The sequence below is a fragment of the Barbus barbus genome (assembly GCF_936440315.1).
Source record: "Barbus barbus genome assembly, chromosome: 20".
In the NCBI taxonomy this organism is placed as follows: Eukaryota; Metazoa; Chordata; class Actinopteri; order Cypriniformes; family Cyprinidae; genus Barbus; species Barbus barbus.
Window position 1 is genome coordinate 10,600,172 of NC_136748.1, and position 144,179 is coordinate 10,744,350.

Sequence of the window (144,179 nt, forward strand, 5' to 3'; positions counted from 1 at the left end):
TGTATTACGATTCATTCTACTTTGAATTACTTGCATAAGTTGCATATGTTCTCTTAATACCAGCCGGACAACTTGCTTAAAGCAGGTGTGATCGATGCACGCGCTGAACATTGAAGAATCAACATTACGTCAAGAGTCAAGACAAGCCCACAAAATGTTTCCTCATCCAATCAAATAATTTAACCAATCCTGAACTACGCAAACCCTTGTGTAAAACATGAATGAGAGTTAATTTGTGTTTAAAATGGTTAAACTGCCTTTATTAATTAAATAATTAAATAAATGAAATTGTTTTGACAAATCTTTTTTTTTATGACGTTTTTATAAAAGCTCTATTTTTTCCTCCCCCACCCCACAGGCTAGTTAACGGTAAATGTTGCTACCTATAGCATAAATGTTAAAACATCAACAAAATTTTAGTGAAGCAGCCACGCACAGTAAGTTACTTTGCTTAACACGAAAAAATATTATATTTAACTTACGTGAATATAGACATACTGTCGCTAATCATGTTTTTGGCGGCCACTGGAGCGCGCTGTTATTTACTACAAAACTGAATTAAAGGACTATGAACTACTAAAGACTTGTACTTTTTAATTGTTTTAATTGTGAAAATCCCAGTCATAACATAGAATTGTCCTGTTGCCTAAAAGGTTACTTCTTACATTAATTTAAACTTAAACTTAATTTTTCATATAACACGTAATCATGACTTGTAATAATAACCGTGACTTGTGAGTTTTTAACAATGCCTCAAGTGATCTCACCTCGCTGCGTGGTTGAAGAACCGTCGTCCACCTTCTAGTCATCACTTGATCACTTGATGACTACAGTGAGTGATGATTTGACTTGTGGACCAGAGATATTGTCCAATTAATCTTCTCAAAAATCTCAAATAAAATATTTCAACCTTGAAACAGTATCCAAACAATACGAACATCGTAAAAAGAAAGGTACAGGATCTGTAGACTAATTATAGGGAAAGGAAACTACATATCCCATGACGCATATCGCGTATCTCGCGATAGTTTCACAACGAGACTTAATATTCATCTTTGAGGACGTTGAAAAGCTTCTGACCGGCGGAAAAATTTGTTAAATGAATGAATTAGATTATGAAGAGTGACGATTTGTAGATGGTGCTTTTCCTTTAATATATACCTTACGCAATCTATTTTTCAGTTACTTTTTAAAAGTGGTGGGGACAATATCGAGCCTGGTAAAAAGTGGTGGGGACATGTCCCACCCGTCCCACCCGTAAATTACGCCTATGTGTAGATTTAATAATCGGTTTTGAATCCAAAATATGTAATTTTAATTCGTAATAATTTTAATTCGTGCACAACACAATCTGTTACTAGTTTTATTGCTAAGTAGTAGTGTAAATGTTACTCCATGAATTAAACATAATTTTCTTACTCCGCACAACAGTGTCTTCAACAGGACAAGAGTGGTATTTTTTAACATGAACTTTAAATAACATTTTACTTAGTGAATTTAATTCAACTTTACCTGATCAGACTGTGTAATACTCGCTTAATAGGAAAGTAAATAAGACTCAGACATAAGACTCAGACATAAACACACACTACAAGGCCTTAAACAGACAACAATGGTCAATGGTTACTGCAAACAGATAGTTTATTGATTTTCATACTCCTAAAATGAGTCATACCCACTGATCTATATACTGATCTGATCTTTCAACTTATATGTGATATTGCATCGAACATATAGATATAAAAGGAGAAGAGAGAAGATCATTCTAACGTAGACTGCAGTGTGTTTAAACCAAAAAGCGAGAGAGAGAGAGAAAGAGAGAGATTTGGAGGTAATGGCCAAATTTTTTTTTAATCTTAATAAAGCACCACACTGACCCTCGCAAAAAAATGACTCTGTAAAGATATTCATATCCAAAAAAACAACAACAATAGTGAGATGAAATATAACTATTGTTAAAAATGTTTCTGCAATAAAATAAAAAAATATATATATAAAATAAAATAAAAATTACATGTTTTAGCTTGCAGTGCCTGGCAGAAACAGTATGGATATATACTTCCATGTTAATATGATACTGAAAAAACTAAGACTTTGGAAATAGGGCACTTAAATTCTGTGTTATATTCAATTACTGTTTTGATATAACATTTCAAAAACTTGTGATAAAAACTATAAGTATGTATAATGAAAATTTATTTAGCATGATCTGAATATGGGCATTGTTTAAATGTATTTAGCAAGTTATTGTTATTATTATTATTATTATGTTACAGGTAAAAATTTCCGTTTACCATTATTTCTACATTCATATTTGTATGACACACTATTCTCCAGGTTTTCAAACATTCATTGGCTACCAAGTTTAATTTATACTGCATTATCCAAGCTGTACACATCAATTTCAAATTTTAATCATTGTTATGATGATGTGAGAGATACATTTTAATGCTTATAATGGTTTTTCTGTCCTTCTGTAAGAGCATTTATAAAGAGACTAATACTGGGGAACCTGAGTTATGAGAGGGTAAAACTCTTATCTTAAAGATATAGCACCATATTAAATAAATATATCAGTTCATGCTTTGTAAAAGCATTCAACACAGTTAAAAAAAAGCTACCTCTCTCATCTTTGTATTCTCTTTAGTATCATGGCGGTACTTAATGCATTCATACATAATGGCATTAATATGTTCACATTTTAATATAATATTCATATTCATATGTTTGTTGGAATAATGAAAAATACAACACCTAAACAGTCTAAAAGTACACTAAACACTGTGCTTATTGCATATAGTGCATGTTAACGCAATAGTGTACAGTGTTAAACACCTTCATTATCACACCTCCTGCTAACTGATGGCCATTTACAAAAAGAAACACCTCTCCAATGTCAACCTCTATTTAAATTTTATAAGTTCCGATGCAAAGAGTGCAGTATTACATTTGCAACCATTTTAAAAGAATAAGGCAGATTAACAAAACTAAGCATGTTATTTATAGTCAAAATACATACTGAAGCATGCCTAGAAGAAACTCAACACATAAAAAATCAAGACAAGAAGAAATCCTTTTTTCTTACAAATATTTTTGGTTAAATTTGATCGGTTCCTGTGCTTTTATTTGTATATAGAGTGAATGTGGTATGTGACTCTAGTATCAGAAAAATACAACAAAACATAAAAAGCAAACGTGTGGACATTAGCAACGCTTCATTAGCTTAGATACAGGCAGCAGTGTAATCTACATTTCATATAGCTAAATTCTTACAAATTAATATGATGTTAAAAAAAATGGTGTTATAAATCTGTTCCATTTCACCCGTCACATTCTGTCCAGGAGTTTATTTCTTCTTAGCAAACAGACTAAACCTCTTCTCCTTCTCCTTCTTGGTTGAGGGAACCTCTAGAGTAGAGGAAGAAGGTGGAGGTAGGCTTTGTGCCTTCACTCCTGATGGCCCTGCAACTGGTTCTTCTGTCACAGCTTGTGCTGCCTGTTCTATAGCCTGAGTCCAGTTCTGGAGTTCCTCCTATGGTCAAAAAAACATACATCATTAATGTTGTTTACTGGCATATTTCAAAGAGTATATTAACTAATAAGGAACTAATTAGAAGCAGTAGTCAATAGCGCACCTCATCTTTACACTGGAACAGATATTCACTTCCATCTTCAAGTCTGCAAATGGAACAAGGATAAAAAAAATTAAGTCCTATATGTATTATATATCACAATAATTAAATACATTTTTATTTAAAAATTAATATCAAAATTGATGACTAAGACCCTTACCGGAGTTTGAACACCTGCTTCTTTTTCTTATAGTTAGTCAAGATCTCAAAAGAAGCATTGGTGAGGTTCAGGGGTTCCTCGCCATGGTATGTGACACTGTGACTAAAGCTCTTGGAGTCCTTGTAAGCAGAGAGCTGCCCAGGTTTGAGCACACAGTAAATGTTGTTCCAGGACCTGAGACAAGAGATGAGAAGGTGGACAGTTTTAAATTAAGTTCACTAGTAAAATGATGACTACTTTTGATTTAGCCCAAGTCACTGTTCTGGTCAATGGCTTGGTTACTTCAATGTGTCTCTAGACAACAGCTAACCTGTTGGATGCCTTCTTATTAGGTCCCTCCATCTCATGTTTGCGGGATAGAGCTCCCTCCATCAAAACTGGTTGAACTTGTGAAGATTCAGTGGCAAGTGTGGCAGCTTTTTCTGTCTCCTTGGTTACCTGGATGGATGTGGAAGGGCCCAGCTCCAGTGAGCCACTTTCCTGCATCTCTGAGATCAAAGGCACAGTGGAGTCCCCCGCTGCGCCATCAACTCCCACAGAACTTGGCTCTATTACTCCTAAACCAGACTGAAGGTCACAAACAACAAAGTTTGGGTACAAATTCAAACAAGTATTACAGGTATTACTTTAACAGACATTTGCATTACAAAAAGTAAAATTATATTATAGGGTATTGTATGCTGTATTTGCAATAGAAGATGACAACATGAAATGTGAAAGAATATCTGATAAGAAGAATGTTGTTAATTAAGAGAAAGATGAGGAGATTGCTACAAAAACCTGAACTCACCAGAGACTGTTCTTCTGTGGTGAAGAGTTGTGAAGACTCCTCTGCAAACCCGGTGTCTTCTCTCCTAAGGTCAAAGTTTGAATGTCAAATTTTAGTATGGAATATGGCGTTAGGGTAGTGCAGTGTTAACCAGATTGTATATATACCTGCTGTCTTTTTCCGCCTCTTGTCTGTACTGTTCTATGTCCTGTTGTCTTTTCCGAATTTCGAACAGCTCCAACTACAACAGATTATTAATAGTCAGTGAGTGGTGCCTGTCAATGCAAACAATTCACATAATTTGAGGTATCATTAATGAGTTTAATATGTAAAATCTAAAACACACATACTGTTGTAAGACGTTCCAGTGCTGAGAAACGCTCTTCCCATGTAGCAGTGGATTTCTCGAAGGCTTCATGTCTCTTGAGTAGTTTTTCGACCTCATCCACTGTCTCACCCAGATCCCTGCTGACCACGTACGGCTCCTGGGCAATCAGCCAGGCCTCTGCCACAGATGCATCCCTGGCAAACTGACATACCTCCAAAACTAGGAGGAGATACATTTATAAGCAGCTGTAATATGCAATAGTGTGCATGTTTGTGTGTCTTCTCATGTGTGCTTGTTGACATTTGTGGACTTACAAAGTCTAAGCCATTCCCATCTTTCATCCCATTTCAGCATCATCTCTTTTCTCTTCTCTACCAGTTGCATCAGCTTCTCTTTAATCTGTAAGCACAAGTGTACATGAAAATGGATGCCTTTCCAGATACAGTACTTTGTTGTGGCTTCACCTGCTACCTTCCATGTCTGATTACCTCTGCAGAGTCCTTATGCTTGCGTTCCAGGAGGGCCCCGCCCAGCTCCACACACTGATTAAACTTTGGCCCACGCATCTCAATTTCAGCACGGATCCCTTGGTGATACTTAATCAGGAGCTCCACTGAGGAGACATCTCTTCATTGGACAACAAGAAACAAATTTCATCACAAAAAGGAACATGGGCATCTCTACTCTGATGATTGCAATGATACATTTTCGTACCGTGGCTTTTCCTGTGTCTCTATCTGCTGAATGATACTTTCCATCCAGGCCAGCAGGTCTCTCACCATGGTGAAGAAGCGGAATTTGTCCGCAGTATCTTCCAGCTGCTTCCTCCTGCCTGCACAAGCAGCCAGCAGACCATTCCAGGCGCCCACAACCTCTTTTTCAGTTGCTTGAATAGCAGTGGCCTGATCTCCTGCATACTGGGCATACAGTCTAGTTGCGGTCTCCTGGAACTGTTTCACCTGCAAGGAAAGAGATATGAAAAATCCCTAACTTTTTGAGATAAATACGTACAAGCCAGAGATGAAAACATGAAACTTATTATGACAACCACTTGTTCATGTAATGTGTTTTCCTTGCCTGTTTGCCAAGGGAGCTGATGGCCCTTTCAGATGCAGCATGCATTCGGTGGAAGGACTCTGCTTTGCTGAAGTCTTCTCCCAGATCCTCAGGAAGCTCGTTCTTCTTCTCCTCAATCTGAGCGACCAGCTCCTTCCCATCATAAAAATACCTGACCAAATTCACTGAATATTTTAGATAATTTTCCAGTCTAATTCTGTACCCCTTACAACACTTCACACAAGTGAAGATAGTTAAATAATTAGAATCTTGTTCCACTATAGGCTTGTTTTTATGTGAGATACGGTGAATCAGTAGGAATAATGTGATCTTATAAAAGCACTGCACTCTTTAGTGACATTTAATCTATTTTATTTTGTTCAAGGTTTTTTATTTGTTTTCACATTATATAAACTAGAAACACACAAATTACTGATTTTCTCCAACTTAAGATGACCCATGACTTCTCTTATCCAGTGGCTATGTGTTAGTGGAATAGGGTCCTTCCATTTAAACAATATCAGTCTCCTAGCCAAAAGAGAGCTGAAGGCCAACATGTTAATTTCTCTTGTGTTGAGAAGGGTGTTTTCAGAGGTCACACCAAACAATGCAAGAAATGGGGATGGTTCTACTACCTCTCCAAATACCCCAGAAAAGGTTTCCAAAAAATTCATCCAGAACATGTAAACCTTGGACATGTCCAGAACATGTGCAGCAAAGCCTACATCGATCGCATATGGGGTCTATGTCAGCCTTAATCTTAGAAAGTCTGACCTTAGACCAGTGCAGACGATGAACAATTTTGAATTGTATTACAGCATGTCTAAGGCATATAGATGATGATAAAATTCCCTGTATTATTTTGTGCCAAATTTCCTTGGAGATTGGTTCATTTAAATCTGTCTCCTATTTATTTTTAAGTAGGTCTAAGGGTGTTGAATCATACATGCTGAGTAGTTCGTAAATCTTACTTATATTCTGTTTATTGACTGATTTACATTCAAAGATTAAGTCTTATTATCTTGTCAAGTTATTATGCATGATGGAAAATCGTTAGAATTCAATGCTACAAAATTCCGGAGCTGCGAGTACCTATAGAAGTGAGCTTTGGGAATGTCATATTTCTGTACCAGCTGTTCAAAGGAGGCGAAGTTTCCATCCATATAAAAATCAGACAGTGAGATCGCACCCTTTCTAGCCCAAGCATCAAAAGATTCATCCATCATTGATGGGGCAAACATGTAATTTTTTATGATTGGTGCAGCTTGCAATAAATCTTTAAGGGAAAAGGACCGTCTAATCTGATTCCAGATTTTAATTGAATGTGTAACAACTGGATTAGAAGTCGAACTAGAGATGGGCTGTGCAAATGGTAGTCTAGAACATAATAAGGCTGCCAGTGAGGTAGGCCCAATTTAAGCCCCCTCCAGAATTAACCATACAGGGGCAGAGGTGTCATTATTTATCCAGTATAACAACGCTCTTATGTTGGCTGCCGAATAGTAATACATGAAGTTTGGGAGTGCCATCCCTCCCTTTGCACGAGGCCTCTGCAGTATACTTCTTTTTATCCTTTTTATCCTTATTGTTCCAAATAAAGGCCGATATCTGATTATTTAGTTTGAAGAAGAAAGATTTTGTTAACAAAAACTTGGGCAGTACATTCATCTTTACCATATTAATTCTTCCACCCAATGACAGAGGCAGGTGGTCCCAGCGTTCAAGATCTTGCTTCAAATTGGATAAGAGAGGCTGATAATTGGCCACATATAAATCTTTATAGTTATGTGTAACCCAATCCCCAAGGTACTTGAATTTCTTAGGGCTAATTTTAAAGGGAACTGAACCTAAAGATAGACTGACCCCATCACCAACAGGCATTAATTCACTCTTCTGAATATTGACTTTATAGCCAGATATTTTGCCAAATTCTGTAAGTAGATTCAACAATTTTGGGAGACTTGAGAGGAGATGTGACAAGTATAATAACATATCATCTGCATACAGCGAGACCTTATGTTCCAATCCTGCCCGCTGAATACCCTTGATGTCAGCTCTTTGTCTCAGAGTTAGAGCAAGTGGTTCCATTGCAACTGCAAATAAAAGTGGGGACAAAGGACAACCCTGTCTCGTGTCGCGTTGAAGCTCAAAGTAAGCGGATATATTATTGTTAGTGCATACGGCAGCCAATGGAGTTGATCCAAGATATAAACTTGTGGCCAAATCCAAACCTCTGTAGTGTGTCGAAAAGATAGCCCCACTCCACCCAGTCAAATGACATTTAATCTATTTAATTATTTTGTACTTACTTAAGCAGGTCATAGGATGCTGTAAGGAGTTGGGTACGAGTGTCGATGAGCTCCAGCAAATCTGCCCAACTCTCATTGACTCCATCCTTCCACTCCGCTAGGGTTGCTGCCTCACTGTGGCCTGCTTCGATCAGATCATCTATGATCCGGTTCACAGTGTCTACACGTTCTTGACCCACTGTCCCTGTCTCCCGTGCAAACTCCCTGAACTTATCTCGCAGGATCTAAAATATTGATGGAATCAGGAAAATATTGATTGTAATTATATTTACCTAAAATATAAGTATGACTGAATATGCAAAGTTGTGTATTGCATACATCAAGACATGCTTTTGTGTGAGAGACAGTAATTGTACTTTGTCTGGGGGCAAGTTCCTATTTACCGTTGCATGGTCAAGGTCCTGGCCCATCTCTTGTGAAGAAGCCACCACATCACGCTCTGCAATCCACTGCTCAAGATCCTCCACTTCACGACTAAGCAAGAAATGATGATATGAGTGGTCCAGCTTCTTTTTGCGGTCCTCTGCCAGCTCCTTCAGCCCAGCATACTGCTTGTCAACTTGTCCTTGTCTCCGGATAATGGCCTCACTTCACATACAGACAAATAACGATTAATCTTTGTTATGGAGTGTTTTTAAACCTACATCGAAGTACCTCAAGATTCAGTTCAGCTTGGCCCACTTATCTCAATATACAATACATTGTGTGAAGACATGCAATTAGCCCAATATACCCATCTGGGTGCTCTTCAGCCAGCATCTTCTGGGCACGGTCTGCCAGCTGCTGGATGGAGTGTGCATAGTCATCCACTGCCTGCTTCAGAAGCAGGTGTCGCTTCAGCATCATCATAGCACTCTGTTCATCCTACAACCCAGAGAGATTAATTGTCAGAGACAGTTTATTTTAGTATGGCTTTTCATTGCACACAGATTTTGGAGCCAGCACAGAGTTGACATGGAATTTTGAAGATTTTTTAAAGACAAGCAGCATAAAACAACAATACTGTTCTTCTCTACACTCTACCTTGGCCTTCTCATCAGCAATCATGTACAGTTCTTGTTCCCCTATCCAGGCCTGAGCCTCATCTGCATCATTGTAATACTGCTGGGCCTCATTAGAGCCATAGAGCTGAGCTCTCCGTTTGGCCATCTCATCCTGCAGCTTTGCCCACATATCCTGAAGCTTCTTCATCTCCTCAGACATGTGTTCTTCTTCTGGACTACCCTCTGCTGCTGCCACCATTCGCCGACCATGCTCCAACACTTCATCAATGCGTGGCTGGTGACCGTCAATCTCTTTTTGAAGAGACTGTGCAGGATATGAAAGGATTATATTAAAGGGGTGGGTGATGTATATGAAAGGAGACATGATCACATGGTGAACATAATAGAAATTATTTCCAATACAAGTTGAAATAGACCATAGATGGAAAAAGACCATGTTGTGAAGTCATGTTGTGTTCTACCAAACTGGATAATTAGGAATGATTTATGGATGTAAGTGGAAAAAATGAAAAACTCACTTGGTTCTTCTTGAGCAGAAGTTGGACAGTCTGAAGATTGTTGCCATGTTCTTCTGACATTGCCATTGGTAACCTCTCGTTAACCCAGAGCTGAGGAGAGCAAATCAAAAATTTTATGTAATAATTCTTTAGTAAGAAAGATCAACAAAAACTAATGATGCAATCTGAAAAGCTGTAATGCTAGACATGCACATACTATTTCATCTGCAAGATCTCTGAAGAACTGGTGCACTGCCTTAGCGGCCTCCAGCTTGCCCCTGCGTTGGGCGAGAGGTGTGAGGAGCGTCTGGAAGTCCCTCTGAAGTGTCTGCTGCTCAATTTCAAGCTCAGGTTGGTTCTCTCTAAGAGAAGCGTGCTGCTGTACAGCTTCTTGGAGTTCTTCAAGCTCCCGTGCACGATCCCGAACTTGATTCTCTGTCATCTAGAGGAGAATAGGGCAAATTTAAGCAGTATTCTATAAATGACCACCAAATATGGAAAGACAAAGCACAGACCATAGTTGGCTTCACGTGAGGTACTCTACTGAATTGTAGTAGACACAAAACAATGAAAAAGTAACTAATTTAATGTCACACCTGATGTTTCTTCAGTAAGATGCTGGCACTAGTAAGATCCTTAACTTCTTCGTCCACATCACCCTGGAGCTGCTGCTGCAATTTTGCCAACCATTTCTTCAAGTCAGCAAGGCTCTGATCAAACAGCTCAGAACGGTTTGCATCAAAAAGTAGACGAGCCTTCTCCTTTGTGGTGCTCTCCAGCTTATCCCATAGTTCATGAAGCTTAGCAAGACGATCGGTGACAATGGGCTCAAACTCAGGCTTGGATTCCATCAATTCCTGTCCCTCCTAATATGAGCATGGTTCATAGTACATATTAATATTTTCAATCATTTCAACACATTGATAATAGGGCTTCAACAGAATCTTATATTGTTTAATAAAAAATTAGAGCTCAAGGTAGGTCTGTCTTTAAATGATTAAAAGTTATTGTAAAAATCATGATCCAAGATGGCGGCGCGATCAGATGCAGCGGCTGCTCCGGGTCCCAAAGACGGTGCTTTTATGTCTTTTAATGTCGTCTGTTCGTCTCCAAATAGTGTCAGTTTACCGCTAACTCTTAAGGAAATCACCCCAAAACTCATCTATGATCGCCAAAGTCTTTTGGATATCGGCAACGCATACAAACAACAACTCTCGCCGGCGGCTACTGAGAAGCTACGAGGCCTTTGTTTACTGCTGGAGCCGGACCTCGAGACAGCGGCCTCGCCTACTGACGCTACCCGCACAAGGCAGCGTCGCAAGCGGTGTGAGAGAGGACGGAGCTCCACAAGGCCGGCTCTTCCAACACTCATGCTCTTAAACGTTCGCTCTCTGGAAAAAAAACTGGACTTAATTCAACTCAGTCGTTCTACACAGCATGAGGTAAGGGATTGTTGTGTGTTTGTTTTCACCGAAACATGGCTAAACGACAACATCCCGGACTCCGCCATTCAGCAGCACGGGCTAACCTGCTACCAAGCGGATAGAGATTCAGCACTATCTGGTAAGACCCGCGGAGGTGGCTTGTGTGTGTATATCAACAAAGACTGGTGTAACAATGCTGCAGTATTATCAAAACACTGTTCATCGCTGGTGGAGTTTATGTTTGTGAAGTGTCGACCGTTCTATCTGCCGCAGTAGTTCACGGTCATTGTTATTGTCGCAGTCTACATCCCCCCGTGTGCAAACGCTAAGGACGCGCTTCGTGAACTGTACAGCGCCATCAGTGAACAACAAACAAATAACCCTGACGGCTTTTTCATCATAGCCGGTGACTTCAACCACGCAAACTTAAAGACAGTTTTGCCAAAGTTTTACCAATGTGAACTTTGCAACAAGGGGAAACAACACACTGGACATTGTTTACACAACAGTAAAAAACGCTTACAAGGCTGTAACCCCGCCCCCACCTCGGGTACTCGGACCACATCACTGTTATGCTAATCCCAGCATATAGACCACTTCTCAAACTCGCCAAACCGGTTCAAAAGCAGATCACAGTATGGCCAGACAATGCCACCTCAGCACTACAGGACTGCTTTCAGTGCACAGACTGGAACATGTTTAAAGAGGCAGCCATCTACAACAACCACACAGACCTGCACGAGTACACTGAAACTGTGACTGCTTATATCAAAAAGTGCACTGATGATGTCACAGTCACCAAGACCATCGGCACACGAAACCAGAAGCCATGGATGACAGCAGAGGTTCGTGGGCTGCTAAAGACCAGAGATAAAGCATTCAGATCAGGAGATAAAACAGCCCTCAAAACAGCAAGAGCCAATCTGTCCTGTGGCATCAAAAATGCAAAACGGTCATATGCTCAAAAAATCAACAATCACTTCACAGACAGCAGAGACACACGGAGCCTGTGGCAAGCCATTCAGACCATCACTGACTACAAGCCCCCGCCACAGGCCTGTGATGAGGACACATCCCTCCCCGATGCACTCAACCACTTTTATTCACGGTTTGAAATGCAGAATGACACACCTGCACAAAAACTGCCCACACCTCCCAACGTCCGGCCGCTCTGTCTGTCTCCAGTTGACGTAAGGAAGACCCTATCTAGGATTAACCCATGCAAGGCTGCGGTTCCTGACAACATACCTGGCCGTGTTCTGAGAGACTGTGCTGCACAGCTGACAGATGTGCTTACAGATATCTTCAACACCTCGCTGAGCCAGGCAGTCGTCCCCACATGTCTCAAATCCACAACAATCATACTGGTACCAAAGAAATCACCTGTGTCCTGTCTAAATGACTACCGTCCTATAGCACTGACTCCAATCATGATGAAGTGCTTTGAGAGACTAGTCATGCACAACATCAAAACCAGCCTCCCCAACACACTTGACCCGCTCCAGTTTGCATACCATCCAAACCGCTCTACAGACGATGCAATTTCCTCCACCCTCCACCTGGCTCTTACCCACCTAGAAAATAAAGACTCCTATGTTAGAAGCTGTTCATTGACTTCAGCTCGGCATTCAACACAATAATCCCACAACAGCTCATAAATAAACTAAACCTGCTGGGCCTTAACAATTCCCTGTGTAATTGGATCCTGTACTTTCTAACCGGAAGACCTCAGTCAGTCCGTGTCGGCCACAACACCTCGAGCACTACCACACTGAGCACAGGTGCCCCACAAGGCTGTGTGCTCAGCCTGCTGCTCTTCACGCTGCTGACCAACGACTGCACTGCCGAGTTCAGCTCCAACCACATCATCAAGTTTGCTGATGACACAACAGTGGTAGGTCTCATCAGCAACAACGATGAAACACACTACAGAGGAAGTGGCACAGCTGGCTGAATGGTGTGGCACCAACAATCTTTCCCTCAATGTGGAGAAGACAAAGGAGGTTGTGATGGACTTCAGAAGAAACTCCGTTGACCACCCCCCACTGACCATCGACAGCTCGACTGTGGAGAGAGTCAGCAGCATTAAATTCCTGGGGGTGCACATCACAGAGGATCTCACCTGGACCACCAACACCATGTCACTCTCCAAAAAGGCACAACAGCGCCTACACTTTCTCCGCCGGCTGAAAAGAGCAAGTCTCCCTCCACCCATCCTCACCACGTTCTACAGAGGCACCATTGAGAGTGTGCTGACCAGCTGCATCACTGTCTGGTATGGGAACTGCAGTGCTGCTGACCGCAAGACCCTCCAGTGGACAGTGAACACAGCTGCAAAGATCATCGGTGCCCCTCTCCCCTCCATCCTGGACATTTTCCTTACACGATGCTCCAGCAAAACCAACAGCATAGTGAAGGACTCCACCCATCCCTCCCACAGTCTCTTCCAGCTCCTACCATCAGGAAGACGTTACCGGAGCATCAGAGCCCGCTCTGCCAGACTGCTCAACAGCTTTTTCCCCCAGGCTGTGAGAGCCCTGAACTCAAATCACCCCGCCCCCCTCTGAAACCCCATGCAAACCCCTACCTCCTGAAACATGGACCACCCCCCACCCCAAACCTTACCACACCAAAGAAAAAAAATGTATGACACTTTTTTTGTGCAATTCGAAGTGTGCTACACACAGGTGAGTGGGCCTGTACAAACTACCTGTAGTAACACACTCTCCTCTGTGCACTAGACACTTTACACACACTGCTGCGTGTACACAATCCCACAAAAGACTCAGCAATATATGTATGTTTACATGCTCATGCACTACAAATCATCCTGCACTGTTCCCCCAACCAGCTGCTTGACTCAAAATGTCTCTCTTTGCACATGCACAGTATTTGTGAAGCATTCGTATAGTTTGTATTTTTTATCTTCTATTCTTTTAGTTTGTATATAGGGTAAATATTTAAGTGAAGCATTCGTATAGTTTGTATTTTTTATCCTTTATTCTTTTAGTTTGTATAGGGTAAACACTTATATATAGTATACTTATAGTTAAAATCTGTCAGTAGGTTAATTGTGTATATGTTTATAGTGTTTTTTACTTCATTGTTGTATGTACATTTACATTTATTCATTTAGCTGACGCTTTTATCCAAAGCGACTTACAATTGCTATATATGTCAGAGGTCGCACGCCTCTGGAGCAACTAGGGGGTTAAGTGTCTTGCTCAGGGACACATTGGTGTTTCACAGTGGATTCGAACCCGGGTCTCTCACACCAAAGGCATGTGTCTTATCCACTGCGCCATCACCACCCCCTCTGTATTTATGTAGCACAGTGGTCCTGCGAGGCACGACATTTCGTTCCACTGTATGTCTCCACATGTAGCGGAATGACAATAAAGCTCGACTTGACTTGAAATGTTTCCCGTGTGAAAATTTGATGTTTTTCTTTTCTTTTTTTTTTTTTTCACTTCGGAAACCCAACTGCTATGCTTTATTAAAGTACATATAAAATTGCTATATACCTTATCAATATTATGAAGCCAATCCTTGTTGGAGGCTAGTTCTGCCATGAAGGCCTGGTGTTTTTGCCACTTGCTATGGAGGTTACGAGCCTCGTCATATGATGTATCCTGTGCAGTCAGCATTTTCTCATTTATCCATAGTGTAAGCTAAAAAAGAGAAGTAAATGTACATTGAATGAGAGGACAAAGTCACAAAGAACTTTACATTAGAAGCAAATCTGTGAAATCTTGCATATGAAAACTGAGTAAAGCATTACTGACATCCTGGGTGTTTTGAAGGAAGTGCTGAAGTTCCCTGTTGTCCTTCAGTTTCCCTGAGACTTCCTTGGCTTTGTCACGATTCTTGTTGTACCTGAAGACATATACACATAAATACATGGGTTATGGTTGGTCTCTAGTGCAAAGTGGTGTAAGAACTTTATATGGTTAAATGTGAATACTGGCTGACATTGAAATGGCTTTTCTTTACTCCTTCATTTTCTCACTGCAGAGAGAACACTTAAAAAAGCAACATAAGCCAATGGATTAGGTATACTTTCACAAAGAGATCAATACCCATAAGGGCAGACACCCATCTTAAGGAACTACAGACTGTCTGGGCTAATAGGGGAAATGCAGGCCACTCCTTTACAGTATAATTCTTTTCTCACTCACTGCCCATTCAGCACAAAGAAAGCACAAATGCATGGGTGCATTAACATGAACTTTGAGGAGAAACCTATGATTGCTTTCTGAATTACACTTACATTGTGTGTTGACAACAGTCAATTATTTGATGTAAATATTCTTGTCATTCCATTTTATTTACTGGTCCAGAGTAATAAGCAAAATTATTAACTTTTGCATTAACTTTTCTTATGTAGGGTTGTGTGGGATGCTGGAGCTTATTGAACGGAAAATCCACTGTCTTGTATAAAATCCTCTGACTTTTAATGTCTAATTAAGCATGGAATTTGGATTGAAAGGGCAAGTTTATTTAGTGGCTAGTTCATATGCTAGGTCAAAGAGGAATGTTATATGTAAATTATGTTGTATGTTTGACCTTAGATGTAAAATAGGTGAAATAATATCAAAAACAAACCTATTTTCAATAGAGCCCATCTTGTCTTTGACCCTTTCTGAGTAAAGGTTTCCACTGTCCACCAGCCTCTGACCAGTCTCCAGTGTGCTGAGTATCTTCTCCTCGTTAGCATCCATGGTGGTAACAAAGTCCTCATTTTTCTTCAGGGCCTTCTCTGCTCCATCCAGGGTGTCAGGCTTGTCTATGTGGGCTAGAGTGTATTCCTTTTAAAAAGTACAGGAAAAAGACATAGAAAGAGACAGCAATTAAAAGAGAGAAACAATATTATGGAACTGCAATTGAAGGTTATTGGCAAAGAATATTAAGCAGGTAGCAATATCGGCAAGATTTGGGTTTCCCAAAATGTCTGTTTTCATTACAAGGTTCATCAGATGAAAACTATATGCATGTATACCTGGTTATTTAAGATGGCTTCAGCCTGCTTGGCATCCCTCATGAACTGTTGGAAGCCGAGACCCTGATCTAGGAAGCTCTTGCGGCTGTCCCACATTTTGTGCAGCTCATCCCATCCCTTATCAAGACCGTCCAGCCTCTGCTCCAGCTGCTGGTACTGAGGATCATCTTCTTGGCCCTGAATGGCAGCTGCTCCCGTGTCCCTCACACGGTGGTAGTCCTCTTCATGGCCATCCATATCACCCCTCACAGCATCATGGAGACTCAGGAAATGTTCAGCTTCTGGTAAACCATCAGGCATATCTTCAGATGCAACAGCCTTCTGTGTCTTGAACAGCCAGGCTTGAAAATCATCCATGTCCTGTAGGAATGTTTGCAGCTTGCTGACCTCCCCAAGAGAGTCTTCACGGTTTTTCAGGGTGCGTTTCAAGTTGTCCCATGCTGCATCCAACTCTTCCTGTCTTGCAAGTATATCATAAGCATGTTCTGGGTGGTCCTTCACAAGCTTCTGGGCCTCATTATGCTGGACATCCAACTTATCTTGGATGGCAGCAAGATCTCTTTCCATGCCAAAGAGCTTTCTCTGAATGGTAATGACTGCAGCTAGGTCATTCCCAAGGTCCTGTGTTGACTCAATGACCCGTGTCTTCTCTTTTATCCATGATTCCGTCTCATCACATTCAAGATCATAGTTATGTAGGCTGAGGGCTGAATCTACTTTGTGTTTCTTATCCTCTACCATTGCTTTAAAAGCTTCCCATCTTTGAGAAGATATAAAAGGGAACATTACAGATTAATAAAGTATTTTCATTAGAACTGGCTTTCACATCCAGGATTATAACTCTTACCTTCTATTGAGACGAGTTTGACAGTCTTTCACTTGTTTTGTTTGTGGATGTCTGCTGTCTTCAAGTTGTTTGGCTGCTTTATTGACATTATCAACCCGAGCCTGCATATTACCCATTTCCTGAGCAAGGATGCTTAGCCTGAAAACAAACAGAACATTTTATAAAAATGGCATAAATTGGAATAGTTTCCCAGTTTATGAAACATACTTACAGTACCGTCTCTGGGTTCATAAAACCAACAGCAATACCTGTTTTGTACAACTTCTAGATCTTCCAAATTCTCTGGTGTCTCCAGCCCAACCAGCCAGGTCTCCTTCTGGCCCATCCAGAGCTCACAAGCATCTGTCTCACTGAAGATTGTGTAAAGAGCCATGGTGTCATCTAGCTTCTTCTGCCTCAGGTCTGAGAGGGTCAAAAGCTCAATATATATATCCCGGATCTCGTTCAGACGCCCCTGGATGTCTGGTGTGTTCCTTAATTCCTCAGGAAGTGCACTGGCCTGTTTAGATAGAGTGTCAATGGTGGCTCCGTTCTTAGCGGCCTCATCTCTCAAGTCACGGTGTTTCTTGAGCAGTCGCTGCGTTGTATACTCATCATGCCCAAAGTCGTCACTGCTCATCTGCCGCATAGCATCAACCAGCCAGGCTTTGAGGTCATCAGCATCACCCTGAAACTGGAAGAAGCGTTGGGTGTCTTGCAGATTCTGTTTACGGAAGGTGGCAAGTTCCTCCAGCTGCTGCCACTGATTTTGCACATCATCCATGCGCTGCTGAACTTTGGGGGAACCCAAGTGCTTGGCCTGAATCATGCTCTCTCCCTCATCCATCACCTGCTTCAAGTTGTCCTGTCTGGCAGCAAGCTCATCCTCAAAGACGCTGTGTTTGCTCTGCAGTATCAACACACTGGTCAGGTCCTTACCATAGTCAAGAGAGGAGAAGATGTGCTCCTTTTCCCGAATCCAGCTCTCCAACTCTGCAATTTCCCATAAAAAGTACCAAAGTCGTCGCGACTGCTCAAGTCGGGCTTTCCTCTGAGCTGCCAGAGCACACAACTCCTGGTAGCACAGGTCCAAGTGTTGTACCCGATCACGGATCACTTGTGGGTCACATGGTTTATAACCTAGAAAATTAAGAGCAGAAAAGTAAATAACAATGTCCCAATGTGTCACAATTGCAGCAAAAAAGACTACAGAGAGTGCTTCACTTCTATTACATAAGAATTCAACTGTACTCACTGTCACCATTGCCAAATTTAAGAGCAGCTGCATTGGCTATTCGAACTCTTTCTGCCTGCACTGCTATATCAGCTTCTAGCAATGAATGTTTCTGCAACAAGTCTTCCACTTCCAATAAGTGTTTTCCAAAGTCTGAGGACAAGAGTCGGCTCTGAGGAAAAAATGTCACATAAGATGATTGATCATGTGGTTTTGCTTCAATTACATGAGTTACAATGCAACCATAATACTCAAGCAAAGCATATAAATCAAGCACACAATTTGCAAATCGGTCCTTCCTACTTTCATTTCATCCATCCAGCTGATGATGTAGAGCATCTCCTGAAAGATTCTCTGAAGGGTAAGGTTCTTGTCTAGACGACCTCTGCGAGCTTTCAGGACCTCCTGCAGGTAGTCCCACAGCCTCAAGATATTGTCTTTTCTCGCATCAATGCGTTTAGCATCATGGTATTTTTCTGCTTCCAGTTCTTTAGACAGGGACACCAGTGCCTGAACGCGTTCTTCATATGCAGCAATGTCTGTCTCTATTGCATCATGTTTCTTCTTAGCTGCCTCCACTGCTGGTAAGTCATAGCCAAAGCTGTCCTTTAAAGTAGAAAGCAAAATAATGATTATCGTTAATTTCAATATTCAGGTGTTGGCAACCATGAAATAATGGGCATCTACATAAATAAAGGCTTTCTGCACCTTTCCTCTTTTAGATGAAGGCTGTGGATTGTGAGTTACCTGTGTAACCAGTCTCTGATTCTCTTGAAGCCAGGTCTCTCTCATAGCTGCCTTCCTGTCAAAGCGACGAGCCATCTGCTCCAACTTCTCCTGCCTAATGAGTTCATCTCTTAGTACCCGCTCACGGTCATGTTCTGCCTTCTCCAACCTCTCCCATGCCTAAGAACACAGGCACGCACACTCAAACAGCTCAGAGCCTCTCAGACCACTGGATTTACAATTATGTTCAATCTTTGTCACTGTCCTACAGAAAATGTACACAACATAGTTGGGACTAACTGATGTGGTTCATAACAATGTTTTGCCCCCCATTTAAAGTCAGATATGGGATATTTCTACTTGATCTCACCAGATAACCACCATATTCTATTGTTCAACGTTTAGAAGATAAAAAGGCAAAGCCTGTTTTGCAGATTTAGGTTCAGATATTAGGTTGTGTTCAAAGTTTGACTTCAAGTGGCATTATATTGCACCTTCCCTAACTGGAGGTTGTAAATTCATATTTCCTGAGTTTAAATCAATGCAGCATTAACCTTAGCATCTTACCTTGTTGATATCAGACACCAGTGCACCCTCTTTCGGTGTGTAGACTCTCTGATTGTTGGCCCTCATTCTGCTCTGGATGGTAAACAGCAGTACTTCCAAGTTGCCTTTCTCCTGGAATCTGAAGAGTTAGGAGTTAAAAAGTTGGTTGTTTAGCACTTGGTTGCTTACTACAAAAAGAGGCATTTGTTCATAAATAGCCTGAATTACTTAGGTGGTTTCTCCATGGTACGGTAAGAGTTGAAAGCCTGAAGTTGCTGTTGGACGCCTGTAAGGGAGTTAGCAAGCTTGCGGTTGTTCAGCACAATAATGGTTTGCTCAATCCATGTTAGTAGGTCTGATGACAATGTCTCATACTTTTCAATCATCTTCTCTGTTTCAATGGCCTGGTCTAGCACCTGTAGAATATGAATATAGATCAAGGCAAATCTCCTCTTGCATTAAACACATAAAATTCCCATAGATGCGAACTGGCTCAAATTTTGCACCTTGCCAACTCGCTTGCCCTCAACTGCCAGAGCTTTCATCTTGGAGAAGTAGTGGTAAAATGCAACAACGTATGTGATTATGGACTTCTCATCTGGGTTCTCAGTGAATACATCTGCAAACAATACATTATAATGATGTTTTCTCTATAATGGGAGGATAATTATTATATGTTTGGCTTAATAGTCAGCAGGTGTTACTTGCCTTCTGGGTCCAGGAGCTTGGTGACACCAAGCTTTTTTTCAGCTACATTAAAGGCCTGCTGAAGGTTGTGAGTGGGATTGGACCTCTGTAGATTGCCATAGTCCACCAGATCTGGCCTGATGGAGTGAAATGAAGAGGTTATTTGGTTTATATCTATTTTTTATTGATAGGATAGTATGAAGAGGAACAGGATCAGTTTCATTTCTCAGTGGTTGCTCAGGAGGTTTAATTTTAAGTGTCATTTTTTATCAATTGTAAAATTAATAACATGATCTTGGAGGATGAATGTTCATATTAAAATCTCAGACTTTTGATTGCAGATATTGGTATCTTGGCAAATCCCAACACAGTTTGTGATTGGAAGTGGTACATATGAGATTCTTAGAAATGTAATCTAAATTCTTAGGGAAATAGAGTTTCTCTCCATTTAATCTTAGTGGTGTCTAGAAGACACAATTGTTATCCATATGAGCACATCTGCTCAGTGTATCAATGCATGTCACCTAACCACTAAACAATATCTCCAAAAACTATCTTTTGTTTTAATATATACATTTTATCTTGATTTTTTTTTTTATATTTATCACCTGTGTTTGTGAATGAGAGCGTTGAAAGCCATGCCATCTTTCCAGCTTGTGGTGAAATTGGTGATATTTACATTGGGGTACCTGCAGGGACAAACTACATCAGACAAATCTGAAACCACAGATTTCTCATAAAAATAGAGGATTTGCTGTCAGCTTAATTACTACTGAAGTATGACAACCATTGTCCTACCCTGCAGTCTTCATCTGGCACCAGAGGAGCAATGCATCTTTGGCTGAGCGGGTCTCTTGTCGGCCTGTCTGGTCAGCTTGTCCTGTCTCTACTATAATGTCTTGAATCTGTATGAGGAAAGAATGAACAAAAACTTAAATGAATCCCACATGTGCATTTAAACTATATGCATACCTCTTTCTGTCACTCTTATTGTTTTTCTATCAACTAGACATTCCTTTTGATTTGAAGCATTTAAAAGCAGTAAATTATCATATCGGTTGACATTTCATGTACTCTAAATCTCACATTAATTAAAAGAGCTACTGTATGTACTGCATCCATTGTTGGATATGCAGAGGCATTGTTACTTTATTTAGATTCTGACTTTTTATGTCTCAATAGTTTGCACATCTCTGTGGGAAGCAGGCAGAATAAAGAGCAGTCAACAATTTTATTTCCTTTCATTTTTAAAGGTCTGAATTATGTAGCAGACTACATTGTTTGAAGTAGCTGGGCTAAAAATATCCAGCTATCAAAATGAGATTTAAAAATAAATATAAACTTTTCCAATCAGCCAAAGACACAAAATCTCTGCTGTAGGTCCACTGTAATATCAGAAAGTCTGGATTGTTCTGTGTGTTTCAAAGCATGAGAAATGTTTGGTTTTAGTCTTTAACATCTAAACTTTCCTTATTATTTGGTTTAAATTATACTTAAGAGGCACAGAATCAATAGAGTGGTCAAAAAAGTATAGAAGAATAATGGGCTGACCTGGAAGCGAAGAATGATGGTCCAGATAAGGCCTAGGATGAGCCGGTGGTTCCCATCTACAATATCATGTGATCCCATGTTCTCTAAGTGCACCCTCTGTTCCTTTAGAAACTGTAAAGCTTTGTCCACATTCTCCAGACAGTGAATGCGCATTCGGCCCTTGGTTGGCTTGGGCTGAATGGTGGAAAAAGATGGAGAGTCAAAGATATTAATGCAATGACTTAAGTAAATGACAATTAATTATTGTGCCGTGGTGTGGACATATGTGGCTTGACACTGTTACACATTAAACACGTTACACTTACCAGTCTGTCCCCTGACAGAACCTCCAGTAGTTTGATGAGCATTCTCCCATCCCGAAGGTCTAGATAGAGATCTGAGATTCGGCAACTAACTCTGGCCAATATTGAATTCACCCATTTTGTGAAGGTCTTCTTCTGGACAGCCTCTCGCTCATCTAGTTTAGACAACAAGGGAAAAACATTCAGGACCATTTATTCACAGTGACAATATAATGGCAATTAGGCATTTCCATTTTTATATCAGCTTAAATTAAATTCAGTACAATAAATACTGTCATGATGTATACTCCGAATTGTGCAATAATGTTCAAATGTTTTTTAAAAATCCCATTACTGTAGATGTTCTTAATTGTCAGTGTACTCCATTGTACTGAGAATAATGCATAACAATGCATAAAATATTAATGGCCATAAAAACAGGCTTCATTTTTATGATTTCTTGACAGTTTTCATCAGATTCACCCATATAGATTGAGAATAGATATATATGGAATGCATTATGTAGTAAAATAGACATAGGTGTGAATTGCACAAATTCCCTAAAGCCAATTTTTTTTTACATCTTACACGCAAACCCAAAAAGCTCTCTTTGAAAATCCAAAAATACAGTTTATATTGTCACAGTCATATAGTGATTAATCTACATTCTTTAAAGTGTATTGTATGTATGTCCATATGTTTTTCCTCAGCAAATCTTCTGCAGCACCATGTTTATTTAAGTTTCTACCACAAAAATAACTAAATTGTGCATTCTTAATGATGTGTTTTATAAATGATTCAGATCCTATGGCTGCAGGAAACTGGAAAGATGGAGGGATGGAAATGACAAAAAGAGAGGTAGAAAAAAAACAGTGAATGAGAGAGGAGTTTGAAAAAGACGTTATAAAACATTAGAATGTGAAGTGGGTGGAGAATGGATGCATTCTTTTAACCCAATCTAGAAACATTACCTTCCCATTTATGCATAATTTACAGCTAAACCTTCTAAGACTTGACCCTCTTCTTGTCTCAGCCTTGAATCAGACTCAACCTTCTCAGGTCTTGGTCTGGACTTGGATTAGAATGAACTGATCTTGACTACAACACTGTTAAATTACCCTGAAGTTTATTCTCTGAATGGAAAAACTACAATATGAAAGCATGTCTCCTCCATCTGGATCACAAAACAATGAAAAATTAATGAACAATCAAATGTGTAATGCATGATGTCTGAACTATTTTTGAGCATGTGCAGGAACAATCCTTCAGAGGTGTTCCAATTAGTGAGTTTTATACCAAATGTTAGTTCTGTACAACGGACATGAAAATACACATTTTTTTAAAGCTGTTTAAAAGGCATGGATTTTCAAATGGATTGTGGCTTTAAAAATAAAAATTACTTGATTAGAACAATGTTGGGTCAAAAGCACATTCTTTGGCAGTACATCTGTATTCTGTAGAACAGTGGTTCTCAAACCTCTCCATCAAGTACCCCCAGCACTGCACATTTTGTATGTCTCCCTATATCTGACACACCCACTTCAGGTCTTGGAGTCTCCACTAATGAGCTGATGAGTTGAATCAGGTGTGATAGATGAGGGAGACATACAAAATGTGCAGGGCTGGGGGTACTCCAGGACAGGTTTGAGAACCATTGCTGTAGAGAGAGACAAAATAGCTTTCATTTTGCCATGAACATTTAAGTTTGAAATGTCATACAAATCCTTCAAGTTTCATATTATTAATGTTAAGGTTAATGTTTCCATGCACTTTTATTCACAAGCCAACAATTGTTTCTTTATGTTGGCATGTAAAAAAATAAAATTCTGGTAACTTCAAACATGTATTTTATGTGATAATATCTAAATAAAATGCTTTTATTCAAGTCAAAAATATAATTTTTAAATGAATGAATCGACCTAAATTCAAGGTTTGTTATAAAATGTTTGCAAAATGTTTTAGACAATCTCTTGAGCCGTAAATATCATGTGGCTAATTACCCTGGAGCCAAAGGAAAATGCTGTCACAAGAAAAGTGACTGGCAATCAGTCCCGATAAGTAGAGCCCTGCATTTCGGGCCGGGCTCGATGGGCCCCAAATTTTTTACATCCCTAGGGCCGGGCTTCGGGACAATTTTCACGTCATAGTTCAAACGCGGGCCAGGCCTCAGGCCTGTTTTAGGCTTCTCTTTATTTTTATATTTTAGCCATCCATCAATTAGTGATGAAAAAAAATTAACGCACTGGTGGAAACAACACATGCTACCACGACTGTTAAGAGCGGCTCGACGGTGTTTAGTGTCTTGCAGCAGCAGCAGTAGCGAGTGCCGTCAGCACAGCTGAAGAGTTCTGCGTTCAAATACACGCAATAAAGCTTGCCGTAAAGCCCCAGCAAAAGTAATTACCATGAATGTGTCCGGGGGAAATAGTAAGGAGATATTTGAATTATTTACCAATAAACTAGTGTTTTCTGTGTCAGTGTCGCAAAGATGAAGATGATGATCCTGATTCGTCATCTCCTCATTAGACGCGCTTTTAGAGAGAAGTGCATTTTTACAGATTATGATTATAATGAAAGAGTTTTTGCTTTCGATTTGATTTATTTCGTTAAGTAGTAATTTAAAGCTTTTTATAGATATATTTATCATGTCTGTGAGGCATGTATTTGCTGACTTTCGGTTCATTTTTCTGAAGCGCTCCTGTTCAAGACGAGACGGCAGAAAGCGCATCATTGTTTTTTTTTTTTATAAATATAAAAATGATATTGTGAGTGCACACAAATAAAAGTAGACCCTTTACAGTTCCCCATGATGTATTACTCTTACCTTTATGAGCTAATATTATGGCGTAAGTTGTTTCCATTGAAGAAAAATGCAATTGATTGCGCTGGTGTCTCCATGTCCTGTGCTTTAGCTTCCACTCTCCGCACAAACTATTGATGCAGCGCACATTTATCTAGGTTTAACGTTTAAACTGTTATATGCTTGAACTGTTTTAGTATATCTATAGATTTTATTTTAGGCAAGTCGTGATGATTTGAGAAGGCTAAATTGATCAAACATAAGCTATGATCAGCCTGCTGGTCTGCCGCTGGCCGCTTAGTCGTTACTTTAAGAAAGAAAAAAACGTATTTAATTAACAAAAAATGCTCCAAACGTTTTTCTAAATGAATTTAATAAAAATAAAAAAACGAAACAAAATTTAATCACTTTGCCATTTCATACAAAACTGAACTATTTTAATAGCTGAAACATGAGCTGTTTTGGGAGAAGAAGAAGAAAAAAAAAAAAAAAGACGGGCTCAGGTCGGACCTAAATTTGAGGCCCGTGCAGGGCTCTACAGATAAGCCCTTCATCTTGTTATCATGAAAGTTAAAACATCTACTGCAATACAATGAAATATAAATACATGTTGCTTGTGAATGAATGAATGATTAACTAGATATATATATACATATATATAAATAAATGTCAAATTTGATCAGCTGTCAATGGACTTTGTTTGTTTTGTGTCCAGATGGTGCAAGTATAGCATCTACCACCCAGAGTTAGGAGACCATGCTAACCAGGCAAACCTTGACTTATTGTTAAACACAAAAAACGAGTAATTTTAGGGTCAGGTAGGAGAAGCTCTATAAAGCAACAACTGCACCGTTTGACTTTTTAAAGTGCAATTTACCATGTTCCTGCCAGAGTTAGGAAAGCTCCAGATGTGCTAAAGCATAATAAGAGAGCTAAGCTTGGCAACGTTACATAATTCATGATCAAACTACTGCCAAATGATTCCTCTTCCTGTCCACACTTTGTACAGCAGTACTGTAGTCTAACCTCTACTAAATTATTCTCTCTCTCCATTAGAACAGCAGTGAGTCTAAATAGAATTTGTTTCACCAGGGTCCTGGTGATCTCTGATATTCTCTCCAGCCCACATGAAAGGTCTGAAATATTCATATTGATGGATTTTCCCTGTACACAACAAGCCAGCGGTTTTTGGTTTTTTTTTTTCACACAGTCAACCTCCACTAAATTCTCATACCTGAGTCATTGTTTGGGCTCTGATCTGCAAGATAAGGTCCTTACCAACACAAAATCACAAGTATCAGAGGGCTTTGTGACAGAAGGACACACAAAGCAATAGATTTAGATGCAATGCAAACAGTGCTTTCCCATGTATCACCTGCAGCCATGATGGAGGCAGTTTGGAGGATCTTTATGATGTTCTTGTTCATATATATGGCTTGAGTCCCTCCTTCAATATAAATATTTATGATTTTTCACCCATTTTATGGTCCATCAGAACAAAACTGCTTAGTTTTAGATAGAACTCATGTCTTAGGTACGGTACTTGCAACTATATTACTCATGATTGCAACTTTATAGTCGCCAACTGTGACTATATTTCACAATTGCGACTTTACATCTTACAGTGTGACTTCATATCTCACAATGTTACTATATTTCTTATTTTAAACTTTACCTCACAATTACTTTTATTATACAATTTTTTATTATACAATTTGATTTAAACTAAAATGGGTTTCCATAAAACCCATAACCCTAAGAATGAGCATTAGTGGTAGTAATGCATGCCAAACACCATTAACTAGAGCAGTAGAAAAGTAGTATGCAAACTAGTCTGTCTATTTGTCTTTACACTACCTTCTATTCATCCTGTACATGTAAATATTTGTGATAGTTATAGAAAAAATAACTATGAACTATGCTCTTTCTGTTCCACAGCATTAAAAAAACACTCTCATCAGAGAGAAAGTGGAAGCTCAGTTTTACGCAAATTAACAGTGACAGTCAACTTCTCTCTAAAAATGAACAGAGCTGCCTGGAGAGAATAAGTAAGGTAGGAGACCTCGATGCTGAAAACCCCAAATCAGAGAAAAATACATTTTCCTGTAAGAGGTAAGAATAGCTGAAGACAAGTAGTAGATGGTCTGCTTTGTAATTCAGCAAGAAAAAGATTGATGTGGTGGGAGGCAAAAAGTATTTTTTTTCCACTGAATGGCCTTTTTATGAGTTTTCCATTAAATATTCAGAGGGAACGCAGTGGGCAATTGGGGCGTATATACAGCATAAATAATGAAATTAATAAATACTGCACATAAAAAGACAACCCAGTTCCCACAGAAAACAATCTAGCATAATCTAATAACTCCCCTGTGGCAGGGTGGAGGATATGCCAGGAAAGACTGCCCCCTCTTTGAGGATGGGAGGGGAAAAAAACTCCAGCAGGATACTACCTTGCAGTTGTCTGAACCGCCCATCCAGGATGGAGTTGTTAAAGCAGATGTTGGAAGCACTGTAGCTCAGCCAGCGTGCTCGTCTCATACTCCGGGACGGGGAAAGGGGGCAAGATGGTGAGGATCGTGGAGACGAGGGCCGATGGCCCCTCAGGGTGAAGACGGAAGAGGATGATGAGGTTGAGGAGACTGAAGTAAGAGTCATGGGTGCTACTTTAGGTGTGATGCCCATTAAAGTTCCATTCCTCTCCGGCAGGTGCTCAGGTTCGCGAATGTGGGGACTTTTAGTTTTGCCCCCTCTGCTCTGGGCCCTGTAAACCGGCGGGGTGCTCCTGCTCCGACTGCCTGGTGCATTGGTCCGGGTCGGAACTTCTTTTACCATGGTATATTGCCGGCTGCTGACTTCTAGGATAGGGCGGATCGCGATGGTCTCTCTGCTGGTCTTCAAGCTGAGTTTGACCTCTCTCAGCCGGGTCTGGCTCACGGGCACCGCGCGACACAAACAGGGGCTGCTCATCCTCACCACTCTAAATCAACACGCAAGGCCGGGAAAGAGCAAGACAAGCAGTACGCTCTTCTTCCCTTCTTCTCTCTCGAGTCCTGTTATCTTCTCCCTCTTCCTCTTGCCCCACCCTCCCTCCCTCCCTCTCTTTCTCCTTCCCTCCCTCACTCACTCTTCACTTAGCAGTGATGCTGTTGTACTTCTCCCCGGCAGCACATGGAGTGGTTCTCCAGCACCCCAGCCATGCATATAATATGCCCCCGTTCCTGTCCGCCCCACAACACACACACTCATCTAAAATTTCATCAAATGGCTGTGCATGTGTTTGCGTTTTGATTTGTTACAAATACAATGTGATTGTAACAGACTGTAAGTGCGTGCATAAGCAGTTTAGGCCCTGACTTAAATACAAACTACAAATGTATTAATGACAGTGTACTCAAAGTGTACTTAGTATACTCAGAGGGATGCGTGTCTGTTCAGAAACCGTAAATCAACGGTGAAGAATGGGAACCACTTCTCTTTCTCTCTCTCTCTCTCTCTCGCTCGTCCTCCCTCACTTTTTAACTCTCTCTAATTGCATTACAGAAAGAGCAAAGCACAGATGCACCGACAGAACACATCACACTCCCCCTGGCTCAGCAACATACACTTGGCTTAAAAAAGCAGGCCGTACACAATCGTTAATGCATTTCAAAACAGAAACACCCCTAGCCTTAAATAAAAAAACATAACTTATTCTCACAAAATTAAATGCATGACATACAATTTTTAATTTATATAACATTGCAGTATATTTTAGTTAAATGTTCACCAGTACACTTTAACCAAAGATAATATAACCATGTTTCAAAGTAATTATGAATATATAAAGATTTCAATCCTACATGAGTGGAGAAAAACACCTTAAATTTCAGCTAACTGCATTTAATAAAAATTGTAACTATGGTACATTTTCATTTAATTGCAATTATCATGCAATTAAAAGAATAGTTCACCCAAAAATTAAGCTTTGTTGTTAATTTACTCACCCTCGTACCATCTAAGATATAGATGTAGGTACTTTTTTCTTTAGTCGAACAGTAAAGAAGATTTTTAGCTGAAACCGTGTGTCCTTAGCGATTCATAAAATGCAAGTCAAAGGCTACTGTCACTTTGAGAATCAAAAACGGTATATCAGGCAACAACAAAATGAACACCTGTGGCTCCTGACAATATATGAAGTGAAACAATTGTTCTGTGAAAGAAACTGAACATTTACAACATTATCTGTAATCCATAGCCTCAGGCAAATGGTCAAGAGAGATGTACTGTTTGCGAATGAATCATTCTTTTTAACTGGTTCTTTTTGGTGAACTATTTGAACCAGTTCACCAAATCGGACTGAACCATCTGAAACAGTCCAAGGCTCGAGCAGCACAGATTTACAAGTTAACGAATCACCAAGGGACCATGGTTTCAGCAATAAATCTTCTTTACTGTTCTACTGAAGAGAAATCTTGGATGGACTGAGGTTGCGTAAATTAACATCAAAATTTCAATTTTGGGTGAACTACTGTATTTCTATAATTGCCAGAAAACTTTACATTCAGTTAACACTTGTATATTGATTCATGCCTTGTTTTTTAATCCATCCCATTCTCCAAACTGCTTGTCCTGCTTTTTATAATGTTTTGTGGGGAAAAGTGCATACTGCACTTGCTCCTTTATATAAAATGACCATCAAAACCATGACATCTCATATCTCTAGAAGTATTTAGTGTAGATATGCACAGCTATAAAGCAATATTCTGTTACAGTAGATATTAATGGTAAAATTTGCTAAAGGAGAAATGTCCCAAATTGGATGCAAAAATTGGATACTCTGTTAATGCAGTCAAGGAGGTCTTTCCGTGAGGCTTTGACTTGGGCCAATAAGCAACCTCCTAACAATGCCTCAGAAACCACTCGGAACACCTGAGCAACCACACAGCATCATGAAGCACCACTCACGTTTTCTTCTGAAAAAAATGTATGATAGTGTACTGTCACACAAACAGTTTTCATAACTGTCCTATGTGGATTACCCAGTCCCTGCAAAGGGTCTTGTAAGTCTGGTCATGAAATTGCTATTTAAAATGTGCTGTCTCTGAGAGCAGCAGACCCCACAGGTGTGCCAAAAATGACAAGCTCCTGCAACTATCCCAGAAAGCTAAGCTATGGGCATAGAAGGGTAGGGCAACTGTCCAGCTCAGTCATACCGAGGCATGCTGGGTATGTGCAAGTTATCCTGGCTGGTCAAGGGGGGCAGGAGAGGATAGGGTTCAGCTGCCTGTACGTCTGCATATGTATCTGCACATTCTGTATATCTAAGCAACATGTGCTCAGTTTTATGTCACTTGACATGACTCACCTGCAAGCGCTTTAATGCGTGAGCGCTCAAACAGTCTGGCCGAGCTGTTGTCGTTGTCGAGCTCTTCGTCAGACAGTTCGAAGCGGGTGTTGATGCGGCTGTACTGCTGAGTGATTTCAGCATTGTCAAAGTCTGTGGTGGAGGTCATAGTTGCATAGTTGAGGAATGCGAGGGACCAAACACCTCAGCGTGCCACACGAAGACAAGACAGTGGAATGCCAGAGATGGATGATCTGAAAGGTGAAAGAGATGGAGGAGGAGTTTAAGTGCACATTTATCTTTTTCAGATTTTGCACTGAAGTGAACATTATACATTTTGAAATTTCTGTTTACACCACATTATATTTACAAGTACATCTAAAAAAAATTAATATCGTGAAAAAGGTCAATATTTTTTGTCACTCATTTCAGAAAGTGAAACCCATATATTATATAGATTCATTACACATATGTGAAATATTTCAAGCCAGCACCAGCTGGCTGACATGGCAGCCCAAATCATCCCTGACTGTGGAAACTTCACACTGGACTTCAAGGAATATGGATTCTGTGCCTCTCCACTCTTCCTCCAGACTCTGGGACCATTTCCAAATGAACTTTGGACCACTGAGCAACAGTCCAGTTCTTTTTCTCCACAGCCCAGGTAAGACGCTTCTGACGTTGTCTCTGGTTCAGAAGTAGCTTGGCAGTCCTTTTCCTGAAGACATCTGAGCGTGGTGACTCTTGATGCACTGACTCCAGCTTCAGTCCACTCCTTGTGAAGCTCTCCCAAGTGTTTGAATCAGCTTTGCTTGACTGTATTCTCAAGCTTGCGGTCATCCCTGTTGCTTGCGCACCTTTTCCTACCCAAATTCTTCCTTCCAGTCAACTTTGCATTTAATATGCTTTGATACAGCACTCTGTAAACAGCCACACCTTTCAGTAATGACCCTCTGTGACTTACCCTCTTTGTAGAGGGTGTCAATGTTCGTCTTCTGGATCATTGTCAAGTCAGCAGTCTTCTCCATTATTGTGGTTTCAAAGAACAGATACCTGGAATTTATACTGTAGGGATGGTCATTAATTGTAAATCAAATGTAAATATTATAATATTTTGAGATACTGATTTTCATGAACTAAGCTCTAATCATCAAAATAAAAACAAAAAAACTGTCGAAATGTTTTACTTTACATGTAATGAATCTAAAATATCTGAAAGTTTCACTTTTTGAAATAAGTTACAAGAAAAAATTAACTTTTTCACGATATTCTAATTTTTTGAGATGTACCTGCAGATACTTGTATCTAAGGGACTGTTCACACAAAAAATGCAAAACAGTGGAATGGGGGGAAAAAAGGCAACCTGAGGCATCTTGAGAAGTCTGTTTTTAAAATGCTTTGTTATATGCAAGAAAGAAACTGGAAAAGACGCAACCGCAATGGTCCAACATAATCGTCTAGCGCATGTTTAAATAGAAAAAACCATTGAAGTACAAGAGTGCAAAAATGTGATCTGTGTGAACAGCCTCTAAATCTGTCCCAGATACCATGATTATATAAGCCTATTTATAGACAGTGGTGGCCAAAATTATTAGAACACTAGTATTTTTGCCAGCTAAACAATGTTTTTTTAATGTCAGATATTTCTAGCTTTTGCTGTAGTGTGTCATTAGGAAATATCAGTTTACATTTCCAAACATTCATTTTGCCATTAATTGTAATAATCCAGTGAGATTTTTGTCTGACAGCAGCCAGTGCTCCACACAGAGATCTGATCTCATCATCATCCAGTCTGCTGGAATGACAAGAAACTGAGACAGACTAAATCCTGAAGAACTGTGGCAATTTCTCTAAGATGCTTCAAGAGGCCTACCTGCAAAGCTACAGTAGGCCTACTATTAAACGTTTTAGGCACTTGTGGAAAAATTGCTGTAAAATGAGGATGCTGAAAACTGAATTGAATCAACATTTAAAATTTTAGAATTTTGAAAATGTCAAAATAAGAAATGATAAAGATTCTGCATCCTTGCTTACATTGAAGCACAAGATGCTCTTTGGATTTTTTTTTTAATTGTGCTGGATAACATGATCATCAGGTTTTGTTCATTTCAGCTCAAGAGCTGCTGCCATTTAAAAAAGGGGGAAGAGTGAGAAGCTTAAAAGAACTAATTCAATTTAATTAAAATTCTAAATTTTCAATCAAATTGTATATTGATATAACTAAGTTTTTTTATTAGAGAAAAACAAAATGTTCACAAATGGTCTCAAATTCACACAAATATACGTGGGAAGCATGACTGGTAGAATAATTTATGAAAGTAGATGATAATTTAAGACTCTACAGAGTACATGTGCAAATTTGTGGTGGTACTTATGCCAAAAACTGACTCTTGTAGTTGCCCATCTTCCTATCATTACCTGCCTCTCTCCTTGTCCCTGTCTATAAGTAATAAATAAATAATACAATTAATAAAAGTATACCTGTTTTCCTTATAGATTGTTTGTCTACACCCTCAAGATTCCAAAGGCCGCCATTTTCAGCACATGTCCTCTAACGTCGCTCTTAACGAGGGTGTGTATTTGCGTGTGCTACTGTGGAATGGTGTGTGAAGGTTAGCCGCTAAGATAGTTCTATCTCTGTGAGGCATGTTGCTCATGTGTAGTCATATCACACTGAACAGGGGGTTGGGCAACCCCTTTGGGCTAAAGAATGTAAAGAGCACCCTTCACAAATTTTCCTACTTCGTCACACGCTACGTGATCAGATATTTGCTTGCGTGTTTCGTATCACAGTCAGATAATTAGGTGGAAAAATCCTTGCTAAACATTAGCAGTGAGCGTCTTGAGACAATCCAATGCTTCTGCTCTAGTTGGCTCCAAATATCTAGGCCACTGAAAAGCACTGGACCAAATTAATTTCACCTACTATTTGTAGTTAGTGTAGTCAGGGTTAGTGTACTGTAACAATGCTAGGTGTCAGTTGTGCAATATACAAAATGAAAATAAATGACACAATCAACATCTGGCTCAAGAACTAAGTGAACAAGAGAATCTAACAGGTGTCAGAAAGAGTGGTGATGGTGGTTTTCATTCTTTTTCTCTCTCTCTCTCTCTCTCTGTATCAGGCCAGTGCAGGGGGGGATGTTATCAATGAACTATTCTCCACCCACCAGCGGGAAACCCGTTATCACAAGAGGCACAACTTTGCTGCTCTCTCTGCAATATGCTCAAATGCACACACACAGTTTATGACAAAGTATCTACTATCTCAACCGAAAAAGAGAGACAGTAGAGACTGCTTTGAACAAATTCACCACCTAAAAAAGAAAATCATGTCATTCCAAACCTTTATGACGTTCTTTCTTCTATAGAACACAAAAGAAGAAAGTTTGAAGAATACCGATGCTGCTCTTTTCCATACAGTGTAAATTTATAGTAACCACGCTTTCATGCTCCAAAATTGACAAGTAGCACTTAATATGTGATTTGATTTCATTATGATAGCTTTGCATGAGTAACAGACCAAAAATGTAATTTGTTGTTCACTGAAAAACATACTCTTCAGTAGCTCTTAAATCTCATTTGCAGTTGCGCATGCTTTATTTTATTTAATTTTTTTCCATTTTTGTGTAAATCATTTAAAATAACTACATATGCTACATCATTGAATCTGTTCAATTTTAGGTCATTAACATTATATTTGGCAATAAAAACTGTAATTGAAATTCTATAAGAGCTGTATCTCTTAATAATATCTATCACTGCCATGATAATGTCACAGTGTGTTTACTCTCAAATTCTGCAACCGAAGTTAGAGGGCGGCTATCTACTGTCCAGGAAGCCGACACAGCGGGTTATTTTTCACATGTGTGAGGGGAGAGGCCACACTTAGGTGTGGTATGAATCATGAAGCACTGTGCGTGCCATGTTACTGTAGGAACAGCTGGAGCTGGCACTATGGTACAAGAGTATTCTGTGTTTAAATTAAATTAAGGGAAGTAAATTGTGGGTATAAACACCACCTTGAAGAATTAAGTTTACCCTGAAACTGAAATTATGTCATTAATTATTCCCACTCATATCTACTAAACCCGCATTACTTTCATCTGTAAAACACAAAAAGAGATGTTTCAAGGAATGTTCACACTGCTCCTTTCCATACGATGAACACAAAAAAGGCTGACATGATTTTAATGCTTGACTAAACTGTTCAGTTCAGGCAAGCAGAGCATGCAATTAATAGACAGAATAACACAAACTATTCCTGGAATGAACTTTATGGTCATATTATGAAGTTCTGGGCAGTAAGTAATGGTGTTTACACCATGGCGGTTCTCCCTATAAGGTGAGCTTGAAACAGCTCACAGAATTTTATTATTTCAAAGGCTTAGTGACAGCTGTTTTTCTTTTACTAATGCTGTGGAACAGCTTTCTTCGGTTTATTCAATGAGAAACAGAGAGTCCAGCCGAATACGTGGTGATCCTCTGTTGGAAAGTCCAGCTGATAGCTATAGGAACATGGAGGCTAGTTTCTAGATGCAGTCAAGCTGGATTTAGGAACATAGACCAGTTTGGGCATTAAACTTACATGACAAGCTGGTTTGTTTCTTGTCCAGTGTGGTCTACCAGTTTGGACAAGGTTGACTCAGCTAATGACCAGCTTAGACCTAATTTAGAGTTGCTCACAGACTCAAATTAATGATCATAAAGAAGATGAGAGCCGATAGTAATCAAGTATGAAGAGAATTTAACGGTCATATTTCTCAAGTTCTCATAGTGAAAAGCAGATAATTACAGTATGTAGGAAAATGTACAGTTCTTACATATTTGCATTGGTTTGTATCCAGTATGTTTTCTCCAAGGGCTTTTTATCTGTACTGATCACACATAGTGCTCAACAGGTCACTGCATTTCTCATAAGAGTGCAATACTTTTACGAAAAGAACTATAAGCTAATTAAACGTGTCATATTACACAGAGACATACAAATACAGGTGTGATTAAAACAAACTGTTCTGATACATCTAATATCAAATGACATTGGAAGCCCACACTGAAGACAGGCCCTCTAATACTATGAGTTTCAAATGTAACAGTAAACTTACCTATACAACTGAAAAACAGTACGGGAGAATGACACGCTTCTTTGTCGATGTTTTTAGAATATGGTCCGTTATTTGAAGAGCAGTAATAATCCCATGAGAGGCGCTGAGGTCTAGGTCACGGTGGGGGAGAGCTGCTGCAGGGGCAGGGAGTGCGCGCAGGGCCGCTGTTTGACACACCCAAAGTGTTAAAAATAAAGCAGACCAGCGGAGCGGAGGGGACGCGCATTCCTGTCAGGAGTCACTGACTTTACATGGCGTTCCCCACCCTTCCACTCCAATAATCACAACCCCTGCATAAATGAAAAAAAAAATAATAATATATATATATACACAGGTCCTTTTCAAAAAATTAGCATATTGTGATAAAGTTCATTATTTTCTGTAATGTACTGATAAACATTAGACTTTCATATATTTTAGATTCATTACAACACAACTGAAGTAGTTCAAGCCTTTTATTGTTTTAATATTGATGATTTTGGCATACAGCTCATGAAAACCCAAAATTCCTATCTCAAAAAATTAGCATATTTCATCCGACCAATAAAAGAAAAGTGTTTTTAATACAAAAAAAGTCAACCTTCAAATAATTATGTTCAGTTATGCACTCAATACTTGGTCGGGAATCCTTTTGCAGAAATGACTGCTTCAATGCGGCGTGGCATGGAGGCAATCAGCCTGTGGCACTGCTGAGGTGTTATGGAGGCCCAGGATGCTTCGATAGCAGCCTTAAGCTCATCCAGAGTGTTGGGTCTTGCGTCTCTCAACTTTCTCTTCACAATATCCCACAGATTCTCTATGGAGTTCAGGTCAGGAGAGTTGGCAGGCCAATTGAGCACAGTAATACCATGGTCAGTAAACCATTTACCAGTGGTTTTGGCACTGTGAGCAGGTGCCAGGTCGTGCTGAAAAATGAAATCATCTCCATAAAGCTTTTCAGCAGATGGAAGCATCAAGTGCTCCAAAATCTCCTGATAGCTAGCTGCATTGACCCTGCCCTTGATAAAACACAGTGGACCAACACCAGCATCACTGACTGTGGGTACTTGACACTGGACTTCAGGCATTTTGGCATTTCCCTCTCCCCAGTCTTCCTCCAGACTCTGGCACCTTGATTTCCGAATGACATGCAAAATTTGCTTTCATCCGAAAAAAGTACTTTGGACCACTGAGCAACAGTCCAGTGCTGCTTCTCTGTTCAAAAGTGGCTTGACCTGGGGAATGCGGCACCTGTAGCCCATTTCCTGCACACGCCTGTACACGGTGGCTCTGGATGTTTCTACTCCAGACTCAGTCCACTGCTTCCGCAGGTCCCCCAAGGTCTGGAATCGGTCCTTCTCCACAATCTTCCTCAGGGTCCGGTCACCTCTTCTCGTTGTGCTGCGTTTTCTGCCACACTTTTTCCTTCCCACAGACTTCCCACTGAGGTGCCTTGATACAGCACTCTGGGAACAGCCTATTCGTTCAGAAATTTCTTTCTGTGTCTTACCCTCTTGCTTGAGGGTGTCAATGATGGCCTTCTGGACAGCAGTCAGGTCGGCAGTCTTACCCATGATTGCGGTTTTGAGTAATGAACCAGGCTGGGAGTTTTTAAAAGCCTCAGGAATCTTTTGCAGGTGTTTAGAGTTAATTAGTTGATTCAGATGATTAGGTTAATAGCTCGTTTAGAGAACCTTTTCATGATATGCTAATTTTTTGAGATAGGAATTTTGGGTTTTCATGAGCTGTATGCCAAAATCATCAATATTAAAACAATAAAAGGCTTGAACTACTTCAGTTGTGTTGTAATGAATCTAAAATATATGAAAGTCTAATGTTTATCAGTACATTACAGAAAATAATGAACTTTATCACAATATGCAAATTTTTTGAAAAGGACCTGTATATATATATATATATATATATATATATATATATATATATATATATATTTACAATTCGCTACTAATCGTGCCAGTATGGATATGCTACTTAAAGACACGTTGTTATTTTACACGTTGAACACCTGTTGCTTGTTCGCCGTTTAGTTCTCCAAAAACAAATGTATACTTTCCAATGCAAAACAACCCTGGGTTGGTGATGTTGTCACAGATGTCCTGATCTTTTTTATTTCAAGTAAGGAATTAAAGAAATAAAGAGTTTAAAGGGATTTAAGTGAGCAAAGAAAAAATAAAAAATAAAATTTGAATTATATTTGCAAATAATATTTTTATTTCAATAAATGAATCTGTAATTTTAATAAATCACAACCAAACTAGAGTCAAAGCCCGTTTTACCTTGTTCAAGTTTTAAGAATCTTTTTCTTGAATTTAGTTAAAAGGCTTTCAGGAAACCATTTGAAGCCATGGAACTAGCTTAGGACATATTAGCAACGTGTTTAAAAATGCTTACATATTAGCAACATGTGTTAGAAGTGTGCTAGCAGTCTTTTAAAACATTTTCTGGACATGTTAAAACATTAGCTAAATTATTACGTCACAAATATAATTGACTAAACTGGTTTGCTGGATCCTTTTGAGTATAATAAGGTCACATTGGGTCTGAAGTGGTCTAATATGGCCTGGTTGAAATTTCATTTGTTTTTCTGTTTTCATATTGGATTGGATTGGATTGGATTCAATTTATTGTCATTGCACATGTAGGTACAAGGCAACGAAATGCAATAAAGAAGAAGAATACAGCACAACATGAGGAAAGAGAGGAGAAAAAAATAGTCCTCACACTACGCTCCTGAACGAGAGTGCAGTGTGAGAACAGACGAAAACCTCAGCATAGAGCACAGTCAACACAGGAACATAACTTGCATAGTAATCCAGTTCAGACGAAACAGCCATCCGGCCTGCAGCCATTACAGCGCGAACACAGACCCGTTATCAACTGACGGGATGAAGCGACGAAGGCGTGGGATGGGGGTAGGGAGGTGGATGACAATCTGTATATATGAGCGTATGAGTGTGTGTATGTGTAAGTTCGTGTGAGTTCGTATGCCTTGAAATCCGTTGCGCCAGTACTCCAAACCAGTTGTCTCAGTTCGCAGGTTGTGGTGCGACATAGCAATTGCCATGGAAACGACCTTGGCCAGAGCCCAAGCGCCCGACAATAACAAGGTGTTTGATGGGGGAGGGAAGAAAGAGCGTCTCCCTGCAGTATTCACAGGAGAGTTGATACCAGAGCGGCCTTGCCAAGCCGTTCTGTTTTGGGAAGCCGGAAAGAGATAAGATTGTTTTGTCTTTGATCAGATCCATAATTTCGGTTTTGTAAATAGTGCAGCGAGAGTCTCTTAAGAAGGACAAGACAGTACGAGAGAGCAAGCAGGGAAGTTCAGGATAGGGAGGGTAGAAAAATGCGACCGCCTTCGAACAGAGCCAAACGAGAATGACTTTCTTTCTGTCTATCTAACAATAAAACATTTATACCTCTATAAGTTTGTCATCATACTTCATCTAATTGGGAATTAACAATACAACAAACAACTGTATTCTCTTACATAGCATTAACACATTACGTAATGACTACAAATACATTATAGGCTACTATACATTACATTGATGAATAAATACATTTGGATAGATTGTGTCAAATTCATTCCACAGACAATCTTTCTGTATTTTCTGTTTTTAGAAATATTTTATTAATCCTTAAATTACTCAATTTGATTGCCTTTAATTGCTTATTTCACCCGTTTACCTTTTTTGGCCTTATTCAGCGTCATTGGCCTTTTTGAATAGGACAGTAGAGACAGACAGGACAGAAAGAGGGGGAATGGGATCAGTAAATGACTCCGGCAGGATTTGAACTTGAAGCCCAGACAGCCAACAGCTCTGATGTGATTATAAGACATCAGTCCTGTGATAAAGAATATAGAGACACCACAATTATTACATGTTTAGATTCATTTGAATGCTAAAATTTATACTTACCTGATCACTCACCTCACCTGTTTACCTTTTTTTTTTTTGGATAGGACATTAGAGATAGACCGGTAAATGCAGTAGCCCCTCACTGCAGAACAAAGATCCAGGGAGCGGGGTTGGATCTACATCTAGGGGGTGGAGATGGGTAGGTTTAGGGGTGGGGATGGGATGGGATGGGATGGGTAGGTTTATGGGTGGGGATGGGTGGGTTTAGGGATCAGGGGGTGAAGACGGGTAGGTTTAGGCAAATGTAAGGTGGGAGGAGTTGGATCTAGATCCAACCACACCCTCTGGATCTTGTGCTCTACAGTGAGGACCATCTCGGTAAATGGGGGAAAGAGGGGGATTGTGTTCGGGAAAAGACTCAGACCAGAATCGAACCTGATTCCCCGACAGCCAACAGATCTGACGTGATTCGGCCATCAGTCCTGTAGTAAAAATCAAACAGACACCACAATTAATACATATTTCTGTTCAACTGGAATGCTAAAATTATACTTACCTGATAACTCACCTCACCTGTTTACCATTTTTTAGGCTTGTTGTTTGGATAAGATTTAGGTTTTAACAGTAACACCAGATCACCACCAGTGGTCATCATTTGAAGCCACTAATGGCCTGAGAAAGCATCATCTTTTGGGTTTACTGCTTCGTTCAAGTAACCAAGTTATTCACGCTACTGTTCACAGTCAAGTACTTAAGATTAACAATCCAGACAAATCTGAACAATTTAACTTGCTTACACTGATAAATGTAGTTTAGGGATTTCATACCAGAAAATATCCTGTTGAGGTCAGTCTTCAAATCCACTTCTCAAATTAAAGTATTACAAATAGCCTATTTTCGGTGGGACAATTAGCCTACTGTCACTCACCTCAGAATCACCCAGAGTACAGTGTTTTAAATGTTTTATAGAACCTCAGTACAAAAATATTAAATGTTTTTGTACAAATATCAATATCATTCTGGACTGTTGAATGAAAGAAAGATCTTTTTGTATTCTATTGGTTTTCTTTTTATTTATTATACAATTAACAAAAGCAAAAAAAGGGCCTCTAACACTAGCTTGCTCTATTCTTTTTTCTAATCTGTCCGTTTTCTATTTATTATATTAATTGAAAAAAAAAAAAAAAAAACTGAGACTTGCACTTGCATATCATTGCTCTTTTGTTGATTTTGATTACTTCCATTGTCGCTTTCGATATATATTAATGCTATTAAAACTATCAATGCTTAATATTTTATATACAAAACATATTATATTACAGTTCATATGTTATTTACATAAAGTCATTTAAACATGTATGCTAAACACTTTCCCTAACAAATTAATTTGGTCCCCGATGTGGGCATGGCCTTGCACTTAAAACACCAAGTGAGATCCTTTTAAATACTAAAATTAAGACTGAAAACAAGAAACATATGAAAAAAGCCAAGTGTATTTAATAAAAATATGTTCTGGTTCATAAATTAAAAGTCATTAAGATTTTGGAAGCTCTTCCACAGAAACATAAAGAGAACATTTTAAAACATAAATGATAAATTATTTTACATTTAGATAGATTACATATTATAGAAGACATTTACAATAATAAATCAATGTGATGTAATTAAAAAAAAAGAAATATCCTTCATTTATACAGTATACTTTTTTGTTTCAGCGGCAACACCGTTTTACAGATCAGCTAAGTTACAAATAAAACCACTGGTCTTGTATCATTCTACAGTGCTTGAGCAAAGACCCTCTTGATCACTTTGTCAAAACGTAATGGCTTTAATGCAAATCCAAATATTTGTATAATATCTATACACTGTAGAAAGTGTAACAGTTTATGTTAAAAAGGATTAACTTTTGTTTGCATATCATTACACAGAAATTTAAAAGAATATTTTGCATGCACATTTAAAAAAAAAAAACAAATACTGAAAGTATCAATATCAACAATAGCACTGCAGTCAATAACAGTTATGACAGTCGATCTATCCCATTTCAGCCAATATAGAACTTGTCATAAATTGTATAAGCAGTTACACAGAAATTGCATGAAATTTGCACAAACAAAAATGAAAATGGCTGAAAAAAAGAAAGGAATTGGACACGTTTATGAAAGGTACTGTACTGCATATTACAGAATAAAGTTTAAAAAGTCTCTACAGCTGATGTCAAGTTCAAGTTTTACATACTAGTTATTTCTGATAGTAGCTTCAGACAATGCTATGCATTAAAAGAATACTGTAATGCAGTTGATTGTTTTATATGAATATCCTTCATTACAAATAACAGAGCTATGCATAGTTTAGTCTATATCAAATGATAATCAAGTGATAACTACATACATAAATAGAAATAGCTTTGGGATTTTACTTTGATCAATCAAAAAATCTTTTTACAATAATTAATACTTTGGCACATGGGGGCTAACATAACAATAACAACAATAAAGACTAAATAAAATAAAGGCAAGATAATGTGTTACACAATATAATCACCAGTGCTATGTGAAAAAGAATCAAGTAAAAAGCAAGAACGAGGTGCAAATCTTAGCAAAAACCTTCAGGGGTTTAGTGTAAGTGCTTGTTGCTACATGTGTAACCTGATTTGTCATAAAGAGAAGAAAGAATCGAGGTCTGCTATGACAGCTGCTTGCTTCCTAGACACTGTATTCAGCAGTCCAGGAGCCAAGGACGGGCTTCCCAAATCCACCTATTGGGGGAGACACAGGAAACAATGAGGAATTAGCAAATGCTAATTTGTTAAACTGATACACAATGAAAGAAAGTATACAAGGGCTAGGTATCTTACTTGTAACAAGTAGATGACAGTGACAAGCTCTCGACCGTTACGCTGGCTGGGTTGAAGGATCCAAGCGCTGGGTAGTATCTCACCACGAATAGTATCCATACTGGGACGTGGCAGTGTCTCCTCAAATACAGACCGCATGGCAAGCACCCACATATCATCCTAAAGAAAAGAGGACAGATCAAAATGAATGTATGATTAAGGCACGGTACTTCTGGATAAAGCTAATCACAGAAGAGTGTAAAGAACACCTGTTTAGATTCTGTACTGAGGCAGCAGAAATCCCGTGGCTGTTTAAGCTGGCAGTTGGATACGTCCGTCAAAAGATAGACTGATTGGAGAGAAAGACGAGACTTGGCAATACAATCAGTAAAGGTACATTTTGCTTTTGCCTGCATTTGAAGGTAAGTTATAATCATCTCACCTATTAAGCCTGCTATATACTGTACAATTTTTTGAATCCTTTAAGATAACGTAATTAATCCTTTAAGATAAAAAAGAGAGACAAGGCAGACTGTGCGACATGTACAGTGCTCAATAACTCTTCTCTTCTTGCATGCGTCGTGGTCTTCTCATGAATGGCGGCGGATGTAACGCAGAGTAGAAGAATTGTTGAATAAAGTCGTTATTTTTGTTTTCTTTGCACACAAAAAGTACTCTTGTAGCTTTGTAAAATTAAGGTTGAACCACTGATGTAACATGAACTATATTACTGATATCCTTACTACCTTTCTGGGCCTGGGAATATTTCCGTTACATTACTGTCTATGCAGGGTCAGAAAGCTCTCGGATTTCATCAAAAATATCTTAATTTGTGTTCTGAAGATAAGCAAAGGTCTTACAGGATCGGAACGAGATGAGGGTGAGTAATTAATGACAATTTTCATTATTGGGTGAACTATCCCTTTAAGACTTTCTGCTCCGATTTGTGATCTTCTTACACCGTGTCCTAACTACACGCGATGCCACAACACGCGATAAAAGGTATCTTTTCCATGTTAATCAGAGGTTTTGTCCTAACTAGCCGCAACGGCGACACACAAAATTTCTAATTTAGAACCGGTTTCTATTTCCACGACGTCGCGGCTGGAACAACAACATACAAACTATGTGACAGTAGATAATCTCAGATGATTTTGTGCTTTATTCAAAGTTAAACGTGTCTAATCTGAGTTTATATATCAAATTGCGTGACCTTATAGCCATACTGAAACCAACAACAGATAGTTTACCTCAGATCTTGAAAATAGTTTAAAGCAAAGTTAAAACTGTGGACTCACTGCGAACCAACAAGTATATTCTATGACAAAGATGCTATCAGTCACTCAGTATGTAAATTTAATGATGTTAAAATGATTTAATATTAGACTATAAGCGTATCCAACTAACACATTGGATGACGCATCGCGTGTAGTGTGGACAGCCAAACTGCATTTCGCTGGAATCCTGTCGCGTCACATGTAGTTTGGACACGTTAGGCCTTCATTTATGGAAAGGCCACTTAAGACTTGCAGAAACCACGTACTGGTTCTTCAGTGCACGCAAGCCTTAGGAGCAATCACATTGTAGCAGTGCGACCCCTAATTTCCAGATTCATCGCAAAGATCATTAATTGCCCGTCAGTGAACATGATGATCAACTAGATGACACTAGCTTTTTCGCGCTCAGTGAAATAAAATAAAATTGTGAGTTTTTGATCATCTAAACGAATTTCGGATGCGATGACGTGCTGGAATAAAACAACATCTTCCTATGGATGCTTCCACATAGGCCGCGAACATTCGCGTGCCGAAAATGCTAATGTTTTTTTTTTCGTCCATTATGACAAATCTTTTCAGTTTTGCAAAGCGAAAACACGGGCCGTCCGATAAGATTTGATCGTTACATCACTTGGCCAGAGCAACTGCTGTTACCCAAAAGGTCGACGCGGTCTAAAAGCTCAGAAGACTGTATTGAGCACGAGCGTAAAAACACCGAAGTAGAGGACTTTTTCCGCAAGAGAGTGAATGCTGAGTTATTGTTGGTATTTAAGAACAGACTATTCTCACATGTTCTTTATACAGAATAACATTTCTATTAATTCTCCACTGAATTATGTGATCTGAAGAGCACCGTCCATTTTCTTCTACGAGCGCGAGTGTTTATGAGTCAGAGCTCGTTTACTAGTCTAGACCTGTCAATCATGTAATCATATCTTTTGCCCTTCCATATATAAAAAAAGAGAAACTTTTTTCTACACATGAAATATGAAAGCAAATGGACCTATAATTATGAAGAAATATTTTCTGTATATGTTTTTATGCAGCTTATGGAATTTTTTTAACAATAAAGGATGTTTATGACACATGACAAGCAGGTATCGATCAGTCCATTATAAAATATACAAAGAGTGCAAGGGTGTGACGTCACATGAAAATGATCAATTAGCAGAAGGCGAACCATCCTTTTGTGCTCAGTTTGAAAGCAACATTCGTGGGCAATTCGCCTAGCTTTTTCACATCGCGCTCAGTGTGGAAAGGCCTTAAGACAACAGAAATCCCTTAAAATCCCAGAAATTTGTCTGATTGCAAAATCATATATTGTGCACTGAGCTTTACCTAGTTGTGTGCTTTCGTCCAGTGGTCGTGTCCAGGCAGATTTAATAGACTCGTGGTACAGGTGAGTCTTTGAGTGATCTCGAACTATAGACCATAGACTGGCCAAAGGTCTCTCCAGCTCTATTACTCCAAGAAACCCATGAGCTGAGGGTCTGGAAGTAGCCTTGTGAAAGACTTGAACCGCTCTCTCCACACCTTGATGCCTGGTGAGAAATGGAACGTGAGGACGGAATACTTCTAAGAGGTTTATACAGTACATGCAAAATATGCAAATTAGTGCACCTCCAACCAGAAGCTGCCTTCCCAGCCAGCAGATTCCTCGCATCACCACCAGAGGCCAAATATACCTAAAACAAACAAGCAAGTCCATGAAGCATTTGATATCGAAATGCTCTTGCATATTTTGAAACGTGAAAGTAGCATACTTCTGAAATAGCACTGGCAAGAGTACAGTCTGCGATATCCTGATATGAAGTTGATATAGATGAAGGATCGAAAGAGCGAGTGCGCTGTCGAGCACAGGAAGAAGATGGAGTGGAGGAGGACTCAGGCTCATATCCAGTGACACATGTCTCCAGGCTGACATCTGGAGAGAATAGGAGATCTGATTAATTAAGTGGATTCGAAGCATAGCCATTGGGTTTTCAATTGTTTATGAGTTATCGCTCACCCTGGACTGACAGCCATCTACGCTGAGCTTTTGAAGTCTGCAACGGGATCACCGGTCGAGTCCTTACTCTGAATTCTGAGACTCTGTTTACCTGAGCAATGAGGTGAAGAGCTTGAAAAATAGCATTTAAATTAAAATATCATGGAAGCACGTTAAACTTTTTAGTGTGGTTCCTTACCTGTATTAATGGTGAGGTAATGTCTTTCAGTATGGCAGCATTGCTGCTGTTGTACCCTGAAGTGGGCCCTGAGGAAAGACTCAGGTTCGAACCACTACATAAAGTACTGTTACTAATGCGTGTGCAAAACCGCAGGTCATCCTACATAAGACACAGGGAAAGGGAAAGAAATTATGAAACTATTTCAAAACAGCAAAGGTTGATCATTCTTAGGAGTTTTAAAAATGATGTCACTGACCTTCACTGCCTGTGAGAGAGCTTCCTGCTGTAGTCTTCTCTTCTCCTGTTCAGTCCTCTCACGGAGTCGGTCTCGTGCACGTACAATCTCTGCTCTTGCCTCTTCGCGTGCTCGACTGTAGTCACGCAATAGAAGCTCAATGTCAGATGGACATTGACCCTCCCTTCTTGGTGGATCAGGAACTCTGTGGAAGAGCATCCGGTTCAGTATGTAGAATTCTAGAATATTACAACCAAATTTTACTTCCAAATCACCAGCTGGTTTCGACAATCTCTTGTCTGAGCTGCTGCAAATATTCCGTGTCTGCTTGGCAGGTCTGAAACTCTTTGAGATTGCTCCTCATAATTTATAGGGATCCGATGCTTACTGGGACTGAGGCTCCAAGCCAGACGGCACATCTGGAGACGGGCTTCTCTGTCTTTTCTCAAACTTTCAATGCTCTTCCTGTGCCTGATGGCAGAATAGAATTCTATTTATAACAAGCTCTGAAAGTGCTTTCACTCTTGGTCCAATTGCTTGCTCTGAATGGTCCCCTACCCTGGCCCCAGTTTGTGCGTATTGTGTATACACTATATTTTTTGGGATCTAAACCACAGGTTTTATTGCTTGTTAATGACCATGTAGGAGGAGGCAGCAAAATCCATAGTGTTGCTCATCTCAGTTTTGTACTATGGCTTTTGAACATTTGGTTTCGTTTCTCATGCGTCAACACAGAAATGTGCTTGCGTCTATATGGTCAATTATATTGCAAATGTTTGTAAAGAATATAAATTCCTGTTGGAGGCATTCACATCATCCAAACGCACCAAATTCTGATGACAAACAAACCTGGGTACACATCAAAGTGCTAATGTGAAAGCACCCTAAATGTATTTCCAAAGAAAAAAACAACAACCTTTAAATGGGTCATGAACTGAGAAATCAAAATTCCCTTGATCTTTCGACATGTAAGAGGTCATTGTTCTATGAAAACTTCAGAACTCAAAACTTTCTCGTTAGTCCTTATATTGAAGCCAATCAGTCAAAATGACAGATTGTGGAATGTGCCAATTTATTATGTAATAGTGTGGCTAAACAGTGCCTCTGATAAAGAACATCAACGCCTGCTTCTACATTACTGCCTATTTAGCCCCGCCCACCAATTTACACCTGTAGTAGGTAAACGAGAAGAGCAGCAAATGTCTACACAGAAACAAAACGTTAAACTTTATTTGATGAACTTTATTTTTAATGAAGTGCCAGACCACATGAGTAAGAATTTGGTCCTTTGTTCACTTCATTTTACCGAGGATTCATTTACAAACAAGGCACAGATTGAAAATAAAAGTCCAACTATACTGGATCCAAAAGTAATGTTGCACAACACGTGTGAGGTCACTATTGCTTTGTCTATTATTACAGATTTTTTTATATGTACTAAGTATGCGTTTTTTAACCTAAATCACAGAAGCGTCCATCTATGAAGGATGTAGGCTGTCAAACATACACATCTGTTAGCCAATCATAGCAGTGGTCGTTTACTTCCAAGTTTACAATACGCCACGCCTATTCAAACAGAGCGTTCTGATGAGAGGCGTCAAAGCAGGACAGAAAACAACTTATTACTTCTAAATTATGTTTTTGATGTAAAAATCTTGATAACATTTTAAGTGGACCTCAGAGAACAGTACGAAATAAAAAACAAAAGGCAGTTCAGGACCCCTTTAAATATTGTACAAACTTTGTGATACTTCAAATAAAATGTCATCACAGGTTATACAGACCTGTTAAGGAGCTCCTGTTTCTTACAGGCTGAAGATGCCTCTTTAGAACCAGACTTGAGAATTTTAAGCAGAGTGTCTGTTTCCCCTTGGCCATAATGCAGCTTGGCCTCTGTGAGTTCAACAGTCAGCTGATGAGGGCTCAGATCCATATGTACAGAGGCTAAAACCCGCTCACGTTCTTTCCTCAGCTTCTCAATTTCTTGTGCTCTCCTGTCTGTTTTCTCTGATGGCTCTTGCCAGTAACTGGTGCTGAGCTTTGTGAAGTGCTGTCCAGTTGGTCTGTGAATTTTACTAAGTGTTAATGGTGGGTGCTGATTAATGCCAGACCAGTTAGTAAATTTGTTGTGTATGGGCAGATCATCAGGGATCCCCTGATGCTCTTTGATCGTGTTGGTTTCTGCCAGAGGATTGATGCTGACCAGAACATCTGTGTTGCACTCGCTTGGCACCAGAGACATCACGTCATCTTCCCGCTGTTGTACAGTACTTTGTTTTGAATGATCCCAACTCTTTATTATATACCCAGAAGATCTGTGACTCAAATGACTGTTCACAGTTGACAAATGAGGTCTTTCTAGGTTTTCCATTTTAGATTGTCTGACGTTATCTGAGGAGGATGCAAGTTGGACACCAATGGTACTGCTTGGAGGGGAGAGGGACATGTTTTGTGGCTGAGATGGGGAACGGTTAATAGTGGGTATACTTATTACCCTGTCTTCAACTTCATGAGAATATTCATTCCTCTCATTTTTCATGCATTTTCTGCGGGGACAGATGCTATTTGAGAAGTAATCAGATCCACCTAGATTTGGACAACTAAGGTCACTCAGGTTTTCATAGGTCACAGATGACACTGATGTAGATGCTGTTCTAGCATTTTTACTGTGAAGGATACAAAGGTTCTCCTGATCTAGTACCTTATTCTCATGGTTGGACATTTTATGACCTTTCAATGGCACATTGTATACATTTGAGCACTGATTCTCTTGTCCCTCAGTTTTATGGTTCGTTGAAGCCTGGGTTGTTTTTACTTGTCTTTGCTGGGTGTATCTTGCAGCCTTCACTGTAAGGATAGGGGAGCATGCACGATCCATAAGCATAATTTGTTTATTAAAGCAGTTCCTTAGGTCTGCATTTCTGTGACAAGTCTGCTTCTCCTCTTGCTTCATATGCAAGCGTTTTGCTCCAAGGTAGCTATATGAAGACTTCTTACAGGAATTATCTACTGTGTTACCTTCAAATGCTTCCAAAGTGGGAGCATCCTGATTTGGCACAACAGTCTCTAATGAAAGAACCTTTTGGGGAGGAATCTGAAAATGACTCTCAGTTACCTTTGAACTTTTGGGATGTAAATCAGGCAGGCTTTTAATCCTTTCATAGGCCTGTTCACTTTCACATTTATTCTTCAAGATCTTGGCATCACCATCAAGCTGGGACACATTACAAATATCTGAGCCAATAACTTTAAGAATAACATTTACTTCATGGGCTGTAGCATTTGTTGACCTTGGAGCGTTCTCTGTCTGGACCCCAATGTCCAGTGAAATTTGTGTACAACAGTCCCTCTTGTAGTTACTGCCAGATGAAACCTGGAAATAGTGTTTAGGCTGGTCATATTTTGCTGGCTTTTCCCCTGTTCGCATACACTGTATGTTCCCCAGAAGATCAGAGGTGTTGTGTATCAGGTCAGAGAGATGTTCAGACATGTTCTGCAGACTTGTCCATGTGGTTGGGGCACCATTCCCTGGTTTGGACACTGGTGTCTGGGTGTTGCTTCTTCTGTGACGGCTCTTTCTTTTAAGGTCCTTATTAACTTCAATGGTTTGTGTGCCTTGATCACACCTGCTTGTACTTGGATGTTCCTGAGATTCATACTCAGAGGAGTAGACCAGCACTATTTCGTCAACTTGACCAGAACTCTGGCGTAAATCTTCTGAGGCACCATTGTAAGAGTCACATTTCAGAGCTGTTAGGGTCTGCTTATTTGAACTGTTAGAGGAATAAGAAGCTGCCTTAAGCAGAGGTTCAGAAGAAATTTGATCTCTAGAATATTCATTACTACTCAGTGTGCTAGAGAGGCCTTTATGATTTACATAAGTGCTCAAATGGGAACTGAAAGGGGAGTCCTGAATATTTAGGTCATTGTCTACACTACAGCACCTCGTCATATTCTTGTTGGAACTATTGAGTGGAGAGTGTATGCAGGATAAATTGGCAGCACTTCCAAAGGCCTGCTTTTTGTGGACTGTTGTGTTAACTGCCACAGTAGTTCTTGACTGAATAAATGGGTTAATATCACTTGAAGAAAAATGCATTGCAGAATCTCTTGTCTGTGGGACAGTCTCCTTAAATGGCTGAGCATGGTCTTCCACACAAAATGAAATATCCTCAGACGAAGCATTCTTCCTTAAAGTAATGTATTTATCACCCTTTGATTCCGTCATCTCTATCTTTCGCATTTCTTGAGTAGAACCATGATCTTGTTGACATGCAATTGTCTCAATCTCAGCTTCGCTACGTATGGTAAGAATCTCTCTAGGCTGCCTGGTGTATCTCTGTCCTGATTGTGCTTCTAATAATCTTGGACTAATTGCTGAAGGTGAAGGAATGCTTTGTTCATCAAGTAGAGAACTTTTGTATTTGCCAAGAGCATTTTGACTGGTAGGAAGCAGGTTTGCTTGAGAAGCAGGTTTGGTACGAGACACATGACTTTTAGATGTGGTACTTTCATCCAAAGATAAATCGGGTGCAGAATCAGTAGATGAACTTGGAGGTGTAATAAAGTGGGCCTTTCTGTATCGCTTTTGTTTTCCTTTCTGTCTGTCATCATTACCATTGCCAACAAAATGTTTTGTAGCCTTCGCTGATGTAACATGTTCTGCTCTGTCTGTAGATTTACATGTGTTATTATAATATTCCTTTGTGTTTTGACTGCAGTGAGTTTGTTTTGCATTTTGATATACCTCAACAGATTTACCAGGCTCTCTTTTTTGCATACAAGTTGACTGGTGATTTTTAGGCATATTTGGCACTTGATTTTTCAGTTGTTGCTTATCACAACTTTGCATTCCTTTGATGCTGCCATCATTATACTGAGACGTAACCACCATTTCCATTTGATTACTTGTGTTGATTGACTGATTCTCTGATTGTGAATCCTTGTCGATTTTTCCAGTATCACAGGTTTTAAGCAAATTGTTCATTTGTATTCTTTGTGGTGCCTGGTTTAAATCTGAAATGGTGGCATCTTTTCTTAAATCTTCAGAGTAACCGTTGAGTATGTGCTCCACATGTCTTTCTTTGTCTTTATCACAATTACTACTGATAGTGGCAGTTTCCAAGAAATGTTTAGTACAAGTTTTATCTTGGCTGACACAAGCATTATGTTTTCCAAGATTTCCTGGACCAAATTCATAAAATGCAAGATTGCTTAAAGGCCGGGCTTCAGGAGTTGGGTAATTGCCATCCACTGTTGAGTGGTAATCTTCCATACTTGATAGTATAGAGTTATTTGAACATGTCTTTTTATTTTGTGCCTCCATGGTTTTCTGAAAAGTATCAGCCACATATTCGGAGTGTATACCTGGGACAGTATGTTTCACTGTTGCTTCAGAGGACAATGACACCTGAGGAATTTTGCATTTACTGGATTTTACTGGAGTTGAGACCTTCATAAGACGGTTTTCACTTGGTGAGCACAAAGTTTCATTCAAAAGTCTTGAATGTCCATGGGATAGTGGTTTATCATCACAATTGTGCATTTCCTTAGAGGTCAGTGCACTTTCGTTTAGTTTTGTTTTGTTGTCAACTATCTGCGCATTCTGGTGCAAGTACTGATTTACTTTCTGAACTTTCTCCAACCCATTTGTCAGCTTAAGAGATAAAGTATCTTGTGCATAAATGCAGGAAAGCAGTGGTTTTAATACTGTGACTCTACCACCCTCTAAAACCCCTTCACTGATGCCATCTTTCCTTTGAACAGTGTTTGAAGCATCAACATAATCCTTTCTCAGTTGGGTGCAGACAATAATATTCTCTCTTGATGTATTCACATCAATCATAGTTTCTTTGACACACGACAACACTGATTCACTGGTTTTTAGTTCATCTGTGCTCTGTTCCTCTATAGTGCAGTATAGTACTGATTCCATGTTATCATTGACATGTCCACATTTTGGACCTTCTTGTTCAACTTTCTTCTCTTTCATCCTTATAATATGCCCACTGGAGTTCAAGACTCTGTGATCCTTCGAAGTCAAAGAATGTCTTGGTTCGGTTTGTGCATTGCCGTTATTCAAGTGCAAAGTAGAGTTGTCTTTATGAATCTCTGATTTTGACATACACGAGAAAGTCTGGGAACTATTACTCTGACCATGTCCAGCCTGAGTACTTTCGTAATTAAATTCATTTTTGTTTGTTTTGGACTTCAAATTATCCAGTTTAGCTGAAGAAGTATTTTCTTTCTTTGTGTTTGGCTCTTGATCATCACTGTAGTCTTCTCTTAGAGACATCATAAAATGTTCTTTCACCACCTCTGATATTTTATCATTAATTGCCGAGTCGCTCATCTGAAAATATCTGTTATTGGCCTTTCTCTCCACAAACTGGCCTGCATCTTTTCTATCCTCTTTAATGTTGTCAATAATGTTTTTAATCTCTGGACTCCTAGAGGATTTCAGGCTAGTACAATTTGTTTGTGTCAGCCCACTATCGCATACACTACTGTCATTTCTAAAAGTATTAACGTGATCTTTGCTCATTAAAGTCTTGTGGTCATCCCTAGCTAATGGTGCATTTTTCATTTGTTTGCCTTCTAGCTCTTGATCAGAGTTTTCCATCATATCAGGTGTTAGCCAGTTTTCCAAAAGAGATATCTTTTTTACATATTCTGCACTGGTAGTTGAACAAGCAGACGACTGTTCCTGAACTATATTTAAAAGTGCAGTCTCAGTGTGTGAAACATATTCATCACTTTTCTTTGGAAGCTTCACATTTCCTACAAAGCCTGCACAAGGGTCTTTCATTTTGCATGCTCCAGTGACTGGCTCATTCCCCAACTGTACACCAAAGTGTTCGCCATCTTTGCCAAATCTATTAACTTCTCTACCATGCTTGACTGATTGTTCGATTGTCAATGCATAATCTTTGGTATCTGTTGTACAAACCATTTCTGTGCAGTGTTTTGTATAGAAGTACTTTTCTTCATGGCATTTTTCAATGGTTTTGCCATTGGCAGTGCTTGCATTGTTGTGTGATTCATTTAGAATCTGTGCTGCTTTAGTATTTTTAACTTCTGGATCTCCTGCATTGTCACATCTTGAAACCTGATAACCTGATGTCAGGTTTAAGTTTGACTTCAGAGAACAATCCTCAGGGTACACTGGGGATGATGATGGCTGCTCTCTAACATGTAAATCTTCCCTACTAGAATTAACTGAGAAGCAAGTGGTGCTTATTGAGATCTCACCATCTTTGGAACAAGAGTTGATCAGCAATGTTTCAGTCACAGTGGGATTCAGTGGTTCATATTCAGTGGTTGGGGTATTTGGGTCTGCTACCCCATCTGAAGAGTCTGTAGAGTCGCAGACTGTGTGAGTTGTACATGGTCCTGCATTGGTAGTCAGTTCCTTCATATAGATCTCCTGCCCTGGGATAAAACCGAGATCACTCTCTAACAACAGGGTTTTTTCAAAGGATGTGCCGTTTTGTTCTTCAAGTGTTGTATTTCCGTCCTGAGTGGAGTCAGAACGAGGTGAGCTCTGGCTTTCTGAGGCATTCATGTTGTCTGATAGATCTAGACTTGTAGAGCTTTGGCATCTACTGCTCTCTATTAGTGTGTGTGGATCCTGTTTGATCAAGTGTCCAGAAGCCCTGATGATTATGGGACTGTCTGCTGCATCAGTAGATGACCAAGCATCAGTAAGAGCAAGTGGATTCTCTGTTTCTCTCATACTTGCACCACTACAAGGTCTTGATTCAGATGCTAGACAAGAGATGTGTGAAGGCTCTCTAGCCATGCCTTGGCCATTCTCCGTTTTCAACTTCTGAGTACCATTAAGGCTCCAGAAAACCTCTGCAGGTACATCTTTGGATATTCTCATTTGCTCTTTATTGCCAATTGCCTGAGGGCTGCATGAAGCCAGTATTGTAGGGGTGGTTAAGTGGCTTGGAACTTTTTTAAACCTCAGCATTGGTCTGGCAGTCACATGCTTCCCACTGCTCTCCATAACAAGAGAATCCTTCCCACTGCTCTCCATAACAAGAGAATCTTGAGACATCTGACTGTCTTCACTCTCAGCGTCACTGGAATCACATTCCTCCTGCTTAAGTTGTGAATCCAATGAGAAGATACTATCACAGTCTGAAGATCTGTTTGGATCCTCCCAACCACCATGTTCCACCCATCCAGCTGTTTCTTTTTGCAGTGCAACCCATTGGTTGGTACTCGTTAGAACTTCTGCACTATGCCAGTGTCTCTGTTGTTTATGTTTTAGTGAGTTAAGCTGCACCAAACTTTCATAAGACATTGTCGGCTTGATAGGGCACTTTTCCTGTTTTTGCTCAAAGTCTTTCACAGTCTTGTTTTTGTTCGATTTGTCATTAAGTTGACTTATTTTGTTCACAGATTTAACACTTCTATGTCCCCGTGAGCCTGATGGTGGCTTGCGGAAAACTTTTGTCAAAGCACTTCTGATCCCAGAGCCAACGGAGTGGGAAAAAACCTTGCGAATGGTCTCTAAACCTTTATTTCCACCTTGAGACAGAGTCTTTGTTCCCTTCACAGAACTTTTCTGTTTTATTATTGGTAATACTTTTCTAGTGGCTTTGGTGTTTGAATCCAGACAATTCTTGTCTTGGTCACTTGTGCTTTTCTTGACAATCAACCTTGAGGAGGCGGTTTTTAATTTTGTAGCTTCAGTTGAACTTGCAACTTTTAAGGGCCTTTTGATGCTGTCAGAAAAACTGGCCAAACTTGAGGATCCCTGGTCATATCTTGAGGGCATTGTATTTGAACGTCTTCTAATCTTTTGATTTCTGAGACATTCATCAGATTCCCATTTAGTGGCACAAGCAAAACCAGATAGAGATGCTGTAAACTCAGAAGATCTATTCCTTTTGAGGAACTGGCTGTTTGGAGAAAAAAAAAGAAAAAAAGAAATATATATATATATATTTAAAAGTAAAAATACAATCCACTGTTCTTGGCGTTATTGAAATAATCGTTTTAAATAATGTAATCTAAACATGAATAACACCTTGTTCGGTATGATTTACTACTTCATTCTTTAGACCAGGGAAACTCCAAAACATGTACAGTGGTTCTCATTCACTTACAATTGCATTGTTTTATTTATTTTTGCATGCAAAGGAGAACTTTTCGCAAAAAATTTCTGCCTAACTCTTGCGTTTTTTTCTTAACATTGCTCTGATATTAATAAATCAAAATGATTATAAATGAGTGATCACATGCAAAAGGTTAGCAATTTGCATTAAACACACATACATCATCTCCATTTAAGGGCTTTCTGCACAACCCTTCCTTTAGAGCCTTTCGTCACTCTCAGCAAATGATTATACCCACCTGAAAATGGGAGTGTGCTGGGGGTACAGTCGGGACAGCAGATCAGCAGAAAATGAATGCCTTCGTAAAGTCATTGAACGTCCCCTGGATTTTGAGAGGTACCCCAGATCTGGAGATGAGGCTTCATCGCCCCCTTCAAGAAGCTCTTTTTCTAGCCGCTGCAGCTCTCGCTTCGCCTCCAATAGATGGCGCTTTCGTGCAATCTTCTCCAGTTGGTAATGTAACCTTTTGCGACGCACACGGTTCTCAGCTCTGCGCAATGCATGGTGCTTCAGCAGTTCCTCCTGCACCACTCTTTTCCTGTCACCCATTAACTGTGATAGTGGGACTCTTTCAGCACTGCCTTGCTCCTCAGTCATCTGACATGATAATCCACTATGAAGTATGAGATCTGTCTGAACACCTGACTCCAATGTGCCCTTTTCCCTCTTGGCTACAAGCCGTTGCTTTTCTTGCAAGATCCACTGCTTGACTTTAGATGCAAAAGAAACCAGAGTTTAGAGGAAGGCAAGGCAAGGCTTTATATTTGAAATTTGGACAATTTCTTGTTGTCAGGTATTCAATATATATTCATTTGTTTTAAGCTTTGTTTAAAACTGTATATGTGCTGTCAAAATAAACATATCTCAGCACAAAGTGTGTAAAATATAACCAATGTCTTAATCCATTTCTTAAAAGCCTACATTTTAGGAGAAATAAAGTTACTTACTGAAGAGCATTTTATACAATTTAAACCTTTCTGAATGCTAAACATGCATTTGAATACAACTCACTCTCAGTATGCTGCTGCCGGAGACATGCTTGCTCTCTTTCCAGATCTCTCTCTGCTCTTTTCTGCTCCATCTGAATCTCCTCTCGTAGACACTCTATGTACCACTGCTGTTCCTCTAGTCGCTGTCTGGGAGCCGTCCCATTGCCGTTCTCATGACAACTTCCTCCTGCAACCCTGAGCACACAACAAACTCATTGATGCACCAGCCAACCAGATATATGGCCACTAGTTCTGAAAAATTAGAAACAATAGATTTAAAGAAAGTTACAATAACACAGCAAAGAAACTAGTTTACTTCCATCCCTTTTTTCTTTTGTTGTCTGCATACTCACTATAGTAACCAAGCAACACCACATAAACAACAGTTTCTCCAGAGGGCTCATTACCAGTTCAACATTTAGAAACACCATGAACTTGTACAATATATCTATGGTTCAAAAATGCTCTTGAATGAACAAAACATCTACCTTATGTCAGAACTGGATGAGTTTAGCTCTGTAGAGTTGTAGACCAGACCTCCATCACTGGTCTGCATGGACAAAAAAAATAAAATTATATATATAGTATATGCATTATTTAGTCACAAAATGTCTTTACGACCACATCAAACGGGAGATGTATCAGACGCACGCTTAACTTTGCCTCGGTGCCCAAGCGCGAGTCAAACGAGCGTGGAAACGGAACTCTTCAACTGTATGCACAAATGTGCAGGCATGCGCTACAGCCTGTATCATTTCATATCAAGCGTGTGAAAGAAACAACGTGCATGCGTCAATGTCGTGGTAAGTTAAGTCATGAAGTTACCAAAAAGGTGATTAAAGCTTCCTTAAAACTGTGCATGCATGTAATATGTTATATATGAATCCCATTTAAGAACATGTCTCTGAAATGGTTTTCCAAACTGTCCTGAAGCAGCCCAGCACTGTCTCCCTCATCTAACACACCCGATTCAACTAGTCAGTTCATTAGTAGAGACTTTAAGACCTGAAATGGGTCAGAAAAGTAAAGAGAGTTGAGAGAAAATAAGATGTGTGTCAGATCTGTGTCATGTTCAGCAGCGGCAGCTCTTAAAGAAATAGCACCCCAAAATAACCTAATAACCAGCTGCTGTGATGTCTGTTCATCAAGAATAAAAAAAAGAGGAAATCAATAACTTTTATAGCTTTAAGGATCTATCTATATATAATTTAGAATTTAGTGTTTGAGAACTTTATTCAATTTCTGTATATTTCCTACTTGCTGAAGGGCACAGGTAAAAATGACATTTATTAAAATGGGTTTAGGTGAAGATTGTTTAAAGTTCACTTAAATTAGTTATTTTATTAAAGTCTAATAAATGTTCAAATTGATAGCTCTCAATTATACTGTAATGTTGAATGGCTATAGTAAATGTTTAAATATTAGAGGAACAATTTTACAGAGGCATCAGTAGTATTGGTATCAGGGATACGGTCCTTCAGTCATAAAAAAAAGATGCCATTAATCAAATATTAAAAATATACTGTATTTATGTTATTTCTACATTAATTTAAAGATTGAATGTGAAATTATTGCAATATAAAAGTATATTTAAAAAGTATAATGTTAGGTGGGATTAATCGCGATTAATTTCAGAAAAAAACATGATTAATTAATTTTTTTAATCGATTGACAGCACTAATATATATAAATAAATAGGGCTGTCAATCGATTAAAATATTTAATCGTGATTAATCGCATGATTGTTATGAGTTAAGTCGCGATTAATCACAACTTAAATCGCACATTTTTATCTGTTCTAAATGCACCATAAATTAATACTTTTCATGTTTTTAATACTCTAATCAACATGGGCAATGGCAAATATGGATGCTTTATGCAATATATGTTTATTATTAGTGAAACCATACTCAGAGTATGAAGACTAGACATGTTTCAAAGGTCATAGATGTTTTTCAAAGAACTTGCTCATGTCTATTAGACACATGAAACAAGAAATACCAGGTTCCCATTACTTCTCTTTCTTTGCACTGAGCAATTTACTTACACAAACCTGTTTACATTTTCGCAGGGACAGGACAGCTCACTTGGGTCAAAATGCAAAATGTACATTTATTATTTATTATTACATTTGTTTGCCTCTCTGTGCCCACATAAGCCTACTGTGTTTTGATGCAGCTAAATTCTCAATAAAACTGTTTTCATTGATATATTTTACCGTTTCTGTTGTCAGACAACGGAATGAATATGAAATAGTGACTAAAACGTGGTCCATTAGGACTAAATAACCAGCTGTCCCTTCCAAAATGTTAATCTGCACAAAAATCCTGATTTATAATCCAGCCATTGTCTGATAAAATCAAATAGGCTATATATAAGATAAAGACAATAGCTGTGCTGTGATTTCGGCTGTACTTGTATGTTAAATTAGAGAAGCAACATGATATCTGTTTTAACGAAAAGTGCTGTTCCTCTCAGCCGCTCGCTGAACAGAGCAGATGCGGAGAGAGAGAGAAAGAGGTGTGTGCGCTGCGGGAAAGAGAGACCTCACGCTCGCGCAGCAATACCGGCGAGTCTCAGAAACTAAAGAAGGTTTGGGCAAACCCTATAAAGATTGGTCGCTAGGCGCTTTTTGAAAAAAAAAAAAAAAAAGTTGCTAATGTGGTCTGAAAAGTCGCTAAATTGGCAACACTGTCAGCATCTCCATCCATTTCTAGTACGAGCTATAGTGCTGTTAAAATGAATTTGCGTTAACGCGTTATCTTTGACAGCCCTGTATATATCAGTATAAATATAAATAATGCTAATTCTCAGTACCACATTTTGTGCATTATGTTTTAATGTAGTACCTATATATATATATATATATATATATATATATATATATATATATATATATATATATATATATATATAAACAATTCTGGTATGTAACAATGTCTAATCATCATTTTTAATGAGTAAATTATAACAATTGCCAGTTTTGGGTGAATTAACCCTTTAAAAAAAGTATCTTTTGACAACTTAAAATGTCTAAAACATAAGTCATACTTAAAAATGTCTGAATCCCATAGTACTAGTTGCAAAATATCAAAAACAAGTTGCATTCACAAACAAGCGATGCTATTCCATTTTCCTGAACCAATTTGAATTTTCTGAGCCATTTTTGCAAATACTTTTAGCCATCTAATCTCAAGGTCATTTTATTGCAAAGCATAGACTGTACCCGTCTTCTCTCCCTAAGAATAGCCGCCTCTGCAGGGTGGTTGAACCTGAACTTATGGAGTCCTCCCAAGGTAATCACTGCACCTTAGGAGAAATAGAGATGCACAATGATACATCAGGATACTTCCAGTATGTACTAATGTTATTTTGTTTTGTTTATTTTGATTTACATGAATTGAGTATAATGAGTTGTATTTTGAAAATGATTATACTCATTTTGAGTATAATGAGTTGTATTTTGTATTTTGAACATTTCATTTACCTTGTGCAAGTCTACAGGGCTCCTTGATCTCTCTTTCACTGACTATGCAGATGTTCCCTGAGACCGGCTTCAGAGTCACCACCCCGCTCTTATTCTCAATCTCGCAGGAGGAACCTTCTGGCAAGACTGAGGGGTTGAGGTGCAAGATAATCAATGCTGTCCACTTAAAACAAATATATTACTAAACAGGACTTTAACAGACTATTTTTGTATATATGCATCCCAGACCACAAGATGCTTTAGATCCCATTGACACTAGTGCAGAGTGCTGCAACGATGACATAGTTTTGTAGACCAACCCAACAAAGATATTTCCATTGGCTTTTGGATTATTGCATGAAATAAGCTCTGAGACAAACAAATGTTTATTATGCTTACATGTTTTGTTTATCATAGTAATCTTCACAAATGAACAACTTGAAAAAATTAATATAGTCGCCAGAATTCAAATATTAAATGTAGCCTATAAATGAACACCGCCACGGTTGCATGACTTCAGCGTCACCACCACTAAGGTTCTGATAACTCAGACTCATTTATAGAAAGAAAAATTTTTTTTACTGAAATGTTAGAAGTTTCAATAAGTTTGAATAAGTGTGCAAGAGAATGCTCATAAACACAAGAAGGCTGTGAAAGTGAAATAAGTAGATTAGTGATGACCTTTGTAGTCCTATTTAGCCACTTGTTGACAACCATCAAAGTGTCACAAAGGGTCTTGGAATAAAATGTGAAAACGTCTTATTCTTGTATTAACTGCAGATGTTATTTCAGGCATTTAACTAAACACCCATTCAAAAAAAACAATGATTTTGGGACGATGGAACTGGAAGTGCTAAAAATTGCTCATTTGTTTCTGGTTTTTGGCCTACAAAAATGTGTCATCCCTGCAGCACTATTTAATGCTGTTATTACAAGATGTAAATAGACCATAGTACTTAAAGATGCTGAGATGAATATGAGATACCTATGTGAGGCTCTTCCAGATTGTCATCCTGAGGCCCGATTCTTGTTACCCCTTCCTGTAGCACCAAAATATAAGAAATATTAATAGAAGTCAATAAGTGGATTTAGTCCAAAATAAAATTTTCTTCCTCCATGCCTTATTTTTTGTTCCTTATACACCTCAAAGCCAAGCAAAGGATTTGTCTACTGTTTATGAAGGATAAAATACCTGCTTATATAAGCCTGGACACATGGGTGCACAATCATTCCCAGGTGGCTTTAGCTTTTAAACCAAGGAAACTGCTGAAATTACACAGCCGTAAGCCTTTTTCCGGCCTATCAGGACTAACCTCTTAGCACAGATTTACGTAAATTGAGTAACTCTCACTAAAATGTTGTTGTACAATCACACAATAGTACGAAATAGGAAAGTGAAAAGAAGAGGAGGGAATGTCTGGACCACATGACCAAAGCTCTGGGCTGTTTTACCTTCCTGTGAGAGGTATCTCAAGAGTTTTGCACACAGAACAAGAGTAGAAAAGATAGAAGAGAAGTGAAGGGAGAATCTATTGGAGGGAAAAGAGAAAGAATCATTGGTTAATGACACAAAGGACAAAAGGATTTTGTAGAGAGAAGACAAGATAAAGATTATATGGATGTGACAGGAAAAAGCAATGTATTGCATATAACTAGCTGTTAAATAATTCTACCCGAAGGTGGTAGATGGTGACCCCTGTGCTGAGGACATCCGACTCTAGAGCGATGAGGTGGGGCAAGAGTGAGTGAATGAGGACTCCTGCTCTGTCCTGGTTAATGTCCACACTGTAGCGCTCCAACAGGGCTCGCTTATCATGCCAACTGTCAGACCAGTCTTTAGTCAGCTGCTCCACCTACAGAGGAAACATGAGCGACTGAAAATTAGCAGGTGAAAAGTTAACTGTGAATAAAAAAAACAGAAGAATGATAATGATAAAGAAATAAAAAAAAATGAATTGAAAAAGTTAAATCATTCTAAGGAGACCACACTACAGTTTACACAACTGTTCAAAAGTCTGGAAATTGATCAAAAGTGACAGTAAATACATTTATATTGTTACAAAAGATTTCTATTTCAAATAAATGCTGTTCTTTTGAACTTCCTATTTATCAAAGAATCCTGAAAAAAAAGTCCAGTTTCCACAGAAATATTAAGCAGCATATTAGAATGATTTCTGAAGGATCATGTGACACTGAAGACAAGTAATGGCTGCTGGAAATTCAGCTTTGCCAAATACATCACTTAAAATGTATTTAAAAAAAATTATGAGCTTTAATAATAAATGTAAAGTCATGAGCCTTAAAAATAAGAATTATGAGAATGATGACTTAATAATGAGAATCAAAGACATAATTGATATAGTCACATTATGTAGTATATGTCACAATTGCAAGACATTATGTTGCTATTGTAAGATAAAAAGCTAAATTTACAAGATATAAAGTCACATTGTGAAATATAAAGTCAAAATAACAAGAAAGCTGTAACTGCAAGATAGAGACGCAAGTATAAGTAGTCGCAATTGCAAGATTTCAAGTAAAATTGTGAGTAATTACAAGAAGCCAAGCTGCAATCATGATATATAAAGTCTCATTGCAAGATATGAAATGCAACCTTGGTGAGTGTAAGAGACTTCTTTCAAAAACAAAAAAATCTCACCGGTCCCGACCTTTTAACAAGCAGTGTACATAAATAAGCTCCTACAGAACTAGTTCAGAATTAATATCAGCCTCGTACATCAGACAGTATTTCATGTAAGTGGACTAACCTTCAGTTCATTCTGTAGGATTATATCAGACAAGCTACATTCTCTCTCATCACTGAGAGATGGACTGGGATTCCTTTGCTGTGGATGGAAAAGACCGTTTTCAGTCACTTTTGCACAATTTTTGTTTTATATGAATATGGAAACACCATGTCCTAACCAGGCACCTGACGAAGTGTCCATTCCATTTTAATCCTAACCAGCTGCAACAGTAAACAGCACAAGACAACAAGACTTGGTTTCTATTTTTGCTGATGGTGCCATGTAGCCCTGCCCACATTTGAAATCTCATTTGTCAAATTTTCATTCCATATAGTTTGTTGGTAAACATGAGAAATGCTCAAAATGTCTTGTAATGATGTTGTAATTACTTGACACATAAAACGTGTGTTGAACTTATTCAGGTCGCGCTGTTAAAGTCTGGTACCATTTCAAAGCTGAGCAGCATGCTCTTCAGACGATCAATTTCCTCTCGCAGTTCTCTGATCAACCTCACATTGGCATCCTGAGATGAAACAAAATGTTTTATTTTAGTTTCATTGACATCATTTTCTGTTGATGGTGGTACAGCAAGTTCTGCAGACATTTGGGCACATCTAAACACACCTCATTGACTCTTGGCTTGTTGACGATGTTTCTGGCGTGAGCTGCATAGCGGAGGGTGCTCAGAGTCTCATTGTAGCTACTGCTGGATGGTGAGACAGCTGAAGGAAAATTAATCTCAGAATCAATTCCACTAGCACTGTCTGAAACCAATGCAGCAACCACCAAATATTCACTCTGAATGGCTTACTTGCAATCATGATGGTTTTGGAGTTGCCGCCCAGACTGTCTTTGAGAAGCCAGGTGAGGACAGAGTCCCTGTAGGGAATGAAGCATTGTCTGCGCCCGCTGCCCGACAGAGAGCTGGACTGACTACCCACAGCGCTCCCTTCACCCTCACTGAGCACACTGTTAATGCTCTGACTGCTGCTGAACATCTGAGAGTTCTGGGCTAGAAAAACAATGTGCAAAGTCATGACAAGGAAGATAAGAGAGGATAGTAAGAATAAAGAAGGCCAGTGCCTACCAAGAGCGGAGATGACGATGCCAAGGGTGACAAGAGATTTGTTGATGTTGGCGCCTTCTGTTATTCTGTCTCTGCAGTATTGAGGGTCGGCTCGTTCACTGACACAGCACAAAGAGTGATATTTCAAGTCAAGTCAGCACTTTACTCTTCATCATTATGTGATCAACCACTAGATGGCAACTTGGCCATATATCATTGTTTCATGTCAGCGAAAGCAGTTTTCTGGATTTTAAACTAAGGGACTTTTGGATCCAAGACACTAACCTGCCAGCCAGGTCCACCAAGTTGATCTTGCTCACTATTTCTGAGGGAAGGTTATTTTCTAGAATAGCCTATAAAAAGAAAACACTATTTTCACAAGTATATTAGTATTCAAAAGTTTGGGGCCAGTAAGATTATTTATAAGGTTTTGGAAAGAAGCCTCTTATGCTTATCAAGACTGCATTTATTTGGTAAAAAAAAATACAGTAAAAACAGTAAGGTAACACTTTAGTATAGGGACCCATTTTTACTATTAACTAGTTGCTTATTAGCATATTGGCTATTTATTAGTACTTATAAAGCACATATTCTGCATGACCATATTCTACATCCCTAATCAATACCTAAACTTAACAACTACCTTACTAATTATTAATAAACTGCAAATTAGGAGTTTACTGAATAAAAAGTCGTAGTTAATAGTTTGTTGCGAGAATTGGACCTTAAAATAAAGTGTGACCAACAGTAAAATTGTGTAATATTATTACAATTTAAGATAACTTGTTTCCATGCCATTAAAATGCCATTTATTCCTGTGATGGATATGCTGATTTAGTGCCCAGGAAACATTTTTTTACATTATTGATGTAGAAAACAGTTGTGCTGATTAATATTTTTTGTGGAAACCATGATTTTTGCATGAATAATGTTCAAAAGAACAGCATTTACTAGAAATAGAAATCTTTTATAACATTATAAAAGTGTTCACGGTTACTTTTGATTAATTTAATCCATCTTTGCTGAATAAAAGTACTAATTTCTTTAGAAGAAAAATCCTACTGACCCCAAACTGTACAATATCAGTAATGAAAAGGTGATTTCACTACATTTTTGGCATATGGATAATAAAGCAAAATATCTAGTGTCTAGAGTGAAATATCTAGTGTGACTAGCAGTCATTTAGTTACACGAAAAAGGCAGTTTGTGATCAAAATGAGACTGATGAGAGATCTTCTGTTGCTATGAATTTAATGAGATTCAAACCTGTGTGTATTGAATGGAAAAGATGGCATGAGATCGACTGCTAGCGTCATGGACATGTGTAGCGGCTGTGATGCGGTTAGCGATGCCCTCCTCAAGCAGATCCACTGCTTGTTTGTAGTCAGTCACTACATGCTGAGAGAGACCTAAGATAAACACATAATAGCATCATCATCCTTTCCATGATATGAGTTACCCTGCTAGAGAATAGAAATGGAACAATATCAGGAAGAGATGATGCTAAATCATCTTTCTGCCTGTGGTGCTAAAACATTTATTAATTGATCTTTTAGTGTAATTGGGCTTGTGTTTAGTCAGTGTTGCTGTGTGCATTTCTGTACATTTAGTTGTTAGGTTTTAAATTACAAGATATTTTAGTATTTGGACACTTTTTTGTTGTCTAACTGGTTGTTAATCTGTCAGGAATGAAAATAATTGTTACAAATAATTAAAAAAAATATATATTTTGGTATTCAATGCTAAGAAAATGTACATATTTTAAGTGTCTCAAGTGTCCAAATACTTTTTGAGGTCACTGTGTTTACATGTGTGAGAAACACATCTCGGTCAATACACAATGCCTCTGTACTGAGCTTCCAGCAGCCACATGGAAGTGAGGTCACTACCTTTGCCGCACTGGGCTTTCTCCTAATACACAATGACTGGATGTTGGACAAGAAGGGAGAAAGAGAGAGAGCAAAAGAAAGAGCAGGAGCAGATACAGTCATACAAGCTGGCTACTCTCAGCACAAGCTGTGGAGGGAATTGATTAACAAATGCAAACAGTCAGGAACGAATAACTTATGTACACAATTACCTCTTTAATAAAAATACACAACCATTCAACAAACGTTATAACACAGTGAGTGCTTTCCTCATGTTTTCATAAGTACTGATAACACAAGGTAATTTGACTTTGTTTGAAGGGCTTCACCAGACTTCTTTCTACAACAAATCAGCATAAAGGGCATTTTACGTTTGCTTTTGTGAACACTCACCCTGCACATAGGGCCCCTTCTCTGGGTGTTCTCGAACCCTCAGGGGTGCTGGCTTCTTCTGATCCGCACCTCTCAGCAGATCACGCACACGCTCATTATAGATCTCTAAAAAACTGAGAGGGAAAATGAGGTTGTGATTTGCTTTTGCTTACAGGCATACTTCTTGCTTCATTCTTAGGATAGGCTTGCTGATACTGTTGCGAAAGAGACAAAGAAAAAAAAACAGAGGGTTTCCTTCTCACCTTATTTCAACTCTACAGCTCTGTGCATCTGCAGACTCAACTCCTGACCTAAAAAGACCCTTTAACAAAGGGTAAAATATAGGCTTATTTAGTAAGAAAATATTCACAGGAAGTAACCCCATTATCATGTACTCAAATCATTTACTCAACCTCATGTCGTTCCAAAACCATACAATTTTCATTCATCTTCAAAACATAATTGAAGTCATATTTGATGAAACCTGAGAGATTTCTCAGTTGAAAGTCAGTGAAACCAAAAATTTGATGCTTCAAAAGGCTCAAAAGACATCATAAAAGCAATCCATATGAATCAAGAAGTTTAATCTAGGGCCCTATGAAATACATTTTTTCCCAAATTCATTTTTTTCCGTTTGAACTTTTCTGGATTCCCTATTTCCCTCGTTTTAATTCTTCTAAACCCTGTTTTAATGGTTCAGTTAAATTGTATTAATCAAAAAGCATGTCTAATTAATTAAAATCATGAAACTTACACAATTTAACAGCAATTTATTAAAAGTTTAACAAAAATAAAAATTAAGGCCCTATGAAATGTTTCATTTTTTGTTTTTATTACCAAATTCTGATTTCCATTAATTTTATAAATTTCATTTTAATGGTTTTACATTTTTAATAATCAAAAGCATCTCTAAATGATTGATTTTATGTTTTTTAATTGATTGATTTATTTTTCAGAAATACTGTTATGTATCTACAGTGGTGTGAAAAAGTGTTGGCCCCTTCCTGATTTTTTATTTTATTGCATGTTTGTCACACTTTAATGTTTCACATCAAACTAATTTAAATATTAATCAAAGATAACAAGTAAACACAACATCGCCATTTAAAAAAAATCCAAACCCACATGGCCCTGTGTGAAAAAGTGAACAAATGAGAAAGAAAGTAATTGAGATCTATCAGTCTGGAAAAGGTTATAAAGCCATTTCTAAAGCTTTGGGACTCCAGCGAACCACAGTGAGAGTCATTATCCACAAATGGCGAAAACATGGAACAGTGGTGAACCTTCCCAGGAGTGGCCGGCCGACCAAAATTACCCCAAGAGCGCAGCGACGACTCATCACAACAACATCTAAAGAACTGCAGGCCTCACTTGCCTCAGTTAAGGTCAGTGTTCATGACTCCACCATAAGAAAGAGACTGGACAAAAATGGCCTGCATGGCAGAGTTCCAAGACGAAAACCGCTGCTGAGCAAAAAGAACATAAAGGCTCGTCTCAGTTTTGCCATAAAACATCTTGATGATCCCAAAGACTTTTGGGAAAATACTCTGTGGACTGACGAGACAAAAGCTGAACTTTTTGGAAGGTGTGTGTCCCATTACATCTGGCGTAAAAGTAACACAGCATTTCAGAAAAAGAACATCATACCAACAGTAAAATATGGTGGTGGTAGTGTGATGGTCTGGGGCTGTTTTGCTGCTTCAGGACCTGGAAGACTTGCTGTGATAAATGGAACCATGAATTCAGCTGTCTACCAAACAATCCTGAGAGACAATGTCCGGCCATCTGTTCGTGACCTCAAGCTGAAGCGAACTTGGGTTCTGCAGCAGGACAATGATCCAAAACACACCAGCAAATCCACCTCTGAATGGCTGAAGAAAAACAAAATGAAGACTTTGGAGTGGCCTAGTCCAAGTCCTGACCTGAATCCTATTGAGATGCTGTGGCATGACCTTAAAAAGGCAGTTCATGCTCGAAAACCCTCCAATGTGGCTGAATTACAACAATTCTGCCAAGATGAGTGGGCCAAAATTCCTCCACAGCGCTGTAACAGACTCATTGCAAGTTATCGCAAACGCTTGATTGCAGTTGTTGCTAAGGGTGGCCCAACCAGTTATTAGGTTTAGGGGGCAAGCACTTTTTCACACAGGGCCATGTGGGTTTGGATTTTGTTTTCCCTTCATAATAAAAAACCAACTGCATGTTGTGTTTACTTGTGTTATCTTTGATTAATATTTAAATTTGTTTGATCTGAAACATTAAAGTGTGACAAACATGCAAAAAATAAAAAGATCAGGAAGGGGGCCAACACTTTTTCACACCACTGTAAATTTTTCATTAGCATGCGTGTAGTAAACGAAACCTGCGGCATTTATTCACACAGAAACATGCAGAACAGGATAATTAAATAGTATTTTGTGGCTTAATATTCACAGACACAAGATCATATCACATTTTGCTTTAAGTGTACTGACCTATTTTTGATTTATTCATCCACAGTTTGGCCAATTCCTTGACATTCTGCATTATACAGTAAATTCTATTTTTATGACTGGATTCTGCAAATCCGACCGCAATTTCTGCATTGCGGAAATCACAGGGCCCTAGGTTTTTATAAGACTTTTTTATAATCACTGATCAACATACATACAAAGAGCACATCAAAGGGAAAGGGGAAAGGGAAGTGGTGTGTGGTGTGCCCATACTCGGAATTTGTGCTCTGCATTTAACCCATCCAAGTGTACACACAGTCGTGAACATATACCCGGAGCAGTGGGCAGCCATTTATGCTGTGGCGCCCGGGGAGCAGTTGGAGGTTCGGTGCCTTGCTCAAGGGTCTCACTTCAGTCGTGGTATTGAGGGTGGAGAGAGTGTTGGTTATTCACTCCCCCACCTACAATCCCTGCCGGACCTGAGACTCAAACCCACGACCTCCAGGTTACAAGTCCAACTCTCCATCCATTAGGCCACGACTGCCCCCCAGTCGTGGGGGGCAGTCGTGGTAAGCACAAACGTGACCATACTCACTTGATGCATGCGTGTCAGCAAACATCTTCTATTTTCTGTTTAAATTGATTGTGTCTCTTCAGAAGACTTGAATTAAACTTCTCAAGTTTACGATAACAATGTCTTTATGAACTTTTTGAAACATCTAAATGTGGTTGTGTAGGGACAAAAATCATTAAAGTCTTATGGCTTTGGAATGCCATGAGTAACTGATGACAGAATTTTAATTTTTGGGTGAACTATCCCTTAAATGCCAGTGACTTACTTGACAGATCCTTGGGGTCAGTCCAATGGAGTCCTGCACATATAAAGAGGATACATAATATTTAGGTTGAAATAGTGCTTCACAATTTTCTTTATCTCATACAATTAGTTACTCACTGGAGTGCCCATCATGGTGTAAGTTTTCCCTGAGCCCGTCTGTCCATACGCAAACAGACACACGTTATACCCCTCTGAAGCTCCAGACAGGACACACACACCCATATCTTGAAACACCTACAGGAGAAAGCACACTTTTGACACACACAGTTTAAGAAAAGTATGTTTTATTGTAATTTCTATTAATATGTCTTATGTTCTGACACACAGATGACATTCTTGTTCTGTGCTCTTTCAATAGGTTTGTTGACAGAATTTGATTGTTGATCTGTGTTTTTTTGAGAGAAAGAGAGCGAGCCTGTTCTCTGAAGGTTATGTTTGTGCAGGTTTCAAGCAAAGAGAATGTGCTGCATCTCTGTTCGCCTGAGGTTCTCAGAGTGTGTGGAGATCAAACTTCTGCCACTCTCACTGTTAGGAGAGGAGAAATGAAAACACAGAGACCTACTGCTCTCTCACCGGCCCCACTTGGACTGCTTTATTTTCCTCTTTCTCTTCCTTCAGTCTATTTTTCTTGAGAAATATTGAACCCTTGTATCTAAATGAAATTGCTTTGAAAGAATGTTCCACTACGCTGGCATTTACCCTGTGTTTGTATTACACTTCATCTTGGCGACGACACTGGCTTGACACATGTCTGGTGAGGGCAAACTTCTCAATCAACTTTGCTGTCTCTAAAGAATAGTGATGCATCAAAATGGCAGCAACCAAAAATATTCAGCAAAAACAGCAAATAAAAAAAAAACTTTTGGTTTTAGCCGAAATAGTTTTGGAGGGCCGAAACCACTGACCGCAACAGTAACGTTTAATTAGCTTTTCCAATATTGCATTTTGACTCTGTCAGCATCTCTTTTGTGCACATAGTGTGGACAAACTTCATCGTGACCAGAAATGACGCTAGAGTAGCAATATGTAAAATATCGACAGGCGGTTCATTGCCAAATAACATGATTACGACTGGTTTAATTTATCACTTGAGAACACAACACATTGAAAACATGCAGAGTTCAATTACCCAAATTTAATTAGCAAAGCTTTATTTTCGGTTTCCATTTTTGGCCAAATGAAAACTTAAATTTGTTGGCGCATCACTATTTTACAGAGGCAAGCATCACTAGTACTATTGCTCATAGTAGGGTTGGGGTTTTCTTTAAAGTGTACACAATTGTAATACTGATCTTTAAACAGTAGATTCCAAAAAAATACAATTACAATAAAGATAAACAAAATACAATAAAAACACAAATTTAAAGGAATAGTTCAAAAACTAATATGTCATCATTAATCAATTTGTGAAATTATTTTTAGACTGATCCTTTCAATGAATCGGTTTATTCATTTCACAAAACTGGTCTGAATGATTAATACACAAATCTGACTAATGTTTTCCTTGGTACTGTCAACAAACCACTGGAGGGGAGGATTATTATGAATTGCCTGGGTGACACATGTGGACACTTTTACGGTAATTTTATTTATTAAAGTTTAAAATCTCCATTTCCCATTCATTGTAACTTTACATTATTTAGATTCCTCCATTTACGTTCCACAGAAAATCATACAGGTTTGGAGCAACATGAGGGTTTTGGGGTGAACTATGCCTGTAAGACTATCTGACACTCTGGACATGTAAGAAAACTTCTTCTTCTTTCTTTATTTATAAAGCACATTTTAAAACAACCAACAGGTTGACCAAAGTGCTGTACAGCAATCAAAATATAGACAATATACAAAAAACACAGCACAATAAAAAAAAAATTTAACCCATCATAAATTTTTAAAATAAATAAGATTTAAGCATCGATTTAAAAGTGTATAAAGAAGGTGCTGTTCGGAAAGCTACATGGAGATTGTTTCAAAGAGTTGGCCCGGCAACAGCAAAAGCTTGATCACCACAATGTTTCAGTCTGGACCTAGGAACGGATAGCATTTTTAAATGCTCCGACCTTCGTGATCGCATTGGTTTGTGTGAAAGCAACAACTAAACCGGTGCAAGACTATTTAGTGATTTAAAAACCAGAATTAGTATTTTAAATTCAACTCTCAATTTTATCGGCAACCACTGCAATGAGATCAAAATATGCTCATATTTACGAATTCCAGTCAGGAGCCTGGCTGCTGCATTTTGGACCAGTTGTAACTGCTCCATAGATGAACAATTTATCCCATAATAAAGAGAATTGCAATAGTTCAAGCGAGTAATAACGAATGCAAGAATGATTTCACTTTAGCCAGGCGACGAAGATGGAAAAAACACGACTTAACTACACCATTCATCTGTTTGTCAAACTTTAGGCCCGAATCAAACCAAAAACCTAAGTTTTTTTGCACAAGGAGTAACCCACCGATGCAAATGACCAAGGTTATAATTACTAGCATTAAAATAACCCCTATTATAGTAGAGTAACTGTGTAGATGGGTAATAAAAGAGGCATTGTAGATCTCAGAGAGAAAGCATGTACACATTATAATAATGTTTAACAGCTAACACACGAGAAAAAGCTAAGATTATAAGATTAGCCAATAAATGGCACTGTAATGTTTTCTTCAAACAGCCTTGCCCTCATGCCAACCCTTAAAGGAGGTATTAATAGCCAAAAAAAGAAAAAGAAAGAAAAACAGGTTAATGCCCAACTGCCAAACGATTGTTTTTCACACAAACCTTTGTCTATCTTCATGAACTTTCAAAAGCATTACAAAAACGAAACGCATAAAAGACAATCTTTCTTATTGTGTACTACAGGTGTGGGAGAGAGGAAGTAATTTGACCTTCACGTCCATTGAAAACCCAGTGAATCAGCAAAACAAGAGACTCTCTCAGGGTATTGTAACCCAGGTATGTATTTGGCTGAGATGAGGAGAGTCCTGGGGCCGTTGCGGTCTCTGTGTAGGGTGTGAATAGAGGCTAATTGGGATGCTGTCTGCAGGGAGAGTGGATCAGCATCTAGCAGCCGCTTCTGTCTGACTCACTCTAATTAGCCTGAGCTCTGAGCTTCTTCAACTTGAAAGAATCAGTGAGGGAGCTTGTTAGAGGAGTCCATCTTAACTCACTCTCCACTGAACTCTGCTCATGTAAGATGCTTTTTTTTCCACTGTCACAGCACGTTCTTTTAATTTGCTCTCCCTGTCACCACTGGACTTTTGCCAGAGCACTCTCTAACAACTTCTTAAACAGCAATGCGTTTAGGGTGGGTAGTAGTGAAATGCCATACAGCACACGACAAGTAATTTGTCTAACTTTACTAAAAGCAAAATTTGTTCAATTTTGCTAACAATTTAAAAACATTTAGAAGCACCATCAAAAAAGTAGGAGTTTTCAGATAACGTAATGATATACGGTGACTTCTGATGTACAGTTTTCTGAGCGCAAACATCTGAAGCACACGCACAGAAATCAGCTGTGAGTACTAAACTCTTTCATGTCTTATTGCGCTTAAACTGTCAAGTTTATGTTAAAAACAGAAAAAGTCAGTTATGTCCAGTGTTGGGGGTAACGCATTACAAGTAATGGGAGTTACGTAATCAGATTACTTTTAAGAAACTAGTAAAGTAACGCATTACTTTTTCATTTACAAGAAAATATTAAAAAAAGTTACTTTGTTTTCCATTTATTGACTGACAAGTCTCCTATCCCCGTGCTGGGAGAAATCGGAAGTACAGAGGCGTTGTGTGCGCTGTGTGAACATAATATTACTGCAGTTCTAGACTAAATGTGAATGTGCATTAATTCATCCCACTTGCAAAAAAAAAAAAAAAGAAGGATTTATTCATCAAAATGAATTAAAACAGTGAAATGCAAACTCAGAATGAGGCAAGCCTGCAATAATTAAATATGTTAACACAAATGTATCTAATCCCCGTTTTATTAACCGATGTCTTCGCTGCTGACCTTTGATGATCCAGTTCAACCATACTAATAAGCAAAAATGATTTTAGATAAACTAACAATTGTGCTTCATTGTTTTTTGGGTTTTTTTTATTGCTGAAGAGTGTTGAACTTTCTTCTCCTGCGTTCTACTGTACAGACATAAATTTACTCTTCCTTTAGCCTGAGGTTTATTCATTACACTTTTTGGTGTGAAAGGGCTTTTTACATTTGCTATAAATAGAACTTATATTAAAAACAAACAATCAAGTCCTGGTCATATTTAAAAAGTAATGCCAAAGACAGAACAGTTAGCATGCTTTACTTGAACTTTCGCCATGACGTTAGAACTGGTACACCGTCCCTTGTGAAAACACAATGGTGGCGCCGTGGGTGGAAACGTGCAGATTAAGGGGCAGTAATATTATAATAAGATCTGCTTTCTATGGCACGGAGGGAGCAAAATCTGACGAACTCATTTTTCACAAGCAGAGAAAAGCTCACCAAAAAAAATTACTGGGTTGTTCTTTTTCACGTTTCTTGGGTTGGTAGATGCACCGGGGGCCCAGTTATAGCACTTAAATGCAGAAAAAGTCAGATTTTCATAATATGTCACCATTAAAAAAATAAAAACTCTTTCTACTTCAGTTGCCTCACGCCACATTCACATGGTTGTTTTTACAGAAACCACTCAATATGACCACACAATAATAATAATAATAAATTTAATTAAATCCCCCCCTATGATTGTGTTTGTGCATGAAATTATGAATGTGTGCATGTGTACAGCCATAGGAAACCTTGGCCAAAAGCATCTGATGTTTGCTTTCCTATTTTTCCCTCCTCATACCACAAACAAAAACAAATAGACTTTGTCACAATGCAAGAGGAAAGCTGAATATAGAGTTGATTCTGGACAGGAAGTTGCCCAGAAGGTTAATGCTTCGGGCAACGTGATCCCAAAGAGGAGACGCACGATCAGGGAGGGGCAAACCCAAAAGTGGGGCAGTGGAAAGGAAGAGTCAGGCGGTCTAAATTAAGGGAGATGACGTCTTTCAATAACAAACAACAATATCGTGGGTATGGTCTTGGCTTCTTAAAGGGTTTAAATGCCGTGGTCAAAGATGTAGTACAAGAGAGGCTAAAAGCAGAATGCTTCAAGATGAATTATTCAAGCAGAATAACTCCATTAATAAACTGTTAGTGCGTAATACACCCACTTTAAAATCTTAAGGCCTGTAATCAGTTTGTGGAGCGCTACAGTGGGGAAAGGCTCTTTAATGTGGCTTTTTTAATAGCCACCTCTGAAAAACTCCTTGTTTCTTGTGAGATCTCATGGGGAGTGCCAACTGAAGCCCATCCAAGGCAAAGGCTGTCCCAGACCACAGACCAATACGTCAGTTCCTCTTGCATATACATTACAGGGAGTAATTACATTGCAGGAACTTGAAGAATCACACAAATACCAACAAAACATATGAAATCAAAAAATCAATATTAAAATATGTATACGAAATGTACTTTACCATACCAGGTGTATGACGGTACCAGATATGCCATTCCATTTTACTTTAAAAGAAATTAATACTTTTATTTAGCATTAAATTGATCAAAAGCGACAGTAAAGACTAGCGCTGTCAAATGATTAATCGCATCCAAAATAAGTTTGTTTACATAATATATGTATGTGTACTGTGTATATTTATTATGTTTATATATAAATACACACACATGCATGTCTATATTTCAGAACAATGTTATGTTTATTAAATATATTTATTTATAATATAAGTTATATGAATATAAATATAGACGTGTAAATACATGTAAATATTTTCAAAATATATACTGTATGTCTGTGTATTTATATATAAACATAATAAATATACACAGAACACATACATATATTATGCAAACAAAAACTTTTATTTTGGATGCAATCAATCGCAATTAATCGCTTGACAGCACTAAAGACAAAGAATATTTCTTTAGCACCAAATCAGCATATTAGAATGATTTCTGAAGGATCATGTGACACTGAAGACTGGAGTTATGATGCTGAAAATTCAGCTTTGCTATCACAGGAATAAATGATATTTTAAAATACAAAAAAGGGTTACTTTCAAATGTAATATGTCACTGTTAGTGTTTTTACTATATTTTGATGCAGTTTTAGTGAGCATAAGAGGCTTCTTTCAAAAACATAAAAAAAAATTACCATTCCCAATCTTTTGAACAGTAGTAATAAATATGACAAATTTCAATTATAAAATCTAGATCAACAATGCAAAACCAAAAATGCAAAATGTAAACAATGGAAGTGGATGGTGATGACAACTATAAATTATCATTTTAAAAGAGCAGCTGAAAGTATGGATATTGTGCTAAATATCTCCCTTTATGATCCATGTAAAAAAAAAAAAAAGTCATTCATGTTTGGAACAATAAGGCTAAATAATGAGTAAACGAGTAAACAATCTCACTAAAACGGTGTTATTGTAATATCTGAACTTCAAACCTGGTAATAAATACAACTAGACTTGGTGGTGATAGTTTCATGTTATGATTCTGAGATCCTGCATGTTTATAGCTGCATGCGACTGTAGGGAAAGCTGGGTTAAAGGGGTGGAGGGGTGGACTGTGGGAGAAAGAGAACGACACAGAGCTGATTGGCAGGAGTTCAACTCGCTTCTCGTTTGTCATACTTTCACAGACATTATGTGGGTCAAATTTGCAAGGGGAGGGAAAGAGGTCTGAGGGCTACACAGAAACGGCCTACAGAAAACGAATGAGCTAAAGAATGAGAGTGAGTGAGAGACTGGACTGGAGTTTCTGCAGGAATTCCAAGACACCAACTGTTGCTGCAATTAGCCAATAGGAAGCTAAACTACAGGATTAAAAAAAAAAACAGTGGAGTCCCCCCCCAATCTCCTCCTCCAATCCCACTCTAATAAAAGTTGCCCGTATCGCAGCTGGTCTTATTAGGGTAAATGACTTTCACAGCCTGCAGCACAATTTAAAGTCCACCCTATAGTAATGTAGTAACGGAGAGGTACATATAGCCTACTAAAAAGTTTGGAATCTGTAAGATTTTTTAATGTCTCTAATGTTTTATATATATATATATATATATATATATATATATATATATATATATATATATATATATATATATATATATATATTGACATACATATATATTAAAGTTAAAATAACTGTTTTCTATTTTAAAATGTAATTTACTTCTGTGATGTCAAAGCTGAATTTTCAGCATCATTATTCCAGTCATCAGTATCGCATGATCCTTCAGAAATCATTGTAATATGCTGATTTGGAGCTCAAGAAACATTTCTTATTAACATTTATGTTGCTTAATAATAAATCATGATTTCCTTTCAGGAATCTTTGATGAACATAAAGTTCAAAAGACACGTGTTCATTTCTGCGTCATTGAAAGAATTGATTGATTTTACGTGGTCAGTCTGTTTCTTCACACCACTGACACAGAAACCCAGAAATACCAAGAGCATAATAAAGTCATGCACTGTATCCAAAAGAAAAAGAGGGAGAGAGAGAGAGAGAGAGTGATAAAGAGAAAGAGGGAGGGTAAAAACACAAAGCTGACTTCACTTGGAAAAGAAAACCAGCATTGTGTTTCAGCTCTGGACCAATGACGTCCTCTCAGTGCAATCTGTCTGTGAAAAATCATTTACTAAAGCAGCTGTGCTGCTGGCAAGAGAGGGGCTGTAGCTAAAAGCGACCCCAGTGCCCTTCACCTTCCTCTATTTTACTCTCTCATCTTTTGTTTAATATCATCTCAACTCTCTCAAACAATGTCATTACTTAAGCTGTGAAAACCTGAGAAAATCAAATCAATTGAAACTGAAATAGAAGAGATTTAAAGGGCACATACGTTCAACATTAATTGAATTAAATGTGAAATTTTGAAGTAGAAAGAATGAAATAGTATTTTCTTGTAAAACATACTCCAATAATCTTTGTTTTAAAAGGATAGTTCACCCAAAAATGAAAATTCTGTCATTAATTACTCACCCTCATGTCGTTCCAAAACCATAAGATCTTCGTTCATCTTCAGAACACAAATTAAGATATTTTTGATGAAATCTGAGAGCTCTTTCACCCTGCATCAGCAGCAATGCAACTGAAATGTTTCCAGGCCCAGAAACGTGGTAAGGACATTGATAAAATACTCCATGTGACATCAGTGGTTCAACCATAATTTTCCAAAGCTACAAGAATACTTTTTGTGCGCAAAAAAAAAAAAAAATGTATTCAACAATTCTTCTCTTCCAAATCACGTATTCCGCCATTATAGAGAGTGTCACGATGCATGCAAGAAGAATTGTTGAATAAAAGGTTTTATTTTTGTTTTCTTTGCACACAAAAAGTATTCTAGCAGCTTCGTAAAATTATGGTTGAACCACTGATGTCACATGAACTATTTTATTGATGTCCTTAATATGTTTCTGGGTCTGGAAACATTTCAGTTGTGTTGCTGTCAATGCAGGGTCAAAGAGCTCTCAGATTTCATAAATAATATCTTAATAGGTGTTCCAAAGACGAACGAAGGTCTTACGGGTTTGGAACGACATGAGGGTGAGTATAATGACAGAATTTTCATTTTTGGGAGAACTATCCCTTTGAAACTATTTATTTTTACTACCAGAGTGCACATACATTTATCTTAAAAGTCAGCATGAAATAGAAATTCACCGTACATATTTTCTAAATGTATGTTACTGATCTCATCGTGAGAAATTATGTTTTTATTCATTTTTTTAGCTGGACCATCATTTCAAGTAGGGCTCGCTGCAGCACACAAGATCCAGGGGGCGTGGTTGGATCCACATTTAGGGGGTGGAGATTGGTAGGTTTAGGGGTGGAGATGAGTGGGTTTAGGGATCAGGGGGTGGAGATGGGTAGGTTTAGGTAAATGTAAGGTGGGAGGAGTTGGATCTGGATCCAACCACGCCCCCTGGATCTTGTGGGCTGCAGCGAGACGCTCCTCAATCATTTAGTTTGCATAAACCCTGCCCCTTTCCTACAATCAACTGCAAGTGCATTGGTTCAACTGGTTCATTAAAAATAACTACCTCAGAATGATTCACAAATGGTTATTTTGTTACAAAAGTATGCCCTAAAAGCTTTACGGATGGTTTAGATGCTGTTTAATCCAATACCCAGGATGGGATCCAACCTTTGCCTTCACAACAGCTGGCTTCCATTACCCATCTTTATCTATTCTGCTCCAAGACCTGATCCATCTCTCCAAGCCCTCTGCTTTCTCTTCAGACATGGACATATACAGATAGACATGTTCCTCCAGAGACAACCACCAATCTTTTAGCCACTAAAAAAAACAAAGTATATTCCCACATGCACAGAGAGAAGCACAGGGAGGGGCAGCTGGCTTCTAAAGGGGAAGAGTGGGAGAGAAGTTAGAGAGAAGGAGCTGAGGCGTCTCTGGAGACCCCACAGGAAGGAGAGGCTCCAGTCTCATTCTGTTGCTTGCAGCCATAGAGAACAGCAGTTCACAGGAAGATCCAATTAAAGAGCAACATGTGAGACTTCATGAGACCCTTTTCCCTAAAAAAACAATTATACTAAATTGGATAAAACGATTCACATGTCAGCAACGTGTGCATTTAGCTTGAAAACTGCACAGTGGCAAACGTAATATTAAATGAATCTTTAATAAAAAAAAATAAAATAAAAAAGATGAAAGAGAGCTGAACAGAGAAAAGCATTTATCCTGACTGTAATGTGGTCTCTTACTCATGCAAATATTTACATGCTAACCAAAGTTTAATTCAAAATGCCACAGTTTCTAGAGTTATTGGTATTACATTAAAACTGTGGTAACTTTGCATCAGCTATTAATGTTATTACAAAATTTGAGTCTGAGAAAAAAAAAGACTGGCTTCACTTCACATATTTCTGAGTGAACTGAATACTGAATGAAAAAAAAAAATAGAGGCCTGATTTTCACACACCCCCTCGCAATCACTAGCTCACAGCAAACTGACGTTTTCTGAGGGAAATGGTTCAAGGATGTTTGTCTCCAGCATCAAATTGACGTCACCAGAGAAGAAACATCAATCCAGAGGGGAAGCATATTTTCAGATTTTGATTAAAGTTTATAAAGACAAACATATTTTGTTTTGTGAATTAACTTTCATGGATGAATTGATCCCCACAAGACTAGTAATGTACACTAAAGCCCAAAGTGTACTTCAATTTTGACGTAAACCTCCCACAGGACTCCAAAAAGAGGTCAGTTTCTTTCTCTCTAACCAGACTTTGCTGCAGGCCGCCTAAGAAATGCAAGCTCCAGGCTTCTGCCGTAAAGCTCTGACTGGGCAAAACTGAAAGAGAAGCGAGAGAAGAGAAAGAAAAGTGTTGTGTAGACAAGGTCATCCTCTGTGCGTGGGCAATCACAGCTCAGTCTTTCATACAGTGTGGACAAAGACACCAGGGCGTGACTGAGGAGAAGATTCACTGACAAAAGAAAGATATAGTTCACTTGTTTAACTTAACTTGGTTAACTGTGAGTACTATGTGTATGAGATCCATGCTTGTTGGTCTGAAGTTTGAGAGAACTTGTGGTTTTTGCAGCAGTCCAACAGTATTCAATTAATTTCAATTATTGTTGAATCAGTGGCCACGTACACACTGCAAGTTTCAGGAGTGACAACCGCATTTAAACGCATTTGTAACCATAGCAACATTCTGTCGTCTTGCAGGAGTGAATAAAACTTTAGCCGTTTGTTATGTGCCATTTCTTGACTAAAGACTCTTTTTGTCCGATTTTAACTAAACTACCGCTGATAGATGTGCAGTGTTGTGTTTATGCTCGGGGGGCTGCTTTAGAGAGCGCTGTCTTGCAGTGTTGCCATGTCCTCATATTTACAAGCGCTTGACATGTTGTTTGATCTTAGCTTATAAAGATAGGCACTTTATGGAGTTAATAAACTGTGGTCATTCACGGATATGAGATATATGATTTAGTTTTTTTTTTTGATGTTATAAAACAAAGCATTTGGGTGTTTTTATGTTTTTTGTACTTGTCCTTGTTTGTTGGGTTTTTTTTCTATGAAGATCTGGTAACACTGACACTTTACAGCAGGGCTCATGAATGCAGCTAGCCCCGTGCTAAGTTAAGACTTCTTTCACTGTTATTTTCTTGCATCTCACAAACAGACTAATCCACTGATGCACATTCAAATACGTCATTAAGTTGTTCAGTTCAGTTCCGTACACACTAGAATTACTGTAAATGCGGTTGTCACTATCTGTATTTTTCAGGAGTTAATGCGGTTGTCACTGTCACTCCCGTATTTTAGTGAATTATGTGTACGCGAGTAAAACGTGAACTGACAACCGAATTTAGCTGCCGTGTGTACGTGGCCAATGAAATCTCATTGTTTCAATATCCCACTCTGCAAAATATCTTATGATTGGCTGTAATTCTATCAATTCTACTTTACAAAGGAAGTTTAAGTTAAGGCCCGTTCATATACCAAGCATGAAAACGATGAAGGTTACTATAACTAAAGTTTTAATAGTCATTCTAATTCTATGAGAATAGCATCCACACCAGAACTACACAACTATAACGACAACGGCATAGACAAATAACATCAAATCACTTTCATAACTTTTTTCTAGCTAATGAATGATAAAAACATTGACAGCCAATCAGAAACCACCTGACTTACTGTATATACTGTAACTGCAGCACACTCTTATAATAAACTGAGTGTTATTGTTTGTTGCTGTGGACACCAATATAGTAATATATAGTACTATATATAAAAGTAATATATAGTTATTTTATAAGCACTAAAGCCTTCACAACTACATGTGCGTACTTGTATATGTATGTAAAGTATGTTTCTGACCTTAATCGTCCAGCCAACTTTGCACACCCACATGCAGGTTAAAATAAATCTCAGACTATGTAGGGAGGGAATACTCCCTTCACAGAGATGATGTAATATATGAGCAGTGTTTTGATTCTGCTGAGGGATAATATTTCCTCAGACCTTTTCCTGGTGGGTCAAAGGTTTTGATTACACTATCATCCTGCAGTCCTCCGATTATCATTCACCAGCCTCCACCCAGGACACAGGAGATATACAGGTTCATCGGTGTGACATCAACATCAGTGCAGATACACTAAACATACATTAAAGTGGAAGCTCACCTCCTCTTGTGACGCATAATTGGGAGCCGCTGGATCCACGGACCAGTAGCAGAAATCAAACCCAAACTCCATTAACTTCTCCCTGGAGTCAGGTAGACCTTCTGATCGCCCGTCCAAACGCCCCTCCAACTACATAGAGAACAAATGGAGATAAAATGGAAGACAGTTAGCAAAATAAACTAGATTTTTTTTACGATTGGTGCTTCTTTCCTGCCACAGTGGCGTTCTGTGGTTTGCCTACCCTAGTATAATGCATTGTTGGAGAAATTAACTAACCGCATGCATGATGTTAATGTCACAATCAGCATCACACAGGTCGTGGTGCAATAACTTCGGCTAATTAATCAATTTGAGATCAAATTAATGTCCGATTATTAATGTAAATAACAAACACGGCATCAGAAGACTACTTCATTACCAGATGTTTTGTTCAATCATGGGTTCCCCCAGGTAGGGGTGGGCGATATACCGGTAGACACGGTTAACCGGTAGAGATTTTGAACCGTCATCTCTATCGCTGTTACATGCTCACGTGACGTTGCTGTGCTACATGGTCATGAAATCCTATCATTTGTATGCGTTTTTAAGCATTGCGTTTTTAAATCAAGTGATTTTAAGCTGTTGAAACAATCAGCAGTGAAAGAACTCATTTCGCTATATCTGCACGCTGTCTGAGAGGCACGCACACATGAAGACGGGCCTCATAGAGCTATTTATTATAGAGCTATAGAGTTATTTATGACGCTTTATAGGCCTTGAATGGTTAAACACACACTTGAATGTGTCAAAATGCCCCTCTTTGCAAGTATCCTCATAATCACAGTAGGTCTTAAGTGAAAGCAAACAGCTGAGGAAGAACAGTACAGTACAGTAACAGTATTGGATCCGGGCAGCTCTTAAAGTGACAGCAGTCTAAAATTCCTGCTGTCTGTCATTCATGTTAATCAAACAAAAGAGAAAAAAAATAAAAGAAAAATCTCTCACTGCTCTTGACTAAATTGCTTTTGTAACTTTAATAAGAAAAGAATATTTAATTTACACAGTGAAGAATATGCAGTGTTTTATACATTTGATTACGTTATACAATGTATGTAGCATTTCTTATTTATTTGTTCTATTGTATTTTTTTTGTCCCATTGCTGGTAATTACTTTCTTATTTTTTTAAGTGTTCTGTGATATTGACACTGGTGACAAGAATTATGAAATTTCTATAGTATCAAAAATTTTTAAATTACTCATATTCGTGATATAAAATTCTGGTCATACTGCTCCCCCCCTTACCCCTGTCTAACTTAAAGACATAGAATTAAATATATATAAATCTATCAAGATGTTATACTAAGAAGAACAGATGCTTCTTAACAGAGCTGTAGTTCTGAACACAACTTTGTGATGCGGTCTGTGAATTTTCGTTGGAGCTATAGTTTCGGGAAACACTAAATCGTTGAGCTATGTTATTAACAACTATGTGGTTAACAATACCTCTAGGATTCGCACCCCTGTTTTTAGTGCATTTCTATAAGGTTGCTTGCTGCTAGGTGGATGCTAAATAGCAATAGTTCAGCTCTTCTCAACACACAATTTAAGGTCTCATTCTTAAGTTACATGCTGGGAGTTTAATGTTTAGGGTTAGTGGTTTTTTGAAATCCTCATATGATGAGTAGTGTTATTTAACAACTTCACTAAAACAAATCATATTACATCACACAACTACTCACTGTGACAGTGATATCATGTTTTCTGTTGAAATGACTGAAGATGTTTCACATACTTAGTTATCCACCCAGCCAAGTTTTATATTACACCCATTTTCTTATACAACACTCGTTACAGCTGATAACCCTTCATTATGATTCTTTCTCATTAAGTGTGTTCACAAACTACATTAGACTTTGAGAAAAGTGATTTTCCATTGAAAATCTATTTAGCCCATTTAATCAGTTACTGGGAGACCAGCCCTTTATGTCCTCAATTTTTCCACTAATAATGTTACAGCACACTGATGCCAAGAAGCAAGGCTGTGAGCCTGTAGCTTACGTCTGGGATACTCTTTAGTGGGCTCAAAAGCAACAATTAGGAAGTAGTTAGGCTTGGAGACAAATGACTTGAGCATCCGAGCATTACCAGACGCGATCCGACCCGTCAGCGTAAGTTATTTCACAGATCTCAGCAAACAGATTATGTATATCTCAGCTCATTATTCGCCCAGTCAAACAGATCTTCACGGCACAGCGTGTGCATTTGGAGGAGTGTGCAGAAACATGCCTGGACATTGCCAACCAGTCACCCAGACAACGTTACATTTGCAGCTCTGGTGTGTAATTATTCACACAATTGCAATCCCACAGCTGACTTAATGACCTCACAATATGGCCCACAGCTTCACTAATGAGCCCCAACATTGCACTCAGCACCGTTATATTTAGGCTCAACACTAATACACAAAATCAGATCTAATAATATGGCCATGCTCCAATTGGCCTGATATCCCGAAACATTATGAAACTAGAGTACTTTATTATAAGTACTACATTTATTAGTACTTTACTATTTTAACTGTCCCAAAAGCATTGTTACCAACATTTAAAAACACTGTATTTCAATGGCATTCATATATTTTTAAGTGTGGCTTAAACATCCAAAAGTTTTATAGGACCACTTCTCAAAGTAATGGCTAAAGATTTAGCATTCATTCACTCGTCTTGGATCCTCTAAATTTGCACTTAAAAAGATAGGCTTAACTTACCCCCTTTTTTGGTTTACTCGCTCTCATGTTGTTCCAAGCCTGTATAATGCAGCATTTTTAGTTATCTAAAACTATTACAAATCATTTTCATTAAGACAATAAATTAAAATATAAATATTAGATGAAAAACCTGAAGTTAAACTTAAGTGAAAATTGGAAATGTTGCCTGACCAACAATTAAAATAATTTGAATTTTACACACTAATATTGCTACAAGTAAAACTTACATAAAATAAATTGAAGAAATATTTCTAAATAAAGATAAATATAGATAAAAAAATAAAGATAAAAAAAGACAAAATCACATAAAAATCAATAAAACTTAAAAAATAAAGCTTATTCAAAATACAAATAATACCTGTCTTAGTATATAAAAACACTAAAATAACACTGCATGTAATTTTTTGTCCATACAGTGGAAGCCAAAGGTCACTAAAACTGTTTGATTAATGACAAAGTTTAAAATACCTTCTTTTTTGTTCCACAGAAGAAAGAAAGTTATACAGGTTTAGAATGACATGAGGGTGAGTAGCTTAAATGATGACAGAGTGTTCATTTTTGGTTGAACTATTAAATTATTTTAACTACTATATTTTACTCTATAAAAAACAATCTGATCTGGCAAAAATGCACTACTTTAGTACTTAACTTTCACACTATTGTATATGAAACTGTAGTATAGACAGCGTGTCAAAGCATCTGTGTTAACAGCCAGGCCATGGCTTTGATAACATTATGATTATTTCAAGATGGTGATATAAATCCAGAGCCCAACGTTTAGGTGAAAAAAGGATAAAGACATAACAATGCATCTTTCAGACTTCCTTGGACCTCTGGATTCTCATTTCACTCTAAATGAGATTCCGTCGACTGACATTCTTCACTCAGTTAATGTGACTGCTATCAAAAAGAACAATGATCTGATCATAGACCACTTATCCTCTAATGTGTGCAGCGTGAACAAATAATACAATATGAAAATGTGTTTCTTGCTGTTTTTACTGTCAGCCTTCCACGCTTGTCTTTATGTCAGCCCGTCTTTTCCCTTGAAAACCATTTTACTTTCTTTAAAAAAAGCTGGTGGAAAGTAAGTATTTATCTTGCTCTCGTGCTCACAGCAGGTGACCAGATGTGGCCTCTACCATTTCATTAATCCATTAATCAAGTGCTGAATGGAAGGGAGTGTTTCCTGCTTCAGACGTAAGAATGTGTCTATACATTTGAGACACAGTTACATTAAAAGCCATTTCAGATACATTCATTTGAAATAGATTTTTATTTGTAACAATGTAAAAGTCTTTACAGTCACTTTTGATCAAAGTAAAGCATCCTTGCTGAATAAAAGTATTAATTTCTTCTAAAGAAAAAAATATTTTACTGACCCCAAACTTTTGAACAATAGTATTTATTTTAGTACTATCAAAATTAGCACATTAACGCAAGTGATTAATTTTTCCAGTTTAATGGAGCTAGGGTTGGCCACCCCACTCACAACTGCTGCTTGTCTCTTTTCTTGACAACAATTGCGCTTATTTAGATGCAGAACGTCTTTACAACAATATCAAAGAGGAGACTTTTCAGACGTGAACTTCACTTCACCTCAGCGAGAGGCACTAGTTAAACAAGAGCAGAAGCGTTACAGGTGATGAGGAGCTTCGGTAGAACAACGGTGAACTGTGGTCGGATGAGATGTTGTCAGGCCGGCCATATGTCAGTAAAAATAAATCTTCTTGTCCTGTCAGACGTTACACTGTGCTTGTAGTGCATGCTCTTCAATTGCACACACAAAACAGTGGTGCGCTGTAACCGGTCTCATTTCATATTAAAGCGCAAATGAAACAAGCATGCGTATCACGTTCAGCAGCGGCAGCTCTTAAAGTAATAGCAGCCAAATAACCTACTAACCCAGCTGCTGGGATATCTCTTAATCAAAGAACAAAAAACTGAGAATGTGCTGATTGTTCAGGTTTTTGGGATTTTCATGTTTATGCTTTTCATAAACGGAATAAATAAACAAATGAGTAATCCAGCAGGAAGAGAATCATTTTCACTATCAACTTCCTGTTGCTGAGATACTGCAAGTAGCCATCTAACCCTGACACCGCCTCCTCTTTGAACTCTTACAACAATGTCAACAACTGACAATTTCTGGTGCAATTTAAAAAAAAAGGTACTTTCTGGCATCATAAATATTCCATAAATGATCATAAATATTACATATGAACTAATATTTAAACAAAAATGGACCTACCTTCACATTTCGGACCCTCACCACCTTGTCTTCCACTTGTACAGCTAATCGTCCTCCATCCAGACTCTCCCTGCAGAACAAAAACAAACACACTGATATTCAAGACACTGCACAGAGCACTGCTAAGTAGACATTTATAGAACAACCATATTCATTTTTTTTTTGACAAACTAGTGCCTTATTAAAAGTTCATGAATCTTAAAACAGGCTAAAGGCTCAGTAATTACTGAACATGTGAATAGTGTAGAATAACAAGTTCCCAGTGTCAGAAAATAATCAAGGCTTGAAGGGGAAATGCCATTTAAAGTGTCAAATATGACCTAGTTATTTGAAATATGCAGGCAAAAATGCCCTTCCTTTGTTCTTACACTATCGTTCAAACGTTTGGAGCATGTATTCATTTTTTTTTTTTTTTAAAGACTTTAATACTTTTATTCAGCAAGGATGGATTAAACGGATCAAAAGTGACAGCATAGACACTTACAATGTTACAAAAGATTTCTATTTCAAATAATTGCTGCTCTTTTAAACATTCTATTCATCAAATAATTCTTAAAAAAAGTGCAAATATAAGTAAAATCTTTTCCCTAAGATAATAGACTTTAGACTTCTTAATTGATATTTTACTTTTTTGTTTTTATATTGCATGGTTTGATTCGCTCCAGGTTAACCATAATCCTTCTACAATCCTCAGAGGCATGTTTATTTGGCTGCGATCATATCCAAGCCCATATTCAGACAGGGCAGTGGAGTGAGAGGCCGGGGGTCTGGAGGATTCGTCTGCACAGCTCTGCTGCGCAGCATGAGAAGGTCAGAATCAAATGAAAACAGACGGCTGAAAACTGCTCCATGAGCCGCACAGCTGAGCTGAAGCAGGTGTGTGCGTGAGCGTGCAGGATGTGTCAGTGTGTGAGAGAGCAGCGAGGACAGCTGTGCAATCTCTCCAGTATCAGGTTCCAGATAAAACTGATGCAAGAGAATGAAATCCAGTGTAGGAGCACGGGTGTGTACAGATCTAAACTCTGACAACGTGTGCAGGCCGGGGAAGGCCTTGTTTGTCTAAACTTCATCTCACAGTGTGTCATTTTTCAGTGTTAAAATATGTTTTCCTATTTAGTTTAATGCGCACACACAACTATAAGTAAGCTATTCGTACAGTATGTGGACTTTCACACTGTGGCCGGAGGTTCGGTGGGCGCTAAAGAAAGTGAACGTCAGGAAAGCAGCCGGACCTGATGGGATAACAGGCCGTGTTCTGAGGTCCTGCGCTGAACAGCTCGCTGGTTTGTTCACGTCTATCTTTAATGAGTCCCTTGCTACCTCCGTAGTTCCCACCTCATTTAAAAAAGCCGTAATAATCCCTGTGCCTAAGAACAATAAACCCTCTTGCCTGAATGACTATCGCCCAGTTGCCCTCACATCTATAGTCATGAAGGTTTTTGAGAGACTTGCAAAGAGCCACATTTGCTCCTCCATACCTGATACTTTGGACCCTCTTCAGTTTGCCTATCGCCCAAACAGATCTACGGACGATGCCATCTCTCACGTCCTCCACTCTTCCCTCACACACTTGGACAGCAACAATGGGAATTATGTAAGGCTGCTATTCATTGACTATAGCTCAGCTTTCAACACTATAGTCCCCATCAAGCTGGCATCTAAACTCACAGACCTCGGCCTAAACTCCTCACTCTGTGACTGGATTCAAGACTTCCTCACCGGCAGACCTCAAGTGGTGAAAGTTGGCCAGTTCACCTCAAACTCCATCACCCTGAACGTAGGAGCCCCACAGGGCTGTGTCCTGAGTCCCCTGCTCTACTCTCTCTACATGCATGACTGCGTGTCCTCTCACAGCTCCACATCTATTGTCAAATTCGCTGATGATACTGTGGTTCTGGGCCTCATCTCCAACAACGATGAGACCGCATACTTGGATGAGGTAGAGAGACTCACATCATGGTGCCAGGACAACTGTCTCTCTCTGAATGTGAGCAAAATTAAAGAGCTGATCATGGACTTTAGGAAGAGACAGCAGCAGCCCTACACACCTCTTATGATCAGTGGGACCCCTGTGGAGAGGGTGAGTAGCTTCAAGTACCTCGGTGTAAACATCTCCGAGAACCTGACTTGGACTACACACATCCAAACACAGGTTAAGAAAGCCAGGCAAAGACTGTACCATCTGCGACAGCTGAGGAAATTCAGGGTCTCACCAGCAATCCTGAAAACTTTCTATTCAGGGACCATAGATAGTGTATTGACTCAGTGCATCTCAGTGTGGTATGGAAACAGCTCCAATCAGGACTGCAAAGCACGAGAGTTGTGCGCTTAGCTGAGCACATCTCAGGGTCTGCTCTCCCCTCTCTCCAGGACATCTATCTCAAACGCTGCAAAAATACAGCTGTCAAAATCATCAAGGACTCAAATCACCCTGGTAACCGTCTATTCACTTTGCTTCCATCTGGTAATCGCTTCCGTAGCCTGATGGCAAAAACTGAGAGACTTAGGAGGAGCTTCTTCCCCCAGGCCATCAGGCTCCTAAACTCTAACTCTGTGTCATAACATCACTTGACTCCATGTTAATATCAATATATCAATAAGCTATTCATAATTTTTTCTACCTCATATTGCTGCTATTTAAATACCCTGTACAACTTTTTTGCACATTCTCTTGCACATTCCTGTTATATTACTATTTGTCAACAACATACTGACCTGCATATTTATATTTTTTATCTTTTATTTTATTTTATTCTTTTTTTTTTCTACTTTTCTTTTTCTTAATATTTGTATTCTTTATAATTGCACTGTCCTTGGAGCGGACCTGACTTACATTTCACTGCTGGTTATAATATACTGTATAATTGTGTATGTGACGAATAAAAATCTTGAATCTAGGCTCTGAGGTGCTTTCAAAACACTGTCTACGTCAACTTCTGACTCAACCAATGGTGTGGGTTTGGGGCAGTACTACCTGTTTGTTGTTGATGTCAGTTATTATGGGACTAAAAATGAAGTGAAAAAGTTTGTATAAATTGATGATTATAAATTGATGAGAATCAAGATGTTCAGGTCCACCATGGGATGGGTGTTAAACTTAAATATTAATAATAAATAACACTTAAAATCATAATAAGTATAATAATAATTATTATTATAAAATTACTACTACTACTACTACTAATAATAATAATAATAGTATAATTATTATTGTTATTTATTTATTTTTGCTACTTAATATTTTTTGGAAACTTTGATACACTACCATTCAAAAACTTGGGGTATGAAAGAAAAATAAATAAATATTCATTCATTCATTAATTAAAAATATAAATTAAATTGATCAAAAGTTCTCAGGAACCACACTCCAGTGGTTTGAGTCTTACCTCTCTGATAGGTCCTTCAAAGTATCTTGGAGAGGTGAGGTATCCAAGTCGCAACATCTAGCTACTGGGGTGCCTCAGGGCTCAGTTCTTGGGCCACTTCTCTTTTCTGTCTACATGGCATCACTAGGTTCTGTCATTCAGAAACATGACTTTTCATATCACTGCTATGCTGATGACACTCAAGTCTACCTCTCATTCCATCCTGATGATCCGACGATAGCTGCTCGCATCTCAGCGTGTCTAACAGGCATTTCTTGCTGGATGATGGACCATCACCTTCAACTCAACCTAGCTAAGACAGAATTGCTTGTAGTTTCAGCAAACCCATCGATTCATCACAATCTCACCTTCCAGTTAGGCTCATCTACCATTACTCCTTCAAAAACAGCCAGAAACCTTGGCGTTGTGATTGATGATCAGCTGAATTTCTCAGACCACATTGCTAAAACTGCCCGGTCCTGCAGATTTGCATTATACAATATTAAGAACATCAGGCCCTGTCTCTCGGAACATGCAACACAACTCCTTGTTCAGGCTCTTGTTCTGTCCAGACTTGACTATTGCAATGCTCTCTTGGCAGGTCTTCCAGCCAATTCTATTAAACCTCTACAATTAATCCAAAATGCCGCTGCAAGATTAATCTTTAATGAGCCGAAAAGAACGCACGTCACGCCTCTGTTCATCAATTTGCACTGGCTACCAATAGCTGCTCGCATTAAATTCAAGGCATTAATGTTTGCTTACAAAACCACCACTGGCTCTGCACCCTTTACCTAAATTCATTATTTCAGACCTATGTGCCCTCTAGAAGCTTGCGTTCTTCAAGTGAACGACGCATTATTGTGCCATCCCAAAGACACACACAAACACTTTCATGGACTTTTTCATTAACTGTTCCCATCTGGTGGAATGACCCGCCCAACTCAATCAGAGCAGCCGAATCCTTAGCCATCTTCAAGAAATGGCTTCATCTTTACTTGACCCTCTAACTCTAGCACTCTCTATTCTAATTTTATTTTATCTATATGTCTTTTTATTTAAAACAAATATGTAAAATAATAATAATAATAATAATAATTATCTGTACTGCGTTAAGCTAACCAAGATTTGTAATAGCACTTGCATGTTGTTGCTCTTTTGTTTGCTTTGATTGCTTCTTATGTCTTCATTTGTAAGTCGCTTTGGATAAAAGCGTCTGCTAAATGACTAAATAAAATAAATAATAAATAAATAAATAAAAGTGGTACAGATATTTACAATGTTGTAAAAAGATTTCTATTTCAAATAAGTGTTGTTCTTTTGAATTTCTTTATTCAAAAAATCTTTAAAAAATATATATATGTATCATGATTTCCATAAAAATATGTTTCCAACATTTCTAATAATTAAAACAATTATTAATAAATTATTACTAATAATAGCTGGCAAATAATAAGCCCCCGATACAGCATATTAAAATGATTTCTGATGGATCATGTGACAATGCTGAAAATTCAGCTTTTCAATCACAGGAATAAATTACTAATTGAAACATATAACATACATAACATAAATTGAAAACAGGTTTTCCAATGGTAGTATTATTAATAGTAACCATATTCACTAAATGATTTTAATCAAATAAATGCAGCCGAAATTTTTCAAATCAAAAATCCAAACTTTTGACCAGTAGTGTATATGTATCAAATAAAAATTATTAAAAATAGGCCTACTACATGTTACTTCAAGTTTGAGGATGGGTTCCTATGACTCTGTTTGACTTTTAACCAGTAAGAACAGCCTAGAAACCATCTAAAATACCCTAGCAACTGCACAGAAGCACACTAAAAGCCATTTGGAGCACATTAGCAACCCTAGTGTCATGGCAAGTTTTTTGCGCCAATTTTTATTTGAAAATGTAAAAAAAATATATATATATATGTATATATATATATATATAATATCAACCTATTTTCCAGTTTTGTTTGCTGCAGATAATGCAGCAGATGTTACACACCTTTAAGCAATGGACCTTCCCACTGAATGCTCAGAGTTATGAAGCTCTTAGCTTGTGTAGTACCATGTGGGTCTGTTTCACTGTGCCAATGATGAATGGAGGCCCTAGTACCCACAACCACAACAGCCTGCTTCGCCTGTCAGCGTGTGTGTGTGTGTGTATACATACTTTTGCCTAGAAACGGTGCATTTTATAACAATCGGTGGAAAGAAAAAATAACTTTGTTTACAAACTTATATTTCTGTGCCATTCCCACACAATTCCTGCCATCTGCAGCAGCTAAAACCAAACTCAAACAGAAGTCATATTTTTTTAGACAAAGCACAAAGTACATAGTCACATATTTATTATGCGCATACTCATAAATCCAATGGCCTGCTTGTTAAAAAGCCATGTTCATTTGCACAATAGAGACGGACAGCCGTGAAGTCGTCCTTTGTGATGCACACACTTCAGGGAGACTCTTTAAATGTCAAGGGCAGCAGCTCCGGCCAAACACACGCAAACAGCTTTGTGTGTCAATCTGGGAGGAGTTTCTTTACCCCCCTGTCCAGCACCCACATACTGTAGTAATTTGGCTAATGCTGGAGGGTGGGGCAGTGGGCTCTCATGAGGCAAACTCTGTGTACAGGATACCCCCCTTTTTAAAAAGTTAAAGCAAAACACATCCATTAGATTTTACTGATGCAACACATTTGTAATGCAATTCTGTAAAATTGATACAAACAAGACATTGCAATTATACAGTACTGTCAGTTTCTTTGGGGGAAGGGGTTTTAAGGGGATTCAAAGAGATTTTTGGAGATTATGGTATATTTATCGGGCACCAAAAGAGCATTGCTCAATACAACTTCATGTGCATTGCTTACGCATTATCTTCATGTATGCACTGCTTATGCATTATATATTTAATGCATGCTTATGCGCTGTTTTTGAATATGCTATCATTCTTTTTTATCTCTAGATTGACGTGTTAAAAATTTAAAAGACTTGCATATATAGTGCATCATATAGATTTGCAATATAATGAGTTGTGTAAATGCAGAGCTCGCGCAATAGTTTTATTGATCGGCAGTTTATTTGTTTCAGTCGGCGCTGGTCTATTCCCAGACATAGCAACAGCACCAACAACTCAACGCTGTTTATAAACTCCTTATGACTCTATTCATTCGTTTTTATCGTGCACTTTTACAGATAATTAATGCAATATAAGATTCATGAAAGCTTATCGTACCTGGAGTTCAGTGGACGGACTCGAATCGCGACTTTCACGTTTGCCATTAGTTTGACACCGGGCGGAGGGAAACGATGAATTGAAGTTCAGCTGTCCGTTAGAGTCCATTTATTATACCCCTCCAGAGCACTGAATTATTCCGAGCAGAGTGAGGAAACCGTTTCATGTTATTGATATCGTCTAGACAATCACAGAGCACAGAATAAAGCCGCGGCCGCAGTTGAACTGCGCTGAAGCTTCCTGGCGTCTCTACTGGAGGGGAATTTACGAATCCTATTATGGCGAAGACATTGCTCATGAATATTAAGAAGGCAGGATGACGTTTGTTCTAAGTTCTTTCTGATTTGCTGAACGAATCTTCAATTTTGAATAAGGCGGGGCTCAAATATTAATTAGGATTTTTTTTTTACTGGTCCATACGGGAAGCAACGTCAGTATGTCTTTAATATTCATGAGACAAGCCATCGCCATAGTAGGAAACTTTGGAAAAAGAAAAAGGCAAAGTGTTCGGTCTCTGCTTTATTATAATCTCGTGTACGCTAATTAGGACAATTGTTTTTTCCGCTTTTAAAAGCATATACACGAATGTTCAAAATTTTGGGCTCAGTAAAATTCTACCAAAATAAATTAATACTTTTATTCAGCAAGGACGCGTTAAACTGGTTAAAACTTACAGACAATAGGACATTATCTCTTGCAAAGTAATGCTTTATTGTTGAATGCTGATCGTTATCACCGTTTCTACAAAATTATTAAGCAGCACAAATGGTTTCAAGATTGAAAGAAAAAAAAAATTGTTTCTTGAGCATAAAATTTGCATATTAGAATGATTTCATGGGACACTGAAAAGTACTTTAGCTTTGCCATCGCATGAGTAATTCATGGCACGGAGAGGCTTTATTTCTACAGTGAAAATTAATATTATCTTGTGAAATTTCCGTTTTCTTGATTTTTTTTTTTCGTTTCAATTTTTCAAATAGTCAATTCCCATGAAATTTGTCAAAAGTGCAACTTTGCATATTACAGTCCAGCTGAGCTATAATACTAACAAATGAAAGACACATTATTCACAAAATTAAATTTTATTACATTAGATAGGTTTAGCATTAAACAGATGAAAAACATTGTCCAACGTTAACAGTGCAAATTTTCCGCAAATATAGACCAAGAAATGCATACAGACAGACACTCACCAACAAACCAACAAGCAGAAAACAATTACATACACTTAAAACAAATAAATAGGATTTTATAAATGACAAGAAAGCACAGTGAATGGTCTTTATCTTTTTCTACTGTGAGGCAGTATAGGTGAAAACTGGTAAAGTACTGCTAAAATTCCCCACAAAATGTATTTTAAGGTATATAATCTATCAATGACTGGTTTTTCAACTCAGCATGTTTAAGCAGCAAATACTTTCCTTGCAACTAACAATAAATCAAATATTTTTAAAATCATATATATTGCAGGTTTAAAATACTTTCTTTTGTTCAAATATGCATCACTCGTCTGTTAATACAATAGTGTTTGGCTGGGATTCATGTGTACATTTTGTAATGTTGACTCATGTGTCCCCCTAGTGGTCATTGAGAGACCTGCAGTATGTTCCTGTGGTTTTGCAGTGAAGGCAATGGGAACTGGGTGGCCAGAGAGCTGCTGAAACTTTTCTACTGTCTCCTACAAGAGCAAACGAGAAAAGCCATCAGAGAGTGATTTGTGAGAATTCCAGCCTCAAAACGTAATGTTTTGCTCTCTTTAAAATGAGTTAACATCATATTTTAGAAGCAATTACCTCTGGCCAAGATAACGCTGACAACTTTGGCCAGTTAGTGCCCACTTCCTCCTCTCCTAAAAGACCCCTCCCTATTAGCTGTCTTATCAGGAACAGGTAGTCAGTTCTCTGGGATATTAAAGGATAAAACACAATTTAATCACTTCACCAGTGTCGTTACTGTACATACAGAATAAGGGTTATATTTATAAGCAAACTGCAACAAAATCATCAAGGTTTGATCAGCGGTTTTACCTCACTATCTGTGGCACTAAAAATGGCAGTCAAAGTGGGTTCACTGAGGAGAAGGTGCAAAGGCGGAGAGGGAGTCTGAGACCAGAGAACTAGAAACTTTTCCAGAAGAGCAGGTCTCTTGTTGCCCTCGGCTGAGGAGACAAGTGGCAGCTCCCCAGATACTGCACATGGAAACAAATCCAAACAGACAATACGATATTAATCATGTTCAGAATTGACTTCTTTTACTCTTTTCAATTTTCCATTAATTGCACTCTCACCAAGTTTGCAGGCAAACTGAACAGTACAACGCAACAACATCTGCCCAACCACCGGGGAGAGGAGCTAGAAAAAAAAAACAGGACAAAGGAGAGATTGTGTACGTAAAGTAAACTGTTAAAATAATGTATTAAAAACATTGAATGATGTGGACTATAAAATTTTGAATCAAGTACGCTGAAGGGGTTCTGATTACTTTTCTACATCCAAGTGTTTGTTCCACTCTGTCCAGCAGAGACTCAATCTGATGAACAGTGTAAACCTCCTCATCAGATCTGGGTCCTACAGCAACACTTAGAACCTCCTGAAACATGAGACAACATGGTTTGTGATCTGACTGACTCACATTTGAAAATGACTCTAAATTACCATAGGTTTGCTCAATGCTTTCTTGTTACAACTGTTGTATTATTAGTAGTAAGACAGAATATTAGTTTAAATTTACAACAACAACAATTTTGTGGATGCCTCATTTCTCACCATTAAATTATATTTTGTAAAAATCACAATCAGCAAACCACCAATCTTCAATGAATCTGTTTTAACTACAGTAGTTTGTACAACTTTCTGACACCCAATTAGCAATAATCACCTTTATTTCAATCAAGACTTCTGATCCCAGTGGAACTTTATGGGTGCAGTCTGAAACACAAGAGGACCCAGCACTAAGCCCTGAGGTACTCTTCTGGACCTGTTGACTCCTGCTCGATCCCTCGCCCTCTTCAGCATCCAAACTGATGGATGAGGGCACACTCTTCATCACCCTCTCAAACGCACTCTTCCACTCCCTCTTCAGCAGTGCTGAGGGATAAATTCAAACAGGAATATTTCAAAATCTACAAAATAAGTAATGGAGCATTTGCCATTTTAAAATGTCACTAAAATTAGGCTTCACTACTTGTGATGTTGGCGGAGAGCCAGCTGCAAGCCTTTTCTGTAGCCAAACGATTGGTGATGCTCTCAGCAGTGGTCAGGACCTAAACCACACCACAAAATATTAATCATATCGCAAAGTAAATAAATGAACTTGAAGGGTTTTTCCTAAAATTAATCAGGAAATGAGAAGACCCAAAAAAAAAAAAAAAGTAATTCTGTACAACACTGTACACCCAAGACAAACACTGTGTTTGAGCATTGCAACGGTGTTTTAAATGGACTGAATTGATGAATAGTAACTGTTTTACTCACAGAAGGAGACGTCTCCAGAGGAAGAAGTACTCTGACATCTCCAGGGGCATTTCCAGTGCAGAACCTATCATGAGAGGATGTGGACGTGGACAACTAGTCCAAAACATGTCCAACATATATATGTAATGAGAGAAGAGAGCTGCTGACCTGGTTGCTGTCTCTAGAGCCTGCATGCCTGCGTCACACAGCTTAGCACAGATAGAAACGTTTAACTTGGCCGTGTTGACACCCTCCAAACCCAAACTATCTCTGAGAGTTTTCTCTCCACCCTTCACGAGCTCCAACACAAGCGTAGCCCTACCACACACAGAGTTAGGAAAATATTAAATGATGAAAAGCCAATCTTAATTGATTTACAAGGACTAACATACAGAAAAAGCCAAAAAACTGACTAAATGATGAGGGACTGACTTGATGTGTTTGACGCAGTTGGAACTCACTCTCTCAGCAACAAACTCTACAGTCCGTCTGAGAGATGGGGGCTGGTTGTGAAAGAAGGCCTGTTCCAGGTCAACCTATGGAAAAATACATGGAAAAATATTAACAGCCACACATGAACAACATGCCCTTAATTCTTCTACAGATGGAAGGCATTTTGCTGGCAGCATACCTGAAGTTTCTGCTGTGAACGGGTGGTGGAAGCTCCCCTCAGTTCTGCAGACGTGGGGGTGATCTTGCGAATTAAGCCTCCGCTCTTGGATGTACTACCAGCCACAAAAGCAGCAAGTAGTTTACGAAACTCCCCTGCCAAAAGGATGACATAAAGACACATTCATCACCCTCAACTGGATCTATTCCAACCGAAGCTTGGTAAAATACATAATTTTGAGCCACATTTTTTCCCAAATAGTTCACTCTCACCTAAATATGGACAGCAGGTGTAGAGAAGCTGTTGGTCCACTAATGGAAGGGTGTCCTGAAAAGTAAATATACAGTATTATACACATTGTGAACTCAGCAAAAAGGAAAAATAAATAACCACTTCTTTCCTTCCTTAAAGGAAAAAGTTAAATGTATCCAGAGCAAAAAGTCTGTGACCCACTCACCAGCCCCTGAGAGCTTGTAATATTCTCCAGTTCCTTATCTTCTTCCTTTAAATCTGTGCTAAAGAAGAGATCTTCAGGGAAGATGGGGATCTAAAAGAGAGACAGTTACAAAAAGATTTGACAGGCTCATAACTCATCTCTTTGTCCAGGCTGCACAATTTGGTCAATTGTGATATGATAAATAATTATCACCTCATAATGCATTATAAAAGCTACTCATATTCATAAATAATTAAGTCATTTTAAGCCCATGTTCAGCTGCTCTTTACCAAACTCAGACCTCTTTCATTTAACAAAAGTGAAAAAGAATCCATTTACCTTTCCATTTACACCAGCTGCTTTTACGCTAAAAGTAGACTCAGATCACTATTTAGGTGCATTTTGGATACATTTTTGAAAAAAAACAAAAAGTATATTTTTGGACTTTATAATAAATGACGGCATGGAGTGATGTGTCATAAGTAATTTGATAATTCGACCAATTATCAATGCCGATATTAAGCATTTTTATGGTTATCAGTATCAGTTAAAATAACTTAAAAGCACTTAAAGAAAGCTTTTGCCAGAGCCCTTGTTGTTCTTAATTTAGACATTAATTTTCATTTTTTACCAGAAATATATATCGATTCAAAATATCGGTCTATTTGATTTGTAATAATCGGTATGGGCATCGGCCCTGAAAAACACATATCTGTTGACCCCTAGTCATAAGTAAATTTGTCCAACTGTACACACACTAGTACACATTAGAGGTCTCCGTATACAACAATTTTTGCAGAGTAGCAATAGCTTTCACCCCGGTGTAAAATTTTCAAAAATCAGCAGTGTCTCTACTCATTGAAACTTTTAATGTCACACCACCCATTTTTATTTCAGCTTATATGTCTTATATTAGATAGCTGTGTTCTGCTGTTTGGCAATATCGCACATTAAAATATTTTACACAATTTCAAATAAATTTTGGAGCCTCACTTGAGATATCTCACCTGGAAGAGCCAGCCCAAAACTGCCAGCATTAGCAGCTGATTCATGTAACACAGCTCCCCTCCTCGACCCAATACCATCCTCCTGACACAAACACATAACCATAATTAACAACACGATCACACACAGAGATCATCTTTGACCTATATGTCAAACTCACTTGTAGATCTGGAGCAGAAGGCACAGAGCAGTCCTGTAAAAAGGAAGAAATGGGCCAACGTAATCCAGCATGGACAGGAACTCCACTATCCAGGGCACTGTCAGAATGGTGCGTCTCCGATGCACTGAACTCCTCAACACTGCACACACATCCAGCACTGGAGAACTCTGACAATATACATATATAAAAACAAATCAGTTTGTGAAACATACTAGCTTCCAGGCAAAATAAAATCTTGCCCTCATACAATCCTTACCTTGCTCCGCAGAGTGATCGCAGTACCCTGTATGTCTCTTGATGGCAGCTCAGAGGTCTGGTAAGGCAGGAAAGAGATGAAGCCCAAGAACTTGGCCAGAAGTCGAGCTGTGAGAAGCACAGAGGAGAAACGCTGCTTCTCATCCTAAAACAAAGACCACAGATATGTGATTTAAACCCATTCAAGCCTCTGATTACCGTAGAACGTGAATATTTTGCTTTCTGCTCTAACCTGCTGTTCCATGTCTCCATCACCTGTCTCCTCTCCCCGGGTAGGGCTGGCGTCTGGACCGAGGATGGACACCTCATCTAGCTTCAGCAGCTGCTGACACAGACCATCTTTCAGATGCTGGTTTAGCTGACAGCTAGTATAAAGATGACAGGAATTAGAGCCAAGCACCAAAACACATAATGAATCCATAAATTCAAAATGAAAGTGTTGAGACTTTAATCTATTATTATTAGCTTTGACATGAGTCACTGAACTCCTAAAAGCTGACAAAATGTACTTTAAATAGGTATACACTAGTGTTTAGGGTCAGTAAAAAATGTTCCACAAAAATATTATGCAACATCAGTTTACAACAACAGTTGATAAAAAATAAGAAATGTTTTTTGAGATCATGTGACACTGATGACTAGAATAATGACTTTACATCACATATTAAAAATTAAGTTATTTTAAATTGCAATAACATTTCACAATATTACAGTTACTATATTTTTAATTAAATGTAGCTCTAGGGAGTATTTCCATTGCTTTTTCCAGCATTTCACCAAGCTGTGATTTTTCTGTGCTGTGATGTAAATGAATAACTATTCACTGTTTAAACAGAGATGAGCACTTTGATTAGTCCTGCGCACTTCCTGTTTCAACAAAAAATATCAACAGGAAATTAAACTGCACTCAAATTTCGAAAGGTTCAATGCCTATGACAACAAAATTTACCAGCTGGCTGTTTGAAGGAAGCACTTGAAGAACTCCTGATGACCAGGAAAGGATGGTGGAGGGCAGGGACCAATGAGTCCTTGAGGCTGGACCAGACGCTGCTGCAGGCGCTTCAGACGACCCAGGCTGTCTGCTCCCAGCATGCCAAGCAAATCAGCATCAGGGGCATCACTGGAGGAGCCCAACACACAAGGGCCTTTGCACATCTAGAGAAGGAACAGAAAGAATATAAAGCAGCCAAACAGAGGACAAGAAGAAATGTGAGAATAATCAGTCAGTGTGGCTCACCTGGATCAGCTGTTTCTGGAAGAGTCTAGCAAAGTGAGAATGGCTTCCTGCTGCTGTGAGCTGACTGACCATCATTCTGCAGGTATATATACATAAAAAAAATAAATTACAATATGAATAAACAAAATGATTTAGGGAGGATATGTACATCACACCAAGAGCATAAAATGTCCATTCAAAAAAAGTTACCTGACACTACTGCCTAATGCAGCCTCAAAATCCCAGCCAGGTTCTTTATGAGAGTCCTCCCATTCTCTGAGAAAACCGTAAAACACATCCCTACAAAAGCAGAAAACATCACATGAATCATATCAAACTGATAAATGGCCTGAAACGTCATATATATTTGAAAAATATTAATGGTTTGCAGTGTACCTTTGCTTTTTAAAGGTATGGAAGGCCCTATCACTGCTAAAATTAGAGCGGTTGTCTGTGGCGGGCTGGAACGGGACTGAATGAACGAACAAAGGTGCACTGGGGAGCACCTGAGGAAGTGAGGGGATTATACAGTGTGAACATTCAAAGGTAACTTATTGGTTGCTTTTAAACTAATGCTTACTTTAGCTGTGCAGTTGTCCTGAGCTTGTGCCAGATGATCCTTCAGCGATGAGGAGAAAGTCACGACTCTCTCATTCTCAGACAAAAGCCGTAGCGTGCATTTGTCCAAGTGTGACACCAACCTGACAACCAGAGAAGACAGAAAGTCAGACACACTGAGACCGATCTGAGAGAGCAGTAATTAAACAATAATCAGACTTACTCAAACTGATTCTCCAACACCCTCACAGAAAAATACACACAGTTGTGGACAGTTCCCAGGTAAGCTTTCTCCAACACATCTGCATGACCATAAATGAACAGCAAACAGATCAAATTCAGCATCATAGACCTCAAGCAGTGTAGCGCAAAATACATTTTTGACAAGAATGAAACTACGGCTGTAAGGGATGGAAGAACAGTGCATTCAATGGATTGTACTGTTGTTTAACAACATACCAATTTTTCAGCTGATGAAATGTCTTTCGAAAAAATATTTCAGTTGACAGTCCGTAAAAGTGTTGAAAATTTTTCATTTTGAGATTTTCATTCTCAAACCTAAAATAAATATTTAACAAGCACAGTGATGCAATTATGTAGCATATATTGTTTTTTAAATACACACTTTAAAATCCATAAACTCCACTAGTGAACCCATTCGATATTACTATACAATGACAATAATATACATAAAATTATTAACTATATTATTATTACTAATTATAATAACTTTATGATTGTATATTAGAATTAGTATAATTATAATTAAATAGTTAACAATGATTAGTATAATAGTATAAGCTATATAGTAATAATAGTATTAGTAGCAAAATATTACTGATAATTGCAATAATACCATTTACTGTAAAATACACTGAGTTTAAGAAATTTACTTTGTAGAACAGTACAATTTTAAAAATATGACAAACGCTGATCATAAATGTTATAAAGTGCAGCTTCCAGCACAGAATAATGTATGAGTAATGCATTTTTAAAGTTGTACTCTCCTGCTGATAGCAGGATTATGAAAAAACTCATCCTTATGACATTTCTTCAGCATGATTTAACATGTAAGTGTTGTCAAAATGCTTAAAGGATTAAATAAACTTTAAATTACTGACAGTGTGCGATCAAACTCACCTGGGCTGTCTTCACAGATACTGATTCCTTCCTCCCCAGATTCAGAGACAGACACACCACGAGATGTCAAGAGCTGCAGCACGAAGAACAGCTCCAGGAAGACACAAGGAACCAGGTTCTCTAGAAGCAAAACACATTAAACTTTAAAACAGACTTCATCTTATTCTATGAAAATATACTACAAAAGTTTCAAAGTTCAAAAGTTTAGGGTAAGACATTTGTTTTAAAAAAAAAAAAGTCTCTTTAGCTTGGAGGGGGGGGGTATTATTCATATATGAATAATATCATATATATATATATATATATATATATATATATATACACATATATGTATCTTTTTTTTTTAGAAGGTAATTTATTCCTATGAAGGCAAAGCAGAATTTTGCATCCCTGTTGAATAAAATCATTAATTTCTTAAAAAAAAAACAAAAAAAAAAAAAAAACACTGAATCCAATATTATGAACCGTAGATTTATATTCCTTTCAGTCATAACTGATTTTTCCCCCAAAAAAGTAAGAATCAAATTTTGATAAACCGTAAAAGATTACAGCTGTATACAGCACCCTCTGGAGGCCATTCACCTGAAATGCAGGTACAATACAGCTCTGCTAAGAGATCCAGCTCTGATTTCTGAGTCACTTTGTCAGGATCAGGGCAAGGTGACTGAGGGTCAGGGGTCACTTTCGACCCCTGTCTGTGCACTGGTTTGGTTGGGGTACAGATGACGGGTGTGCTTTTCAGTGGGGAGCTGGTCTGCTGGGCAAGTTTAGACCTAGAGAAGACAAGAGGACAATTAGTGACAAACACAGGGATATAATTCGAACTAAATCTTGGAGCCCCAACATACCTTTCTCTCCTAAGCAACTCTCTCTCTTCCTGCAGACTGTGAGGACTGCCAGCGGTCAGTTTGGCCCTGGCGCTGTCTGGTATGGTAGGGGAACTGGCAGGCAGGCTGAGTAGAGTGGATATGAAGCAGCTCTTAGGTTTGGAGTTAGGCCGCTCTGCACTTACAGGGGTTGGGTTGATTCTCCGTGAAGGTTTGGTTGCTCTGGAAAAGCAGGAGAAAAGTTTAGTTTTATCTTTCATATTACATTTATCATGAAATTGCAATGAATGCACATACACACCACTAATTAGAACATTCAAAGGATGTGCAAAATTAAAATACAGATAGAATCTAACCTCTCTCTATTTTAATTCTGTCAAAGTCAATGCCGTGAGATCATTTTTAAAATTAATATGTTTTAAAATATATTAAAATGAGAATGAACCAGAAATAGCATTCTTCTTTTGCAGCTTCTGAAAAAAAAAATGTAGTGCACAGTTTTTATTTAGTTTAGTAAGAACTGACTAAATTGTTCAAATCAATCATTTATTATAAACACTGCAAATATTCTATGAATAGAATTGTCCATTTTGATTTTATGGTGACTCTAAAAATACAATTCATACATAAAATGACTTGAATACACCTATACTATAATGAACATGTTAATTTGTGATTCAATGCAGTTAAAAATTGTTATATTTTAGGGGTCATAATATAAAAATGTCAGGGTGATGCAACTGTCCTGATTGTATGATGAAGAAAAATGCAATATTAAATATACATTAAATATATATACTAGGGCTGAACGATATGGACAAAATTTCATATCTCGATTTTCATGCCAGATATCTCGATATCGATACGATATGACTACGGGTTCGGTGAAAACCAAGCATTTCTCAGAAAAATAAAAACATAATACAAAAAAATTTGGAAAGTGTAGTTTTATTTTTAAGAACTCACTGGTGGACGTCGACTCGTACGGCGTAAAGGCCCTTTCACACAGGACGCGGCATGCGCTGCGCTATGAAACCCATTCATTTCAATGGCTTGAGCTGCGCGAGGGCGGTTAGTTGCTGCGCCGACCAAAGCGCACGCGCAGCGGAGCGCACCAGCGGCGAGCTTGCGCGCGCGCCGCGGTGTCAAGTTCAAAATAGTTCAACTTTTGCCACTGCGCTCTGTGACGTTTCCCCGCGCGGCCAATAGAAACGGGGCATCCAAACAAGCACCGAACTCAAAATGGATGAACAGCTGATTCTCTGTGTGTCTGAATTTCCAGAGCTATACCATACAAGTTTGCGGTCGAATAGGGACCTCAGCGGTGCATTCAAGGGCACTCGTAAAACTGATGTTCGTTGTGTGACTGCCAGAGTTGTATGCAGGGCGGGGCGAGCGCGGAGAGGGGAAATCTATATCGTCTATATCGTTGCTTTTTTCGATAGTAATATCTTGAAAGTTCATATCTCGATATAGATACGATAACGATGTATCGTTCAGCCCTAATATATACTGTGTATATAAATATTTATGTACTGTGTATATGCCATAATATTTATATTATGTTATGTGTGTGTATGTGCGTGTGTGTATATATAAATATATATTTACACACACACCATTACATAATATAAATATAATGTCATATTTTTCCTAATATTTCAAAGAAAAAAATGTGTTTAACAGAACCATATCACTGCTTATTAATATTTGAAAAACTTAAAAAGAAATTATGCAAAAACATGCAGGAAACTAAGATATCAAAAAGCAGAAAATTACATGATTGCAAGGACCCCTGGAGATCCTCATATATATATATATATATATATATATATATATATATATATATATATATATATATATATATATATATACGCACACACACATACATATATGTATGAAGAGTGCTTTTGCAAAAACGGATAACTCCGTTTTTAACAATTTTCAAAAATCATGTTTTTTCACTGTGCATTTCAATTAATCTCAATCAAACTGCAGCTGGGTTATTTTAACTAGGTTTGAACTAACACAAAAACACAACATTTAAAAAAACAAAACAAAAAAAAAAACAGTTATCTGTTTTTGGAAATAAACAAAAAGTCGCTGGGGTATATTTGTAGCACTAGCCAAAAATACATTGTATGGGTCAAAATTATACATTTTTCTTTTATGGCAAAAATCATTAGGACATTAATTAAAGATCGTGTTCCATTATAATATTTTGTACATTTCCTACTGTAAATATATCAAAACTTAATTTTTGATTAGTAATGTGCGAAAAACTGATGCTTATGTCTGGTTTTGTGGTCCAGGGTCACATATATAAATACACGCATTTACACTTATCCAAAGCGATGATGATAGAAGCAATCAAAACCAAAAAAAGAGCTATATATATATATTTTATTTATCTATATATATATTTTTTTTATTTTTTTTGCATGCGAGCATGTGAATGTGTATGTATATATTAGTGTACGAATGTAAATGAGAAAAAGCTTTTCTTTCAACTGGTATAAAGGTTTTTTTTTTTTTTTTACATTTGAAACAAACATTAATACATTTCCAAGATATTGAAACTCGTTTTCAACTAGATTTTTTTTGCCCCCCATAATATTAGTCACTGACTCCTCACTTACACTGGTGAAGACTGGGCGGCACCCACTGGAGGAAAGTCTTCCAAATTACTGAAGTTGAGCTGCACCTCTGTTGGGGGTGACACTGGTTCAATCCTCCCCACATCTCTGCTCCTCCGTCCTCCTCCTTCCTCCAAAACAGCTCCGCGAGTTCCCGTCTGACGGCCGGGCGCACCCCCCCCAAACCCCCCACTCCTCCTGCGGCCTCTGTGCTGCTGTGTGGAGTGGTTGGGCTGCGTCTCTGGGGGCGACGTCATGAAGTCCCCAAAACTGGGGCGCTGGGCAGAGCGGCGCTCAGAGGGGGTGTTGCGGGGAGCAGGGCTCCACACAGAGTTGAAGGAAGGGCTACTGAGGGCACTGACACCACTCAAACAATGAGAGCCGGTAAATGGGGTCTCCTGCTCACTCCTCCCGCCCACTGGGGACACAGACGGGGCAGGAGAGAAGAGCTGGACTCGGCTGGCGCTGCGTGGAGTCTGAACTGGCGTGGATTTTTTGCCTCTCCGATCAGAAGAGTCCCGAGCCCTGACTGATCTGGACGTGCTGGGGGTCTTGGCAGGTGTGGTGGGACCATGGGTCAAAGTCTGACTGCTCTGATCCCGCAAAAAATTCAAAAGGAAAGGCACAAACTCCTCTTTGCTGAACTTGAATGGAAAGTTTTGGGATTCACAAACCTGGCAAGACAAAAAGAAACAACATCAAATGTAAGTCATGATCCAAGACGCTAGCTACATTTGAATTGAATGCATTTAAAAGTACAGACAAAATTTTAGTTATGAAATAACATTAAATTATCTGGCAAAGCAAGTAAATTCTCAGCAATAGAAACACAGAATTTAAAGTTTAAAAGGTAAAGTATCCATTTGAATTTATTAACGAAATCATAATTATATGTTAATGTAATCACAAATAAAACATCATGCAAATTGTATGACACTTTATGTATGAAATAAACGTCAAACAAGTTACTTGTGTGTTCACAGCAAAAATAACTATGAACTTTATTTGGATATTTTGTGTACGACATTTCTCAACTTCATATTTATCATCAGTGTTGTTATCATTAACTGAAGCTTCTTTATTAACTTAAATTTTGAAATATAATAAGTGAAATTTTAAATAAATAAAATAAATACCTAAACTAAAGGAAAAGTTAGAAATGCCTTGGCAACTAACTAAAATAAGTTAAATAAAATAAAACAGCTAAAACTGAAATAAAGTTAAACACAGGATAAAGTTAAATAGAAATTAAAAAGTACATAAACTTACTTAAATTTGGAAATACAAAAAAGCAAAATACAGTATTAATAAATACTATAATACTACAAATAAAACATTACTGTATATACACAAAAATTAATTCACAATTATCGGAGTAAATGTAATATTGTACTAACGTTACTCTCAATCACAACAAATAAAACAACTTGGAAGGTTTTGTGTATGAAATATTTACATTCCCTAAAACCTGTTTTTAATTTTCCACCAAAAACAAACTTGTTGATGACAACGTTCCGGATTATTCCTCGGAGTTGGACAGTTATCGTCTAAAAGTGAAACTACAAAACACAACTGTAAATATCCACCGCTAAACTAAAGCGACTCGTTAGTGTTTGTTTGCTAACGCAGCTATAGATTAGCAGACTGTATTTCAGGAAATTAATCCCTCTTCCACTCCGCCACGCAGTGACAGTGAGGGCAGTCATGAGCTCGGTGTAAACTCTTACGTGTTGTCCTCTGAGCCACAGCACGGCCTCCGTTAACTCCGCTTTACCGAGCAGTAACGATTCCAAAACAGCCGCCATTCTGCTCTCAGCATCACGCGAGTGACGTGCCTCGTGTCAGGGCCGGGATTGGCTGAGCGCTGCAGCGCGCGCAAACCTCAACAACACCGGCCACATGGACAGAGCTTCAAAATAAAAGGTTCACAAGATACTTGTGGTTGACCCTCCATTTGATTATTGAATAAAACTGTTTAAAAGAGGGTGTTGGTAAGAAAAATAGAAAATGTTTGGTTTTAATTTATTTGAATTTAGTTTTGTGATACAAAAAACATGTTTTCTAACCAATATATTCAGAAATATACTTTTAAAGATACAGACTTAACCTTGTGCTAAAAAAAAAAAATTAAAGGTTTTGTTTTTTTAAGAGTACAGAACAAACACATTGCCATATTTAATTCTCAGATTGTAATTTCATTTAATTAAATGTGTTATGGAACAACCTACTGAGCAGCCTGTACATCTATCCTCGGCCCAATTTTCATTTGCAAAAAATTCATGTGGTTTTTACTTGAATCAAGAAAATTGATGTCAATTTACCTCAATCCGATAGACTAATTTGCCATAGGTTCCTTTGATAGATTAGATTTAGTTTATGAGTAGAATCAGCTCTGAGGCTAACATTAGGTTAAGAGATTATGTTTTGTTTTAAAATATCTATAGAAAACTGTATTTAGCTAGTTTCACTTTCAGAAAACATGGTGACTGTGTAATTTATGTTGTAGAAATCCTGGCAGTGTAAATTATAAGTAATGTTAACCCTCTTCAAGTGGATGCTATCATGAATCAAAAGCTGCTTTAAACCCTATAAACAGTAAATTAGAAAGTGTTACTTCTCTTGAAGTTGAATTTAACTTCATCTTGGTGACTCAGAAGTGATAATTCTCTTCTGGCTTTTAGGACTGTAAACTGAACAGCTTTATGTGCTGCAATAAATACAACAGAACAATGCTGTTACCTATATTGGTCCCTACTTATTTGTCTAGAATGTTATTAAGACACTATATTATGTGCAAAGTACCCACAAAAGGAACAGCTTGTGTAGTAAACAAAACAATTACTGCCACATTCTCTCAATAGAAAACTGGAAAACTGTTATTCTTTACAGACAGAAGTAGGAAGTTTACAATAAATACTGGGAGTATGGGTGTTCCCTGTGATTGCACTAAAAATAAGTAAAGTTATTATAATAGAACATAATAGAAGTGGAGTTAACAGGCCTTTGCTTGTCCAAACGAGGACACAGGCTTCCCTCCCCCCTTGAGAAATTATAAACCTGCTCTTTTCTCTCAACAGCCTCAGGCATTTAGAAGTGTACCACTGGAGTCTTTATGCACATAATGCACACTGTCAACTCACTTATCAAATATACAATAGAGGGGAAACAGTGATTGAAGGGCAATTAAAGTCCACTCATTATATTACAGCATATTCCTACTGTAGACAACTAGCTAATACACTGCTGATCTGTCCAATGCACCCAAATATGAAAATGTTCTCCCCCTCCACTTTTTCCAAACTTATATGAGTTTCTTTCTTCTGTTGAACACAGAAGAAGATATTTTGAAGAATGTTGTTAACCAAACAGCTGACAGTAGCCAGTAACTTCCATATATGAAAAAAGTACTATGGATGTCAATGGGTGCCGTCAACTGTTTGGCTGCGATGATAGATTTACATCTTTGGGTGAACTATCCCTTTAAATTTCAGCTGTCATTCTTGAACTGTAATAAATAAATAAAAAATAAATATATATATTTTTTTAAATAATAATAATAATAAAACAAAACCTAAATTGACATTCGGAACCTTCTGAAGAACTAAAAAGATAAAAATGCATAAGCGTAAATTCCTGCAGGAACTATTTATGTATTAATTTTTTTATTTATGTAACAATATTTTATAAATGTTTTAATATATTATAATATATTTCAGTAATATTCATTGTTTAACAATACTCATATTTAATTTATCTCTAACATTTTTGCAGTAAATAGTTAAAGTACGTTGTTCGATGGGCGTTGAGTGACAGTCGGGGGGTCCAATAGAACAGAAGTATTTTCCCAGCAGCTCCAGTGGGCGTGTCTAATGGGGCTCGGAGCCTCGGCTTGTGTGTCTCTGTTAGTGCAGCTGTAGTATTTACAGCCCCGCTGCCCTTCCCACGAGAATGCAGTTATTGTCATTTACATTATTTTCCAAAAGGTTGCTTTATAGCAACAACTCCGTTTACGTAATCCTGCTGTGACTGTCTCTATCGTAGTATTTGCATTAGTGTCGTGCAGCGAGCAGAGGAAAGAGTCACGCGAGTAATGCCGTCTACGATGGAGGGCTCTTCGGGGGAAGGTGACCTGTTTACCGTCAAACACGAGCTCAGAAACGGTAAATGAACGCCGGGAAGGCTGTCCTGCGCTTATATTTAAGAAACTACGCTTATTTATAAATAATATTTTCGTTATATAGTGGAAAAGACAGCTTTAATGTTAACTGGTCGCCTAGTGTAAAAGCATGAATAAATGCTATTAGTAGCCTATATTAATATATTGATATCTGTATCACAAATGATCCTCCAGCCTGGGGTACTTTGAGGTTAGAGGATGTTTTGCATGTGCAATTGTATAATTCACATTCATAACCGTAGTTGCACTTAAGTGCACTTGCATTTCAGTGCATGTAGTGTTTGAAACATTTGAAAGAAATTAAATTGACATTGAAGAAGAGGATTGTATTGTATGGAATTAATTGCATTTGTATATGTCAGTGGTTTCAGTAGTTGCTCAGTCATGACATGGCCTTGAGTCCAACGAAACCCAATTACTGGAGCTAATTTAATCTCTAGGGCCCTGATGTTGTCTTTGTATAGTAAATTAAGTTACCAGGTCGTTAAGTAATCTCATTTAATTTTCTCACATTTAAAAAAAATTATAGAATGACTGCATTCATTAAGCTAAGCAATTCAACCCTGTTATTAACGCTATTGTAAGAAAAACTAAAAAACAACCAGATATATTTCTTTAATGGTTAAATGGTATTTTGACATCCCAATTTTTGTAACACAATTTTTTGGGGGGTAATCATTTTATATAATTCAATGTCTTGTGGCAATGCACCGACATATAATGGCATTAAGCTTCGGGCATCCCGAGTTCAATTCCCAACTCGTGGACCTTTCCCGATACCCCCTCCCCCACTTTGCTTCCTGTCAATTATACGTTCCTGTCCAAATAAAGGCTAAAAACGCCAAACAAACTATTCAAACTATTTTTAATTCTTAACTAATTTTAATGATAGAAAATGCATTTTTATCTTTGTTCCACATTCTTCGCACAACCCCGTTACCGCACTATTACAGAAAATGTATAATTTCTTAAAATTGTAATAAATAAAAAAAACTGAATTTTACTACATGATTGGATGTAATCTCATTCCATTTTCACAAATAAAAAAAAAACATTTAGTACGACTGCATTCGGTAACTAAACAATTAAACTCTGTTACCCAAGTTTTTGTAAGAATAAAATGATAAAGCAAACATAACTGTATTTAGACAAATTTTGTATTTAGACAAAAACTTTGAAGAAAAACCTCAAAAAAGCATAGTGAGTAAAATAGCTGATACAAATTTAGTTTAACCTGAAGTTGACGATCAACCACTTTCTGAAGGTTAAGAACCTTCTTTCTCTGACCATTTTTTTCCCCCTTTAGCGTTCAGGCCCTATTTTTTTTTACTATATCAGTGAAAATCGCCAATATTTATTTTGCCATCTTGACACAGAAGATCTCAAGAAATGTCTAAAGGTCTGTTTTGACTTGTGCATCATATCATATATAAAAATGAGTTCCAACTACTGAAGTATTGGCCAGGACAAATTATCAGTAGTGGTTATTAATAGCATTTCCAAAAGAGAGATTTGTGAATAGATCACATTTTCTGTTTTCAGGAAATATTGTATATTGTTCTGCAGTCATTAAATTGTATTTTGTGAGTACCACTTTGTACTCTAGATATTGGTTTCTGCCATTAGAAACCCATATCAGTCGACCAAGTATTTAAGCTGCTAATCCAGATTCAAATATTAGACTCTTGAGCATTACTGTATCACTAATGCAGGTCAATGCGGGTGATCAGTTTACGGGCATGTAATTGTTTCTGGCTAGTTATGATTAACAAAGTGTGTAACATAAGACTGAAGGCGGTCACCTGATAAGGCTCACCTAAAAAAGCCCTATAGGGACCAGATTCTTTCCATTAATGATTTTGGACCCCGAGTGGAGAAAGTCAGGGTTTGGAAGCGTATTAATAAACATTGTAGTTCCCATGGGCCTCACCTTAAAAATGCTGCTTGATATCCAGTCTGAGGATGCGGTAACAGAATATTTTTATCTAAAATCAGATAATTTGCAAAGACCGAGAAAGATCATGATTTTGTGTGAGATGCAGTGCTACTGTGATTGAGGGTAACAGCAGAAATGTGTTCACTTCACTGGTCACACTAATTGGTGTCTACTGCATAAAACAAGTGACCTTACTTCAGGCTGCATGCTACCGTGTAAACATATACCACACACATGCTCGCATTCTTCCATGTCTCATTCATGAATGCTGTTTTGTTTCCTCTGAATCATCAGGCTCTTCATATTTATGAGCAGGCCCACACATAATCTGCACCTGCAGAACTCCGATTTCTGCAGAATTTGAATGCATTTAATTCATAGTTCTGCCTCTTGTTTATTTACATTACCGTTCAAAGGTTTGGGGTGTTTTTTTTGTTTGTTTTTTTTATAAAGAATCTCCTATGCTCACCAAGGCTGCATTTATTTAATAAAAAATACAGAAAAAAAATCAGAAAATACAGACGACATCTGTAATATTCTGAAATATTGTTGCAATTTAAAATGGCATTTAAAAAAAAAAGAAGAATGTTTAATATAATTTATTCCTGGGATGGCAAAGCTGAATTTTCAGCAGCTATTACTCGTGATTAATCGCATTCAAAATAAAAGTTTGTTTACATACTATATGTGTGTGTACTGTACTGTGTATATTTATTATGTGTATATATATACACACATGAGATATATAAAATAAGTTAGATCTATATATAAAATATTTATAAATATAAAAATAAATTATATACAAGTATAAATGTATATACAATTATTTTTTTAAAAATGTACGTGTGTATTTATATATACATAATAAATATACACAGTACACACACAAATAGTATGTAAACAAACTTTTATTTTGAATGCAATTAATCGTGATTAATCGCTTTGCAGCTCTAGTTCTTTTCAAATTCTTTAAAGATTAGAAATTTCAAAAGAATATCACATTTGAAATAGAAGTCTTTTGTAACATGATAAAAGTCTACTCTATACTGTCACTTTTGAGCAATTTAATGGATCATTGCTAAATAAAGATATTAATTCCTTTAAAAAAAAAATAATAATTACTGACCCCAAAAATGTGAATGGTAGTGTTAACCTTTTTTTTTTTGTTGCCTGATTTCATAATGCTTTCAGCTGCCAGTTTTGTTTTAGCGTATTTAAATATTTAAAGTCAGTGCAGAAAATGCAGAAAAAAAGATTCCATCTGGACCTTTTTATACAAACAGCTGGAGGCTCATCTCCAAGGGTTCACCATTTTGAACACATTTTCTGTTCTCACTGTTGTGTGAAAGTGGCAAAGGTTCAAGTAACCAAAGTTGAGAAGGTTTACAGGAGGTTTTCTTGTATGTAATCCAAGTGAAGAACATGATTTCTTGGCCGTGTGACTAGATGGATATTTAAATCTTTCCCCAGCCAATCTGACGGGTCACGTGGAGCGAGTAGGCATTGAGAACTTTGAGCTGCTGAAAGTGCTGGGAACAGGAGGTCAGTGATTCAAGTATGTGAACTCTGTGTTCTCTGCTTATCTTTGTTCCTACTCCACTAACAAATCGTTCTTCTCCTCTGGGCAGCCTACGGCAAGGTGTTCTTGGTTCGCAAGGTGAGCGGCCATGATTCGGGTAAACTCTATGCCATGAAGGTGTTGAAAAAGGCCACTATTGTGCAGAAGGCGAAGACGGCAGAGCACACACGCACAGAGAGACAGGTCCTCGAGCATATCAGACAGTCTCCTTTCCTGGTTACACTCCATTATGCCTTCCAGACAGACACCAAATTGCATCTCATTCTAGGTACGCTCTCTCCTCTCTCTCATGGATTGCAAAAATGCGAACTGTTCTGTATGCTTCAATTTTACTTCTGCATTTAAAGAGTGCGACCTGTGCAGACTGAGCAATTCCCCTGCATTCTTGCTCACCAGTATTGTTATAGTGAACTATGGGTATGTTCCTGTTGTCTACTAGTGCTCTACCAAGCAGACTTTATAAGGTTTTGGCCAACAAGTGTGATTCAGTCATAGGGAGCGTTTAGTCAGTCTGACTGCAGATAGCTTAGTGAGCAAGTATACACTGTTATCTCACTTCACAGGAAGTGTGCAGGGAAATTTACCCATCAGTCATTGTGCATCTCCAGCATTTTATTCAGCTTAATTAACCTCAGAAGTGGTTGCTGGGCAGTGCGAGAGTATAAAGTGCAGCAGATGTGACTGTTAGAATACCATTATTATATTTCATAACAGGTCAGGTACATACATAAAAATGTTGACCTCTTTTTAATAATGGTAAAAATTTTATAATATTGTTGATTTTATAGAAAATACACATACTATACACTAATGTTGCAAAGTTTGGGGATTTTTGTAATGTTTTTGAAAGAAATGTTCACCAAGGCTGCATTTATTTAAATAAAAATAGTTAAAAACAGTAATATTGTGAAATATTACAAGTTTTCAATTTAATTTTATTTTAATATATTTAACAATGTTGTGTAATCCCGTGATAACAAAGCTGAATTTTCAGCATCATTTTTATATGCTGATTTGATCCTTTTCTTTCATTTTACTGATCCCAAACTGCAGTGTATAATTTATTACATGAAATAATTTGGCTGAATATATAAGTGATTGATGTTTTTTGTTTGTGCATTATCACGCTTGAAACCCTTTCTTTGTGTGACTCAGGTGTTGTTTGATGAAGCTGTAGGACATTTGAAATAAAGTGAACTTTTACACATCCCCTCTCGAGTGTGTAGATACCAGTGAACTGTGTTTAGGGACCCTGTGAATTGAAACGCAGTTAATGTGCTTTAATAATGAAAAGCGGAAGCCTGTATGCCACTACAGGAACTCTTGGTTTTGTGGTAATGCTTCGAGCCGATTGTGTCAGTGTCGGCATTAAAGCTGGATTTTGCACAATACCAGGTGCATAAGAAATATAAAAGTGTTTTTGACCAGTTGCAATTTTGTGTTATATACCTTCAATTGCAGACTATGTGAATGGAGGTGAGCTTTTCACACACTTGGTCCAAAGAGTTCGCTTTAAAGAACAAGAGGTTACCTTGTACAGCGGGGAGATTGTACTAGCACTGGAGCACTTGCATAAGGTAAAATTGCTGCAAAAATTGCACACTTATTTTCACTCTTCATTTCCTTTCCAATCTGACTGAACGGCGCCTCATTTCGAGAGAATAGTGAAAGTAATTCCTTCCTTTACTCAGAAGGGACTTCTCCTCTCTCCTGCCTACTCAGATCAATTCCTCACTCAGTTAACCAGGCCAGGGCAAATGTATCTGCAGCACTCAAAGTTTCTCGAAGGCTGTTTACAAAAAGAGGAAGAAAAGTGTTTTTAATGCATGCTTGTTCTGTGCACAGCAGCTATTATTCAAAGAGAAGAGAGTTGCCCTGGAGGCATTGCAGCATTTGTAGGAAGGACCTTGACAGTGAGATTAACATTGTTTTGGTTCAGTCTCATTTTTTTGTCATTGCCTATTATGTTGCCATTTATTATTTATTAAAGTATTGGTGCATTTTTCAGGTGAATGACTGCATTTTATGACCCCAGACAAGTTAAGGTTGTGAATGTAACATTTGAGCAAATGCTTTTGGCCAGGATGACAAAAAAATGTGGTGAATTATGACATGAAAATTGAAGGGTTTGGTCACACATCTAAACATAAGAGCTTATTCGTTCCTTTTCGTTTTTCAGCTGGGAATCGTCTACAGAGACCTAAAACTTGAGAATATACTTCTTGATTCAAACGGTCATATCGTGTTGACGGACTTTGGCCTTAGTAAGGAGTTCCATGAGGTGAGTTTGTGTTACTCTACATATTTTTCTCCTTTGAGAAACTCTTTTTGTACTTTGGATTCCTGCCAGTTATCCATATTTTATTAAACAATTAATGATTAAAATTATTGTGCTTGTTTACAAACATCAAAATGGCTAAACTAATTTGTATTGTTAAAGTGGAAGTGAAGCAGTCAGTTAAGTTTACATTATTTAGTTAAGTGATTTCCACTTTGATAAAAAAAATATATAACAAACATGATTAATGTAACCATTTTAAAGAAAAAAGGTTGTTTTGTTATAGCTTTTGGAGCAAGGGTGCCGCCATCTTGCAGTACCACAGCGTGTGACGTCATGGGGTTGGTTCGCTCTGATGGCCAGTGTAGTAATATAAGCATTTCTTTCAATTTTGAACACACAAATGTTATTTTAACACAAATAATTTGGTTTTCACCATCATTTGGATGAATATTCAACATCAAACTGTCTATATGCTAAGTTTTGATCGTGGTATCCCATACGTTATTTTCATAAAGCGAGGCGCAACTTGATGTAAACAAACAACGCTTCATACAGTATCATTCAGGTCGTATTTTATTATGTCAGACATATGCAATATTGCAATATTACAATGACTGGTTCACCAGTTGTATGTATCATATTTTATGTTTACCTGCTAATCGGATTTAAGTCTGATTTAACTTTCTTTGTTTTTATCGTGAACACTGACCCTAATTCAGGCAAGTGCCTCAATTAAGGTCAGTGTTCATGATTCAACAATAAGAAAGAGACTGGGCAAAAAACGGCATCCATCGGAGAGTTCCAAGGCAAAAGCCACTGCTGACCAAAAAGAACACAAAGGCTCGTCTCACATTTGCCACAAAATATCTTGATTATCCCCAAGACTTTTGGGCAAATATTATGTGGACAAAAATTGAACTTTTTGGAAGGTGTGTGTCCCGTTACATCTGCCGTAAAACCAGCACAGCATTTCATAAAAAGAACATCATACCAACAGTCAAACACGGTGGTTGTAGTGTGATGGTTTGGGGCTGCTTTGCCCCAGTTGCATGGTTTTGATGGAACTATGAATTCTGCACTCTATCAGAAAATCCTGAAGGAGGATGTCCGGCTGTCAGTTTGCGACCTCAAGCTTAAGCACACTTGGGTTATGCAGCAGAACAATGATCCCAAACACACCAGCAAGACCACCTCTGAATGGCTCAAGAAAAACAAAATTAAGGTTTTGGAGTGGCTAAGTCAAAGTCCGGACTTAAATCCGATTGAGATGCTGTGGCATGACCTTAAACAGTCCATTCTTGCTCGAAAACCCTCCAATGTGGCTGAATTAAAACAAACGCTTAATTGCAGTTGTTGATGCAAAGGGTGGCACAACCAGTTATCAGATATTCACGTAGGGTTAGGCAGGTTTGGACCGCTTTTTATGAAATTAAATGAAATTATTATTTCAAAATAGCATTTTGTATTTACTCGGGTTATCTTTGTGTAATATTACAATTAGTTTGATCTGAATCTTTTAAGTGTAAAAAATATGCAAAAAAAACGATATATATATATATACACACATATACACACACACACACACAAGCACTCACTGGCCACTTTATTAGGTACACCTTGCTAGTACCGGGTTGGACCCCCTTTTGCCTTCAGAACTGCCTTAATTCTTCGTGGCATAGATTCAACAAGGTGTTGGAAACATTCCTCAGAGATTTTGGTCCATATTGACATGATAGCATAACGCAGTTTCTGCAGATTTGTCGGCTGCACATCCATGATGCGAATCTCCCGTTCCACCACATCCCAAAGGTGCTCTATTGGATTGAGATCTGGTGACTGTGGAGGCCATTTGAGTAAAGTGAACTCATTGTCATGTTCAAGAAACCAGTCTGAGATGATTTGAGCTTTGTGACGTGGTGCATTATCCTGTTGGAAGTAGCCATCAGAAGATGGGTACACTGTAGTCATAAAGGTATGGACATGGTCAGCAGCAATACTCAGGTAGGCTGTGGCGTTTAAACAATGCTCAATTGGTACTAAGGGACCCAAAGTGTGCCAAGAAAATATCCCCCACACCATTACACCACCACCAGCAGCCTGAACCGTTGAGACAAGGCAGGATGGATCCATGCTTTCATGTTCTTTACGCCAAATTCTGACCCTACCATCTGAATGTCGCTGCAGAAATCGAGACTCATCAGACCAGGCAACGTTTTTCCAATCTTCCATTTTCCAATTTTGGTGAGTCTGTGCGAATTGTAGCCTCCATTTCCTGTTCTTAGCTGAGAGGAGTGGTACCCGGTGTGGTCTTCTGCTGCTGTAGCCCATCTGCTTCAGGGTTCGACAAGTTGTGCGTTCAGAGATGGTATACTGTTGCCTTTCTATCATCTCTAACCAGTCTGCCCATTCTCCTCTGACCTCTGACATCAACAAGGCATTTTCGTCCACACAACTGCCGCTCACTGGATATTTTCTCTTTTTCGGACCATTCTCTGTAAAGCCTAGAGATGGTTGTGCGTGAAAATCCCAGTAGATCAGCAGTTTTTGAAATACTCAAACCAGCCCGTCTGGCACCAACAACCATTCTACGTTCAAAGTGACTTAAATCCCCTTTCTTCCCCATTCTGATGCTCGGTTTGAACTTCAGCAAGTCATCTTCACCACATCTAGATGCCTAAGTGCATTGAGTTGCTGCCATTTGATTGGCTGATTAACAATTTGTGTTACCAAGCAATTGAACAGGTGTACCTAATAAAGTGGCCGGTGAGTGTATATCAGCCAGTAACCTATGATACCAATGTATTGTACAGCCCTAAAGTGTTTCCCATTGTTCCCACTAGGCTTCACTTTTGATGTGAAGAATGCAGGTTCAAAAATGTGCGTGTGGAAAAAAATGTTTAGTTTTCAGTGTTTGAGCTGGAGTCTGTCCACATTCCACAGATTTTCAGTGTGGAAGTGAAAATAGGAGAAATAATGTGCAGACATAAACAGTCCACATTAATTCATGAGATTAGTTCATAGCAGTTCATAATAACTGCATGATTCTTTTTCATATAATTCTGGTTATTGGAAAGCATGCTAAGGGCAAAACATAACAGATGATACAGATAAGTACCATGCGGTTTGCAAAAAGAGCTTGTTGGTCGCATCTACAGCAGCATATACACCACAAAACCATGCGCTCAACCTCAACTTGCAAACAAACATATGTGGGAGCCATCAGATAAGTTGTTGTCCAGCCAAGGACAAAAAGGCTGAATAAGCTTTACAACCACTTAAAGAAAATAACCAACAATTGTCCTGCATCATAAATGCTACATTTAAAGTGAATATTGCAGTACATTACATATGATTTACACACAGCACAGATGGCGTTTAGTCTTAGCCTCAACAGCATCTAAGTGCAGTAATTAATCATTCTAGAATGAAGAATCATGCTTTGATGCATTGGTTTACATTTCATTTTATTTTTAGCATTTAAAACACTGAGTTCCAATTGATGCACTACAAGTGAAAGAGGATATTTTTGAAGGAAATTAACAATTTTATTTTGCAAGGATGCATTAAATTTATCAAAAGTGACAGTAAAGACAATTCACCATTCTGACACAGCATAAATATTATAAATATATTTTATTTAAATACTCTACCATTCATTTTTTTGTGTTTTTCAAAGAAGTCTCTCACCAAGGCTGCATTTATTTGAACTAAAATACAGTAAAAACAGAAATTTTACAAAATATTACTACATTATAAAATAACAGTTTTTCTAGTTGAATGTAAGTAAATTTAAATTGATAATGAATTCAATTTAATCTGTTCCTCTGGCACAAGTGATTTTTCAGCAGCCATGACTCCGGTCTTCAGTGTCACACGATCCTTCAGAAATAATTTTCAGCTCAAAAAACATTTATTATTATCCAATATTGAGCTGTTTTTAGAAAATGTGATACATGATTGTTATTTTTTATTTATTTATTTAAAAAAAAAATTCAGGATTCTTTGAAAAGGATCATTTTATCAATTCAATTCTTCCTTGCTGAATAAAATCTCACTGACCTTAAATGTTTTAACAGTAGTGTATATACAGGCATGGCCAAACAAAATCGGCACCCTTGGTAAATATGATCAAAGAAGGCTGTGAAAATTAATCTGCATTGTTAATCCTTTTGATCTTTTATTAAAGAAATTCACAAAAATCTAACCTTTCATTGGATAATAAGAATTTAAAATGGGGGAAATATCATTATGTAATAAATTTTTCGCTGGACACAATTATTGACACCCCTAGATATTCTTATGAGTAAAATATCTCTGAAGTATATTCCCATTCATATTCACAATTTTGAGCACTCCAGTGTGTTTATGAACATGAAATTATCCCGCCATGGCTTCCTGTTTCACAGAAATATAAATAGGAGGGAAAACAAATTCCCTTAATCATCCATCACAACGAGAAAACCAAAATGAGCAGCAAATGATAATTGAGCTTCACAAATTAGTGAAGTGGCTTTAAGAAAATAGCTAGAGCAGTGAAAAGTACCATTTCCAACATCAGGGCAAAAATTAAGAATTTCCAATCAACATAAAATGTTACGAAGCTGCCTGGAAGAGGAAGTGTGTCTATATTGTCCTAATGCACGGTGAGAAGGAGAGTTTGAGTGGCTAAAGATTTGCAGAAAATAGTTGAGTCTCGGGGTCAGAAAACCTTAAAAAAAATTGTCAAACAGCACTTACATCACCACATGTTGTTTGGCAGGGTTTCAAGAACAATTCTCCTAGCTCATCCAAAAACAATCTCCAGCATATTCAGTTATCAGACACGACTGGAACTTCAAATGGGACTGGCTTCTATGGTCAGATGCAACTACAAAATGAGCTTTTTAGCTGCAAACACTCAAGATGGGTTTGGTGAACACAGGGATAAAAAGTACCTCATAGTCGCTTTTCCACTGTCAGGCCAGTGCGAGCCAGGGCTAAGGGCGTGCCGGGCAGGGCTAATAGCCTCGGACCTTCAGCACCAAGGCCAAAATCACGATGAGTTTCCACCGTCGGGCCAGAAGCTCCGCTGTGCTTCACTAAAACCCACCCTTTACACGCCTGTAATGAACTTGTCAGACACAGCAGGTTAGTGAAAGAACAAAGGTGTTTAATAGTGAATCTGGAATCGGAAGAACTGAGGGGTTGGTATTCTTGAGATGAGTAGAAGTCAATGGAGTTACAGGAGACCCGTGAGCCGGGATAAACTCAGTCACTGTGTCTTTGACAGGGATGATGACAGCGGGAACCTCCAGCGTGCAGGGGAGTGCTCGGTGTGCCGTGATACGTGTCCAGTGAGTGGTAACCACAACAGTGTCCGTCGTCGAGCGTCTGGATCTGCGGATGGGGAAGATGAAGAGGAGCAGAACAAGAGGTAAGTTTCAACAGGTAAGTATCGTCAGGTAGTATACTCAGCTATGAGTCTTGAGAGCGTCGGTCCTTGTATGTTACAACAAGATCGGACACTGTTGTGATTGAGGAGAGTGCTTTTAAGTGTGTGGTGATTGTTCGCTGATGAGGTGCAGGTGCGGGTGATTAGAACTCTGGTGACGTGGATCGTGGCAATTGGTTGAGAGGAAAGCCTGGTCGTTCTCTGACAGTACCCCCCTCTCCACGGCCCGCTCCTGAGGGCCGACCCCGGCGTCGTGGTGGTCTACCTCGTCCTCGAGGAGCAGGGCGATCAGGATGGTTGGAATGAAATTCACTTAATAGATCCGGGTCAAGTATATCATCCCTGGGAACCCAAGCGCGTTCCTCTGGGCCGTACCCCTCCCAGTCGACTAGATATTCGAGTTGACCACCCCGACGCCGGGAATCCAAAATCTCCTGGACTTTATAGATAGCACCGTCGTCAATGATGAGAGGGAGAGGGGGTTCCTCGACCGGACCAGGCTCTGGGGAGACAGAAGGAAAATACGGCTTGAGGAGTGAGACGTGGAATGTGGGGTGGATCTTGTAGTGTGCAGGTAGTTGTAGTTTGAAGGTTACCGGATTGACCTGTTCCAGAATGGTAAAGGGGCCAACAAATCTGGGACTAAGCTTGCGGCAAGGCAGGCGCAGCCTGACGTCCCGTGTGGAGAGCCAAACCTTTTGTCCTGGATGATAATCAGGTGGGGTCGAGCGACGAGCATCGGCGGAGCTCTTTTGCCTGCGCACTGCCTGCTGAAGATGGTGATGAGCCGAGTCCCAGACTCCCTCGCTCTCCCGGAACCAGTGATCTACCGAGGGTACGTCAGATGGTTCTCCTGACCATGGGAATAGGGGAGGCTGGTAACCGAGTACGCACTGGAAGGGAGTGAGACCAGTGGCGCCTTGCCGAAGGGAGTTTTGAGCGTACTCGGCCCAGCCTAGGAACTGGCTCCAGGAGTTCTGGCGGCCGTGACAGAAGGTTCTCAGGAATCTCCCTATTTCCTGGATTTTGCGTTCAGTCTGCCCGTTGGATTGAGGATGGTATCCAGAGGTCAAACTGACGGTCACACCTAGGAGAGAGAAGAATGCTTTCCATACCCGTGATATGAACTGTGGTCCTCTGTCGGAGACGATGTCCTCCGGGATTCCAAAGTAGCGGAAGACGTGGTTGAAGAGTAACTCGGCAGTTTGTATAGCGGTGGGTAGTCCAGGGAGAGGAAGGAGTCTACAGAATTTGGAGAAGCGATCAATGATGACGAAAATGCAGGTATTCTTATCTGAGAGTGGTAAATCAGTAATGAAGTCTACTCCTAGGTGTGACCATGGACGATTGGGAATGGGTAGTGGTACCAGTTTGCCAGCAGGGAGATGACGTGAGCTCTTGGATATCGCGCAGTCGGGACAGCCCTGAACGAACCTCCTCACATCCCTTGCCATGTTTGGCCACCAGAAGCGATCGCTTAGCAGCGAGAGAGTAGCGTTGGCCCCTGGGTGGCCTGTACCAATGGATGTATGCGAGGAGTGGATGAGAGGCGTGCGTTGAGTCCGGGGTACATACTGGCGATTCGGGGGACAGCCCGGCGGATTGGCCGGAGGAGGATCGGAGACAACTGGAGGAGAGGTCCATACAATGGGGCTGGCAATAATGTTGGTAGGGAGGATCCCCTCGGGCTCATCGGAGACCTCTTCTTGAGAGTGAACCCGGGACAGGGCATCAGCCTTGATGTTACGAGGACCTGGACGGTATGAAATTTTGAAATCAAATCTAGTGAAGAACAGCGCCCACCGCGCTTGACGAGGATTGAGCCTCTTGGCGTCTCGTAAGTACTCTAGATTTTTGTGATCTGTTAAGACTAGGAAGGGGTGGTTGGCTCCCTCCAACCAGTGTCTCCATTCTTCTAACGCTAGCTTGATAGCTAGCAACTCACGGTTTCCGATGTCGTAGTTCCTCTCCGCCGGGCTGAGTTTTTTAGAAAAGAAGGCACATGGATGGAGTTTCGGAGGGGTCCCCTGCTGCTGTGAGAGAACCGCACCCACTCCGGTAGTAGAGGCATCCACCTCTACGGTGAAGGGTAAATTGGGTTCGGGATGAACTAGGAGTGGTGCGGTCGTAAAGGCTTCCTTAAGGCGGTTGAAGGCGTCGGTCGCATCTTGGCCCCAATGGAGAGATTTCTTTCCTCCCTTCAGGAGGTCAGTGAGGGGACTGGTTATGGTGCTGTAGTTACTAATAAAGCGACGATAAAAGTTAGAAAATCCTAAAAATCTCTGTAGTTCCTTGATGGTAGTGGGTTGGGGCCAAGAGGTGATGGCTTCCACCTTCCCCTTGTCCATGCGAATGCCACCATGACTGATGATGTACCCCAGGAAATGAACGGTTGTTTGATGGAATTGACATTTTTCGGCTTTCAGATATAACTGGAACTTTCGTAATTGCTGGAGGACCTCCGCAACGTGTTGGCGATGTTCGGCCAGGCTCCGGGAGTAGATTAAGATGTCATCAATGTAGACCAACACAAACCGGGGAAGGAACTCCCGGAGCACCTCATGCATGAACCCCTGGAAAACGGAAGGGGCGTTGACGAGGCCATAGGGCATGACCCGATATTCGTAGTGGCCAGTAGGGGTCACAAAAGCGGTTTTCCATTCATCCCCTTCCCTGATGCGAATGAGGTTATACGCGCTGCGGAGGTCCAGTTTGGTGAAGATGGTGGCACCGCGGAGTTGTTCCAAGGCTGCTGGGACAAGAGGAAGGGGATAGCGAAATTTGACAGTTATCTGGTTGAGCTTACGGTAATCGATACACGGACGTAGACCTCCATCCTTCTTTGCCACAAAGAAAAAGCTGGAAGCAGCAGGGGACGTGGACGGTACAATATAGCCTTGATGGAGGGCTTCCTCGATGTACTCCTCCATGGCCTTCTGTTCAGGTAGTGAGAGGGGATAGATCTTTCCTCGTGGTACAGGCTCACCCGGAACCAGGTCAATTGCACAGTCCCATGGCCGATGCGGTGGAAGTCTGGCAGCTCGCTGGGGGCAGAAAACGTCACTGTAAGAAGAATACTCAGAAGGGATATCCACGGATCTTTGATCCACAGGACTCTCGATAGTGGTGGCATGTAGGGGAAGTGAAACGGTTGCCCAATGAGTAGGTCGAGGTAAGTACGGGAAACATTGAGGGAAACAGGACGAACCCCACTTTAGCACCTCGCCAGACTTCCAGGATAATATTGGATTGTGTTTCACCAGCCAGGGCAGACCCAAGATGACATCAACAGTTGCCTCTTCCAGTACCAACAGGTGAATGAATTCTTGATGGAGTTGCCCTACGCGAAGCTGCAACGGTCCAACACAATTCTCAACAAGATTGGGAGTGAGTGGCATACCGGTTATGGACTGGATCTGGTAAGTGGTCTTTGTCGCGGCGATCGGGAGGTCGAGCCTTCGACAGAGATCGCCGGAGATGAAGTTCCCGGCCGAGCCGGAGTCGAGGAGGATGGTAACTGGGAGTGGAGTAGAGTCTATTATCAGATGTGCATTGGAAGTTAAAGGGTTCATCTTGGGAAAGGTAGGTTGGATGCCACTCACCGCAAGTCGAGTAGGACGTTGTGGGCATGATGAGATTCGGTGGTTTGGGTCACCACAGTACAGACACAGGTTGTTAGCGATTCTTCTTTGTCGTTCTGAGGGGGACAAGCGAAACATGTCTGTCTGCATGGGTTCCGGTGAGGGTCTGGCCTCTGGCTGGGAAGTTGGAGGAGTAGCAATGGCAGATGGTGAGGGAGTATCAGAAAGACATGCCTTCATACGGTTCGAGCAGCGGATGGCGAGCTGTATAAACTTCTCGAGCCCATAAGTATCATCATAAGCAGCGAGATGTAACTTCAACCGGGGGTTTAAGCCTTGTCGGAAGGCAGTAAGTAGTGCAGGCTCATTCCAACCGCTCGTGGCTGCCAGGGTGCGGAACTTCAGAGCGTGTTGATGGATAGTCGATGAGCCTTGACGTAACTTAAATAATTGTTCGCCTACCGATGAGTCCCCCGGTGAGCTGCTAAATACTTCTTTGAAGTGGGCGAGAAATTGGACATAGGAATGTGTTGCGGGACCGGCTTGGCTCAGGATCGACTCGGCCCAACTGAGGGCTGGTCCCCGGAGCGAGGTGACCACGAAGGCAATTTTTGCTTGATCGGAGGTGAACATCTGAGGATGCAGATCAATAGTTAGTGAGCATTGTAACAAAAAGCCATTGCACTCCTCGGGATCACCTGAGAACGGCGCTGGTCGGGCCATGGGACTGGCGAACATGATCGGCGAAGAAGAGCTGAATGCGGAAGTGGCTAGAGAAGGTACTGGAGCTGGTGCGGGAGGAGAGGTGGAATGAGTGAGGATCCTCTTGAGTGTGTCGACAAGTTCCTGGAAGGGATCAGCTGTACTCATGATGTTGCTGTCCAGGTCCGATCTTCTGTAATGAACTTGTCAGACACAGCAGGTTAGTGAAAGAACAAAGGTGTTTAATAGTGAATCTGGAATCGGAAGAACTGAGGGGTTGGTATTCTTGAGATGAGTAGAAGTCAATGGAGTTACAGGAGACCCGTGAGCCGGGATAAACTCAGTCACTGTGTCTTTGACAGGGATGATGACAGCGGGAACCTCCAGCGTGCAGGGGAGTGCTCGGTGTGCCGTGATACGTGTCCAGTGAGTGGTAACCACAACAGTGTCCGTCGTCGAGCGTCTGGATCTGCGGATGGGGAAGATGAAGAGGAGCAGAACAAGAGGTAAGTTTCAACAGGTAAGTATCGTCAGGTAGTATACTCAGCTATGAGTCTTGAGAGCGTCGGTCCTTGTATGTTACAACAAGATCGGACACTGTTGTGATTGAGGAGAGTGCTTTTAAGTGTGTGGTGATTGTTCGCTGATGAGGTGCAGGTGCGGGTGATTAGAACTCTGGTGACGTGGATCGTGGCAATTGGTTGAGAGGAAAGCCTGGTCGTTCTCTGACAACGCCTCTCTGGAACAATGTCATGCAACCCCATCATTTCACCAACAAAGAGAAGATTTATCAGAAAACTAATAGAAATGTCACTGGAACTAGCGTGATCACAAAACGAACATCATAAATGCGGCCATTTGTTTGCATGTTTTGTTAAATTTAAATCCAAAAGCATCAATGTTTACAATAATAGCCCAAGTGATACATGATTATAATTAATAAATTTATCAGGATTTAAAATTAGTCATACAGAAGCGGTATGAACCATTATTTCTCTAAAGAAAGAGGACACATACATTCAGTCGTGTCTGTTTCTGTTTATTTGTAGTCATACATCACATTTAGAAAGTATGATAATTTCTATATTTTTCCATCAAAAATACGACCTGAGTAGCAGAGGGAGCTCCAGAAAAGCCATATTATATTTTTTTTTTGACACATGCGGTGCTAAAGTCTCAAGACTAGACTTATGACTTAAGATAAAATGCTACTAAATAAATACAAGATTGTGATAGAGTATGAGAAGCTGACTTCTGTTTTTTTTTGTCAAGCATTTACCATGTTTACTGTGGTAATGTTAATGGCTTGCGTGGATCTTTTGCATCGCTTAAATATTTCTGCCTTGTATGGTGATCATAATCCACATCGGATCTCAAACAGAAGTTATTTCAAACACTCGCTGCTCTGAAAGGGAGTTAAAATGATTTTCAAAGTCTTTAATGCTGGTGTTATACAGCTGTTAACTTTATGAAATGATCTGCGGCGCTGACGCTCTCCAGACACGGAAAAACTCTGTCTTTGTTCATAACCGCTCCTCTAGCCCCAGCTGGCCCTCTTTGGCCCAAGGTTTTCGTCAGGCCAAAAAACCCTGGCCTTCGGCCCTAAGGAAGCACCGACGAGGCACAATCAATCCCCGAAAGTGACAGTGGAAATGCAACTGGCCCTGGCACGCACTATCATGCCCGCTTTTGGCCCGACAGTGGAAACGCGGCTCATGTGTACAATGAAATATACTGCTGTATTTTTGATGATGTGGGCCTATATTTCTGCTGGAGGTCCTGGACATCTTGTTTAGACACATGGCATCATGGATTCTATCAAATACCAACAGATAAAAAAATCAATAAGTGACTGACTCTGTTAGAAATCTTATAATGAGCCATGTTTGGATCTTCCAACCGGAGAATAATCCAACCACAAACCTCAAAAACAACACAAAAATGGGTCACTGGGCACAAAACCAAGCTTCTGCTAAGGCCATTCCAGTCCTCTGACCTGAACCCTGTAGAAAATGAGTGAGGTGAACTGAAGAGAAGAAGCACCGTCATGGAGCTGTGAGTCTGAAGGGTCTGGAGTGATTCTGGATGAAGGAATGGTCTCTGATCTCTTGTCAGGTGTTCTCTAACCTCATCAGGCATTATAGGAGAAAATTTAGAGCTGTTACACTGGCAAATGGAGGTTTCAAAAAGTATTGAATAAAAGGGTGCCGTGAATTGTGGCCAATGTGTATTAGAGAAAATACATTTATTTCATAATGATATTTCCTCCCATTTTAAATTCTTATTATCCAATGAAAGGTTAGAATTTTGTGATTTGTTTTTTTTTTTTTATTATCAAAAGGATTAACAATGCAGATTAATTTTCACAGCCGTCTTTGATCATATTTACCAAATGTGACGATATTTTTGGCCATGACTGTATATAAATATATTAATAAATATATTGATATTTTTTAGCTTCTGTAAAAAACACCCTCATACCTCCAAAACACCTTAAAATAGTCAAATAATGAAAACATTTGAAGAAATTAAGTGTTATTAATGGTTGATGGTTATTTATATTTTAGTTTCTTTGTAAGTGACGAGACGACCCATTGAACAGGTGACCCATTGAAGTGGTGTTTCTGCTCAGGGGGTCGGTTCCTTGGGTTTGCCCAATAGAAATAGGTTTTGCCGGAACAAATACTTAGAGGGAACATTGTGTTAGGGTGATATTCCAGTTTAGGAACTACTGGGAGGGTTAAAAGATATTTGATTAGACCAGCCAGCAACAAGTGTTTAATATTTCACAGCTGTCGTTGTCATGATACTTGCAGTGTCTCAATACTGAGTGTTCCTTATAAAAAACGACTAGGCTTCCACTTTTCTACATTTTTGTTATGGGTGTTTGAGACAAATGTTGAAAGATCTGTGTTAAGAGAGTTCTTGATGCATTGTTGTGTAGGGTTTTAACATTCGTCTTTGAGAAGACCATCTATAACAAATGATTGTTTATTCCCGGGGACCACCCAATATCCTGCACATGTCCTGCCCTGTCAGTGATGTTCTGTTTGATGTTTCAGTAGTTCACACTGAACCTCTCTCCGTCCCATGGATGCAATTACAGCGCATGGCTGTTTACTTAATGCTGTAATTGCTTATCATGCATGTTTTGGTGTTCTTTCTTCTAAAAGATTATATGAACTTTTTGTTTTTCCCAGTTTGACCTTTGTTGTACTAGCTAAAAACCCATTTCAGCCAGAATTGTTTTTACAAGTGTGGTTTGAAAACACGCCTGTGACTATTAAGACTTTACAGAGAACATATAAACCGGTGCACAGAAAACGAGTAAATTCATCCGACAGAAATGTGCTGATTATGAGATGCATAAAAATAAAAGCAATTAATAAATGTACGCAGGAACCTTTAATTATAAAAGCCATGTGCTTGAAACTGTAAACACATGGCAAGAATGTTAAATGCACATAGAATATTAAAGAAGATTGTTCCAGATGTTTTCATGTATTTCATTCCGTAAATATGCCGCATAATTCAGAAAGCAGTTTTGCCCAATTTAGAAAGCACAGATGGCGTTTAGTCTTTGCTTCAACAGCATCTAAGTGCAGTAATTAATCATTCTAGAATGAAGAATCATGTTTCGATGCATAGGTTTACATTTTATTTTTAACTTTTAAAACACTTTGTGGCAATTGATACACTGAGTGAAAAGGGGGTCAGTAAGATTTTTTTTTTTAAAGGAAATTAATACTTTTATTTAGCGAGAATACATCAAATTGATCAAAAATTACAGTAAAGACATTTAGAATGTTATAGAAGATTTCTGTTTCAAATAAATGCTGTTCTTTTGAACTTTCTATGCATCAAAGAAACATTGATAATAAGAAGAAATTTTCTTGAGCAGCAAATCAGCATATGAGTGATTTCTGCAGGATCATGTGACACTGAAGGCTGGAGTAATGATGCTGGAAATTCAGCTTTGCCTTCACAGGAATATGTTAAATACCTTGTAAAATATATGAAAACAGAAAACTTGATTAATACTTTTTCAAAATATTACAGTTTTTACTACATTGTTGATCAAATAAATGCAGCCTTGATGAGTATAAAACGTCTTTCAAAAGCATGCATTATAAAAATCTTACCATCCCCAAACCTTTGAACAGTAGTGTATATGTGACCCTGGACCACAAAACCAGTCATAAGGGTACATTTGTTGAGATTTATACATAATCTGAAAGCTGAATAAATAATATTTCCATTGATGTATGGTTTGTTAGGATAGGACAATATTTGGCTGAGATGCAACTATTTGAAAATCTAGAATCTGAGGGTGCAAAAAAATCTAAATATTGAGAAAATCACCTTTAAAGTTGTCCAAATGAAGTTCTTAGCAATGCATATTATCAAAGTTTTGATATATTTACAGTAGGAAATTTACAGAATATCTTCATGGAACATGAATCTTTACTTAATATATCCTAATGATTTTTGACCCATACAATGATTTTTTGGCTATTGCTACAAATATACCCCAGCGACTTAAGACTGGTTTTGTGGTCCAGGGTCACATATATGTGAATATTTTTGACCATTACTGCAAATCCAGCTCATTATGTTTCTGGTCTCTGGCCTACGAGTTTGAATCATGTTTTTTGTCTGACCAACTGTAATCTGTCTTTCTTTCTTTCTAATACCAATGTTTTTTTTTATTGATAATAAAGTAGTAAACAAAGAAATTCTCCAAGCTGAATTGTCCATTGTTAGTGAACATTCTGTGTCGATGCTTCCACTGTCAATAGTGTAAGACAACTGGCATTTGGTAGATTAATGAGAATTTTGGGTTGAGTAAACACGCTGATGTATTGAATCGTGACTTGTATTTGATATGCAGCGTATCATGAGGTAATTGCTGAAACCAAACATTCACACATCTGTGTTTCCGAAAAAAAAAAAGAATTTCTGAAAGCTACAAAGACAACTGTGAAAACTGAAACTGTAGAAGAAACTTTGGGAAATTTGTAAGCAAGGGAGATACAGGTTTTTGCTAACTATAAAATAATTCCTTTTTGTCTTGTAGGTAGAGAGGGCTTATTCCATCTGTGGCACTATTGAGTACATGGCTCCTGAGATTGTAGCAGGAGGAGAGTCAGGACATGACAAGGTAAAGTGAATCGCTTATCCACCCATTCACCACATTTTTAAGTGCAATTTATTTACTCATGTAATTTTCTTAAATCATACACAGCAGCTTCAAATTTGACTTGGAAAAGTTATTCATTAATTTTTGCACTAATCAGCACACATTTGAATGTGCTTTTGGGAATATAACCCTTGTGTTGTGCTCCTGCAGGCGGTGGACTGGTGGAGTATGGGAGTTCTGATGTATGAGCTGTTGACCGGAGGCTCTCCTTTCACTGTTGATGGCGATGAGAACTCTCATTCTGACATTGCCGAGTAAGACCAGCACTCACACACACTCGCACTCAGAGCTGTATTCTCTGTATGGGAGTAAGATTCCTCTTATCAACTCTGGTTCCATTAAAGATTCTTTAAAATGATGGTTCACCCAAAAATGAAAATACTTGCCCTCATGTTGTTCCAAACCCGTATGATCTACTTTCTTCTGTGTAAACAACAGAAAATAATTTTGAAGAATGTTGGTAGTTATACGGTTTCAGTTCCTATTGACTTTCGTTGTGTGGAAAGGAAGTCATTGGGTACCAATACTGTTTGTTATGAACACACATTGTCATATGAACAGATATGATCAGTCAACTACACTATTAGAGTATCATGAGCCTTACATACAGATAACAAGAATAGGTTTTTTGGGGGGGGGTTAATTTTGAATCTGACATGACGAAATTTGGTGGATCATAGGAGTAATTTGTTCAGGATTCAGACTTGATCAGATCTGAAAACTCAAATTAATTTTATTTTTGATTTCTTCTTTTGAATTCTTGAATTCTTGTTTTGAATAATAACTGTTTCTCGGTTTCCAACCCTAATTCTCTGCACGCCATTATGTGGTTAAACACCAGTTCTCTTTTTATTATCTAGAAGTCCGCCTTGCTTTGAAATCATGAGTTGACTGTTGATCAGCATATCATTGAATTATCCTCTAAAAGCTGCACTCTTTTTTTTTTTTTTAACCCTTCTTGGTTTCATTATAATTCCAATACAAGGGTACAGTTGTTGTTTTTTTCTTTTTTATTTATTCTCTCTCTTTGCCCAATAGGAGAATTATGAAAAAGGATCCTCCATTCCCTAAAGACATGGGGCCTCTTGCCAAAGATATTATCCAGCGATTGCTAATAAAAGACCCAAAGAAGAGGCTGGGCTCCGGACCCTCTGGGGCCCAGAATGTGAAAAGCCATCCATTTTACCAGGCAAGATGAAAATTAATAATTGACTTTTTTTCCACAACAAATGAATTTTAGTAGAGAATAATAATTATTTCCCTAGTCATTTCATTGTCATTTTAAAGTTAATTCACCATCTAAAATGTTTGACTCTGGTTGATTCAGAAAATGAACTGGGAGGATCTAGCTGCTAAGAAGGTTCCGGCTCCGTTTAAGCCCGTAATTCGTGATGAGCTGGATGTCAGCAACTTTGCTGAGGAGTTTACAGAGATGGACCCAACATACTCCCCAGCGGCTCTTCCAAACAACTGTGACCGCATCTTCCAGGTAGTAGAATTAATAACTAATTTTATTGTATTATAATATTTGTTTATTGGCAGATATTTTTGGTTATTTGCAAGTCAGACGGCCTAACATGATGTGTGAAATGTGAGGAATTTAAAGGGATAGTTCATCCAAAAAAAAAAAAACCAATTGCTGTTAGTTTACGCACTCTCTGGTCATCCAAGATAGAGATGACTTTTTTTCTTGGGTAGAACAGTAAAGAAGATTTTTAGCTTAGACCATGGTGCTTGGTGATTCATAAAATGCATGTTAACAACTGCCCATCTTTGAGAATAAAAAAGCATGTCATGCAGCACAAAATTCATTCCCATGGCTCCTGACGATATTGAGATCTTATGAAGCGAAACTACTAGACCTTTAATCTATAGCATCAGGCAAACGGGGAAGTACTATTCTTTTCCACTAACTGGTTCAATTCACTAGTTCATTTACATAATCATGCAATGACATAACTTATACGCAATTATATTATTATTAGTTATGTTATTATGATGGAAAAGCTGAATTTTTACAGCAGCAATTACTCCAGTTTGTACATGATCCTTCAGAAATCATTGTCATGTGCTGATTGCAAGAAACATTTCTTATTATTTTCAATGTTGAAAACAGTTGTGCTGCTTAATATTTTTCTGGAAACTGTGATACATTGTTTTTCAGAATTGTTTGATGAATATAATTATTTTTAAACATAATTCTAAATTAATTGTAAGTCTTACTGCCACTTTTGATCAAATGAATGCATACTTGCTGCATGCAAGTATTAGATTCTTTCAACAAAAATATTACTGACCCCAAATTTTGAATGGTAGTGTATTTTATGCAAATGTTCTCAATTCACTCAAAAAAAAGTTCAGCTTTTGAAGCAGAATTGTCCAAATTGTCCAATTACCAAATATCGTCTGATTTCTTTTCCAGGTCAATATATAATTTAATGTGTGATATACCTAAAACAGTATTGATTCACACTGAGCATATATTTATGACACTGAGAATGAATTTCTGCACACAAGTGGACATTTGATGTTGCTTTAGAATATAATTGTTCAGTTAACCCTCCATTATTAGTAAGCAGGAAGTACCGAAGTGGATATGGGCAAGTCAGCCTTTATAATGATCACTTACGCAACATGAGCCCGGCTGTCTATTTTGGTATTCAGATGAATTAGAGAGCTGTTTGGAGATGTAATTATGGTGATATGGAGATGGATTCAAGCATCAGATGTGAATAATACTGTGCTAATTTGAAAAGCAGGGCAATCAAATACCTTGGCTTAGCAATTAAAAGCATTTCAACCATTCATCTCCTCATCCTTCCGTCCAGCCATCCTCTCATCCAGCCAGCCACTCCTCCGCCCATGTAGCACACAGCTGCAGTCTGGCCGTGTAAGTGGGACATGGGCTGTAGGAGACTTTATTTAGATGGGCGCACATGATGCAGTTGTCGCAAACAATGTGATTGGAGTCCCACAGCATGAAGGATTTGCAGAAATGCAAAAGGCCTTGGTGTTTGAGTTCTGTCAGTGTCCCTGAAACTTCCTCTGCATTAGTTCCCTCTTCTGTTAGTGAGTGTGTTTATAGATGTTTGTGTCTGCAGGGCTATTCCTTCATGGCTCCCTCCATCCTGTTTAAGAGGAATGCGGTGATGGACGACCCGGCTCAGCTGTGCGGCAGGTCAGAGAGGCCGGGCTCCGCCGCTGTTGCCCGTAGTGCTATGATGAAGGTCAGTCTGCATATTGCTGATTTTAAAATGCCAATTTTTTTTTGTTTTTTTTTGTTAAAATACTGTCTCCCATCCCAGTTTAATGTTAGTTGCAACTGTAAGCAAGCCATTCGTATGTTGATTTGACCTAAAAGTGTAAACATTTTCTCCAATGCGACCAATGGAAAAAGGGTGAAATCTTCAGGAAACCTGTTTGAAAACGGTCATTATTTTTGCAAAAACATTGAAAGAAATGCCTGTGCTTATTAGGCAGCAAATTAGTTTTCGATAGTGATAGACCATTAAACTACTATTAATATTTTTAAACAATATTTACACTTTTTTTTTTTTAATCGGTTCTTGAAATATTGGTTTTACGCCATCTTTAGTTTAAAGGTCTTTGCACACGGAGTCTGAAATTATTGTCCAAAATTTTTGCACGTTAAAAAATAAATATGAACTCATGTTGTGTCAATCATGTTTACACACTGCCTCCGAAACATTAGTCTGTAATAAAAAAAATTTGGACCAGGTTCGATTTTCTGCATTTTCGTATCCGTAGCAAGCATTTTGATAGGAAAGGATGCCAAATACAAATGAAATTTTAAAAAATGCATACGGAAATTTTGGACTGTGCAAGGACCTTAAGTCTTAAGAAAATAGCTTCTACTGTAATACTGCCATTACACCACTGTGTACAACATAGTTCACAGGTACAGTAACTTAATATTTCAATTGCTTGCATAAATAATTACACCTTCTCCTATTATATAATACAGGAACAAATTATTATTGGTAATAGATTTACATTTATGTGCTTGGCAGACACTTTTTTTCCAAAGCTTGTGCCACGCTCTACTGGTTGAGCTACAGGAATGGATATTGAATGCATAATGTGCATACCATAATATCAGTATTTTGGTTGATTTCTAGTTTTTGGTAAATTAAATGATGTAAGAGAATATAAATAGAGGGTGAGATAGAGAAATAGATAATGTGCAGTAGAGAAGAATAAATTGACATGAGAACAAAAGTCCTACTACAATTCACTATGCAAAATATTACAATGCAGCTTCACTGTTGAGTGGCATACATTTTGAGGGGCTTTCATACATTTCTTGTTTAAAAACAGCTAGATGGAGTGCAGTGGTATTTAGCAGAAGTGGTGCATAAATGCACATAAACTCTCATAAAATGTTGCTGATGTACACTCTCAATACACTGAAGATGTCTATTCTGCCCCCATATCCATCTGATCGGTCTGTTGTTTTTAAATTGAACTTCTGCACTGCTTGTCAAAGTTGGACTATTTTTAATTTGAAAATGTCTTTAGAACATTGTGTTCATGGGCGTGATACACTAAAAAAGCCAACAACATCCATCTCTTGTGTGTACGTAGACCAGCAATTAAAAATAGTAGCACAAAATATAAAAACCTGACATTTTATACCCTTCTCCAGAAGTGTCAAAAACTATCAAGAGCAGCTGAATGTTCTCTGCTTTTGTAAAATAAAACCTTTTTGATGTACTCTGCAGACATACTGCAACATTTACAACCAAAGCTCCCTTCACAATCTGTCCAGACCATTTATCAAAATAAATCAGCAAAAACTGATCATTCAGAAATCATCAAACCATAAGCACAATAACATATGACCTTTGCAGCAGTTTCACATTAATCATGAACTTGATTCTGATAAATGTCAGTTTGAAATTCAACAAAATATAGAGGCTAGCCAATCAAAACAGGGCTCATTTACATATAAAAATGTTAAAGGTATGGAAACAAATTAACTCATTTAATTCTAAGTGTCAGGTCATGTGAAAGTATATTACAATTGTTTTGGTGCAAGAAACCTTGATTAACATTGTAAGTGGATTTTACCTGACCTCTAAACTTCAAACGAACTGACTGTAGGACTCTCCGTTCTACATGAACTATGAGATGGACCTGAGGGAGAACGCTCTGGGAGAGGGAAGCTTCTCCATCTGCAGACAGTGCACTCACAAAAAGACTGGACAGAAATACGCTGTAAAGATCGTCAGTAAAAGGTACCAGCTATGCAACCAAAGAGTTTTTTGGATGTATTTAAAGTTCAGTTAAATTATATAGGCTAACATTCGTGGAAGTAATTTGTAGTTTACTGTTCTGAAGAATGGAGGCACAGACGCAGAAAGAGATCGCTGCTCTCAAACTGTGTGATGGACACCCCAACATAGTCAAGCTGCATGAGATCTACCACGACCAGGTAAGACCGTGTTTGAGACTGAAACCCAGAGCTCATGTGCACATCAAAGCCTCATTCTCTCAATGAACTGGGCTAGCCTGAATAAGTTTGAACTCTCTTTGTCCTCACACCTGCTCCAGATTTAATTCCCTCCTGTTCATAAACCGTCCCCTTCCTTTTCTTTGTACTTCATCTCAATTACAGTCCAGTCTTTATCAGATGCAGCACCAAAGAAGGTTAAAACTGGAGAAATAACACCATGGTTGGTTTTCACTACAACAACATCACATTGGTCCTTTTTACTTATTTAATAAATCCTAGAGAAAAACAGATTTACATTTCCTGCAGGGCAGTAAAAAAAATAAATAGAAGTGCATCTGCTTTGCCAAAGAAAGTCAATGGGAGACTAAAAACAGACTAAAAAACCTAGATTACGAAAACAGCTTGTACAGTAAACACTGTAAAAAAGTTTGTTTTAGAATTACAAAAATTATATTTCATCAAAATAAAAATATTTTTTCCACCTCTAAGATTTTTTAATGTTCTTGAAAAAAAGAGCACCATGTTCAACAAAGCTGCATTTATATGATCAAAAATGTAATGAAAGTGCAATATTGTGAAATATCATTATGTACAATGTTTTCTATTTTATAATGTTTATAATCCACTGTTTATAATTTTATAATGTTTATAATCCACTGTGAGACACCAATGTGTCCTTGAGCAAGACACTTAACCCCTAGTTGCTCCAGAGGCGTGCGACCTCTGACATATATAGCAATTGTAAGTCGCTTTGGATAAAAGCGTCAGCTAAATGAATAAATGTAAATGTAAATAATGTAATAAATGAATTTTCAGCAGCAATTACTCCAGTTTTCAGTGTCACATGATCCTTCAGAAATGTCTAATTTCTAATTATTTCTTAATATGCTGCTCAAGAAACATTTGTTATTAATGTTGAAAACAGTTGTGCAGCTTAATATTTTTCTGGAAACCATGATACACTTTCTTTTCAAGCTTCTTTGAAGAATAGAAGGTTCAAAAGAACAGCATTTGTTTAAAATGGAAATATTTTGGTTAATTTTTTGAAAAAAATGTCCTGAACCCAAATTGTTGAACAAAAATATATATATAAATGGAAATGAAAATTTAAATAAATATATATATATATACACACACACACACACACACACACACACACACACAGTATCTCACAGAATTGAGTACACCCCTCACATTTTTGTAAATATCTTATTATATCTTTTCATGTGACAACACTGAAGAAATTACACTTTGCTACGATGTAAAGTAGTGAGTGTACAGCTTTTATAAAATAACTCAACACACAGCCATTAATGTCTAAACTTCTGGCCACAAAGTGAGTACACCCCTAAATGAAAATGTCCAAATTGGGCCCATAGTGTCAATATTTTCCAGCACTGCCTTAACTTAACCCTCTTGGGCATGGAGTTCACCAGAGCTTCACAGGTTGCCACTGGAGTCCTCTTCCACTCCTCCATGACAACATCACGGAGCTGGTGGATGTTAGAGACCTTGCGCTCCTCCACCTTCCATTTGAGGATGCCCCACAGATGCTCAATAGGGATTAGGTCTGGAGACATGCTTGGCCAGTCCATCACCTTTACCCTCAGCTTCTTTAGCAAGGCAGTGGTCATCTTGGAGGTGGGTTTGGGGTTGTTATCATGTTGGAATACTGCCCTGCGGCCCAGTCTCTGCTTCAGTTTGTCACAGTACATGTTGGCATTCATGGTTCCCTCAATGAACTGAAGCTCCCCAGTGCTGGCAGCACTCATGCAGCCCCAGACCATGACACTCCCACCACCATGCTTGACTGTAGGCAAGACACACTTGTCTTTGTACTCCTCACCTGGTTGCCACCACACACGCTTGACACCATCTGAACCAAATAATTTTATCTTGGTCTCATCATTGTTCCAGTAATCCATGCCCTTAGTCTGCTTGTCTTCAGAAAACTGTTTGCGGGCTTTCTTGTGCATCATCTTTAGAAGAGGCTTCCTTCTGGGACGACAGCCATGCAGACCAGTTTGATGCAGTGTGCGGCGTATGGTCTGAGCACTGACAGGCTGACCCCCCACCCCTTCAACCTCTGCAGCAATGCTGGCAGCACTCATACGTCTATTTCCCAAACACAACCTCTGGATATGACGCTGAGCACGTGCACTCAACAACTTTGGTCAACCTTGGCGAGGCCTGTTCTGAGTGGAACCTGTCCTATTAAACCGCTGTATGGTCCTGGCCACCGTGCTGCAGCTCAGTTTCAGGGTCTTGGCAATCTTCTTATAGCCTACGTCATCTTTATGTAGAGCAACAATAATTTTTTTCAGATCCTCAGAGAGTTCTTTGCCATGAGGTGCCATGTTGATCTTCCAGTCACCAGTATGAGAGAGTCAGAGCGATAACACCAAATTTAACACACCTGCTCGCTATTCACACCTGAGACCTTGTAACACTAACGAGTGACATGACACCGGGGAGAGAAAATGGCTAATTGGGCCCAATTTGGACATTTTCACTTAGGGGTGTGCTCACTTTTGTGGCCAACGGTTTAGACATTAATAGCTGTGTTGCGTTATTTTGAGGGGACAGCAAATTTACACTGTTATACAAGCTGTACACTCACTACTTTACATTGTAGCAAAGTGTCATTTCTTCAGTGTTGTCACATGAAATTATATAATAAAATATTTACAAAAATGTGAGGGGTGTACTCACTTCTGTGAGATACTGTATATGCATGTACCTGTGTGTGTGTGTGTGTGTGTGTGTGTGTGTGTGTGTGTGTGTGTATGTATATATATATATATGTGTATGTATGTATGTATGTGCTGTTTGTATTTTTTTTTTATTTTGTGTGTGTGTGCCAGACATCCTGATCCATCGTCCTACTATTCATTAGTATGATAAGCTTGAGTCAGTTGGGCACCTCTTCAGATCTGTAAAATGTGTATGTGTGTGTGCGTGCCCTCTTGCCGATTGGAGTTTATCAACCCCCACCCTCTGTAGCCAGTGCCGTGCCCCAGATGAAAAGCAAAGCCGCCCTGCCCGGTCATGGTCTTTGTTCCTCTATACCAGAGATAATGAGAGATATTAGCTTGCTCTTTTTCATTTGCCTCTATTTCTTCTCATATTTATGCATTACCAAGTTGGCTGCCGAGTGCGCACACACACACACACACACACACACACTTGCACACTCATACACTCTTTTCTATCTCATCCCACCCACGTACGGCACACAAACACTTGTTCTGCCGTTCACTTATTCACACTAATTCAGCGTATAATGAGACTGAAGCCCATTTATTAAATCATCTTGAATCTGAACCTTTGCCAAGTGATTTTTCCAGCTCCTTCTAAGTTCAAAGGCAGCATTCCCTCTGAATTTCTTTCTGTGATTAAACTCCACCAGGATAGAAGGCTTTGCACTTAATAATAGATTATCTATCTGTGTAATTGCGATCATATACTGTTCCATGTGGCTATTCTTGCAAATAATGTATTTCTTAGGTATGCACAATATTATCGGACTGATATCGGAATCGGCTGGTAATGGCTTTAAATGTAAATATCGGCATCGGCCAGATATGAAAAATTATGCCGATATGTCTTGCCGATAAGAGGAATTAACTCACATGTGCTCAGGGTGTGCTAGTGATTAGATCACGTCAGCAGTGTGGCTCAGTCTTGAAGCAAAGTTTTGTCTGAATGACGATTAGATTGACTGACTGTTTTGGATCCTGCATTTGACAGTTTGGTGTGTGCGATAGAGTACACGGTAATAGCACATGCAGCGGCAGCAGTGACAGCCTCCCCCAGGTCCTTAAAATAAAATGGTAGGGTTAACACTGCATCTTTCTGGGGAAAAAAATCCATTGATCTAGTTTATTTATAATTATTTGTGAAAAATGAAGACGAACATTTAAAAGTTCAAATTATATTTTCACATTTACCAGCACTACTGTCTCAGAACAAATGACAAACATAGGTTTAAAACAAAGAATAAAGGCATAGTTACTTTTTTAATTTTCAGTCTGTATCTTTGTTTACTGTGTATCAAAATAACCTGTCATGTCATGTCACCGCGTTCATGATCGACGTACCGCTCTATCAGTGCCCTTATTTGCGCATCTTTAGTTTGAAGAAGACATATGTGCGCATACACTGTGCTGGATAAAGTTCGGAGCACAAGAGAATATGAAATATGTTCACACAAACTCTGGTCCGGATATGAACTATGATTGGTGCAGAGAGTTGTTGTTAAACTCATGGTGTTTGTGCAGAAACTGCTCTCTCATGCGCGCTCCACATGTTGTTAAATATTAAATATTGTTACGGTCATGTTTACAGAGGTAAACTGACTGCACTGAAGCTTGTTCATGAGATTTGCATCATGCATTATACAGCGCAGTGATTGGATCATAAGAGTTCTTTCTCATGAATAATAGTGAGAAGAGCTCAGAAAACGAATGACATAGACGCGTACTCTCCAGCCACGACAGCCAATCACCACTGCAAATTAACGCATGCACATCACTTTTGATGTTGGTTCAACTTTGCTTTTTGAACCGTAAGAATGACATTGCTCCAAAAATGAAAAAATAACCACTTTTCGCTTAATAATTGACATAATGAGTGCTGTTTTTGTTTTCACTGATGTGCAACCTGTTCATATATGTTAACATTTTAAAAAAGGTGTTTTAGGGTTTCATGACAATTTAAATCATCCTTGAGAGCAAGAGCGTGTACTTTGTGTGTAGGGAAGATCAGCGCTGCCTATGCCTCTATTATTAAGTGGATTGATGAGAGAGTGTCAGGAAATTATTGGAAAGGATAAATTTGTTTTGGATGTGTTTGAGGCCAGACTCAATGCCTATTGCTCGCATGAGCACCAAGGCTCAATTTCTGGAGAACATCTGATAACCACTAATAAAATCTTGTTCAAAATATTAACAAACCTAAAATAGTATATCAATGATATTAAAATAAAACTACTTTGTTTGTGTAGCTACACACATATCTTGTTCTGGAGCTCCTGCAAGGTGGAGAGTTGCTGGAGAGGATCAGAAGGAAGCAGCACTTCAGTGAGACGGAGGCCAGCCGCATCATGCGCAGACTAGTGTCTGCAGTCAGCCACATGCATGATGTTGGTGTGGTGCACAGGGACCTCAAACCAGAGGTACAGCATGCCACAACACATCCACTGTCATTATCTCAAATGTACAACCCACATGTCACAGCACTCCAGGCTGATGAGCCCCAAAGTACAGGTTGGGCAGAACTTTACATAGTAGTTAGGTCTCAGGATTGACAATTCTCACTTAATTAAAAGGAATCTTGTTCAAGAAACATCTGCCTTGTTAAGTTTATGTTCCTCAATTTTGCTTGTATTTCAGTTTGATGAACAGTGAATTAGTAAACATTTGTGTTGGTAAACTAATAAGGTTTATTTTGCTTTATTTTTCTGACTGTATAATGGAGTTTTCTTTAATCTCTTTTCTCTTTGTAGAATTTGCTCTTCACTGATGACACTGAGAACTCAGAGATAAAAGTTATTGACTTTGGCTTTGCACGGCTCAAACCCCTTGACAATCAGCTCCTGAAGACCCCCTGCTTCACTCTTCAGTACGCTGCACCGGAAATCCTCAAATACGATGGTTACGATGAGTCCTGTGACCTCTGGAGTTTAGGAGTCATTTTGGTAAGGCCAATATTCATACTGCACATAATGCCTACAGTATGTAAGGTACAAGTACTAGGAAAGGTTCTTTTTTGTTATTTTTTTCAAGAATAGCTCATATTTATGCATTACCAAGTTGGCTGCCGAGTGCTAAATGAGTGTGAGTGACTTAAAGTTGCTTCCTATGAAGAACTTTATAAATGATTGTTTTTTATGTCCCATTTCAGTTAGTTCTCAGCAGTATTGGGCAGTAATGCATTACTTAGTAACGCGTTATTGTAATTTGATCATTTTTTTAGTAACGGAGTAATTTAAGGCGTTATAATTTTCAAAATAGTAATTAGAGTTACAAGAGTTGCTAACAGAATGCAGTGTTTTATAATCTGGATGCGGGAGAATAAAATTATTTATGGGACTCCCGCAAAATAGAAATATCTTAATATAAAATATCTTAAATTATTATTCATCTATTGCACAAAAGCAACAAGAACTAATATAAAACAAAAACGATTAACAGGCGCAAGCGTAGGCAGAGTTTTTATTTAGGCTATAACACGTTTGCTGCGTTGAGCAATGTTCATTTCTGGAACGCAATGGCCAGTCAGGAGTGCAGTGCTGAAATGTGCGTGCTCACGAATCCTCATTATAACATGAATCGTAGACTTTATGAAAGTTTCATTATGCAAATATACATTGTGCTTTAACAGAGCTTTGTGAGATTGCAATGAACTGAGATGTCATCTTTTTAGAGATTATAATAGCAGCACTATTAGCTGGCATTCTGCCATGCCATACCAAACTGTTTTTTGAAAATTGCTATCTAAAATATAAATCTAATCATTTTAAAAATGTATTTTTATCAAGTTCAGATTCATTTGATTCGTTTTCAAATGATTTATTTCTATTTTAGTAAATAGTATGTCAATTAAAGTCATTATCTCTAAATTAAATAGTTTGATATCATATCATGTATATTGGTTTTATATTGGCCATTGGCCACCCGATAACAGCAACCACTAATCTGCAGGGAAGCCCACCAGGGTTTGAAACTAATTTTATGGAGAACAGAAAGGGGCAAGTGCTAAGTGCTAAATGCACCTTAGTCACACAGAATTATCTAATTTTTCATCCTTTTTTAATGGAAATAAAACACTGAATGGTGCATTTTGTATGAATATATGAGTGATTTCTCTTGTTTCTGCAAATATGAGATTCTGTATCCACACAAGCTTTTATCCTCCTCCATGTAGATTATTTACTCCTTTTGGAAATGAATCCATGTCTTGCTGTTTCTGACACTTATTCACTTGAACACCAACCAAAATAAACAAACTATCAAGCCTTTCTAAAACAGCTTAGCATTGCTGATCGGAAGTCCTTGCGACTACCCTTAAGCAGAGATTTTTTCAGCTAGGACTTCATTGAGAGAAAGATGAGAGGAGATAGCGAGATGGAGCCAGGGGGAGATGTCCATGGCTGAGTTATTTTAGTGGCACTCTACTGGGGAGCAGGACCTGGCTGGGGGGAGAACAGAGTAGTGCAGCAGAGTTTGACGTGATGATCTCTGACAGGCTGTGAGCTGAGAGACCCTGGAGCTCTACACTGCATGGAAAGAGACCACAGTGCTGAGAAAGACAAGATCTTTGTAACTTATTTAGGTGTGCACTTTTTTTTTCCATTTACTTTTCATAACAATTATCTCTAATTTATTGATATAGCACATTTAAAAACAAAAAAAGTTGATCAGTGTTGTTGTGCTCAAACAGACAAATGGATAATACACATTACATCTGTCCAGCACACAATGACCGTTACATTGTGACAATGTCCAGCTAGAATAAATAAGTCTAAAGGCACAATTTGAATGTATTGATGAGGACACAATGGAATGTGGCTATTTTCTGACCTCGGCACCAACAGAGAAGGCACAATTATCTTTAAACATAAAGCACCAAGAGTGAGTAAGGAGCAGCTGGTTGGCACATTTAAGAGATCTGTAGGTGTGATGGAAACTGCAGAGATCAGAGTAACAAGGTTCTATTACACTTACAGCTTTAAAAGCATAACAAAACTGTATACTGATTTAAAATTTGAATCCATTATACAGCCATAATGTGACACATTTCTTATCATATTAAATGTAAGGCAGGGCTTGATTTTATTCATCAGGAATTGATTGGATCAAAAAGAGTGTTTGCAGTCAATTGTGGAGGACTACAGTGTTTCCCTCAACAGCACAGTCCTGGTGACATGTTCAAAACAGAAAGTTGTCTCAGAGGTGGATCAAATGATAACTTTTTCATGAAAGATTACTAAAATAAACTTGACTTTAAAAGGAAGGTACAGCTCTGTATCATTTGCATAACAGTGATGGTAAATTTCATGTATTCTTTTTTTTTTTTTTTTTTAATGAATCGCATATGAAGAAAATAAATTTGTCCTAAGATAGAACCTTGAGGTACCCTGCATTTAAGGTGCACTTGTGTTTTTTTTTTTTTATTTTATTGCAGTACACTATGCTATCTGGCCAGGTCCCGTTTCAGTGCCATGGGAAGAGTCTAATGCACACAAGTGCAGAAGAGATTATGAGGAAGATCAAACAAGGAGACTTCTCTTTCGAAGGTGAAGCCTGGAGGAATGTGTCCAATCAGGCCAAAGATCTGATACAAGGTAAGACACAGCTGGAGATGTTTAGAGACCGTTTTGCAGTGATTTAAATTAGAATACATTTGTTAAAACTAAAATGTGCCTGACCTACTCATGGTTCAGAGCTGCTGACGGTGGACCCTGACAAGCGGATAAAAATGTGTGGCCTGCGCTATAATGGCTGGCTGCAGGATGACAGTCAGCTCTCTTCCAACCCTCTTATGACCCCTGACATCCTGGGATCTTCTACCATATCAGTGCACACCTGTGTCAAAGCCACCTTCAATGTAAGAAAGAGGAAAAAAACTGAAGGATGCTAGAAAATAAAGATTACAATATAACACAGTACTGTTATTGTCTTCCCCAGGCCTTTAATAAGTGTAAGCGGGAGGGCTTCCGACTCCAGACAGTTGACAAGGCTCCTTTGGCCAAACGCAGAAAGATGAAGAAAACCAGCACCAGCACAGAGACCCGCAGCAGCTCCAGCGAGAGCACACACTCATCATCATCTTCCTCCCAGTCTCAGGATAAGACGACACCAGGTGGAGAGACAGCCATTGTTCCCCAGGCCTCTGTGAGCACACCTCTCACTCTAGGCCCTGACGATGAGCCCTCTCAGGGCGAACCCCAGCCTGCCTTCACATTTACAGAGTAAACCCATCTGAGGGTCGGACAACAGGATAGGTTACGTAATAAGGATACATAATTATCCCACCGTTCTTTCTCCTCACGCTCTGGCAAGGTCGTACAACTCCAGAATTTGCATGCGGGGACCAACTCAAATCCATCACTAGCAATAGATGCATACCATGAGTGCTGAATACTGCGCTTGAGTGAAC

General features: G+C 38.6%; 4 protein-coding genes across 6 annotated transcripts in view; 1 reads left to right on the forward strand and 3 right to left on the reverse strand.

The window, feature by feature from the left end:
- Positions 1–2,350: 2,350 nt before the first annotated feature.
- LOC306886436 (spectrin beta chain, erythrocytic-like) lies at positions 2,351–35,460 on the reverse strand. Of its 2 annotated transcripts, none has more exons than XM_079443538.1 (37): positions 35,258–35,460; positions 30,174–30,406; positions 22,054–22,205; positions 21,749–21,922; positions 20,996–21,102; positions 20,806–20,886; positions 20,219–20,334; positions 20,017–20,129; positions 19,739–19,926; positions 19,532–19,649; positions 18,986–19,144; positions 18,542–18,844; positions 18,260–18,410; positions 17,274–18,144; positions 17,026–17,163; positions 16,179–16,938; positions 15,785–15,987; positions 14,965–15,055; positions 14,704–14,850; positions 10,352–10,621; positions 9,973–10,197; positions 9,777–9,866; positions 9,278–9,562; positions 8,988–9,118; positions 8,638–8,842; positions 8,255–8,478; positions 5,967–6,117; positions 5,604–5,848; positions 5,378–5,516; positions 5,204–5,288; positions 4,912–5,108; positions 4,729–4,802; positions 4,583–4,646; positions 4,103–4,359; positions 3,793–3,966; positions 3,636–3,678; positions 2,351–3,532 (listed from the first exon to the last, which is right to left on the reverse strand). In XM_079443538.1, exons 2-37 carry the CDS (start codon positions 30,319–30,321, stop codon positions 3,347–3,349), a joined length of 7,065 nt encoding a protein of 2,354 aa, XP_079299664.1. In that variant the 5' UTR covers positions 30,322–30,406; positions 35,258–35,460; the 3' UTR covers positions 2,351–3,346. The 2 variants fall into 2 exon arrangements, with proteins under 2 accessions (XP_079299664.1, XP_079299663.1); XM_079443537.1 differs by having other exon boundaries at positions 18,947–19,144; positions 35,258–35,392.
- Positions 35,461–40,593: 5,133 nt separating this feature from the next.
- On the reverse strand, positions 40,594–92,639 carry LOC306886366 (uncharacterized protein). The gene is made up of 31 exons (XM_079443400.1): positions 92,360–92,639; positions 85,744–85,813; positions 80,746–80,874; positions 68,657–68,773; positions 68,541–68,573; positions 65,533–65,591; positions 65,291–65,403; positions 64,296–64,438; positions 63,315–63,382; positions 63,051–63,148; positions 62,775–62,975; positions 62,588–62,685; positions 62,409–62,486; positions 61,985–62,062; positions 60,890–61,069; positions 60,202–60,256; positions 59,238–59,363; positions 58,977–59,059; positions 56,239–56,300; positions 55,773–55,945; positions 55,000–55,471; positions 47,418–54,545; positions 45,655–45,838; positions 45,417–45,557; positions 45,239–45,329; positions 44,994–45,154; positions 44,851–44,915; positions 44,569–44,771; positions 42,223–42,302; positions 41,975–42,133; positions 40,594–41,875 (listed from the first exon to the last, which is right to left on the reverse strand). Exons 1-31 carry the CDS (start codon positions 92,404–92,406, stop codon positions 41,774–41,776), a joined length of 10,797 nt encoding a protein of 3,598 aa, XP_079299526.1. The 5' UTR covers positions 92,407–92,639; the 3' UTR covers positions 40,594–41,773.
- Positions 92,640–93,814: 1,175 nt separating this feature from the next.
- LOC306885951 (codanin-1-like) lies at positions 93,815–106,514 on the reverse strand. The gene is given in 29 exon segments (XM_079442778.1): positions 93,815–94,013; positions 94,015–94,037; positions 94,153–94,260; positions 94,387–94,547; positions 94,647–94,710; positions 94,841–94,948; positions 95,237–95,445; positions 95,543–95,621; positions 95,833–95,896; positions 95,980–96,129; positions 96,244–96,347; positions 96,443–96,576; positions 96,694–96,748; positions 96,879–96,968; positions 97,865–97,946; positions 98,023–98,189; positions 98,279–98,422; positions 98,510–98,642; positions 99,227–99,432; positions 99,515–99,590; positions 99,704–99,793; positions 99,890–99,999; positions 100,074–100,194; positions 100,275–100,353; positions 101,192–101,311; positions 101,774–101,964; positions 102,040–102,240; positions 104,658–105,328; positions 106,382–106,514. Coding segments are annotated over 29 exon segments (3,888 nt in total). The 5' UTR covers positions 106,460–106,514; the 3' UTR covers positions 93,815–93,943.
- Positions 106,515–108,535: 2,021 nt separating this feature from the next.
- LOC306886495 (ribosomal protein S6 kinase alpha-5-like) overlaps positions 108,536–144,179 on the forward strand; it is a 36,211-nt gene continuing 567 nt past the window's right edge. The window contains exons 1-17 of one of the 2 annotated variants that reach the window (XM_079443637.1): positions 108,536–108,814; positions 112,238–112,309; positions 112,396–112,614; positions 113,808–113,923; positions 114,526–114,627; positions 129,419–129,502; positions 129,692–129,795; positions 130,580–130,730; positions 130,869–131,030; positions 132,643–132,768; positions 134,666–134,799; positions 134,903–134,996; positions 140,023–140,193; positions 140,524–140,715; positions 143,205–143,364; positions 143,464–143,627; positions 143,708–144,179. The exon at positions 143,708–144,179 is cut by the window's right edge and continues 567 nt beyond it. In XM_079443637.1, the coding sequence (XP_079299763.1) occupies positions 108,745–108,814; positions 112,238–112,309; positions 112,396–112,614; positions 113,808–113,923; positions 114,526–114,627; positions 129,419–129,502; positions 129,692–129,795; positions 130,580–130,730; positions 130,869–131,030; positions 132,643–132,768; positions 134,666–134,799; positions 134,903–134,996; positions 140,023–140,193; positions 140,524–140,715; positions 143,205–143,364; positions 143,464–143,627; positions 143,708–143,995 (2,409 nt within the window). In that variant the 5' untranslated portion in view covers positions 108,536–108,744 and the 3' untranslated portion in view covers positions 143,996–144,179. The remainder of the gene's footprint in view (positions 108,815–112,237; positions 112,310–112,395; positions 112,615–113,807; positions 113,924–114,525; positions 114,628–129,418; positions 129,503–129,691; positions 129,796–130,579; positions 130,731–130,868; positions 131,031–132,642; positions 132,769–134,665; positions 134,800–134,902; positions 134,997–140,022; positions 140,194–140,523; positions 140,716–143,204; positions 143,365–143,463; positions 143,628–143,707) is intronic. The other variant, XM_079443638.1, reaches the window with a different exon arrangement.

What these genes read in the sequence shown, in the direction of transcription:
- LOC306886366 (XM_079443400.1), bottom strand. Translation starts at nt 92,406, where the DNA reads ATGGCAAACGTGAAAGTCGCGATTCGAGTCCGTCCACTGAACTCCAG. An exon ending in TCACCATCTACCACCTTCGG is followed by an intron (nt 60,257 to 60,889) that starts GTAGAATTATTT and finishes TTGGTGCTACAG; the next exon opens with GAAGGGGTAACAAGAATCGG. An exon ending in TAGATGGCTGTCAGTCCAGG is followed by an intron (nt 45,155 to 45,238) that starts GTGAGCGATAAC and finishes TATTCTCTCCAG; the next exon opens with ATGTCAGCCTGGAGACATGT.
- LOC306886436 (XM_079443537.1), bottom strand. Translation starts at nt 30,321, where the DNA reads ATGACCTCCACCACAGACTTTGACAATGCTGAAATCACTCAGCAGTAC. An exon ending in AGGACCTTGACCATGCAACG is followed by an intron (nt 8,479 to 8,637) that starts GTAAATAGGAAC and finishes TCAATATTTTAG; the next exon opens with ATCCTGCGAGATAAGTTCAG. An exon ending in CCACAGAAGAACAGTCTCTG is followed by an intron (nt 4,360 to 4,582) that starts GTGAGTTCAGGT and finishes TGTGACCTTCAG; the next exon opens with TCTGGTTTAGGAGTAATAGA.